This window comes from Phocoena sinus, chromosome 2 (assembly GCF_008692025.1).
Source record: "Phocoena sinus isolate mPhoSin1 chromosome 2, mPhoSin1.pri, whole genome shotgun sequence".
NCBI lineage: Eukaryota > Metazoa > Chordata > Mammalia > Artiodactyla > Phocoenidae > Phocoena > Phocoena sinus.
In genome coordinates this window covers 145,392,008-145,513,679 of record NC_045764.1, presented here as the reverse complement: position 1 = coordinate 145,513,679, position 121,672 = coordinate 145,392,008, and the positions used below count along the sequence as shown (strand labels likewise).

Here is a 121,672-nt window from a genome sequence, read left to right as displayed (position 1 = left end):
AACAGATTAGACACTGCGGAATAAAAGTGCGATGAACTTGAAGTTAGAGCAATAGAAACGTAAACACTGAAGCATAGGAAGAAATTGGGGGGAAAAAAGCTTCAGTGACCTGTAAGATAATAACAAATTGTCTAAAATGTATAATTGAGAGTCTCAGGAAAAAGGAGGATGTGGAGAGAACAAAATGTTGAAGAAATAATGCCAGAAATTTTCAAATTTGATGACAACTCTAAACTCAGATTCACAAAGCTCAACTAACCCTAAGTATGATAAATAAAACACACACATATCATCATTAAATAACTAAAAACTAGTGATAAAGAAAGAAAATCTAAACAATAAATGCTGGAGAGGGTGTGGAGAAAAGGGAACCCTCTAGCACTGTTGGTCGGAATGTAAATTGATACAGCCACTATGGAGAACAGTATGGAGGTTCCTTAAAAAGTAAAAATAGAACTACCATATGACCCAGTGATCCCACTACTGGCCATATACCCTGAGAAAACCATAATTCAAGAAGTCATGTACCACAGTGTTCATTGCAGCACTATTTACAATAACCAGGACATGGAAGCAACCTAAGTGTCCGTCGATAGATGAATGGATAAAGAAGATGTGGCACGTATATACAATGGAATATTACTCAGCCATAAAAAGAAATGAAATTGAGTTATTTATAGTGAGGTGGATGGACCTAGAGTCTGTCATACAGGGTAACGAAAGAGAAAAACAAATACCATATGCTAACACATATATATGGAATCTTAAAAAAAAAAAAAAATAGATGGTTCTGATGAACCTAGGGGCAGGATAGGAGTAAAGATGCAGATGTAGAGAATGGACTTGAGGACACGGGGAGGGGGAAGGGTAAGCTGGGACGAAGTGAGAGAGTAACATTGACACATATACACTACCAAACGTAAACTAGATAGCTAGTGGAAAGCAGCTGCATAGCACAGGGAGATCAGCTTGGTGCTTTGTGACCACCTAGAGGGGTGAGACAGGGAGGGTGGGAGGGAGACGCAAGAGGGAGGGGATATGGGGATGTATGTATACATATAGCTGATTCACTTTGTTATACAACAAACTAACAACAGTGTAAAGCAATTATACTCCAATAAAGATGTTAAAAAAAAAAAAAAAATCTTAGCAGCCAGAGGAAAAACGCAGATTGCATACAGAGGAACAAAGGTAAGAATGACAGTAGAATTCTCACCCGGAACTATACAAGCCAGAAGAATGGAATGACATTTTTTCGATGCTAAGAGAAAAAACTGTCAACCTAAAATTCTGTATTCATTGGACATATTCAAAAAAAGGGCAAAATAAAAGATTCTTCAGACAAACAGAATCTGAGATAATTGGTTGCTAGCAAACTTGTACTACAAGAAACGTTAAAGGAAGTTCCTCAGGCAGAAGGAAAATAAAAACAAACTTGGATCTACACAACAACATGAGAAGCACCAGAAATGGTAAATATGTGGGCAAATACAATAGACTTTTTTCTCGTTTTTAAATTTTCTAGTAGATAATTTACTGTTTAAAGATGTACTGTGTGTTTGTAACATCTAGAATTAAATAACAATTGTGTAAAGGACAGTAGGGCGAAATGGAAATACACGCTTGAGAGATTTTTAACACCAACATGAAGTGGTATAGTATTTGAAGATGTACTGTGAAAAGTGAAAGACTGCAATCACTTAAAAAAAAAAACCCTCAATTCAAAAGAAGGCAGGATAATGTGGAAGCCTGGGGTTGGAGGGATTGCCATGGTAAAGCTAACTCCCTCTCACCCACATGCATTTGTTGTGGAGTATCTACTCTGTTCCAGGACCCCCAGAAGAAACAACAGGTGGTCAAGTAGATAACAAATAGCAAAATGGTAGATTTAGACCCCATCATACTGGTAATGACATTAAATGTAAATGGTCTTAACCCTTAAATTTAAAGATTGGGAATGTCAGACTAGATCAATAAAGCAAGACACAACTATATGCTAAACCCACTTTAAATATAAATATAAAAGTATAAAAACAGGTTAAAAGTAAAAAGATGGGGGGGGCTTCCCTGGTGGCGCAAGTGGTTGAGAGTCCGCCTGCCGATGCAGGGGATGTGGGTTCGTGCCCCGGTCCGGGAAGATCCTACATGCCACGGAGCGGCTGGGCCCTTGAGCCATGGCCGCTAAGCCTGCGCGTCCGGAGCCTGTGCTCCGCAGTGGGAGAGGCCACAACAGTGAGAGGCCCGCGTACCGCAAAAAAAAAAAAAAAAAGTAAAAAGATGGGGGAAAAATATGCCATGCAAACACTAAGCTTAAGAAACTGACCTATATAGTCAGTATCAGACAAAAGCAGACTTCATAATGAGGAATGTTACCAGGGATAAAGAGGGATGTTGTATAATCATAAAAAGGTAAATTTACCAAGAGACATAATCTTAAATATGCCACTCAATAATGGAACTCAAAATACATGAAGTGAAAAACTTTTCGGGAGGTTCTGATGTGCTAGCACTATCTCTCATTCTGAATGTTGCATACCTCTTGCACCTAAATCTGCACCTAAAATGCAGATTTAGGTCAGTGGACTTTGACATTCTGCATTTTTAACAAACTTCCAGGTGCCCACACGTTGAGAGGCAAGATACCTACACCACACTGCTTTCCAGGAGATAACATAGGAAAGTGCCTGGTGTGTGTTAGATGTATAGTAAATAGTGAATCTGACTAAACACTGTGAAGTACATAATTAGCTACAAAAGTGAACAAAGAATGATCTTAGTATAAATCTCACCATCTAGTAGAGGGTAGACAAGAGCATAAATTTAGTACAAGAAACAATATAAAATTGTTATGGGAGGGAATTCTAGGGTGGGGGAGGGGAGAGTTAAGGTGACAAGGGATCACAGGTAACAAGCATACTATCAAAAGGCTAACTGAGCTCTGGACTAGACACAAAGGCAAGTGAAAGATGGGCTAAGAGATAAGGAGGGGCTGAGAGACTGAAATCAAGAGGACAATTGGGAGATGGAGAGATTGGAAGAAGCTAGTTGATGGTCTGGGGAATTTCAGTGAAAGAAAACGTAGAGGATGATAATTTCTTAGTGATTCACTTTACTGTCTCCTCCACTACATAGTTTGACTTGTAAGCCTGAGCTAAGAAAGATATTTTACCTTTGGAGAAAATAGTAATCCCTTCAGCTACATTTAGAGGTCCTGTGTCAATTTACCTAGCACACTCCTTTCTGTTTTGTAATTCAGCTCTTCAACAGGATGTTCAATTTAAGGCATATTGTGAAGAGCTTGCTTTAAAAGCCTCTTCTGTGCCAGAGGTAACTTTATGCTTTTCAGGAGAGTAGGGAGAAGGCTAATGAGAACTGATTACATCACGTAACTGAGATGGGCCCTGTGTCCTTGTCAACAGATGTTTGAATTTAAGGTCTCTGGATTGTAATTTAAGAGATACGGGGTAGATCATGGTTTCTTCCTCGGAAGCCTGAGGTTGGAGGGGTTGCCATGGTGATGCTAACTCCTACCTTCACTTACTAGCATTTGTGGTGGAGTATCTACTCTGTTCCAAGCCCCACCCAGGCTTGGTCAACTGTATTGCCCCCTAGTCTTTGAGGGAAAGAATATGTTTGAGTCTTTTAGTACTGCTTCAGGATGAACAGTTTGAAGAGCACCAGACAATGCTGGACCCCTTCTCTCCAAAGTCCTGGCCATTGATTGCAGAGATTGCTTTGTCCTTGACACTGTCCGTGAACACGGAAGCCTGTTAGAAGCATGGTCACCCGCTTCCTTTCACCTACAAAGCAATTCCAGAAAGGATTACCATAATGATCTTCCCAATGATTAAGCAAATCGCAGTGGGAGGGACTTCCCTGGTGGTCCAGTGGGTAAGACTCTACACTCCCCATGCAGGGGGTCCAGGTTCAATCCCAGGTTGGGAAACTAGATCCCACATGCATGCCGCAACTAAGCATTTGCATGCCGCAACAAAAGATCCCGTGTGCCACAACTAAGACCTGACGCAGCCTAAATTTAGATAGGTAGATAAATAAAAAATTAAAAAATCCCAATGGGAAGTGGCAGTTGTACTGACAGAAGGGGAGTTAGCCTCATTCTCCCTTCAGCAGAGTGTTACTAAAGGATTTGAAGGTACAGGTACTATTGAGGGCAAATGCTCTTTAGCATGAGGTCCTGATACAACGCTAAGGGATTTAAGATGGAAAGCCTTGATACCCTTGTATTTGGGGGCTTCTCTGAGCCAAGCCCTCTGGGTCTATTCAAGTACTTGGTTTGAGAAATTACATCTTTCCTTCATGTAAAAGGCTGATGGTCACTACTTAAAACAGCAGAGCATTTGAGGCCTATGTGACCTGTACATGAACAGCGACCATCTCTGTAATATTGCCCAGTAATTCCAGCAACTGACCATCTTAGATAGGGGGATTCTGCAGTTTGTATAAAAGATTCTGTAGCAGTGCTTCAAGGGACCACCCAACATTGAGCCGGTGTTGGTATCAGCATGGAGCATGCTGTCCTGAGAGCCCATGGCTAGGACGGTCACTCAGGCTCCCCACGTGGACAGATTCTTCGCCCCACTGGGCTCTGACAGCCACCACCTGGCTACCCTCTGCACAGACATCTCCCCACTTAGTTCTGATTCCCACCTAGGCCACTCATGGAGAGGCCCCTCTCAGTCTGCTCTTCCACAAAGATGATTTCACATGGTAAACACTTACATGACCAGCTGCCCTAATGGCTGTCATGCTGTTTACGTCCCATTTTTAGTGCCATTTTTACTGTTTAACTTAATCCTCAAGATAAATGTAAAGCTCAGTAAGTAATAACTGTTACTACAAAACAAACTCCTAGAGTTCTGTGCACTTTTCTCTCTCTCTATATGGTGTAGTTTAACAAAATGTATTCCCCAGAAATATTTAATACTGTTATTAAAACAATACTTCCAGAAAGAAGTCTAAAAAATTCACGTTGCCGTGAAGTTATCCCTGTACCTTAGTAGAGGCCTGGGACCCTGTGGCAGCTGATCAGCCAAAGAATCTGGTTCACCTCCCGACACTTCTTGGTTCTCTAATGGGCTGTCCTTGCAGCACTGGGAAATGCCAAAAGGTCTGATAAAAATGTGAGGGCTGCTGTTTAACTTCTCTTTTAGCCTATTTCAAGAAATGTTTTAAACATACCAGAGTTGCTAAGATATTGGTGATGATCCTAGTGTGGGCACAATCTTGCTTTGCTTTGATCTTTTTCCTTTCTTGTTCCTTTGCATTTGACACATTATTCCTTGAGGGATGAAGGGTAAAGGAGATGGGAGTGCGGGAGCCCCCTTTGCTCACTAGTATACGATTCCATCAGTGTTAAGGAATTGTTGTGAAGTTCCTTAGGTTTGATAATGGTATTGTGCTTTTTTTTTTTTTAATTGTTATCTTTTGGAGCATGTACTGAAATATTTACAGATAAAATGATGTAATATCTATGATTTTTTTCAAAATAATCCAGTGGAATGATGTAGAAGAAATAAGGTTAGTCATAATTTAATAATTGTTGAAACTGGGAGATGGGCATTAATCTCTTGGCCTTTTTATATGCCTGAAATTTCTCATAATGAAAAGCTTGAAAGAAAATTGATAGCACAGTTACAGTCTTGCCACTACTGTGCTAGTGGGCTATAGGTAGCTGTAGTGCTGATCGTTTGTGAGGCTGGCAGTGAGCACTGGTCCCTTACCCCTGTGTAGTGCTTGGCCATTTACAGCACCTCATGTTCACTACTCCATTCCACCTGCCCAGCTCCCTCCTCGAAACCTGAGCTCAGAAGAGGGCATGCTGAATTCTTAAAGCAGGACATATGTGGGTCACAAAAGAAGGCTTTGCCCTGCACATTTTGGCCACCGTGGCAGGAAGAGCTTACAAGGAAGCCTAGCTAGCTATGCTGTGTCAGGCTGGCGTTCCCGCAGGCCCAGGAGCAGCTTGGGATGTTTGGAGCCACTGAAGCTGCATTTCTGACACGTGTTAATGAGCTTTGCTCAGGGATGTAAACAGAGTCAGCCCTTCAAACTAAATTCTGGTGGAATTTAACAACCTTTGCTTAACCATCTCCCTAGACTGCTTCTGGGTGGACACAGAGTGTCAATCTGAAAGGGGGCATTTCCCACCTCTGACAGCTTTCCAACACCAGTTTTTAAAAAGCTGCCAACTACACCCAGCGTGAGTGTGGGTATTTGCATTTGACACATTGTTCCTGTTAGAGGAAAGCAAATGTGTTTTCTGAATACCCAGTTTCAAACTTCTCTCGACTGCCTCCATAATCTTCCCCAGTCTGGCTGGGTGTAAGCTGTCATACCGGGGACGCTGGAGAATCTTGCTGGGAGTCAGAAGGACTCATTAGGCTGACACTGGACGGCTGATTTTTGTCATGCTAATTTTAGACCATTCCTAATCAAGGACCACCAGGTCCCAAGGCAGTTGTGGTCATTGCCTATTTGCCAAATTAGGTCTTTCTCTAACCGAGTAAATAGACTTTGAGTACGTATAGCTGCGTCCCTCAGTTACATGGTCAGAGCTAAGGAGGCCAATGACAGAGATGAACTCATGTAGACAGGTTAACATCTCTGTTCCCTAAGACTAGCCACTCCTTGAAAACACATGCCAGTAATTCAAAACCAAACTCATCACCCTTCCCCTTGACCGCATCCAAAGCAGCATTTCCTGTCTTGAATAGGACTGCAAGCCAGCCATTCAAGCCTGAGACCAGAGTACGATTTATTTCTCCCTCTTTCTCATTTTCTATATCCTATCAGTCAGCAAGTCTTGCTTTTCCTTTGTCTCCCTGCCTTCATTCACTTCCACTACGATGCGCCAGACACAGTGTTAACGTCTGGGGATAAAACGATGAGTAAGATAGTCCTATGTGACCCCTGCTTTCAGTTCTTATATGTTCTCCTATTTGGGCCCTAAGCACCATTCCCAGTGCCCTAGGTCTGCCCTAAGTCAGCTCTCAGCTGTCTCACTCCAAGTTTCCTAACTTGCCTGCCTCAGTGTGACTCTGCATCAGTCAGCCAGTTGTCTTCTTTCTTGTTGCAAATGACAAAAACCCACCTGAATTACCTTAGGCAAAACTAGAGGAGGTGTCGTTTATTGACTTGTATAACCTAACTACGGGAATGGCCGGAGCACAAGTGAATCTCAGGGTCAGATTCAACCAGAAACACGGACAATCAGGAAAGCCTGCTATTTCCAGTCTCTGCTTCCCTTTCAGTGTCAGCTTCATTCTTCCCACAGACCAGCTTCTACTTGGTGGGGACCATGGCTGTCCACAGTCTTCAAGCTTCACCACTTTAGAAAGATTTCTTCTTCTGGTTGAGTGCACAAATCACAAGGAAATGTTCAGGTTGCCCCAGTGTGGGTCACGTAGCCTAAGGAAGAGGCGGGGTCTGTGTGGTAGACAGCCCCTTAGATGGCCCCCCATGATCCCCACCTCGTGGTAGTCGTGCCCTTGAGTAAACCCCTACTCTTAAGTGAGGGCCGGACTTATTAATGATGCTCTCCTAATAAAAAGGATACAGCTGAAGTGATGGACTCTCACTTATATTAAGTTATGGAAAGGCTGTGGCTGCCATCTTAGGCACTCTCTTTCTCTCTCGGGCTGTTCACTTGGGGGGCAGCCAGCTGCCATGTTGTGAGACAGCCCTGTGGAGAAGCCCTCATGAGTAGGCTTGGAAGCAGATCATCAGAGGCCTGCCAGCAGCCATGTGAGTGAGCTTGGAGGTGAATTCTCTAGGCCTGGTTGAGCTTTGAGATGCTTGCGGCCCTGGCTGACACCCTGACTGCAACCCCATGATGTCCCTGAGCCAGAACCGTCAGCTAATCCGTTCCTGGATCCCAGATCTACAGAAACTGTGAGATAATAAATACGAGTTGTTTTCAGTCACTAAATTGTGAGGTTATTTGGTACACAGTGATAGATAACTAATGCAGTCTCTAACAAAATGGAAGCCTCTATTCAAGCCACAAGAGAAGGCGCATTTCCCAGGAAAAGGAGGGGGCCGTTCTGCTGATAAAAGAACAGCTTCTACCACTACTCTCTCCTACTCTATCCTCTTTCTTGCTGTGGAAGAGAGATTTTTCTATAATGAAAGGCATTTTCCTGCTTAAGATTCTTAAAGCTGTCTATGACTCTTAAAATAAAGTCCAAGTTTTTAGCCTGATGCCCAAGGCTTTTTATGATGAGCACCTTGCCACCTGTCAAACTTAGCTCCCACCACCGTCCTCCTGCTCCCACCACACTTCTTACGGTCCCTTGAGTACACCACGTCACCTCTGGCTTGCCTTTGCACAAGCCCTTCCTCTTATGATCATGTCCACAAGGCCCACACATTTAACCCCTAAACACAGGTTAAGGCTTGACTCAGTATCACCACCTCCAGGAAGCCTTCCCTGATCACCTGATCCCTCCAGTCCTCTATCTTCTGAACTCTAGTAGCATCCTCTGTCATGGTTCTTTTTTTTTTTTTTTTTTTTTTTTTTGCAGTACGCAGGCCTCTCACTGTTGTGGCCTCGCCCGTTGCAGAGCACAGGCTGCGGACGCGCAGACTCAGCGGCCATGGCTCACGGGCCCAGCCGCTCCGCGGCATGTGGGATCTTCCCCGACCGGGGCAAGAACCCGTATCCCCTGCATCGGCAGGCAGACTCTCCACCACTGCGCCACCAGGGAAGCCCTGTCATGGTTCTTAATCCCACTGTGTGGAACTGTTGGTGTGATTGTCCACCTCCCTCGATATTCTCTGCTCTTTGAAGGAGGAACCAAATCTTTCACATTGGAATCCCTAGTTCCTTCTAAATAATATCAATAGGTTCTCAAGATGTTGATTAATTAATCCATTAGTTAATTGAGTTATGGTATCAAGGAGTTACTCTCACCTGCACTTGCCTATTAATCTGGTTCCACTATAAAAGAGTGTAGGCCTCGGGGGTCAACTTCATTTTATTACCTCAACTAGGGTTCATAAGTGAATGAAATAGACATAATCCCAATCCATGACACCTTCATGATGCTTACAGTCAAAAGTAAAACTAGTGTGGTTACGACGATCTCCCTGGAGGTCCAGTGGTTAAGATTCCACCATTCCCTTTCAGGGCGCAGGCTTAATCCCTGGTCAGGGAACTAACATCCTGCATGCCGCTTGGCACGGCAAAAAAAAAAAAAGCAAAAACACACACACACACACAAAACTAATGTGGTTACTATTATGAAGGAAACCATTAGGTTTTTTTGAGAGAGAATAATATTTTGAGTTATTGGAGCTTGCAGAGGCAGAGGCCCCAGTAAGCCTTGACATTAAGCTGAGATTTGAAAAATGAGAAGGAGCCAGCCAGCCAGAGTGGGGGAGAAGCATGTTACAGGCAGAGGATCTGCTGTGCAAAGGCCCTAAGCGGGGAAGAGGTTGGTACATTTGAGGAATTCAGAGAAGACTGGCACAGTGACGGCAAGGGGGAGCAGAACAAAATGAGGATGGACAGGTAGGCGGGGAGCAGAGCTCAGGACTCTAGCTCACCACACAGGAAACCCCAGTAGGGAGGCACCCGCCCAGCTGTGCGGTTCTTTCATTCTGGCCAAGGGCGTCTCCCGCGAGGCCTTGCACTCACTACTCTCTCTGCCCAAATGCTCTTCCCCAGACAGTCCTCTCCTAGCACTCAGGCCTTGCATCAGTTCCAATTCCTGCCCCATCTGAAGTTAGCCCTTACCTTCCTAGTAACTCAGTCGCATAGGCACCATTTACTTTCTGCATAACACCTATTAGTGTCTCAGAATAATCTGGTACATCTTGTGGGTTACTTTTTTTTCTCTCCCTCCAGAATATATGCTCCATATCAGGACCTTGTAGGTATTGCTCACTGCTATGTCCCCTGTGCCTAGAGCACTGCTTGGTATGTAGTAGTAGGTGAGTATTTATTCAGTTAGCCAACAGTTTTTTGTTTTTTTTTTAAATTTTATTTATTTATTTTTGGGTGTGTTGGGTCTTCGTTTCTATGCGAGAGCTTTCTCTAGTTGTGGCAAGCGGGGTCCACTCTTCATCGCGGTGCGCGGGCCTCTCACTATCGCGGCCTCTCTTGTTGCAGAGCACAGGCTCCAGACGCGCAGGCTCAGTAGTTGTGGCTCGTGGGCCTAGTTGCTCCGCGGCATGTGGGATCTTCCCAGACCAGGGCTCGAACCCGTGTCCCCTGCATTGGCAAACAGATTCTCAGTCACTGTGCCACCAGGGAAGCCCTAGCCAACAGTTTTTAAATGTCTGTCATGTGCCAGACCTAATGCCTTGTTCCAAGACAAAACAGACATGTTTCCACCAAGAACCCTGACTCAGGGTCGGCTTCTCAGGTGTGCAATGTGTGCAGTTTGTTCAGGGTGTTGGGCTTAGAAGGGCCCCATGCTGCTGTGATTGTTTTGAAATTCTTAATAGTGTATGCATTAGGTGACCCATATTTTCATTTTGCACCAAATCCTGCAAATTATGTAGCCAGCCGTACCCTAAAGATAACTCCAGACATCTCAGCACATTCAGATTTGAAAACAGTTTAGGGACAAATCAGTAGATTCTACACATCACTGTTAATAATTTTGACCAGACTGCCTTGCATATTTAAAGCTCTGGAAAGGGTAAGTGATTTACAGAGATAGTGTGGTTCAAGAATATAATTCTGGAAGCCAGACATCCTTGGAGCCCTGGTCCTGCCATTTCCTAGCTGCGTGACTTTGAGCGACTCATAACACCTGCTAACCTTGATTTCCTCCTTACAGATGGAGATAATGATAATGTCTACCCCCACAGAGCTGGCTTGAGAATTAAATGAAATAATACTTAAAACCCTTAGGTCCGGTTCTGCATGTCCTGAAAAGCAGGCCCAGTGGCCCAGCTAGCCACTCCCTCCTTTGCTCCCCTCCCTTTGGCTCCTCCCACTCTCCTGTATAGTCCCAGGTGGAAAATCTGGGTCAGTGTGAGTGACTGCTAAGTGAGAAGAATACTGAGGAGAAAAACCAAGGAATTATAGCCTTCAGGGAAGCAATAATATTTTACTTAAAAATTGCTTGAGCAAAGACTTTGTAGATGTTTGCAATTTGTATGCAAATACTAAAGACTCCAACACCCTGAGCCAGGACATGGCCCTGGGCAGAAACTTCAAGAAGACCACGGCTTGGACCTCAGAGAAGCCTTCATCAGTTTCTCTCTGCTGCCAGTTTAAACTAAAACCTTAGATAATCCCAAAGCCGCTGTTTTCACTGCCTTAGCCTTTAATATATTCATTATTATGTAAGGCAGTTTTCTAACAAGGTAGGTGCATCCCCATCTGTATTTGCTGCATATCTCTGCTGTATCATCCTTGTTCTCACATTCATTGTTTAATCAGGCACTGATTTGGCATTAACTTGCAAATGCTGGGTCTCCCTGCCTGATGAAAAAGTATTTTCACTGGTCAAACCTCACCTGATTCCTTGAAAACCCAAATCAACAGCCAGTTTAGAAGAGAAAGCTGAGAAAAAATTGACATGCACACCAAACCCTGCTTTCTAAGGCTAAAGACTCTCAGAACTGAGAGAACAGAAGCTTTTTTGCACTCATTCAGTCATTCAACAAACATTTATTGAACACCTACCATGTGCTAGGTGTTTACCAGGTGCTGTGGATATGTCTTTACCTTCCTGCAGTTTGCATTCTAGTGGGAATGTAGAATACAACCCCGATTCAAGGTAAAAGGGGGAAATATGGACGCTCAGGGAACCTTTAGGAAGACCCCTCCCCCAGTGGCTAGGGATGGAGGTGGAGAATCTCAGGGAAGCTCCCAGCATTCTTGCCCATGAATTACATCCATTTGTCCATCTCTCAGATCCGGGCCTGCCAGGACTCCTCTGTCTGCAAAGTTAACAAGCCTGACATGTACCTATCTTGAATACATGCCCCCTTTTGGAGTCCTGGGGACCCTGGACCAGGGCTGGGGCTAAAGTTGGAGTCAAGGCCTTCCCAAGGAGACTCGTTTGCTTCCCACTGAGCTACACTCATTCATTCGTTCATTCATCCACATTTATTGAGCACATCCTCTGTGTCAAGCTCTGGGGGTGCAGCTGCAAACGAGACAAATACTTCCCCCCTCACAGAGTTTGGGCACCCCTCTAGGCACCATGCCCCTTTTCTTTGTTTATTCCTGTCCATTCACAAATGTCACCTCGTTCAGCTCTTACTACATCGCTAAGAAGCAGGTATGTTTTCCCTGTTTTACCAGGGAGGGGACTGAGGTTCAGAAAGGTGAGGTGACTTGCTGTAGGTTATCCAGCTAGTCAGAGAAACAGCCGGGCCACAGCTTTCAGTGTGGCTCCCCAGCCGCTGCTTTTTCTGCCCCACCAGGCAGAGCGAACCCTGGGCTGGGAAGGGGCCTCCCAACAATGACACAGGGGCTTTCTCTGTGTCATTGATTAATATCTGTGGGGCCTTCTCAAAGTGTGGCTTTGTCATCCCCCCTCAGGCCTGCTGAGAGTGTCAAGGTCGTGCCTGTGTAGCCTCCAAAGACAGAGGCCGCTGGCCTAGGACAGTCATCACAGCCCCTCTGCTCCAGGGGGTGGGCCCAGTGAGCCCTGATGCATGTCAGGCCGGGGACGCAAATGAGAGAGGACCCCAGTTGGAACCACGCTTCTGCCTCGTAACGCTCCCTCCCGGCTCCCATCCTGGCCCTCCCCACCAGGCTGAAGCTTTTCAAAGCCTTGTTGGAACATCAAGTCCCCTGCTGAATCAACTTTCTCTGCTTCTCAAAGGTAAAAGCAAGTGGCACCGACAAAGCTTCGGAGCCAGATCAGCAGCTCAGGAACAAAGTGGATGCCAGGACGCGGGCCCCCACGTCTGAGCTGCGAGGCCGTCTCCTGTTGGCTGGAGAACGTCCTTAGCAGCTGGGAAACCCACAGGCCCAGGGTCTGGCAGCTCTGGCCTGGCCCAGGGTCAGAGAAACCCTCCCTGATAGTTTCCAGAAGGCTGCACATGCTTTCCAGTTTCTGACCACAGACATTTTCTCATGTGACCTCTGCCCACATCACCCCATTTACAGTTGAGGACCCTGAGGCTCAGGAAGCCTAAGTGGCGTGCTGGAGATTACCTGGCTCATAAAGGGCTGGGCTAGAGTCGGAGCAATTGTTCTCTTACTGCCAGGCCAGAACTCTCCTCGCCACCCCTGTTGTCACATGGTAAACAGCCAAGAAATAACTGGGACGGACACATTGGGTTATAAGTTTAAAACAAACCCAGGTGCTTGACGAGCATACAGAGACCACCTAGGTGCCTGGTGAGAACTGGGTGAATCTCCCAGGCTCCACAAAGAACCCTCAAGTCCCCACCCGAGCTGGACAAAGCCACAGGGGCTAGTGTGCAAAAGGAGATTCCACCTGAGCAAGCACAAAACTAGGGCCTGAGGAGAAATAATGCAGAACAAAGAAACTTACTGGCAGGAAGGTGTGTGGAAAACAGTACCCTGGCCAGGCTGCAGGGAGAAAGCAGACAATGTAGGAGAGAACCCTGGCCTGTGGGGCCGGAGCATTTGCCGGGGGGAGCCTGGCACCAGGCAGAGACATCAGCAATTGTCTCTCTTACTGTGTCACGGAAGGTTACGTTCTCAGGTCTCCTGGGGCCCCCAATTTCCTGCTCTGTGACTTTGGGCGTCTCAGACTCTCAGCCTGTTTCTACATCTGTAGAAGATGATAGTAGAGCCGATCCTGGCCCACCCTACCGCTCAGGCTTCTAGGAATCAGCCATGGAAGGAACTGGGGTGTAGGGGGACAAACCTTGGGCCCTGGAATAAGACTGAGAGCTTTGCACAGGGCCTCAGTTTCCTTAAGTGCAAGATGGGGAAATAACAATACAGAAGTGTGTCAGAGTTAGTAAGAGGGTATGAACTAATATATGAAAGGCAATGAAGGGCAGTAAGGAGCTTGGACCCTGGGTCAGACCTCATGAGTTCAAATTCTGGCTCTACCTCCAGCTTAGCTGGGTAATCTTGGGCAGGTGTGTTAACCTCTCTGGGCTTCAATGTCCTACTTTGTAAACGGGGTGATGATAAAACACCTACCTGATAGAGTTGTTGTTAGGATTAAAGAAGTTGAAGTGTGTGACTGTCAGTGGCTGGTGGATAAGTGATAGTACTGGCTATGAATGTCATCAGTTGGATGACCCATAAAAAGGACCTAGTCATATAACTCATGGCAAAATGTATGCCCATCCTGTGGGCTTGGGAGGTGCAGCACTGATTCCTTGATTCATGAATCTTCTGGGGTGGAAACTCTTCTATAACCAAGTCAGCCATCTGTGGCTGGTATTGGGGAAGAAACTCAGAAATCACACAAAGCGAAGTTGGCATGTGACATCTGGCTCAGCAGCAAACCTTGGCCAAGCCCCCTGCCCACCCACCCTCTGCCCCGGAGATATCTGGCAGCCTACTTAGCAGAGGCCAGGTCTGCCACACGCAGCGTCAGCTCTCTGAGCCCTCTGTGCCAGGTGATGACCCACGCCCTCCAGTAGGAGACCAGGACCCATCTCAGTCACCAAACCAGTGAGTGGCTCTCAAACTTGAGGGTGCATCAGAATCCCCTGGGGGCTTGTTAAACTCAGGTGGCTGAACGCCACCACCAGCGTTGATTCAATAGGTCTGGGTGGAGTTCAAGAGTTTGTATTTCTAGTAAGTGCCCACACGATGCTGAGGCTGCTGGTCTGTGGGAAGAACCACTCACCTGCACCTCTGTGGGACTGAGTTTACACCTTGCTGTTTGTCCTTGGGCAAGTTTCTTCTCCTGACAGAGTCGCCACTCCCTCATCCCTAAGGTGGGCACACCAGAACCTGCCTCATGGGGGTGTGGACACCAAATGAGATAAGGCACATGGTAGCCCTCTTCAGTTCTGGGATCCCAGGAAATGCTCAATCCATTAATCCACCAGTGTGTTGTTGTTGAGGGCTCAGAGACAACTAATAAGTAGGAAGGGTGGAGTTTTGAAGATCCTAAGCTTTTAAAGACAAGTGAGAGGGAAAATGAACAAATAGAGATTGGGTGCTTTCTGAATGCAGTGTACTGATTCCTAAACGCAAAAACGCCTTATCACTCAAAGCAAAAACCAACCAACCGATGAAATGCAGCTAGAGTCGACAAGCCAACACTTACGGGTGAGTCTGAGAACTGGGCTCTGTGCTGCAGCTGTATTGTGCTGTGCTGGGAAGTGCTGTATGAAGCTGGAGCAGACATAGGTCCTGTAATCAAGGAGCTGCAGTCCAACAGAAAAGAGAAAAGTCCACCTCCCAGCATAAGGAGGAAGGTGCTCACTTCAGCTGGAGAGGAACATTCAAGACGAGGAAGAAACAGGCCAGAGAGATGCTTTCAGGTTTCCTTATGGCAGCAGCATTTGCCTGGAAAAGGGATAGCATTCAACCCTTGGAGATGACAAGTAGAGGGTGGAAGAAACACAAAAGTACAGACAAGAGAAGGCAGACCGCAACTTCCAGAAACAGGACGCAGAGCGGTTTGGCTGGATTGCAGGGTGAGGAACAGAGGGTGGGAGCTGAGGTTGGCCTGGCTGCCTGGTGTCCAGGGATGGATGGCCTTGACCGTCGGTGGTTGACACGGCTCCCCCGAGCCTGTTCTGTGCCCTCTGTGGGGTCGGCGCTCAGCACATTATGGGCTTGGTGAGGATACCACAGGTGTGAGAGTCTGCATGACTCAGGAAGGGTATCCACAAGGAGCCCAAACCGCTGCCCAGAGCCTGCTCACCTTCCCAGCATCCGTCAGTCCCCTGCCCTCCCCCGACAGCCGCAGGACATGAGCCCAGGGCTGAGGTCACGCACACACCCAGGAGAGGGCCCCCAGCACCACTCTGCTGCTACAGCTGCTGCCCCCCACTGCTTACTGTGACCTGACTTAAACTCAACAACCCCCCACTCTCCCACCCCTGTGGAGAAGAGGCTCTGGAGAGCAGTCATCCAGGCAAGGTCTGCCCTTGCCTGTAAGCAGAGGAGCCCGGAGCTATGCAGCTACCCCAGATGGCTGGGGCCAAGGGCCACCCGTGCTGCAGCCAGCCTCCTGCTGCGCTGGCAACCGCCTCCACCCGGACAGTGGCAGAGGTCCCGACGAGGCCCTGGAGACTCTGCCCTCCTGGTTCTGGACCCAGAACCCCAGACTCTCCTGCCAGCCCTGGTTTCCCCTCCGAAAGAGGGTTTCCCAGCTGGGGGCATTTCTCCTCACGGGGGCGCCGGTCTGGCTCTGATGTCTGGCTCCCAGATCTTGTCCCCACATTCATCCAGCTCCCCCTTGGCTTCTCCTTCTCGCAGTGGGGTCGAGGGCCACTGTCCTTAGTGTACACAATCCGGAGCCGGCCTGTGTGCACTGTGTCCTGACTCTACCCTGCGCGGCTTTCTCTCCCTCCTGCTTCAGAGCGCTGCGGACTCAACATGCGTCGTATCAGCCGAGCCACGTATCATCACGCCGGTGAACTGGGAATCAGCAGGTATGGGTGGGAGCCCGGGCACAAACGCGCTTACAAGCACCTCAAGTGATTCCAGCGGGTTATCTGGACGCACCTTGAGAGACAACTTATTTGAAAGAAGAATTGTTGAAAGACAGGCCTGCTTTTCAGACGGCTTGAGCGGTCAGAGATAACCCAAGCCAGGGAGCAAGAAGAAATCGAGCCTTTCTGAACACTTGCTGGTCATTTGTATTCATTCTCTCCAGATAAGAATCACTGAATTTTCCAGGCCATCTCATCCCACCCTTTCTTTTGCCCTCCCCACACTAAGAAAACTGAGCCCTGCAGGAGTGGTCACTGGCTCAAGGAGCAGAAGGCCCATCTGTCTGGGTTTAAATGGCTCCTGTATTTTCTCTCTATAACTATTCTATGATTCCAGCCTGGTCCACATCACCACCATGCTGCAATGCACTGGGGCAGAAAGCCAAGGCCACTCGGCAGCTGCCCGCTGAGCCTCCAGCTGGGCTAGTATGGCCAGCTGGCCTCACCAGGCCTCATCCAACCTGCCCTTTACCTGGCCCGAGACAGGCATTGCCCAGAATGTCATTTCCAGCTGCCCCGGAAGCATCATGACTGCCCGGCCCCCAGGCCACAGTGAGAGCCCCCTCCGTGTTGCTCCCATAGCTCCCGCCTTCCCTGTAGCTCTTCTCTTCTGGTATTACGGTTGCCTATGTATCTGTCCATCTCCCCTGCTAGAACATTAGTTCTAGAACATTTGCCTTGTTTATATTTGTGTCCTCACCCCTAGGAAAGTGCCTGGCGTGCAGCAGGCACTCAGAAAATGCTTGTTAATAACAGCAATAACACACACTTACTAAGCCCTTAGAAAGGGCTGGCTGCTTCGCAGTAGTTAAATAAGCCAGTCCTCACAAAGACCCTCGAGAGCTATGAGTACCCCCATTGCACAGGTGAGGAAACCAAGGCTGAGAGATGAAATGACTTTCCAGCTAGTAAGTGGCAGAGCGGGATGGACCTGGCTGATGGGGTCTCCGGATCCCCACTCCTGCTACACCCTTGCCCACACTCCGTGGGGCTGTGTTCCACAGCAGAGGGCTGTCCCCAGATGGCTCTGGAGCCTCAATCCAGCTTGGCTGCCCACAGACTCGTTGCCAGGTCAGGAGAGAGCAGCCCACCCTGCTCCATCTCAAGGTCTTTGCTAAGGGCCTGGCAGCGAAGACTTTTAAGATGAAAGAAGCTGCCCTGGTCCCCCTCCCTCGTTCTGGAGGAAACTGACTCAGACTCTCAAGGGGGACACACAGAAATACCACAGACATTGAGAACATTGTCGGGCATGAAGTTGTGGACATTGTGAACTCCAGCCCTTCCTCTCCAGGTTTTTCCTTTCCTGTCCCATGGTGGGAGAGGACCACACCCCTTCAGCACTGGAAGACATCCTCCCCAGGCCTGGGGGTGCCAGACCCCCGGGAGGACAGAGATGTTGCCTGGGTTATATTCTCCCAACTGTGAGTGGGGAGACCCATACCGAGGGGCCAGGAGGAGCCTTTGTGAAGGCAAGTCACAGATGCCCAGGGACGGGGGACCCCCTCCCCGCTTGACATATGGGAGGTTGGCCCCATGCAGACACCCCTCCCGCCCTCCCCTTCCCATGTGCTCTGGAAGACTCTCTTCTGCGCATTAGGGTTACGTAAGGCCCAAGGCCATGGTTAATTGCCGGCCCCAGGGCTTTTGCTGATTCCTCCAGGGGCTGGCTAAGGGCAAAGAGTCTTAGTTCCCAGGAAAAAACTGGGGCTGAGAGAGAGAATGGGCCTCTGGAGAGGTAGGCTTGGAAGAGGGCAAGAGAGAGCACGACTCAGGAGAAGCCAGCACCAGAGCCCTTCAGGCTAGGAGTGAAAATAGATGCCAAGTGGAAAGCTGGCTCAGCCTGGCCGGGAAAGAGGCCCGAGAAGGCGGCAGGCAGTGTGCTGCACTCCTTGAGAGGAAGAGGGACAGACAGACTCTGCAGCCACGTTGTGTGCTCGGGCTTTGCTCTGGGCCCCTCAGGCCTGGTGGTCAGCTCTGGAGAATCCTGTATGAGCAGCCCTGAGACCAGGTGCGTGCGGGGGTGGGAACGGCCGTGTTCAGGGGGACTTAGTGGCGCGCGGGCCTGCCCACTACTGTTCATGTGTGCACCGAGGCAGTGCTTATTTTTACCTGGGTAGGTTCAGCTTCTGATCACAGACATGGTGGGGGCTTTCCATTGGTTTCCATGGAAACATTAGACAGAGCATCTGCTGCCCCATCAAACAAGGCTAGGCTGGTAGGACTCTTTCTGGAATTACTTTGCTCTTTCTACCTAGGAAAACCGTCCCACCTGCGTTTTTACCACAGCCGTCTTGCGTGGCAGAGGAAAGGAAGGGCAGTTCAGAGGGACCAGGCTGGTGCCTGGGAGCCTGGGCTCTGGTCCCAGCCTGCCCCACCTGATGGCTCCCCCCCAGAGCAGCCAGCCTGTCTTCCAGGAGCGCCTGGGGTCGTATGGGGGAGCACGTGGGCCGAGGAGCAAGCTACCAGGTGCAGGAGGGGTGAGAGCTGAGCGTGCTGTTTCAATTTTCCAGAATAGAGGGAGGGTGGCACTGAAGGCCTTGGCTCTGGAGTCAGAAAGGAAGGCGCTGGTGCACGTGTGCATGTGAGAAGTGGCTTTATTCCAGGAGTTCTTCATAAAAATGAGGTCCTCAGGGGCAGCGAGTGGCACATGCTTTGGTCAGGAAGAGGAAAGGCAAAACAGAATAGGGCTGCGTCCCAAAGGACAGCTGACAAGTGCTGAGCCTGGTTTCATCACAGGAAAGGAGGGGGCCCTCTCAAAGGCTCTCTGAGCAGCAGTCCTCTTACATTCATTGAGAGATGCCCACGTTCCCTGTCCCCAAAGGTCCACACTACCCACTGGGGTGGAAACGCACAAGGGAGATGGCGGTGGATGAAACATCACACAGAGGATGGGAGAAGTGTTGCCCTGCGGGCCAAGGGCTCCATGCTGGGGAGCGCAGGGGTTCAGGCCAGGGCACAGGAGCACGGCTGAGAGCACGCCAGCCAGAGCCAGGAGGTGAGAGGAAACCACCGAGAGCCCTCCAGGGTGGGTGTGGGCACCACGGCCCCAAGGGCTGCATGGAGGGAGCAGGACCACAGCAGTTGAGGCACAGCAGGGAGGGGGAGGGGCATGGCAGCTGCAGTGACTGCTAGCTCCAATCCAGACCGTTTGGCGATCAGGGACCTCTGTAAGAAGCTGGGGAAATCCGTGGACCCTCTCCTCAGGAAAATGCATATATGCACACAATGCAGTCTTTGGGGGACCATTTCAGGACATTCCTAGGCCTTCTGGAATCCATGAACTCTCTAGGGGTTCCAGGCTGATTTGCTTTGGGTGGGAGACCCACCAGGGTTCCTGGTACCACCAGTCTTTTCCCTAAGATCACACTGCCTGAGCCAGTGGGGCGGGGGGGGGAAGAGGAACGTGGGAAACAGCAGAAGCGGTTCTAAGACCAAGCCCTGGGGGAGGGGAGAGTCTCCCAGTGGTTGTGAGAAGGAGCTGGGAGCTCTGCACAAACTGGGGCCTCCAGCCAGCCTCCGGGCCACTGCAGCAGCCGAGCCCCAAGGGCCTCCCTCCTGCAGTGGGGCGGGGTGAGGACAAGTTCCAGCCTGGATGGCTTAGCCCCCATGACCTAGGGATGCTCCAGAATGGAGGTCCCGTTCTTACCGCCCTGCCGCCGACCCTGTAACGCTGTATTTACAGAGGCAAGGGCTTTTGAGAAGGCAGGAGTCAAAAACTAAGAGGGAGGATGGGGCTGTTCAGTGGTGTCTGTCCTTATGGGGTCCACACGGTACGACCGGGCAGGGAGCCAGGGCACCCGCTGGTCTTTAAGGCCCAAGGGAGAGGTCTTGTCCTGACACGTATCCACATAGAAGTGGGATCTGTTTAATAAACTGTGTCCCGAGGCTGCCCCTGGAGATCCCCCTTCAGCCCCTTGCTGAGGCGTGGGAACCAGGGCGCAGGACCGGAGGCACTGTCCCTGGGGCTGGTACGTGTGGGAGGAATTAGGTCCCCGGGGAGAGACCCAGCCTTTTCAGTGCTATGCTGCTCTTCCGTCCTCGTCTTTCTGCAGATCACCCATCCTTTGCCCTGGATCCTATCCCTCCCGCCCCCAACCCAGCAGCTGCCTGGGACAGGCCACTGAGCTGCTCACCTCTTGCTGTTCTCCACCTGCCCCGCAGGCTGCCCCTTCCTCCGCCTTCAGCCTGCTCCCCGTCCACACTGCCCACATTCTCCTCTCGTGCCCGATCCCACAGGCAGACCCCTGGCCCAGCGGGACCCGTGTGGGCTGCTGCCCTCGTTCTCCCCAGCCAGCAAGGGGAGGCCCCCAACCACTGTCCAGACCTCGGAAGGGTGAAGGGAGGTAACAAAGGGCCAGGGCTCCTGCCCAGTCTCTGCCCAGTAGCAGTCCAGCATCCTGACCTGCTCCTCTCCCCAGGCAAGGCCGGGGTGGTGGCCAGGGCAGCAGGGCATCACCCCTGCGTCCTCCCCATACAAGCTTTGGAGACTCGTGTGTCGTGGCAGTGGTGTTTGCTGATGACTCCGGCAGAAATGTGAGGAGATGGAAACGGCCCGCTTTACACTCCCCCACCCTAACCCCCTTCCGGTCCCAAAGTCTCATGCAAAAGGTACAGGAGGCCCCAGGCTACGGTCATGTGTGCGGCAACAGCCGCCACTGCTGGGCTGGGACATCGGCCTGGCACTTGCTGGTCACCAGCTGGGTGGTCTTGGCCTCCAGGCAGAGGCCGCTGACTGAATGCTGGATGAAAGAGGCTTTTCTCCTCCATCTCTGTGGGGAGAGGCAGGAAAGGAGGGGAAAGAGAAAACCATGATTAATAATAACCATAACGTTCATCCCTTCATTACACGTGTATGCAAGTGGCCCTAGGACACGCCCCCATCTAAATGGTCTGTGTGTCCCTTACAGAAGAGGTGCCCACACCCCACGTGCAAGCCTGAAGCCCATTCCTCCTGAACGCTCTGGCTTCTGTAGGCTGGCACGAAGAACTCACTGTCTAGCTCAGAGGCCCATGGGCTGAGTCTGGCCCAGAGATGTATGTTGTCTGGCCTGCACGTACTTATTTAAAAGTTGGCTTAGTCGTCGAGTAAAAACCTGCATTTCCAACTTCCCTTTAGACACGGGCCTGGTTTCTTTGGTGGCATCAGTTGGTTGCGGCTGAAGACCTGCTCTCTGCTAGTCAGCCTGGTTCCTGTTCGCCACAGTCCCACCTGGGCCCGACTCTTCTCCTCTAGGGCTTCCCCACTTGCACTCTGTAGGCCCTTGAGTTTGAGTCCTGGACTAGGTGAATCTTTTACTCCTTCAAACAAGATTTCTTCTTCCTGCAGCTCTAAGCTTCTGCCTGCAGCTGTGCAGCCGGTTACCTACACACTTTAATGGGAACTGGTCGCCGTCCCTGCAGAGATTAAGAGTGATGGGAGGTTGAGGGCACTTGAGTTCCCCCTATCAGAGTCATGAAGGGGCTCCCGAGGCAGTGCCTTCACCTCCTGGTGCCTCCCCTGCCCCAAGCTTGACAAGGGGGACAAGAGTTGTTCCTGTAGACCATTTTGGAAGTGGCTGGATGGAGGATGGAGTGTGGTTTGGAGAAGGGATGAGCGGCTGAGACCCAGGTTTCGAGGCTCAGGGAAAAGTACAGGGAGACAGGTCTATTTCTGGTTTCTCTCCTATTTCCCTCCCTTGCATCCATAGCCCCTCTTCCTATATCTACCTCGTCCTCTGTCCTCCGAAGAAGTGGGTAACGCTGGAGCCGCAGGGCTCTGAGGGGGAGGGGCCCTGTTCTCACTGGAGCAACTGGGAGGAGGGAGATGAGCAGCACCAGCTGCAGGGCCAGGGCTGGGGCGGCAGGGGAACGTGGGGCGGCCAGAGAAGGGAACCAACTGGGAGGTGCCAACAGGGTAGAAGGCAGCGAGGGGGCGTGCTGCAGAGCCCAGATTCCCTTTAGGAGTGCGGGGCTGAGAACCAGTCTCTCTGGCCCATGTGGTCCCAGCAGAGAGGGCTCCCTGGCTTAAAGGTCCTGGGCAGTGGGCAGGATAGGGCCTTTGGTCCCTCTGGAAGTCACAGCATCCTACTGGCTTGTGCTCTTCCAGTCTCTGACCTCCTGGGAAGGGTTGGCCACACACCCCATCTGGGCATTGCTGGGCCACACCCTTCTTTCATCCTTATGGCCAATGTGATCTGCACCCTCCTTGACATAAGGTAGGCACCCAATGCAGTTTTGTTTTATGAAGAATGAATGCATGGGTGAATGAATGAATCACCCAGTCATGAGGAAGTGCTCTGCAAATCATGGGATTCTCACTTCCTACCTGTGCCATCAGGCACGGTCTCGGGGTCTCCCTGACTCTCCTGGCCATTGTGTTCTGGCCTTGCCAGGGAAACAATGTCACCTCACAGTGCTCTCCCATCGCCAGTCTTGGTTCTTGGTTCTTATAAGGCAGACAGGGAGGGAGCCCCTCATTTTATAAGTGAGGAGACTGAGGCTCAGAGAGGTGAGGAGGGGTGACGGAGCTAGGACCTGCTGACACCATCCCAGCAGCTCTATGCACGTGTATCTCTCCCATAACTGATACCCAGGTGGCCTCAGAAACGGGGCCAAAGGGGGACCAGGAAGGGAGGCCTAGATTTGAGAAGGCACCGTCAGTGGGAGAGCTGCTCACCCTGTCCTCCTGGAAGAGAGGGCTCAGCTGTTGGGGCCCCTGCAGGATTTGCAGGGGCAGAAGGAATGGGGCCAAAGGAGATTTCTCGGAGCCCTGGGTCAGCGTGAAGGAGAAAATGGATGCTTCAGCTCCAGAGAAGTATTTGAGTGGTGGCTGCCCTAGGATCTACTTCCCTGACTTTGGCCTCAGCAAGGATGGGGTTGGGAGTGGGCTCAAGGCCTGACCCTCAGAGAGGCCGGTGCTCCAGGTAAAGGGGAGCCTGGGGACCCACCTAACTGCAGGGCAGGCAGAGGGGGCAGGCAGGACGAGCTGCAGCGTCCCAACCAGGAAGTGCTTCAGAGCTCTCTCTCCCTCCCTCCCACGCGCGCGCGCGCGCGCGCGCGCGCACACACACACACACACACACGGAGGCTGAAGGGAGAGGAAGGATCCGGCTGCTTTTCCAGAATAAAATAGCAAACTGCCGGTCATCCCTAAAGAAAGAGCCGACCCAGGCAACAGCACAGGGGTGGGAGGAAAGCCCGTGGCTGAATCAAAACGCCAGGCACTCTTCTGCCCCTCGCACTGCCCTGCAGGCTGGCCAGGGTCAGGAACAGGGGGAGCTACAAGAAGGTGTGGGCAGAAGAAGGACTGGACCAGAGCTCTGGCCTCTGTGTCCATTCCCGGGCAGAGGGGCAGCCCTCCCAGCCAGGAATGGAGTGGGGCTGACTGTCACTGGCTGCTGTGTGCCCTGAGCATCCGATTCTTCCTCAACAGGCAGGTCTGACCTGTGTCTCCCAGGATTAATAAAAATAGGGCACGTGAGAGTGTTTGGCAAATGGAAAAGGCAGTGCTCACGTGAGGCCAGCGTGCCAGCTTGGAAAACACTGTTGCTGGATCTGTTTCCCCAATCAGCTAGCAGTCAAGAAATACTTACTGAGCACCTACTATGTGCTGGGGCAAGACTGTGGGCTTAGGAGTCATGCTGACCTGGGTTTGAACCTCAGTTCCACCCCTTCCCAACTATGTGATCTGATACGTTTCTTAAATTCAGTGAGCCTCAGTTTTCTCACCTCTAAAATGGGGTTAGTACTAGGGCCCACGTTGCTGGGTTGCTGGGAGAATTAGATGAGATGACCTATGTAAAACTCCTAGCACGGGTTCCCAGTAAAAGCTCACATTTATTTTGGCTGTGCTGGTCGTCAGGGGTTAGGGATACAGTGTTGACAAGATAAATAGTCCCTGCCCGCAAGGAGCCACTGGATGCAGGATGGACATTTAACAACTACTTACCGTACTTCCTCATGAGGAAAACAATAGACTTGACCTGGATACTGGCTTAGGTCCCCCAAATCCTCACTCTGGAGGGCTTATTTGAGTCTGTATGTCAAACCCGCACTGTGTTCCCCGGGGCTGCCGCCATCCCGTGCCCATGGGCGAGAAGGCTTACCTGCCTGCCTTCTCTCGGGTTGCACGCCTGCAGTACGACCAGGGACCCGGGGGAGATGGAGGTGGAAGTGGCAGCCAGGCACTTCCCCTGCTGCTGGATGAGGTGGTCACTGAACAGCCATGCCTGCAAGACAGGGAGCAGAAAGGCCAAGTCCACAAGTACAGCAATGGATGGATGGATAGATGGTACATAGAGCAAATACACTGTGTATTTTGGTAAAATTTTCTACAAATACTAGGGATGGGTGTATGGGTAATCACTGTACAGTTCTTTCAACTTTTCTCTGTTTGAAATTTTTCATAATAAAATATTGGGGTGGGGGAGCTTAGCTGGAACTGGCCAGAGGACGTATGAAGGGATGCTCAGGGGATGGGGAGAAAGACAGGACATGGGAGCATGTCTGTCCCGGGGTCTCCATGACCTGCTCTAGTTCAACACGGCACATCAACACTCATGTTGCGCGCATGTGTACACAGGAGTCCTGGATGCCCTGTATATACAGGCGGACCACAGCTGCATCCCAGGAGAGAACTGGACTCTGTTTGGGCAGCATTTCTCCCTCTGCAAGGAGAAAGCAGGTGGTGCCCATAGGGCGACTGTGTGACAGGCTACAAAGGCGACCGAGTATGGTGGGAGCAGATCCAAGGAGCAGAGTGGGAGGGGACAGCTTGCAGGGTCCTTGGGAAAGTGCGTTTGTGGAAGGTGTAGGCAGAGGGAAGATGAGAACGGGCAGAGGGAGGCCCCCACCCATGCCCGGACCTGACCTGGGGGCCCTAAGCCACCTACCTGAGCCGCCGGCGGGCTCTTGGCAGACCCTCTGCAGGTCCCCATGCTGAGCAGGAAGTTACCAGCCGTGTCCTGTCCCTGGGATTCTAAGCAATTAGCCCCCTGCTTAATGATGCCGGGGAGCACTTCCTTCACGGGGACGCTGAGAGAAAAGGCAGCGGTCAGGCTTGTCCTCTGCCCTCCCCGGGCTTACCCACACTTACCCAGAGGGTAGCGCCCTGCCAGCTTTCGGGGCACCCAGGTGTCCGTGGGGAGGGGAGCCGGGGAGCAGGCCTGGCAGCAGAGGGAGGTGAGCAGGGGTGCCTCTGGGAAGACTGGGCCTCGCCCTACTGGGTTCTGGGCAGCTCCGGGAGCCCCAGGGCCTGCCCTGGAGGCCAGGCCTGAGAGGGTTCAAACCAGAAACCAGGGCTCCCCAGCCCAGAAAGAGGACAGGCTGGGGAGAGGCTGAGGCCCAAATGTGGGCTCAATAAACAATCTCGAAATGACAGGGAAGGGGTCACTTTGAAGAGGCAAATGTAAAATACACAAATATGAAAATGTGTTCAATCTCACCAACGATTAAAGAAATACATATTAGAGAGGTACCACTGTTTGTTTACCATATGTGTATATATATATATATGTGTGTGTGTGTGTATATAATTTATTTACATACATAAAACATTTATATATTTAAGAGTATGTGTGTATATCTATGTATATATATACACATATACATATATATATATATACACAGATATATATTTTTAAATATCACCACCTAGTATTGGCAATAGCTGTGGGATTGGGTGAGAACATAAACTGACCACCTTTTCTGGAGGGCAGTATGGTATTACTTATCAAAAGCCTTAAAAATGTGCACACCTTTGTCCCACTTCCAGTAACTTAGTATCCTAGGGCAATAATTAGATATGTGTGCAGAGATTTAGTTTAAAAGATATTCATTCAGAGTGACTGCTTATACTGAAAACATTGGAAATTCCTAGATATCCAACAATAGGGGATGGGCTAAGTAAATTCTGATTCATCTGTAGGATGGAAAAAACCTTTAGCCATTAAAAATGACTCTGGTAATGTGGGAAAGTGTTCAAAACATACAGTTAAGTAAAAGAGGCATGTTTCAAAATAGTGTATTATTAAAACATTGTGTATGCACAGGAAAAATATGCTTAAACACACACACACACACACACAGATATAAAACACACTGTCTTACCCTGTGGGTAATAAACCTAAGGGGGATGCTGGCCCCAGCTGATGTGGGCTGGTATTCCTGGGTTTAGAAGGTTATACATGCACTTGGCTTACGGACCCACAGGGCGTGATGGGGAACCAGGAGGGCTTAGAGTCTGACCACATGCTAATCCTATCTGCCTCTGTTACCTCTGTCAGGAAGAGAACCTGGGCGGGGCGCATGGATCAGAACATTTCCGGCACTCTCTTGTCTCATGTGGACATCCTGCAGGACCTCGAGCAAACCAGGTCTTCCTTCCTCAGGGCTGGTTGGAAGCCCCCGGATTCCCAGAACCTACCCGCTCTCACAGAGCCTCAAGGAGAGCCCTTCACTTTCCCTCCACACTACTGGTAGCAGTGCCCCTTCAGAACCCCACACCCCCTTGTAAGAGGTCGTGCAGTTTTAGAACAGAGGCTGCAAACTGCTGGCCCCTAAGCTGAATCTGGCCCTGGACAGGTTTTTTCTGACCTACACAGGGTGATTACTGGTGCTTTTAATTAGTTGGCCGTATTTTAAGATTTCAAGTTTACACAGAAAAATCCAGCTTCTTTTTTTTTTTTTGAACTTTAGAATTTTTTTTTTGAATTTTATTTTTTTATACAGCAGGTTCTTATTAGTTAGTTACCCATTTTATACATATTAGTGTATATATGTCAATCCCAATCTCCCAATGCATCACACCAAAAATCCAGCTTCTTTGGAAAACATAGCAAGGTCAGGCTGCCACACCGAACTTGCATTCCAGCACGGCACTAACACACTGTCATGAGCAGCAGCTGCCCCCTCATGGGTGGAGCTTGTGCATTTCAGTTTGCCACAGTCCCCTCCACTCCCTACAGTCATCCCCACCCACTTGACTTATTGACATTGTCTGTCTGATCACTGTAGGATGTAAGTTTGCAACCTGCTAGGTGCAAGGCTGTTGGGAGGCAAAAGCTCCACCCCCTCTGCTTCATCCAGGGGCAACGTATTATACTTCCCCTCTATACAGAGACAAGGTCCTGCGGGAGCCTCTTTGAGAAGCCAAGGTTGTTTCAGACCCTTCTCTTCTCTTCCCCTCCCTACCCGCTGTTGCTTAGGAAAATGTGCAAGGTGATCAGTTTTCAGAGGTGAGGTGTGTACTGTCCAAGTGTGGCAATGTCACTGACAACAAAGGCCTGCCCACTGATGCTTATGCAGGAAACCCGGGGCTTGGGCAGCAATCTTGAGACCAGATGCAGCTCCTGAGGTGTCTGAGTGGTAGCAGCCCTGCAGCAGCTGGGATGGCCATCACCACCCTTCCTCTGCTCTCTGGCAGAGCCAGGCTAAGCCGTCCTATTTGTTGGTAGCCCTCTTAAGTCTGCATCTGCTTTCCTCTCTGTGGACCACCTCGAAGCTGGGCTGCCATTAGCCCTTATGATGCCTTTGTGGAAACAGCAATAGGCATCCCTTTCTTGAGACACTTTACTTCCATCTGTTAGAAAATCATCATAATATAGATGATTTTCCTACATTATGAAAAAAAAGACAAAAAAGTCTTTTGTTAGAAGACTTTTACTGTCATTTGCCAGGAATGGTAGTAATAAATGTACAATACTGTGTGACCAGCACCCTTCAAATATGGTGTGCTTGTGCAATGCACAGCCTGCCCAACTGTTCCTGAACATCCTAATAAAAGTAATACATTAGCAATTGCTGAGGCTAGCCACAGAACTCTGATCTGGAAAAGCAGTACTGCAGGCAGGCCTAGGAAAGCAAAGGCCTCTCCGTTCAGCCTCCTAAGTTTCTCCACTGACCATCTGCAAGTGTGGCCCAACTATTAGGATCCTGTTTGGAGGAACATGGTATCATTTGGGCCTATAGATCTCCTTTCTAATTAACAACCTGATCCACTCCGGGCCCCTCGCCCTGAGAAATGAGGCAGAACGTGAAGGAACAGACCGAGGATGAGTAAACTGGATAGGAATGAGCTGCAATTTCTACCTTAACAACAAAAAGTCATTTTTAAACATCCACACAGTAACAAAACAAACGGAAGATGACTTATGCTCCTCATATCACACGGCTGGTTTCATCCACTCTCCTGTCTTTGTGATAGATCCAGACTTATGGTAGTTATAAACTACTTCTTCCTCTTGGTCCTCAAGGGATTGCATGGGGACTGGGGTGTGGGGAGGAGAGACACATCCCCGATCCTCGCAACTCTTCCCCCAGCTCCCCAGCTCCTGTCTGAGGCCTGGAGTCCATGACTCCAACCAGATAGCATGAACTCTGACAGAACATAAAGAAAGACTATGCTTTTTTCCCTCAGAAATGACATGTCTGAATGAAACCGTCTCCTCAAAAGTGGCCACTTGAGGAAGCTGTTCATTTATTACAAGTTTGTAAAGAAATGTTCTTCCACGCACAGCCATCATCTGGGGAGCTGGGGTTATCCAGCTGCCAACTTTTTCCAAGGATGCGGCCGCTGCTCAGACCCTTCTGGAATTCCTTGAGCATTGCTTGCAGAGTCAGTTTATCCTTGTTACTTGTTTCAGTCTTGTCACCCTGTATTTGGGACCCAGGATTGTATTATCTGGGTTAAGCAACCAGCTTACTCACTGGACTTGGCTACAACTTAATTACGGCTGTTTTCCAAAAATCAAATCTGCCCTTGAAGGACAAAGTTTGCCTCCTTGGAGGATCTGCAGGCTCTGAGAGGTGGAGTGTTCTGGAAAGCCATGATAGCATCCTCGGGAGACAGCAGTGGAATAACCCGTTCCCCGAGGTGACATTTCCAGAAGAGACGATGCTAATTTCAAAATTATTACTGATGCTTATTGACTCTGCAATGTGTTCAGTTAAAAATATTTATCGAGTGCCCATTTTGTGCCAGGCACTGTTCTAGGGGCCGGAGATAAGGCAGTGAACAAAACAGATAAACACCTCTACCCTCACGAAGCTTCCCGTCAAGTGTTGGGAGATGACAGTAAAATTAACTGGCCACATATATGCTGAATGACAATAAGGGTGACAGAGGAAAATAAGCAGGGAACGCTGGGGAAGGTGCAGCCGGCCAGTGCAGAGTTTGGGGGAGCCTCATGCAGCGGGGACAGCTGAGTCAAGACCTGGAGGAGGTGAGGAATGATGTAGCCAGGATGCTGAGAAGGATTTTGAAATGAGGAAAAAAAGAATCAGCTCTGCCCTCCCTACCCCTGTCACTACAGCTACTGCCCACCGTCCTGTCACCCACACACATACACCATCTGCATGCTGCTTCCTCATTTGCTGGAGCAAACATTTCCCCATGTTTTTTCACGGTTTATGATTATAACATTAATTGACACATATTTGTTTAGATCGACGTATCATGCTTCACTAAACCCAGCCCCTATCATTAGTTTTTTCTCAATTTTTTCACAGCAGAGAAGCCTACAGCGGACATTTATTTGTCAACAGGTTTTTTTGCTTTGGTTGCTTTATTTCCTTAGGATAAACTCCCAGAAGGAAGAGAGGAGAGTCAAAGGAAATGAGTGTTTCTGCAGCCTTTGCTGCATAATGCACTGTTGTTGTCCTAAGGGGACAATGCCCATTTCTAGCTCTAAGGCCCGGTCTGTTAAACTTTGGTTCCTACCACACCTCACTCTTAACTCCTGGTGACCTCCTCCCGGTTCCTCCAGACCCTTCGCATGACAACAAACACTGACAGCTAGAAAGAGCCAGATTGCCTGGGCTGGGGAGAGATCAGGGTGAAGGGTCCCCAAGCGGCCGGCCCCCACCCAGGCCAGATGCACAAGCTGAGGGCTGCACTCACGTGAGCTCTGGGTAGACGTTATCCAGGTACCAGCGGAAGGACTTGCAGTTCATCTTCTTCCTCTGCTCGATCCGCGTGCCCACGCTGGAGGAAAAGGCAATGCTCAGTGGGCGTGAGAAGGCCCGGGAGGCTGGCCCCCTCTTTCCACCTACCCCAGGGAGCTAGGGCCAGGAGCTGTCCAAGGCTGCCTTCCAGCCTTGGTCCCTGCCTTAAGTCATTCTCTGACCTGCAAGCTCCTCCCAGGGTTCCTGGCCACGCCTTATTTCTCTCCTCAAATTCCTGCTCACTTTTCAGGATCTGCCCAGCCCACGGGGGCCGGGCTTTAATCTCGGCTTCTTACTCCTTGAGACCTCGAGTGAGGATACCACTATCTGGTCCTTATTTTCACAGAGAGAGCAGAGCCTTAATGAACTAGAAGTTTTCCTTTCCTGCATTCCAGCTGAGCAGAAAGTGTCTACCAACAAGAAAACCACGCTTTAAACATCTTTCCATAAAGTTGGCGGATAAAAACCATCTGATGTGTCCATGGACACCTTCCTCAGCTCCACTGACCATAATGGCCACTGACAGATGACCCTCACCGCCTCTCTGAGCCTGTTTGTTCTCAGGAAAGTGGGGACACAACCATCTACCTCCAAAGGTTTTTGTGAGAATCAAATGAATAAAGGGGACATAAGTGCCTAGCACAGGGTAGGTCCTCAGCACATGTTACTTCCCCACTAAAAGAAATAGTGACATAACTTCTTTTTTTTCTAACAAGGGATAGATACAAACAAATAGAGGGAGATTCATTGATGATCGCTAATAATGTTTTCAAACATATCTGACCACAGCATTAAGTAAGAAATAAATACATTGTGACCAAGTATACCCATGGGCATATATGGCTACAAACATACAACCAAAATAAGAATTTTCACAAAACAATATCTATCCATAACTGCAATCAACTGTTATTTTCTGTTCTGTTCCGTACTAATCTGTAATACTCTAGTTCTCTATCATTTAAAAAAAAAAAACTGGTCACAACTCTCTAAATTGATTTCACAATTAATCCACATTTTGAAAATGCTTAACTAGACTGTAGTCATAACAGTCCAGGGCAGAAAAATAAGCCAACAGGTCACTGTCAGATTTTGAACAGCAAGGGGTGGAGTCAAACCCCTGAGTGTTTTCTACAGAGAGCCATCCTTAAGCACTTCCACAGATGTCCGTCCTGCAGGCAGCTTGTGGACCGGCAGTGCTCTCATAAGCGAGCCCTCCGTGGTTATTTCTCCCTATGAGGCTGCATCCTCAAGGACCAGAACCTTGTCTCTGCGTCATATACCCTACAGGCCCGGAAGAGCCCAGCGGCCTGGGGCAGCTCAGGTGCTAAGGAGACCCTGAGCGCTTCCCTGGTGTACACACAATCTTGTATTTTGCTAAGGTTGTGGAGGAAGGCCAAGGGGGGCTGGGAGAGGGGCCCACCTGCCGAAGGCCTTCCCTATGGCCGAGGGCCGGGCCTCGTAGTAATATTGCTTGTATTCATCCATCCACACCTCTGCAGTGCGCTTGGTATTCCTAAAAGGGTAGGAAGGAGCAAAATAAGGTCACCAGGGCAGTGACAGAGTTAGGGTTGGGCTCAAGATCAGCTCTGTGAAGTACAGGGTGCGGAGACAGGAGTGCACGCGAAAGAATGCTGATTGGGGTGGTATCAATGAGAACAGTCTTTTTGGAGGACAATCTGTCAGCATCCATCAGCTCTGTGGGTATGGATACTCTTTGACACTCCACTTTGAGGAACCTGTTCTACCAAAATACCAGCATGTGGGCAAAGGGACATGTACAAGAATACTTGTGTCATAAAACATTCGTGACAACCTAAATGCCCATCAATAGGAGAATAATGAACTACGTCCACATGATGGAGTACTAGGTAGCCTCAAAAAAGAACACCAAGGTTAGTACATACTGACGCTGAAGGACGTCTACAATTTAGTGTGGAGTGGCAGAAAAGCATGCTGCAGAAAAATCATGCAGTGCGACCCCATTTATATAAAAAACACAAAAAGAATAGACACACGTATATGTATAACTGAATCACTTTGCTGTACACCCGAAACTAACACAACATTGTTAATCAACTATACTCCAATATAAAATAAAAAGTTAAAAAAATGTAAAAAAAAACACCCCACAAACACATGCATCTCTATACAGAAAATATATATATAGATATATATGAAAATAAATTAAAAGACCTGAAATGATAGGCTAGAAATCTATTAGCAGTAGTTACTTTTGGAGAGACAAGTAAATAGGAGTAAGACTGGGTGAAAGGGACTTTCACTTTTTTCTCTCTGTGTGATATGAAGAGTAAAAATTATAATGTATAATATACTATATGTACATATATGTAATATATATATGATATAGTTTGAATTTTTACAATAAACATGTATCACTTTTACAAGTATAAAAACAACTAAAATGGGATAAGGGGAAGCAAAACAAAAAGACAGGCCATTTGATGAGCTAGACCTGGGGAGCCACCGCTGGCAAGAAGGGAGCCTTAGAAGATGAAGACTCATCCTTGGGAAGGAGTGTTCATGACGCTCCGCCCACTCTCCCCTTGCCACCAGCATCAGGGGGGTGGGTGATGGGGGTGGTCTTCTAGGACCCTGCCCACTGCCCCTCAAGATGAAGTGCACGCTGTGGCTGGGGACACGGATGGGCAGACGCTGACCAAGTCAGGGTCAGGACATGGCGTCTATGACCAGTACTTGGGACCCAGTGAGTGGAGGGCAGCTTCCAGTTGGTCATTTGGCTGGTTTTCCAAGACCCTCATGGACAAGGACAGTCAAAACAAGCGAGGCCTGGTGGAGACTCTCCCAGCTTCCTCCTTCCAGCCTGAAAGTACTGGGATCCCAGAATGGGGGACAAATGGGGAAACCGAGGCCCAGAAAGGTGGGGTAGCTACACACAGTCCCTTGGGTAACTGACAGGGCTGGGGTCTAGGTGTCCTAGCTCTTAGCGCGGTGCTCTTTGCACTGTGACCCACCTGATGTAGGTGAGGGCGTTGCCCTCAGGAAAGTTGTAGGGGTGCCGTTTCCTGAAGACGTGGCCCACCCGGCTGCAGGGCACGATCTCCAAGCTCCCACCGCACATCCACACCCGGAAGGAGAGCTCTGCAGAGACGGCAGCCATCAGGACGGGAAGGAGCCACTCGGCAAGTCCCCACGGAGTGAAGGTGGGAAGGAGCTGGCTTCCCTTGCCTTTGGTGTCTCCTTGGAGGCATATGCTGGTGTCAGAGCTCCTGGGCCTGTTTACACGGGGTGCACCCACTCCTTGCATGTGTTCCTGACTGCTTCCTCCATGCGTGTGCACGCACACATCCCACACACACACACCCTCCTCACACCCATCCCACACACACATACCCTCCACACACACATACCTGCTGGCATCTTTCTGGCTGGCCCAGACCTCCCTCACGGCCCCGGGGGTCTCCATTTACAGCTACCAGTGGCCCTACTGAGACATACTTCCTTTTGGTGGGGGTGTGATGCTGAACGAGCCTTCACAGATGACTGTGGTCCCTAGTAGCGCTGGGAGAGGCGAGCAGTGGCCATCCTGCCCCCCAGAAGGGGACGTCACAAGCTGCCTACTCTGTTTTCCACTCAACAATCCTCACTTCCGGCAAGGACCCACCTCGGCAGTTGGCTGAACCTCTTCTGATTTTCTACTTTCTTTCATTTTAACCCTGAAGTTGGACACCCTTTGACATTAAAACACCTCCCTCCTGTCCCAGAAAATCCATAGTCCTTGTTTTTTTGTTTTTAATTAAAAAAAAACAAACGGAAAGACCATTTTTTTTCATGAGTTCCAGCCTTGGTTCCTCTTCCTACTCCCCAGGTGGCTGGTAAGGACACTTGTGGTCCCTGGCCAGGTCTGGGGGCTCTCATCTGGAGCGACTGCTCAGGGACCTCCCAGGGACTAGCAGAGTGGGGGGCGGAGGCGGCAGGGCTAAGGCCTACCTCCTGGCCAGCCTATGTGCACCCAGTGACTTCCCAGTGTGGTCCACGACTGGACGTTAGGCATATCTGGACCCGCACCCAGGGTTGGCTACGTTAATGGGCTTCCCTAGGTCTGCCTGCAAACTGCCAGGCCTCTGTCCCTTCTCCTGGTCAGAGCCCTGCAGCTGGTTCGGCAACTGAGATTTAGAACTGGGGACAGGAGATCTGCATTCTGGTACCATTTCTTCCAGATTAACTTTGTTATGTTATTTAGGTCATTTCATCCCACATAGTCCATATTGTCCACATTACTATTACTTATTGTCATTTTTATCAACAATGGCAATGACAGGGAATTCCCTGGTGGTCCGGTGGTTAGGACGCTGCGCTTTCACTGCCAAGGGCACGGGCAGGTTCGATCCCTGGTCAGGAAACTAAGATCCCACAAGCTGCATGGCGCAGCCAAAAAAAAAAACAACAGTGGCAACAACAAAAGCGGTAACCATCGTCCATTTACTGAGCACTCACTCCGTGCTCTTTATGGCTGACATCTAATTCTCACAGCTACCATGTGGCATGGGGTGTTATGATCCCCATGTTTTTGATAAGGACTGTGAAGCTCAAAGACGTTAAATGACCTCTCCAAGGTCACTCCATGCTCAGGTGCAGAACTGCAGTGTAAAGTTCACACTTTGTCCAGCAAGTCCCACTGTTTGAACCAGATCATGATCTGTCAGAGGCCGTTGTAGAATCCCTTACACTCTAGTGGGGGGAGGCAGGAACTCAGTAAAAGAAGAAACCAAAATACAAGTAGACAAGAAAATGAGTAGAATACTTCCTCTGCGAAGCAGGTAGCAGACTGAAGCAGGTGAGTGGAGTTGGGGGTGAGGCTGCAGTTTTAATGAGGCTGATTAGGGATGTTCTCGATGAACGGGGTGGGGGTGGGGGACATTTGAGCCGAGGCTGAAGGAGGTGAGGAAGAGGCACGTGACTCTTAGGGGTGAGCGTTCCGGGCAGAGGGACAAGCAAGGGCACAGAGCTATAGAGGTAAGAGCACAGCAGGCAGGAGAGGAGCGAGGTGCGTGGAGGGCAGGAGGGGCTGAGGGCGGAGCTGGCGGTGTGTGCTTGTGGGGGAAGGGCAGATGGTGTAAGGACTTCCGGGTTTTGCTCTGAGTGATGCGGGAGCCCTTGCAGGGTCTTGAGCAGCTGAGTAACATGATCTGACTACCTTTTAAAAGGATCCCTAATGAGAATCCCAAGGTTTTCACATTTGCCACCCTCACTCAAGGTGGCCTCTGGGTTCTGGCGTTTGGCTCTCTCAGGGGAAACAGGAACGAGTCTGGGTTTGGGCATCTCCCTTCCTTCCACAAATGAACAGTTCTTTTTTTTTTTTTTTTTTTTGCGGCACGCAGGCCTCTCACTGTTGTGGCCTCTCCCGTTGCGGAGCACAGGCTCCGGACGCGCAGGCTCAGCGGCCATGGCTCATGGGCCCCGCCGCTCCGCGGCATGTGGGATCTTCCCGGACCGGGGCACGAACCCGCGTCCCCTGCATCGGCAGGCGGACTCTCAACCACTGCGCCACCAGCGAAGCCCCGAATGAACAGTTCTGAAAGGCCCAAACCCATCAGTGACGAGAGTCTCCTGGCTCAAAACTAGTCCCAGCAGCTGAACGTCTGAGTACCATGGCTAGCCTAGGAATTTCTTTGAATTTTTTCGAAGAAACAAAACCCTCCCTAGAACCACTGTGTGGTTCACCTTTCAATTCCCCAATCACTGAGCCCTGGCCTCAGGCAGAGTTTGAAGTTAGCTATTTGATCTTTCACTTGTTTCTCCATCAGGCCCCAGCCTTAAAAAAAAAAAAAAAAAAAAGGAAGGAAGGAGAAAAGAAAAAGGCCTCTGGAAGCAGCAGAGACCATTAGTTTCCCAGCCCTCTGAATCTTTACAGGAAACTGGATTTGCCAAAGCTCCCTTCAGGCTGAGATGGAGAACACAAAAGAGGTCACTTAGGCCCAAAATACATAAAAGGAGGTCAGAATGGAAGGGTCACTGCACCCCAGTTCCCAGAATTTACTCCTCTGAATGCCTGCCTGGAAACGGTTTCCAAGCGTTAAGTTACAAAGGGGAGAAAATCCCACGCCTGTTTCCACTCCGGCTGGTCCTGAGTTGGAGCCCCACTGCCCATCTGCCCCACTGCCCTAGTCAGAGAGGGAAGAAAGACCTGGTCCTTGCCTCCCAGAAACACAGACTCTGACTTGGATCACACCTCACAACACTTAAGTGGCTCCTGTAAAGGCACTACCTACACCTGTCAGACGTGGAGTTTCCCAGCTGAGATCTGGAAGGCGGCGTCTACCTCAGTTTGCCCATCTGTCAGATGGGTGAGATACCACCAGCCCTATTTACTTTGCAAAAAACCTGGTCAGGATGAAAAAGGAAGCAGTGGGAAAGGGCTCTGCAAAGGACTGACTGGGTCCACTGCCAGAGCAAGGACAGGCCTTTGTGTTTCACAAGCCTCAAGGTACCTGCCCCCACAAACCCTGGCCCACTCCTGGATCCCTGGGATCGATCGCCACCCTCCTCCACCACGCTCCTCATCTGGGAGGCTGCCTGTGTGGGCTGCACCCCTGGGCTTCCTTCCTATGTGAGGAAGTTCAGCCAGCAGGTCGGGGGAGAGTGAGGGCGGGTGTTTATCCCCTGACACCTTCCACCTGGCACAGTGGACTGGCTGCAGGCGCCCCAAGACCACAGCTACTGTCGGGGAGCACTCCCTCCCTGTCTTTCAGACCTGAGGGTGGCTACACCTCCCAGCAGTCACCAGCCCAGCCCTACCCTGGCCCTTGTGGTTCCCTGTAACTGGCCCACGCCGTGTAAATAGGCCCTTTTATAAACCCCCCTTAAATTACCCACATCAGATGTTCCATCTGTACCCAGCCTTTATCTCACCTGAACCTCACCAGCGACCCTGGGGGTTCACTGGCTCTTCCCTTTCCTTGTGGGGCTAAAGGGTTCCTATGGCCTCATAATAATAATAATGGCTGCCAACATCTTCACCCCCCTCATCTCACTTAGTACTTACAACAGCCTCTTGGGGAAACTGAGGCTCAGGGAGGCTTTCACTTGCCCAGGGCCAAACAATTTATAGGTGGTAGGGCCAGGATTTGCAGCCAGGCCATCTGACCCCATTGCTTACGTTTAACCGCCACCCCCTACTGCACACACCACCCCCAGCCTTTCTTGTAGGGAAGCAGCCATGTGCTTCCTCCATACACGTGTCTAGCCATGTGGCCACAGGTTCTCTCTGACCACCTAATCTCTTTGTTGACTAGCTGTGTGGCTCTGGACAAATTACTCAACCTCTCTGTGCCTCGGTCTCTTTACCAGTAGAATGGAGATATAATAGTACTTACTTCAGAGATTCAGTGTGAGGATTTAAGGAGTCAATATGTGTAACATCCTTAGGGCCTTACATATAGAAAACACTCAACCCAGGTTACCCATTATTATTATTGTGGTTATTTCCCAACTTACCAAAATTCTCTCCCCCCCAGATGTCCATCTGGGCATCATACTTTCCCAAGTGGTTAAACCAAGACTTGTCAATCACGAAGATTCCTCCAGCTATGACAGGCGTCCTGGGAGCAAGGAGAGGAAAGAGGCAACACGTGAGCTGGAAAATCTGAACCCCTCTAGATGGCCCCAGGGCCCACGCCATTTGCCCTAGCATCCCCCACTTGCAGAGTCACTGGGGTCGGATATCTGGCCCGCTTGCTGGCCTCTGGCCTCTCTCTCCCCAGGACCCAGAACAGAGTTAGCCCTTGGATTGTGCACCCCTAGGAGCCCTGGCAACTGAAATGGCCCTCCCAGGAGCCTCCAAAGCCCCTGACTCAGGGAAGGAAGGGGTCTCTCCAGAGCCCACAGCAGTCCTGACCTTATGGGCTTGGTGGGGTCTGTCCGGGCAATCTTCTGCTCCAGAGGGATCTGCTCCCACTTGAAATGCAGGCTCCAGTCAAATCCTAAGGGCCAGACTAGGGTGAGGATGGGGCTCGGGGGCTCTTGTCCCCTCACTCCACCACCCCCGAGAGTCTCCCTTGATCAGAACCCAGCTTGTAGAGGGCCCTGGGCAATTCACGTACTCATTCCTTCATTCAGAACGAGACAGGTCCCTGTCCTCATGGAGTTTCAATCTACTGGGTAAGACAAAGACTTACAAAGATAAATCAGTAAATGGATAATATGTCAGTTGTGGTTGAAAAGTGCTAAAAATCAAAAAGAAAGAAAAGAAAGTTGGGGTACCCATGCTATTCTAGTAAGGGGAGCCAGGAAAGGCTCTCTGAGGAGGTAACATTTGAGTAGAGACCTGAATGAAGAACTGATCCATGCAGACATGTAGGGAAAGGGAATTCCAGGTGGGGGAACAGCAAGTGCAAAGGCCCTGAGGTGATTTCCCTAAGGAGAAATGCCTGGCTCCCTTCAGAATCCCACTCAGCCTCAACATCTAACTAACAACTGTGTCCATTTATTGGAAATCTGAGCCCCAAACAGGAAATCCACTCTCGCATTAGCTCCTGGCAACAGATTCTCTGGAGCAGCCTGCCCGATAGAACTTGCTGCAATGACGGAAATGTCCTATATCTGCACTGTCCAACATGGTAGACACTAGTCACATGTGGTTATTGAGCACTTGAAATGCTGCTAGGGCAACTTAGGAGCTGAGTTTTGAATTTTACTTAATTTTAATTAATTTATATTTACGTAGCCCAAAGTGGCTATTATCTACTGTATTGGACAGCACAGTTCTAAAGTCTAGACCAGAGCTGCCCAAAAGAAATACAATGCAAGCCGGAGACGCAAGCCACACATGCAATTTAAATTTTTCCAGTAGCCATGTCAAAAAGTAAGAAGAACATATGAGATTAATTTGAATAATGTATTTTTAATGCAATATATCCAAAGTACCATCATTTCAATCATTATCATTGATGATCATATTCATAATCAATACAAAAAATTATTAATGAGCTATTTTATATTCTTTCATACTAAGTCTTCAAAACCTGGTGTGTATTTTTTCTTACAGCATATCTCAGTTCAGACTGGTCACATTTCAAGAGCTCAATAGCCAAATGTGGCTAATAACTACCATATTCGGCCAGCTCTAGACCGTTTCCAGGCGTGCAGGTCAGGAAGCCATGCAAAGTTGAGGGCTCCCCCTTCCTCACCCCCAAGACGACAGCAGTCATATCACGTTATTCTACCAGGACTTATGGCAACGGTCCCCGGGGCTGGCAGTATTTGAGAAGCATGTGTCCAAGTTCGGGGGGAGGGAAAGATCAGAGACTAGCTTGGCTCTGTCCCTGACTGTGCCAGGAGCCTGTAACTGCCAACCCTGGCCCTTCGTCCCCAACCCCATGGCTCTACACAATCCCCTTTCGTCTTCTAGAGGTAAAGGGTGTGGGGGCGTGAGACGCTCTGGCACAGTTGGGAAGAAGAGCACCAAGCCAGGGCTTTTGCCTGCCCTCACCTGCCTCCTTTCAGGTCTAGAGCCCCTCCCCTGGGAGCCGGACCCACCTCCCCGAAGGTCAGCAGATGCAGCAAGGTAGGCAAAATTATCCAGACTGATGACATCAATGATGGGGCTCACCACGCGGGTGTGATCCTAGGAGAGGACACATGAGATGGCGTGAGGCCAGGGACTCTGTGAATAAAGGCCCAACTGCCTGCTCTGGGAAGAAGTTCTCTTCGAGGCATTGGGCACTCAGCAGCACCTCCTGCAGGACACGTTAGGCTCCCAGGAGCTGTCCTGCATCACCACATCTAGGCTCCTGGAAGGTCCCTCTTGGGTCTCATGGGCACGACGCTCTCCCAGCCTCTTCCTCTCACATCTTGTTGAACCCTGCCAGGATCTCACCTCCTCAGTAAAGCCCTCCCTGATTGCTGCAGGCTGAGGACTTCTTCCTCTTTTAAACTGCTCTCACAGTTATAGACCAGACAATTCCTGGGACAGTGAGTCAGATGCTGCCTGATGTGGATCTTCTGTTGCTGGTGTGAACTGTTGTTTTACTAATTGTCGTCCATCTTTGTACATGTTGAGGTTGAGTCTTCCCAACTGGACAACCGGCAGCTTAAGGGCAGGGACGCTGCAGGCTCTGTGTAACCTGGGTGGCACTCCTCTCATGCCACATCCGCTTCAAAGTCAGACTCACGCTCCCTTCATCATCTCCCAGACACAAATCCACCTCCAAAACATTGGTGGGTAATATGCCAACTTTAATAAAGGCTTTTTTTCTGGGGGTGAGGGGTGGGGGGATAGTGGTCGTGGTGGATTCTATCATATACCACGTGCAAAACTTAATTGCCCTCCATCAGCAGGATGTCTGTTCTCTTCTTTTCTCCCTCCATGGAGGGACATGGAACAGGGCTTCTTCTTCCTCCTCTCTCTGTATTCTGTGCTGACCCTCAAAATCCTCTTGTCTGCAACTTGGAATCCAGCTCTGCCCCTCAGTTCACACTCCGTCTCAGGACGACAAAAATGTGGGATGTGGCGGATCAGGGGAGACCATCCACGGTCTCCCACAGTGTTCTATGGGGGCCTCACCTTATCGTTTTTATAGACTTTTTGTGTTGAGATTTAATTCACATTTTTATAACAATTTTATTAGATATAATTGATATACCATAAAATTTGCCATTTTAAAGTGTACAATTCAGTGGTTTGTAGTATATTCACAAGGTTGTGGCACCGTCACCACTCTCTAATTTCAAAACATTTTCAGCACCCCAGTAAGAAACCCTGTACCATTAGCAGTCACTCCCCATACCCCGCTCCCTCCAGCCCCTGACAACCACTAATCCCCTTTGTATTTCTATGGATTTATTTATTCTGGACATTTCATATAAATGGAATCATATAATATGCAGTTTTTGTTACTGGCTTCTTTCACTTAGCATAAGGTTTTCAAAGTTCATCCATATTGTAACATGTACCATTACTTCATTGTTTCTATGGCTGAACAGTATTCCAGTGTATGGATATATCACATTCTGTTTATCCGTTCACGGTTGATAGACATTTTGCTGTTTCCATGTTTCAGCTATTCTGAATAACACTGCTCTGAACACGCAGACACAAGTTTTTGTGTGAGGTATGTTTTCATTTCTCTTGAGTGTATACCTAGCAGTGGAATTGCTGGGTCATATGGTAACTCTATGTTTAAACTTTTGAGGAAGTGCCAGACTGTTTTCCAAAGTGGAGAACAGCACCATTTGACATGCTCCCCATCAATGTATAAAGACTCCTATTTATCTACATCCTCACCAGCACTTGTACTGTCCATCCTTTTGATTATAACCATCCTGTAGGTATCAAGTGGTACCTCATTGTGGTTTTGACTTGCATTTCCCTAATGACTTAATGTTGAGCATCTTTTCATGCGCTGGTTGACCATTTGTCTATTTTCCATTGTGGTGCGTGGGCTTCTCAATGCGGTGGCTTCTCTTGTTGCGGAGCATGGGCTCTAGGCGCCCGGGCTTCAGTAGTTGTGGCACTCAGGCTCAGTCGTTGTGGCTCGCGAGCTCTAGAGCGCAGGCTCAGAAGTTGTGGCACATGGGCTTAGTTGTTCCGTGGCCTGTGGGATCTTCCCAGACAAGGGCTCGAACCCGTGTCCTCTGCATTGGCAGGTGGATTCTTAACCACTGTGCCGCCAGGGAAGCCCTTTTCTCATTTTTAAATTGAGTTATTTGTCTTTTATGGTTGAGTTGAAATCACCTCATCCTATGTTCCATATGTCCAAATCCTCCCCATTCTAGAGAACAGCAGGCACATGGGAGGGGCCCCCCCTGCTTGAGAACACCATCCTCTCCTCCCTCCTTCTCAGGCTTCCCAGCCTGACTCACCCTCACTCATCACTCCCTCAGGAGGAAAACAATACCACCCATTCATAGTAGGAGCTTTGTGGCTCACCCAGGCTTTCAGCCAATTTAATTCTCACCACAACCCAGTCAGACAAATATTACAATTATCCCTGTTTTCAGATGAGAAAGCTCAATGAGGTGAAGTTACTCAGGAGGGAGCAGACCATTTAGGCTTCCTACTCTGCCTGCCCAACTCCAGAGACCGTTCATCATCCCCCCTCATGCCAAGAACATGTGGGCACGTCCAGAGCTCCCCCAGGGACAGACAGACTTACCTCCTTCACCCGCTGCAGCATGGGCTGCAGCCACTCGGTGTTCACTTCGCAGTGGCTGTCCAGAAAGGTGAGGACAGCAGCTGCGGCCGCATCTGCCCCGCGAACTCGGGACCGGATCAGCCCTGCAATGGGAAGGGACAAAGGATGGTGCTGGGACTGAGCCAATCTGCTCATCCGTCCCCCCAAAGTCTCAGGGCTCTCTGCCCCTTAGGGCTGAGGTTTCCTCTGAGTTATTGTGATTTAACTTTACTTCGTATTTCTTGATTTCTTCCCTCCCTCTTTTTCTTTCTCTCACCCATCCATCAACCATCATTACTCCAAGGTTATTCTCTGAGTGCCCTCTGCATGCCAGACACTGGACTCTGGGGACACACTGATGAACAGTCAGAGTTTAGTGAACAGAAGTTGCAATATAGTGTGGTTTGGTACCAAAGGAGAGCCAGAAACCACCACTCAGGAACCTCAGGGTGGTCCCCTCCAGCTGCATAGAGGATACTCTATGACATGCAGAGAGTCTTCTAGACTAAGACAAGCTGGAGTTAGTATGCCAGCCCCTTCACTAACTGTAGCATATTATTTAACCTCTCTGAGCCTTAGTTTTCTTATCCAGAAGATTCAGAGAGAGTAATCCCTGCCTCCTGGGGACAGTGCGTGGTGTCCAGGAAGCCGACACGAGCAGAGATTCTACTCTGCTTCCACCTCATTCCCCAGTCTCCTCGAAGGCTCGTCAACTGTCAAAAAATGGCCTCGCTTTTGGCAGCACCCTGGTCGGAGCTGGGGACTTGCCTGATCAGGAGGGAGGAGACCCAGATGGTCCTGCCCCTGACAGAGCAGCCACTGGTGTGGGGAGATTTCCCTGGCCACACCTCTGCCCGGCACTCTACTGCCCCATCCTTCTACTCCATAGGGAGCTGTAAAGCACCTAATCATAAATGTACATCTATGTTGGGTAAAACCCCAGGGAACAGCATACTCCAGGCCTAAAGGCACCTGCAACCCAGGGCTTGGGAGAGATCTCTCTCCGGCCTCTTCCATTCCAGTTTGAAGGTCCCTTCGGCCTGACTGGACTTTCTTAAATACACCCATCACATCTCTTTCTTTCCTTCCTTCCTTCCTTTCTTTCTTTCCTCCTTCCTTCCTTTCTTTCTTTTTTTCTTTCTTTCCTCCCTCCCTCCCTCCCTCCCTCCTTCCTTCCTTCCCTCCCTCCTTCCCTTTTTCCTTCCTCTCTCTCTCCCTCTCTTTTTCTCTCTCTCTCCCTCTCTCACCTTCAGTGGCTCCCTATTCTCTGCTTTATCAAGTCTAAATGACCCCCGTCATCTATCCTCACCCCACTCATTCCTCGTGCTGACCAGGCCCAATTCTCCCAGGAAGGGGAGACTAAGTAGACGGAGGTTAAGAGGCTGGGCTCTGGGTGGGCCCCCTGCCCCAGGGTGGAATCCTGGTTCCTTTATTCGTCACTCCAGGCAAATTACTGAACCTTCTTAAACCCCAGTTTCTTTATTTGCAAAACAGAATGATGGGCTGTTATGAGGACTGAACGTGAGAATGTGGGCAGAGTGAGTGCTACAGGGTGAGAATGCAGGAAACGTAGGGAGACTGTTAGTACTTCCTGTACCCAGGCCGGACTGATGCCTTTGCCTGCAGAGTCTCCGGGCCTGGAACGCCCTCCCTTGTGCCCTATTCATCTGTCTCACAACCCCTTCACCCAATCCAGGGGCCCTCTCCGATTATTCCCCTCTCCTCCATCGCCTTTCTACCCCATATAATTATAACCAGCCTCAGCTCCATAATAAGCTCTCCGAGGGCAGGGACCATATTTATACTTCTTTTGTGTCCCCTAGAGTGCCGTGTACAACCCTACGCTGTAGTCGGTGCTCCAAAACACCTCTTGATTGCAAGTGAGGTCACATCTGCTTTATACTGCCCTGTGGTTTTCTCAAAGCATTTAATCCTTACACCGAGGGCAGGGACCATATTTATACTTCTTTTGTGTCCCCTAGAGTGCCGTGTACAACCCTACACTGTAGTCGGTGCTCCAAAACACCTCTTGATTGCAGGTGAGGTCACATCTGCTTTATACTGCCCTGTGGTTTTCTCAAAGCATTTAATCCTTACAATAACTGTGCAGGACAGAAAGGGTACTATTATTATTCCCATTTCTCACGAGAGACAACGAAGGCAGCCGGAAGTAGAGCTACTTACCTACAGCCATACTGTGATAGGGGCTGACCCAAGATAGCAAGAGGGTCTTTCCCCAGACCTTGGTCCTGGCCACCAGGAATACAGCAGGACCACGCTGGCTTGGTATGACATGGCACCAAAAGGGAGCGGGGAGGTGCAGAAGTCTAGATCAAAAGAGCTCTGCGGTGGCACCTCGGGTCCAAGAACTTACCTTCCCGCCGGTCGTTGCGCAGGCATTTGACCTTGGTGATCCTGGTCAGGAGAAGACAGTCTTCAGCTGAGGGTGGAGAGAAGGAAGCAAGCCCATTCAGATATTGACGTCAGACCACACGTGGTTCGACCACTACTGGAACTTCCCAGGAGCTTCTCCAGACCAGGCCCGGGGGAAGGCGAGGCATGGAGGAGAGTGGTCATCTCCACAGGCCAAAGGATTGCCCTGTCCTCCACTCCCCAGCCAGACTGAGGACTGCCTGTACTTGTGGCATTACCCCCCAGGGGGCACCAGAGAGCGCCAGCACTGTCACCAGTCCAACAGCCTCGGCGCTAGATTGTGGGGACAATATTCTGCACACGGCAGTTGTGATAATGAAGGATGCTTCATTTTAATTTTTTTTTTAATGTCATCTCACTGGTGTCCCATCAAAGCAACACCACTCCTTTTGCACCAGGGAGCAGAGCCAGGGAGGGCACCTAGAAAAGACTGAAGATCCCCGCGGGGAGCAGAGGTCAGCCTGTGATGGCCAGAACAACCTCAAGAGTGCTTCCCTTGGCATTCTGGGGAAATGGGGTGTGAAGGGGTGCGAAAAAAGAAGGTGCATACTTACGATCTGAACTGAAGTCATCCACTAGAATGATCTCCTGGATCAGGCTGGCAGGAGTTCTGTTCAGGACGCTGGAGGAGTGACGGGGACAGAGGAGCCCAGATTTAGGGGCCACCTTCTACTTCCTTCTTCCTGCCATGGGTTCCCCCACCGCCCACCTCGGAAGCCAGCACACTGGCCACGGGCAGCTGCTAGCAAACCTTCTGGGCCCTGGTCAATGGCTGAGGGGCAGTGTGTTCCTCAGGCTCCTCCAAGACCCAGCCGACCCTGCTGCCTGGACCCTCAGGTACTTGGGACCCACCTCAGATGGGGGGTAGGGACTGCCCTAGTTTAGCTGTTGAGGCAGGACCTTAGCCGCTCTGGCTGCCTGGGCTTAACAAGCCCACCTGAGGACAACCCCCGCTGGCCCCGAAGCTGTCTGCTTGGAAAGCTAGCGAGGCTCCTTCTGGCCTGATGGGTCAGGAGGGATGTTCTCAGAAAGCTTCCCTGCCAACTCTTTCCCTCCTACCATCCCTCCTCCTCCTTCACTCCCTGGTGAAGGAAACCTAAACTTCTTTAATCCCTGGAATATCACTGGGTACTCCATTCCGAATCCTATTCTTTTTTTTTTTTTTTTTTGCGGTACGCGGGCCTCTCACTGTGGTGGCCTCTCCTGTTGCGGAGCACAGGCTCCAGACGCGCAGGCTCAGCGGCCACGGCTCACGGGCCCAGCCGCTCCGCGGCATGTGGGATCTTCCCGGACCGGGGCACGAACCTGTGTCCCCTGCATCGGCAGGCGGACTCTCCACCACTACGCCACCAGGGAAGCCCCTGAATCCTATTCTTATCTAAGTTCATTAAGAAATGAGGTGAGTAGAAGTCAGACTTGACCACGGGGCCAAGCTTAGGAGAACAGGAGGGGCACCGCTCTCTGAGTCGCTGACAGGTGCCTACTGGGCTGGTATCCATCCACCTGAGGCCTCACGTCTGTCCCCACCACCCTGGGCTCCTGACCCCTGCATTTCCGCCTGAGTCCTGGGGACCTGACCTTGTGTTTGTGCATCTCGCTAACAGTTGGACTTCTTGGGTCTCCCTGACCCTGATGCGCCAGCCTCAGCCTCTCAGAAGGGCAGATCCCCCCCTGCCAGTGCCCGCTGGTCTTCACGCCATCTGGCCACAGCACCCAGTCTCAGTGTTCTCCCCTGCCAGGGCCCAGCAGATCCCCAAGGCCTGGGGGAACAGCACCACGGAGATGAAAGGTCCAAGGTGGGGCTTACCTTTTCACCGTGCGCAGGAGGGTAGAGCGGGCTTCGTTGTGGAAGGTGATGATGACGCTGGTGGCCGGCAAGTCTGACGAATAGGACACGGATGGGCAACTGAGAAGAGAGCAGAGAGGTCAGAGGGCAGCTGTGAGAGTGATCTCAGGGCAGGCTTAAGCTTCTCTTTGGCCGGCCTGCTGCCCCCTGAAGCCAGGCGTGGGCCCTGGGCCTCCACACCCATGCACACCCCACTCAGGCCGCCCAGCCTGGAGTCCTTGGAGGGAAGCACAGGTTGGGGGACCTTTCCAGGCCTGCATGCTCTTTACAAAAGACCTAGAGCACTCGGAGCCCCACAGTCACTGAAGTGTTGAGGAGGGATCGACGTGTATAGGCACCACACAGGCCCCAGGATCAAGCCCCGGACCAACAGACAGAACTCCCTGCCCGATGGGGCAGCCAAGAGAGACAGAATGGTGGAGGGGAGAAGAGGGAAAATGGCCTCTCTTTGTCTCTGACACCCTGTAGCTTCTTCCTTCGGATGTAGCGGCTCCTGACATCTGGTGGGATCTGGAGAGGAATCGTTCCCATCCCGTCCTCCCGTGAATTCCTCCCTCTCGCTGCCACCATTAACAGCCACCTGGTGACACCAGGCAGGGAAGCAGCCCCACTCTTCCCATGGGCCCTGGGACACCTAGGGGAAACCGAGTCTCTGAGGAGACACCAAAGGCACTTCCCCCTACCTCACTCCTTCGCCCAGCAGCTCTGTGCTCCACCTTCTCCAGACACCACATTTTGGGCCCATTGGCTGCCCCATGCTCAGAAAAGGGAATTAAAATGATCCATCCCTGCCAGGCTTCATCCTTGTCGGTTCTGCAAATGCTTCTGTGAATGCATTTATTGGTGCTCCTGGGGCCGTGGTGGGAAAGCAGCCGCAGTGCTAGTTTTCATGGCAATCTCCTTTATTACAATTGCTCTCTGACTATTCCACTGGTGACTGTTTTTTCATTATGGCAAGAGGAGAGATTGAAGGTGGAGACCCGTATCCTCCAGACAGGACACTACAAGGGCCTGAACGAGGGAGGGGGCTGATGACTTGCCCGCTCACACTGAGCAGAGTCCGAGCTGGGATGAGCACGGAAGGTGTCCTTGATCCTGGTCTAGGGCCTCTCCCACCTACCACTCTGGGAGAACAAAGAGCAAAAGACTGTCGAGCATTTCTGGGAGTTGCTGAGGAAGTGGCGGCAGTGGGGCAGGAAGAGAGGAAGGAAAGGGATACCAGTGGGGCGGTGCACAGCGCTCTACTGTTTGCACAGTGCAGGCAGGGCTGGCGGCCCCTCTTCACCTCAGACATCACCAGATGGGCACCAAGAACGCCAGGCTAGCCCACCCCCTTCAGACCTCCCCGTGGTCCCCTGGCAGGTCACTCTTGCTGGGATTCCAGCCTGAGGTATTTAGGGGCCTCTCTGGCCTCACTGGGAAGTCTCCTTGGACCTCTCAGGCTCTCAGGAGGTCAATGAAATAAAGGTGAGTCAGGAAAACGACAGATGGTAAGGGTTTGAATGTCTCAATAGCTGGACTGAGTCTGAGGAAATCTTCCTCATTTCTTAAATCCACATGGCTGAAAGAAAAGCCAACTGGTGCTGGCCCTTCCCTCCACCTTTCTTTCTCCACCGGCACAATGGAGGCCACACCTGTAATGGCGGGTGTCCCGGATGGGCCGGTCAGGGCTCAGCTTGTCGCTCTCCAGCTGGTTGAAGGCATGCTGTCTGTAGGGGTCCTCTCCAGGCTTCAGCTGCTTGGCTGCCAGGTATGCCTTCTCCTCAAAGCCTTTCGAGGGTGTTCCTGTCACCTGAGACAAAGGTCAGCATCAGAGGGGCCACAGGCAAGAGGAGAAAGTAGCCACTGTGTGGTAAGCACTTACGACACGGTAGGACCCAACTGCATTACCTCATTTGTACCTGTGAGCAGGAGATCGTTATTTCCCCCGCTGTACAGATGAGGAAACTGAGGCTCATGACGGTACCCCCCTGTGTGGGGGCAGGGAGTACATGGGAACTCTCCATACCTTCCGCTGAACTTTGTGCACCTAAAACTGCTCTTAAATAATAAAACCTATTAATAAAAAAGCTCAAGGTCAGAGCTAGTGACTCACAGGTTTCTGGAGTCAAAATGGTTGTTCTGACTCTGAAGCCCACACTCTTGACCAGGGCTCTTCGCTGGATATGGAGATGGTGACACCTGGAGGGCACCTGACCCCCAAGATGAGGTGTCCTGAGAGGTCACCAAGCAACCTGCAGAATGACAGTCTCCTAGGGATAAACCTGGGCCTGACACTGGGCTAGGCATGAAGGAGGGGCCTGATCAGTAAAACATCCAACGCTGGGACAAGATGCTGCCCAGAGAACCACCTGTGAGGTCAGGTGGGCCCTCACAGGCTAATGCCAGAGCTGCTAGGATGCAAACGCACGGGCAGTGATGCATCTTCTCTGGGACTTGTGTTTGCTGCTGAAATAGCTTACCTCAGACCTCCTGGGCAGCCTGGTTTTAAGTGCTGGGGAGTGATGGATGACAGATGCCGTGGCCCAGCCTCCCTCCTCTTAGCCACACCCTGCTTTGTGCTCCCAAAGTCCCCCCATGAAAGACACTGGGGAAAGATACATCTGAGACGCATGGATGAGTGGATGGATCCTGACATCTCATTATCTGAAACACACTGCCAGCTGGATGTTGCCTGGAAATATCATCAACGGTGAGTGCATCTCGACTCCGCCCCTTCCACTTGACCAGAAGCCCGGGCAGGAGCTTTGAGCCCACAGGGGCAGCAGGAAGGCGGGTGAGAGTTGTCCAGGAACAGAACCCCTGCATGAGAACTCCATCACAGGCCTAGTCTCTAGAGGGACAGTCCCAAGAAGACAGCTCGACCTGTGGAGAGGAGATGGATGTGTTGGGTGATCCACCAGCAGCCCAGGGCCTCCACATTCCCCTGAGAGCCTAGCTCCCAGCCTCATGGGACAGGAATGCAAAGGTTCCGGGGAGTGCCTGTCTCCTAGGGCTGCCTCTCTGTAGTGTTCATGCCACCTAGGAACCAGTCCCTGAGCTCCCTGAGGTCACAGCCAGTGAGGGAGGTTTCCTCATGTGTACTGGGCCCAGCCCTGTGTCACACACATACTCAGGATGGTGACAACAGCTGCACTGCCGCACTGTGATATTCTTATTTGGTGCCATGCCGGGGACTGGACAGATGGGTCAGTGTCCCCACAGACTCACAATCCATTGCAGGAAAGAGAGGATGAGTGGAAGGAGGGGATTGGTTCAAGATGGTGGAGTAGAAGGACATGCTCTCACTCCCTCATGCGAGAGCACCAGAATCACAACCAACTGCTGAAAAATCATCGACAGGAAGACACTGGAACTCACCAGAAAAGATACCCCACATCTAAAGACAAAGGGGAAGTCACAATGAGATGGTAGAAGGGGCGCAATCACAGTAAAATCAAATCCCGAAACTGCTGGGTGAGTGACTCACAAACTGGAGAACACTTATACCACACAATTTCACCCACGAGAGTAAAGGTTCTGAGCCCCATGTCAGGCTTCCCAACCTGGGGACCCAGCAACGGGAGGAGGAATTCCTAGAGAATCAGACTTTGAAGCCTAGTGGGAATTGATTGCAGCACTTCGACAGGACTGGGGGAAACAGAGACTCCACTCGTGGAGGGCACACACAAAGTAGTGTGCGCATCGGGACCCAGGGGAAGGAGCAGTGACCCCATAGGAGACTGAACCAGACCTACCTGCTAGTGTAGGAGGGTCTCCTGCAGAGGCGGGGGTGGCTGAGTCTCACTGTGAGGACAAGGACACTGGCAGCAGAAGGTCTGGGAAGTACTCCTCGGCGTGAGCCCTCCCAGCGTCCGCCATTAGCCCCAGCAAAGAGCCAGGTAGGCTCCAGTGTTGGGTGGCCTCAGGCCAAACAAGCAACAGGGAGGGAAACAAGCCCCACCCATCAGCAAATAAACGGATTAAAGTTTTACTGAGCTCTGCCAACCAGAGCAACAGCCAGCTCTACCCACCACCAGTCCCTCGCATCAGAAAACTTGCACAAGCCTCTTAGATAGCCTCATCCACCAGAAGGCACAGAGCAGAAGCAAGAAGAACTACAATCCTGCAGCCTGTGGAACAAAAACCACATTCACAGAAAGATAGACAAGATGAAAAGGCAGAGGGCTATGTACCAGATGAAGGAACAAGATACAACCCCAGAAAAACAACTAAGTGAAGTGGAGATAGGCAACCTTCCAGAAAAAGAATTCAGAATAATGACAGTGAAGATGATCCAGGACCTCAGAAGAAGAATGGAGGCAAATATTGAGAAGATGTAAGACATGTTTAACAAAGACCTAGAAGAATTAAAGAACAAACAAACAGAGATGAACAATACAATAACTGAAATGAAAAACACACTAGAGGGAATCAACAGCAGAATAACTGAGGCAGAAGAACGGATAAGTGACCTGGAAGAGAGAATGGTGGAATTCACGGCTATGGAACAGAATAAAGAGAAAACGATGAAAAGAAATGAAGACAGCCCAAGAGATCTCTGGGACAACATTAAACGCAACAACATTTGCATTATAGGGGTCCCAGAAGGAGAAGAGAGAGAGATAGGACCTGAGAAAATATTTGAAGAGATTATAGTCGAAAACTTCCCTAACATGGGAAAGGAAATAGCCACACAAGTCCAGGAAGCACAGAGAGTCCCAGACAGGATAAACTCAAGGAGAAACATGCCAAGACACATAGTAATCAAATTGGCAAAAATTAAAGACAAAGAAAAATTATTGAAAGCAGCAAGAGAAAAATAACATACAAGGGAACTCCCATAAGGTTAACAGCTGATTTCTCAGCAGAAACTCTACAAGCCAGAAGGGAATGGCATGACATATTTAAAGTGATGAAAGGGAAGAACCTACAACCAAGATTGCTCTACCCAGCAAGGATCTCATTCAGATTCTACGGAGAAATCAAAGATTTACATACAAGCAAAAGCTAAGAGAATTCAGCACCACAAAACCAGCTCTACAACAAATGCTAAAGGAACTTCTCTAAGTAGGAAACACAAGAGAAGAAAAGGACCTACAAAAAGAAACCCATAACAATTAAGAAAATGGTCATAGGAACATACATATCAATAATAACCTTAAAAGTGAATGGATTAAGTGCTCCAACCAAAAGACTGAGGCTCCCTGAATGGATACAAAAACAACATCCATATATATACTGTCTACAAGAGACCCACTTCAGACCTAGTGACACATACAGACTGAAAGTGAGGAGATGGAAAAAGATATTCCATGCAGATGGAAATCAAAAGAAAGCTGGAGTAGCAATACTCATATCAGATAAAATGACTTTAAAATAAACAATGTTACAAGAGATAAGGAAGGACACTACATAATGAACAAGGGATCAATCCAAGAAGAAGATATAACAATTATAAATCTATATGCACCCAACATAGGAGCACCTCAATACATAAGGCAACTGCTAACATCTATAAAAGAGGAAATCGACAGTAACAGAATAGTGGGGGACCTTTAACACCTCACTTACACCAATGGACAGATCATCCAAACAGAAAGTTAATAGGGAAACACAAGCTTTAAATGACACAATAGATCAGATAGATTTAATTGATATTTATAGGACATTCCATCCAAATACAGCAGATTACACTTTCTTCTCAACTGCACACGGAATATTCTCCAAGATAGATCACATCTTGGGTCACAAATCAAGCCTCAGTAAATTTAACAAAATTGAAATCATATCAAGCATCTTTTCTGACCACAATGCTATGTGATTAGAAATCAATTACAGGGAAAAAAACATAGTAAACACAAACACATGGAGGCTAAACAATACATTACTAAATAACCAAGAGATCACTGAAGAAATCAAAGAGGAAATAAAAAAATACCTAGAGACCAATGACAATGAAAACACGATGATCCAAAACCTATGGGATGCAGCAAAAGCAGTTCTAAGAGGGAAGTTTATAGCAATACAAGCCTACCTCAAGAAACAAGAAAAATCTCAAATAAACAATCTAACCTTACACCTAAAGGGACTAGAGAAAGAAGAACAAACAAAACCCAAAGTTAACATAGGAAAGAAATCATAAATATCAGAGCAGATATAAATGAAATAGAAACAAAGGAAACAATAGCAAAGATCAATAAAACTAAAAGCTGGTTCTTTGAGAAGATAAACAAAATTGATAAACCGTTAGCCAGACTCATCAAGAAAAAGAGGGAGAGCACTCAAATCAAGAAAATTAGAAAAAGAAAAAAAAAAAGAAAATTAGAAATGAAAAAGGAGAAGTTACAACAGACACCACAGAACTACAAAGCATCCTAAGAGATTATTACAAGCAACTCGATGCCAATAAAATGGGCAACCTGGAAGAAATGGACAAATTTTCAGAAAGGTATAACCTTCCAAGACTGAACCAGGAAGAAATAGAAAATATGAACAGACCAATCACAAGTAATGAAATTGAAACTGTGATTTAAAATCTTCCAACAAACAAAAGTCCAGGACCAGATGGCTTCACAGGTGAATTCTATCAAACATTTAGAGAAGAGCTAACACCCATCCTTCTCAAACTCTTCCAAAAAATTGCAGAGGAAGGAACACTCCCAAATTCATTCTATGAAGCCACCATCACCCTGATACCAAAACCAGACAAAGATACTAGAGAAAAAGACAATCACAGACCAATATCACTGATAAATATATATGCAAAAATCCTCAACAAAATAATAGCAAACAGAATCCAACAACACATTAAAAGAATCATACACCATGATCAAGTGGGATTTATCCCAGGGATGCAAGGATTCTTCTATATATGCAAATCAATCAAAGTAATACAGCATATTAACAAATTGAAGAAGAAAAACCATATGATCATCTCAATAGATGCAGAAAAAGCTTTTGACAAAATTCAACACCCAGTTATGATAAAAACTCTCTAGAAAGTGGGCATACAGGGAACCTACCTCAACATAATAAAGGCTGTATAAGACAAACATCATTCTCAATGGTGAAAAACTGAAAGCATTTCCTCTAAGATCAGGAACAAGACAAGGATGTCCACTCTCACCACTATTATTAAACATAGTTTTGGAAGTCCTAGCCACAGCAATCAGAGAAGAAAAAGAAATAAAAGGAATACAAATTGGAAAAGAAGAAGTTAAACTGTCACTGTTGGCAGATGACATGATACTATGCATAGAGAATCCTAAAGATGCCACCAGAAAACTAGAGCTAGAAAACTAGAAACTAGAACTAATCAATGAATCTGGTAAAGTTGCAGGATACAATATTACTGCACAGAAATCTCTTGCATTCCTATACACTAATGATGAAAAATCTGAAAGAGAAATTAAGGAAACACTTCCATTTAGCATTGCAACAAAAAGAATAAAATACCTAGGAGTAAACCTACTTAGGGAGACAAAAGACCTGTATGCAGAAAACTATAAGACACTGATGAAAGAAATTAAAGATGATACAAACAGATGGAGAGATATACCATGTTCTTGGATAGGAAGAATCAATATCAGGAAAATGACTATACTACCCAAAGCAATCTACAGATTCAATGCAATCCCTATCAAATTACCAATGGCATTTTTTTTTTTTTTTTTTTTTTTTTGTGGTACGCGGGCCTCTCACTGTTGTGGCCTCTCCCGTTGCGGAGCACAGGCTCTGGATGCGCAGGCTCAGCAGCATGGCTCACGGGCCCAGCCGCTCCTCGGCATGTGGGATCTTCCCAGACCGGGGCATGAACCCATGTCCCCTGTATCGGCAGGTAGACTCTCAACCACTCACCACCAGGGAAGCCCACCAATGGCATTTTTTACAGAACTGGAACAAAAAATCTTAAAATTTGTATGGAGACACAAAAGACCCCGAATAGCCAAAGCAGTCTTGAGGGAAAAAAACAGAGCTGGAGGAATCAGACTCCCTGACTTTAGACTATACTACAAAGCTATAGTAATCAAGACAATATGGTACTGGCACAAAAACAGAAATATAGGTCAATGGAACAGGACAGAAAGCACAGAGATAAACCCACACACCTACGGTCAACTAATCTATGACAAAGGAGGCAAGGATATACAATGGAGAAAAGACAGTCTCTTCAATAATTGGTGCTGGGAAAACTGGACAGCTACATGTAAAAGAATGAAATTAGAACACTCCCTAACACCATACATAAAAATAAACTCAAAATGGATTAGAGACCTAAATGTAAGACGGGACACTATAAAACTCTTAGAGGAAAACATAGGAAGAACACTTTTTTTTTTTTTTTTTTGTGGTACTCGGGCCTCTCACTGTTGTAGCCTCTCCCGTTGCGGAGCACAGGCTCTGGATGCGCAGGCTCAGCGGCCATGGCTCACGGGCCCAGCCGCTCCGCGGCATGTGGGATCTTCCTGGACCAGGGCACGAACCCGTGTCCCCTGCATCGGCAGGCGGACTCCCAACCACTGCGCCACCAGGGAAGCCCCGGAAGAACACTTTTTGACATAAATCACAGCAAGATCTTTTTTGACCCAGCTCCTAGAGTAATGGAAACAAAAATAAACAAATGGGACCTAATGAAACCTAAAATCTTTTGCAAAGCAAAAGAAACTACAAACAAGACGAGAAGACAACCCTCAGAATGGGAGAAAATATTTGCAAACGAATCAATGGACAAAGGATTAATCTCCAAAATATATAAACAGCTCATGCAGCTCATTAACAAAACAGACAACTGAATCCAAAAATGGGCAGAAGACCTAAATAGACATTTCTCCAAAGAAGACATACAGATGGCCAAGAAGCACATGAAAAGCTGCTCAACGTCACTAATTAGTAGAGAAATGCAAATCAAAACTACACTGAGGTATCACCTCACACCAGTTAGAAATGGCATCATCAGAAAACCTACAAACAACAAATGCTGGTGTGGAGAAAAGGGAACCCTCTTGCACTGTTGGTGGGAATGTAAATTGATACAGCCACTGTGGAGAACAGTATGGAGGTTCCTGAAAAAACTGAAAATAGAATTACCATATGACCCAGCAATTCCACTACTGGGCATATACCCAGAGAAAACTATAATTCAAAAAGACACATGCACCCCAATGTTCATTGCAGCACTATTTACAATAGCCAGGTCATGGCAGCAACTTAAATGCCTACCGACAGACGAATGGATAAAGAAGATGTGGTACATATATACAATGGAATATTACTCAGCCATAAAAAGGGACAAAACTGGGTCATTTGTAGAGATGTGGATGGATCCAGAGACTGTCATACAGAGTGAAGTAAGCCAGAAAGAGAAAAACAAATATCGTATATTAACTCATATATGTGGAACCTAGAAAAATGGTACAGATGAACTGGTTTGCAGGGCAGAAATTGAGACACAGATGCAGAGAACAAAAGTATGGACACTGAGGGGGGAAAGTGGCAGGGGGTGTTGGTGGTAGGATGAATTGGGAGATTAGGGTTGACATATATACACTAATGTGTATAAAATGGATAACTAATAAGAACCTGCTGTATAAAAAATAAATAAAATACAATGCAAAAAAGAAAAAGGTAAGGACATCTAAAAAAATAAATAGAGAGAAGGAGTGAAGGAAGGAGGGAGAGGGGAGGAGAGAGAGAAGGAGTGAAGGAAGGAGGGAGAGGGGAGGAGAGAGAGAGGAAGAAGGTTCTGGCTTGAACCCTGGATTGCTAGAAGGACCCAAGCTGTTAACTGTGAGAGTGAGGATGAGGGTTCCTTTGTGCCCTTTCCACCAGAGAAAAGAGTGGGTGCTAACTCTGCCCCCCACTTCCACCCAGCCCGGGATCAAGCAAATGGAAAGCGGCCTCCAGCTGATGGTGGAGGAGCTAAAATAAGAAAAAAAATTGCAGAAGCTCCCAAAGGGAGAGCATGCCAATGAATTACCCCGCCAGTCAACTGAGAGAAATAACCATGCTTATTTATTTAGGACTTATGGCCACGCTGTGGGCTCAAGAAACCTCTTAGCTCTCAACCCACACTCACCCATTGCCCAGTAAACATTGATCGAGAGCCACCAGCTACCGGGCACTGGGACACCCTTCTGCACCTGATCATTCATTCATTTGTTTACAGAGGCTTGCCTCCACTCGCTCATTCATTCCTCCACCCATTCATTCAGCAAAACTCCGCTGAGCACCACCTATGTGCCAGGAAGGGGAAGGAATGGTCCTGACACCGTCCCCATCCCCAGCCTGCTGCCTTCCTGCGCCTCATTCAAAGCCTCTTCAGGGCCACAGAGAAGGCTGTGGAAAAGCATCTCTAGAGAAGTTCCTCTCAGGACCTCAAAACTGAGCTAGACATCCTCAAAGATGCGTCTGCTTCTCCCTCCCTCAGACCCATAGCCTCTGATGGTCTAACCCTTCTCCGAGGTTAGACCCTTCACCCGTGACACACCTTGTGAAGAAGGGCACAAGGGTCTGCTCCCTCCCAGAGGTCTCAGCTCTGCTTTCACGTTGACCCAGCATCCCCGGGATTTAGAGCTGAAACATCAGTTGGCCCTGCATCAGCCGAGCGGAGGCGATACCGAGGCAGGATAGGATGCGACCCCTCTATCCAGTCCCTCTCTGGCCTCACCCCAGTCACTGCCCTGAGCTCTTCTACCTGACATCTATCCACACACCCACACCACAGCTCATTTCCCTCCAGTTCTTGAACTCTCCTTTCCCTTTGGCTCTGGTCTTTGATTCTGAGACTTCCAGGCCTTTGAGTGTCCCAGTGGCTACCTCTAACTCAATGCCTCAAAATGAATTCTTCATCCATCCCCAAAGCAGCTGCTTCTTCTGTGCTGCCTGTTGCAGAGGTGGGCAGTCCCACCCCGCTGGTCCTCCAGGTGACAAATCCAGGGGTCACCCCTAGTGCCCTCCCCCATGCTCCACAGCCTGAAGCAGACCCCTGCCCTGGGTCACAGGCAGTGTCCTATGCACATGCCACTAGTGTTAAATCAACAGATTATTTACCGAAAGTCTAGTTTGTGCAGACACTGTGCAAGAAGCTGGGAGGATGAAAATAAACAAAAAGTATGGCCCCCAGAAAAGGAATCTAGGAATCTAGGTCACTCCCTTTTCCTCCCCCATCCCATGCCAGGCATGGCCATGGAGGATCATGAAGAAACCTCCACTCTCAAACTCAGATCACGGGTAGCTGGAGAACTGGCCATGGAACCTCGCCCACCCCACCCCGGCTGGGGCAGGAGTCCGGTGATGGCACAGGCACCAGGCACTGGTGGCCAGTGAATGCCGCCTCCCTGCTCCCCTCTTCCAAAGGGGAAGTGTGTTGTGCTATCCTGTTCTCCCAGCCACACTGCTTACTAAGTATATCGGTGAGGGGTAAATACATCCTTTGGCTCTAGGCTGCGGGACCATAAGGAGATATATCTGGATCAGCCTGAGAGACCCAAGATCCTGGGCTTGGAGCCAGTCGGAGCCACTGGATAGGAGGACTCGCACTGCTGTCCTTTCTGGAGGGGGTGAGGGCATTTGGGGCTGTCTGTGGAATTCTTATACCACATGGCACTGACATCTGTGCTTTACTTCCCTTTCTTTTCCACTAGTGAGCTCCTAGCACCTGGCACATAGTAGGTATTGAGCAGATGTTTACTGGATAAAGGAATGAATGAGGGAGTGAATGAAGGAATGGGTACCTAGACAGTGTCCTTGCTCTCACCTTACTTATAATCAAGTGGGGAGAAAACCACAGCGGACAAATGGGATCCTCTGACACCACACATGACTTCCGGTGGCTTTCACTCTCCCTCAGGGCACAAGCCCCAGAGGTCACAGTGGCCCAGGAGCGGATGCCCTGTCACCTCGCTGGACTCAGCTTCTACTGTTGCCCCCTGCCTAGCTCTGCTCCAGCCACACTGGCCTCCTGAGGTTCCTTGAGCCTCCCAGCACCTTCTCCTTAGCCCATTTATTCCTTCTGCTTCCTTTCTGGAAGGCTTTTCTTCCAGTTGTCTGCATGGCTCCCTCCTTCACCCCCTGCAGGGCTCTGCTCAAACCTGGCTCCTCTGTGAGCCTTCCCCAGCCACCATCTGTGAAACTGTGGCCTCAGCCCCACCCTCGCCTTCCCCATCCTCCCGCCTGCTTTGGCTTTCCTTATAGCACGTAGCATCATGGGATGTTCGATGTGCACTTTTGTTATTAATGTTATCTTTTTGACTCCTTCTTCCTACAAGAATATAAGCTTCACCAGGGCAGGGATTGTCTGTTTTGTTTAATGCTGGATCCCAAAGCCCAGAACAGTGCCCCATGGGACTGGAAAACAATGGCTAATGAGTATGTGAGTGATGAGCTGTCATGCCGGCAAGCATCTCCTGCCCTCCCTCCCCCCCTTCCCTGCCTCCCCACACTCAGCTCACACACACTTGGAGTTGAAGTGGACCAAGAAGGTGAGGGTAGCTTTGCTCGTCTTAGGGACCTCCTCACTCATATGCTCCTGGCAGGGCTGTTAATCACTGTCTTCCCATCCCACCAACACCTCAATCACCAGCGTGGGGTGGGCACAAGACCCAGGCTAGAGTGATCTTGTCACTGCACTCCCAGACGCAGGGGACTGGTTCAGGAACGGTCATTTGACTCAACTGGGGCCAATCAGAATCCACCCTGAGACTTTTCTATAAACTGAGCTCTTTTTGTCAGCACTGGTCAGCTTGGGAGGCGAGCGTCTTCCTGCCCCTCACATGGAGAAATCTTGTCTGGAGAATGAAACCGAGAAGAAAGAATCAGAGCCAAGAGATGGAAAGAAAGAGCTCTAACGATTTTGTTTGGGGTCCCTGGAGCCAATTATATCTGATCCAAGTTCACTTTGGGGTTTTTCTATCTCTCTATATACCTATCTGTCTTTTTTTTTCCCTCTTGAACTAGTTTGAGTTGGCTGTTCTTCTCTCATAACCAAAAGTTCTGAGATGTCAGTCCTTCGGTCCTTTCAATGAAAAGCAAGCCATTCTCCAGAAGTAAGAAACAAAAATCAAAACCAAAAACCCACAAATGAGCCACCAATGGCAATGACACAGTGTGGGTGAAAGCCATCCATGCCAAGATTTTCAGGCTGTTCTCTGGCATCTGGCCCAGGGACTTGAGCCCAGAGCCGGGTGAGGCATTCCTAGCCTTGTCCAGCAGGCAGGGCTGTGGCCAGGCTTTGGGAAGGGCGGGGGGCAGGAGCGGGTTCCATCTGGACAGCGACTTAAGAGGTCCTTGGGTTGCCATGGTGAGGAACAAGCATTGGGAAGATGGTGAGTGACAGCCTGATGAGGCTCCCACAGCCCTCCAGCCTCCTGCCGAGAGTTCTTGGTGACGTTTAGGCAGCTGCCTCCTAACCATCACGTCTGTCTTTTCAGGAAGTGCCAAATCCAGCACTTCCATGTCCAATAAGGCCAATCACATCTGAAATTTTTTAAGCTGAAATAATGACTCTGCTTTATAAAATGGGAAGAATTATTTCTCATCTTAGAGACTTTTATCTTCAGTCAACCACTTCGATTAAACTTTGAAACCTGCCTGACTTGTATGTTTTTTTCCAGCTAGATTTGCTTATTTCTTCTTGACTGCTAAATTTAGGAAACAAACAGCCAAGGGGAAGGTCGAAAGTAAGAAAGGACAATATTTTCCAAGTCATTTTCATCAAAAACAGTTCAACCCAAATCTCCAAGCCTTGTAAACTTTCTTTTAACATATACGCACGTGTACCCCTAAATTTCAGATTTAAACAACTCGAACCCCTTTTAAATGACTGCTGCCCAATTTCCTTTTATTGCCAGTAAAACAGGTACCTGCTGGGTTTGCCTTTCACTAAAGTCACTGAAACTGCAAATAAAAAGGCTCTGGTCCTATTTTATGGATGACTCCTGACTTTTTTTTTCTGAGTCTGCTTTAAACGCCAAACACCTGGCGAACAAAATGTGATTCCCAACCACTCCTGACTCCCCTAGGACAAAAATTTCATCTGATGCTGTGTCCCAAGTTGAAAGACTGCCATTCATCAGAAGAGCTGGGAAACAGTGCATGAGTCACCATCTCGGAGAGCACAGGCTTGGGTTCCACCTCTCCCAAATGAAAAGGTGGGTCCCCTGGGTCTCCCTGCAAGCTGCTGGGTTCTGCGGAAGCAGCCAACCCCTCTTGGACAGCCAGTGCCCCTGCTCAACCAGACGAGATGCCAGGGGCGGCACCGGGCTGGCAACCTCAGCTTGGGCACAGGCGGAACTCACCTAGGTTACCAAGGGCCTGCCCCAGATATGTCCCCATCTTCCTTTACACATTGTCTCAAAAGTAGTTGTCATAGGGTTTCCCTGGTGGCGCAGTGGTTGAGAGTCCGCCTGCCGATGCAGGGGACACGGGTTCGTGCCCCGGTCCGGGAGGATCCCACATGCCGCGGAGCGGCTGGGCCCGTGAGCCATGGCCGCTGAGCCTACGCGTCCGGAGCCTGTGCTCCACAACGGGAAAGGCCACAACAATGAGAGGCCCACGTACCGCAAAAAAAAAAAAAAAAAAAGTAGTTGTCATAGGGGTTACCAGCCTGGGCTTTGAAATCCCATGGCCCTGGGATAAAATGTCAGTGCTTATTGCTCTCTGGCCTTGGAAAGTCACCTACCCTTTCTGAGCATGCTTCTTCATCTGGAAAATGGGGATTAGGGTGAGGATTAAAGGAGATAATGTAGATAATATATTTAGCACGGTAACTGGCACATAAATTATATATTAATTATCATTAGCGTGCCTGTCTTTTTAGCAGGGACTCTCAACCCTGGCTGTACATTAGAATCATGTGGGAAGACTTTTAACAACCTGACGTCCAAGCCCCACCCAAGACTAATTAAATCAGAATCTCTAGGGGTGGGTCACAAGCAACAGGGGTTCTCAAAGCTCTCCAGGTGTTCCAATGTGCCACCAAGGCTGAGCAGCTGCTTCGAATGGATGCAGGGTGGTGAGCGACTGCTAGTCATGGGCTGCTAAAATCACAGGACCAAGAACGAGGAGGGACCTAGGCCATCTCCCCTGACCCCTTCCCAGGAGCCTCACCGTGAGTCTGGTCTTCTGGCCTCTATTTGTACTGACCCAGAGCTCCACCATCAGCAGAGCCAGCTGCAACTCAGCTAGAGCCTCCAAGGCTACTATAGAAATCCCACCTTGCAACACTTATGCTCACAGGCCTGGGAGGTTCTAGTTCAATTTCATACCAAGGAGCACAAGGTAGGGGCTGCCTGGGAGGCCCACCTGGAACTCCCAGTTAGATTTCCCACCATGACCTGACTTCTCCAGGGTGCTAATGACGGCACAGCTTTATGATACCAGTGGTCTCACCAAGAAGGAGTTCTAGTGGCTATGGTGATCTCACCAAGAAAGAGAGAGGGCACGTTTCCCATTCTCTTAGATATCTGAGCCAACTAGGATCCTCTATTTAAGGCTGGGACAAGGCATCAGGCCCACTGTTCCAGACCACCTGTGCTCAGATCCAGGAAGCTTCCAGGCCCAATCAAGCTCTCTGAGTCTCATTTCCCACTCTCTACCCAGCCCAGAGGCCGTGTAGGGATGGAGGGGTTCTGAAGGCGGTCCATGCTAGGAATACATGGTGTGATAGCTCAGCTTCCACCTGCTTAGCAGTTTACCCAGCTTGAGTAGAGCATTCCTGGGTCTGTGACGGGTACTAGATCTCTGTCTGACCCTCCCAGCCACAGCTGCTGCAGACCATGAGGAAAGATTAGGCCTCTTCTAATCTGAACCGATACTGTCTGCTCACTGAGGTCCTACCCTAAGCTGGATGCTATACGAGGTGCTTATTTCTATCTTCAAGTAGTCTTATTGCCAAATAGGTGCTCTTCTCACCCTTATTTTACAGAGGTGGAAACTGAGGCCCAGAGAGGTAAAACAACAAGCCCAAGGTCACACAGCTGCTGAGTGGCTGGGCTGGGACTAGAATTGAGGCGGTCCATCTGGAAAGCCTAAACACAAAGCTCCCTCTGTGTGCCTTCAGACTACTCTGGGCCAGATGTGCTTGGCACCCCACTTCCAACTCTGAGTCCCTCAGCTCCACAACCAGGCCCTGACAAGTGCAGGCCGGAGGCGGCCTCCCTCCTGGGCTCAGGGTTCAGAGCATCAGTTCATGACTCTGATGGAGATCTGCCCAGTGCTGTCATCTCTTGGCATAACATGAGCATGGAAACACTTCTCTGCTTACGGCTAGAAAGAAGACAGAAAAACGGAAAGTGTAAGAGTTTGTGTTACTCAGACCAAAACAGCACATAACCAGATCTCCTCAGGTCAGCCCAGGCCCTGCTTGATCTTTCCAGCCAGGGATGCCTCCAGGGTCCTGGTGACCTTGAGCTGCAGTCACATCAAAAGGGGGACAAAGTTGATTCCCCTTCAGGTTCTTGTCTGCTGGATCGTTATCAATCCCCCAAACGACACTGCCATGCTCTGCGGCTGAGAGAAAGGATGTCAGCGGAAAGAACTGCTGTGACAGCTCTCAGGGCTCCCCAGGCCCAACACACACCCTCTTGGCCAACATACGGTGGGGGTCACCACCCCGTTCTGCTCTAGTCACACAGGTGTAATATGTCAATGTTTGTAAGTTATCGTTGCACTTCTGGTGTTTCATATTCAGAATCTATTGAACTTGAACCTGTCAGATATTAACTGAAAAAATAAAAGCAATAATGGGCCATGTAACACATAGAACATAAAGAGTCCGACGATGCTGAAGGCGGCAATAGCCTCCCGTCTCAACACTGAGGTCGCGACCAGCTGGGCCAGGATAAAATTCAACCCATTAGCACTCAGCAAGGCCCTGGTCATGGGCTGGGCACCTCAGTTTGTAACACTTTTCAGAACAGAGAGCCAAATCTGTGTAGTGGCTGATGCAGTACATTATTGGCATTGTGGGGCACGTTCAGAAGTACTTTACCTGTGGTTCATGACTAGTGTAATTAAACAATTAGGTTAGACACATCAATGGGCTAAAGCATGACAGAGGCAGACTTTTTTTTTTTTCTGGTCACACCATGTGGCTTGTGGGTTCTTAGTTTCCTGACCAGGGATTGAACCCAGGCCCTCAGCAGTAAAAGTGCAGAGTCCTAACCACTGGACCGCCAGGGAATTCCCAAGGCAGACTTTTTTTTTTTTTAACGTCTTTATTGGAGTATAATTGCTTTACAATGGTGTGTTAGTTTCTGCTTTATAACAAAGTGAATCAGCTATACATATACATATATCCCCATATCTCCTCCCTCTTGCGTCTCCCTCCCTCCCACCCTCCCTATCCCACCCCTCTAGGCGGTCACAAAGCACTGAGCTGATCTCGCTGTGCTATGTGGCTGCTTCCCACTAGCTATCTATTTTATATATGGTAGTGTATATATGTCCACGCCACTCTCTCACTTTGTCCCAGCTTACCCTTCCCCCTTCCTATATCCTCAAGTCCATTCTCTAGTAGGTCTGCATCTTTATTCCCGTCTTGCCCCTGGGTTCTTCATGACCATTTTTCTTTTTTAGATTCCATATATATGTGTTAGCATACGGTATTTGTTTTTCTCTTTCTGACTTACTTCACTCTGTATGACAGACTCTAGGTCCATCCACCTCACTACAAATAACTCAATTTCATTTCTTTTTATGGCTGAGTAATATTCCATTGTATATATGTGCCACATCTTCTTTAACAAGGCAGACTTTTAAAATCAGGTTAAACATAAAGAAAAAGGAGGCTGGGAAGGGGAACTGGAAAAAGCAGCCTGCCTCGTGGGCAACTTTCTTCAAGGGCCACCACTGGGACAGGTACAACTTGTCCCCTCCACAGGACCACGCTCTGGACTCTCACCTCCCCCGCAGCCCAACATTTTATCTAGGTACAATATACAAAGTGGCCGTAAAAATCTGGAAACAGGGATAATACTAATATTTTTTAACCAATAGAGCCCTTTTGATGACTTCTTCTGGAATATGCTAAAGATGCAGTTTTATTCATTGAGAAATCAGAGACACAGATCATCTGAGCACAGCGTATCACAGATGCATGTGCTAGGATCCATGGAAATGTGATCTTATGTACCACATTCACTGCAGTTTTGCACAATGCACCGAACCATACATTGTTAATGGGCAACAACCCACAACTATGTCATGCGTTGTCATGTAATCTAAATGAGCCACGTATTATATATGCTCATCCATGTTTTCCTTGATGGCCAGCCTGTAGCTAAACAGAATCTTAAAGGGAAGACATAGCTCATTCTTGAAAAAGTTTTAGTGATATTAAGGTATGAATCCTCCCTGACTTAATCTACAGACTCAGTGCAATCTGTTTAAATAACAAAAAACAACTGTGTTGGCAGTGGGAGGGGCAGTGGTGGGGACAGGAAGGATTCAGCTGGGAGCGCTTAAACATGAGTGAACAATCAGGGAAAATCTGAAAAAAAATATAGAGAAATAGACCTACAGATATTAAGGAACAGCAAAGACTGCAGGCTTTATGTAGCAAGATACTACTGGCATAAAACCAAACAGATCAATAGAAGAAAATGGAGAGATCAGAAATAGATCTCATGTAAATATGAAGCGCTGGCATAAGATATAGTTGCAATTCAAATGGCAGGGGGAAGGGAATGATGTGCTATTCAGTGAATGATGCTAGGAAAAGTGACTAGACAACATGGAAACAAGTAAAGCTGAATTCACTTCTTAAACCAAAATTAATTCTAGGTGGCCCAAAAATTTTAATTTAAAAAAGAAACTAAGAAGTATAAAGAAAAAACTGTTTACTTCTTATTCTTGCTTTTTGGCAATCTTGGACATGAAATTCAAATGTTATTTTAAAAACTACATAAAGACTTAAAGATTTTATGAGTAAAAACACCAGAAAGTCAAGATACAAATATCACACTGGGAAAAAAGCATATTAGCCAAATATATGGCACACAAAGAACTAACTTCTTTAATATACAAAGAGCTCTTATGAATCAATAAGAACAAAGAATTCAAAAGAATGTAGACAAACTACAAACAACAAATGCTGGAGAGGGTGTGGAGAAAAGGGAACCCTCTTTACACTGTTGGTGGGAATGTAAGTTGGCATAGCCATTACGGAGGTTCCTCAGAAAACTAAAAATAGAACTACTGTATGACCCAGTAATCCCACTCCTGGGCATATATCCAGAAAAACTATAATTCCAAAAGATATATGCACCCCTGGGACTTCCCTGGTGGCGCAGTGGTTAAGAATCCGCCTGCCAATGCAGGGGACATGGGTTCAAGCCCTGGTCTGGGAAGATCCCACATGCCACGGAGTCACTAAGCCTGTGCACCACAACTACTGAGCCTGCACTCTAGAGCCTGTGCTCTGCAACAAGAGAAGCCACTGCAATGAGAAGTCTGTTCACCCCAACAAAGAGTAGCCCCTGCTCGCCGCAACTAGAGAAAGCCCGCATGCAGCAATGAAGACCCAACACAGCCAAAAAATAAATTTTTAAAAAATTAAAAAAGAAAAAGATATATGCACCCCTATGTTCGTAGCAGCTCTGTTCACAATAGCCAAGACATGGAAACAACCTAAATGTCTATCAAGAGATGAATGGATAAATAAGGTGTGGTATGTATTTACAATGGAATATTACTCAGCCATGAAAAAGAATGAAATAATGCCATTTGCACAACGTGGATGGACCTAGAGATTATCCTACTAAGTGAAGTAAGTCAGACAGAGAAAGACAAATACCACAGGATATCACTTATATGTGGAATCTAAAATATGACACAAATGAACCTATCTATGAAACAGAAATAGACTCACAGACATAGAGAACAGACTTGTGGCTGCCAAGTGGGGGTGAGTGGGGGAGGGATGAACTGGGAGTTTGGGGTTAGTAGATGCAAACTATTACATATAGAATGGATGGACAACAAGGTCCTACTGTATAGCACAGGGAACTATCTTCAATGCACTAAGATAAACCACAATGGAAAAGAATATAAAAAAGAATGTATATCTACGTATAACTGAGTTGCTTTGCTGTACAGCAGAAGTTAACACAACATTGTAAATCAACTATACTTCAATTAAAAAAAAAGATGCCACCTAATTTCCAGGGCTCAATTTCTTATAAATTAAAAAAAGAAATGTAGCCATAAAGGATATGAACAAGTAGTTCATAGAAATATGACATACTGTGACTTCCTTGGTAGCACAGTGGTTAGGAATCCGACTGCCAATGCAGGGGACACAGGTTCGATCCCTGGTCTGGGAAGATCCCACATGCCACAGAGCAACTAAGCCCGTGCGCCACAACTACTGAGCCTGTGCTCTAGAGCCTGCGAGCCACAACTACTGAGTCCTAGTGCCGCAACTACAGAAGCCCACACGCCTAGAGCCCGTGCTCCACAACAAGAGAAGCCACCGCAATGAGAAGCCCATGCACCACAATGAAGAGTAGCCCTGCTCACCGTAACTAGAGAAAGCCCGCGTGCAGCAACGAAGACCCAATGCAGCCAAATAAATAAATAAATATTAAAAATATATATATATGACATACAAATGGCCAATAATAAATGACAGATGTTCAACATCACTGATTATTAAATAAATGCAAGTTAAAATGGTACAATTTCTTACTAATTTGGTAAATTTGCAAATAATTATTACTATAATGCTCAGTATTTTGAAAGTTTGAAGAAACAGAAGCCCTTATATGTTGGTGGATTATAAATTGGTATGACCAAGCCTGACAACATCAGCATTTTAAATGCTACTTTTTGACTCAGTAGAAGTTTCAATTTTGTATAAACACATACCTGGTTTTCCTGAGACAGTCTCAGTATATACCTGTGCTCTCAGGAGCCCCTCTGAATTAGAATCTGCCTTAGTTTACATGATAGATTATATGATCACCTTACATTTCTAGATATTAACTCTATAATTAAACTCACATGAGTATTTTAAATATACAAGTATCTTAATTACAGTAGTATTTATTTAAAATGCTGGAAATAATTTAAATGCCCATCAGTAGAGAACTGATTAAATAACTTACAGTTTATCCTTACAGTAGAATTCTGAACAAATGTTAGAAGGAATAAGTTATGTATGAATATTGTGATTCATTTCCTATAAAGAGTTCATAAATACATGCATATCTAAATGCATAGATTTGTTTGCAAAAATACACGGCAAACTGCTAAACAGTGCACCTCCAGCAAGCGGCACAGGAGTGGGCTGGAAGACTAAAGAATTTTACCTTTTCGTTTATACAAATCTGAATTTTTTTGTAAATAAGTACTTATTCTTTTACAATAAAATTATTTTTAAAAACTAGATGAAGCTTAATTCTTCTCTACCTAAAAGAGTTGAGCTAATTACTGTCATCATCAACATTAACATTTTCAAAGTGAATCTCAGATATAAATAAATTGATGAAAAGTAAGCCCTTCCTCAGCTGTAACATTTGGGGGCAGAAGTAACAACCAGGGGCAGAAGTACCAGATGGAGAGGACGGGAAGGGAAGTTTAAGGGAGGAAAAATAATTTTCCTTCTGCCCTTCTGAATTCTTAGCTGAGACCCCTGTAATAAAGACAGATAAAGGGTTCTGGGACCCAAATCCAAGGTGTGCTGGGGTTTCCCCCAAACCACCAACAAGCAATTCTTGGATACCAGCTGGGTGTCCGATAATTCAGCTCAATCCTGACACTATCTACCTAGAGGTAGTATCAGATGCCACAGGTTGAGGGCTCAGTCCCACAAGACTGCCTTCCACTTCAGATGCCAATTGCAAGCCCACATTGTTACCTGTGCTTCTGACCTACTGGCTTAAAACCAGAGGTTCCCACAACCCCCTCACTGGGTTCAATTAATTTGCTAGAGTAGCTCAGAGAACTCGCTAGGTTACCAGTTTATTACAAAGGATACTGAAGGATACAAATCAAGAGCCAGATGAAGAGAGAATATGTAAGGTTGGGGGAGAGCAGGGATAGGGGTGTTGTTGCAGGTGAATCCATCATTCAGGTAATGCTTGAGAGCCAGCTGGGTTTCTCCTGATTTCTCCCCGAAGCGTGAGTCTAACAACTGAAAATGGGGTGCAGGGCAAATCCTGGCCAGGGGCTATTAACCTCATCTCAGGTACCGACCAGAGAAGTACACTCTGAAGAGGTTGGTAGGGAGGCTCACGGGCGACTGGTGTCATTTCCTTTTCATTTTGTCCATCTTAAGCTTTTGTAACCTTTTAAAAGTGCCTGGTGTTGAGTGCTTAACTTAGTAACTTGGTTGAAAGGGGCGGGCGGGCCAAGGAGGGCTTCGAAGGGCTGTCGGTGGAGTCCCTCAGGCCAGCTAGCCCACAAGTCATTCTGCAGCGCCTGGGTTAACCTCTGAGCATAGCAGTTTCCTCACCTGCAGAAAGGAGGTGATGATACTTACCACCCAGAGGTGTCAAGCGTATTCAATAAGATACATCACATCCGGGCCATGGGAGGCCCTCACTAAATGATTGTATAAAAGGAGGGGGGTTGAACAAGACGGCCTCTGAGGCCTCTTCCATCTTGAACATTAAATGAACTATAACTACATCCATTCACCTCATCATTGTTCAAGACATATTTATTGCAGATCACGGAGGCCCTCTAAAGAGCCAGGAGCATCTTCTTATGTGACCTTGATACATGGTAGGTGCTCGGGGGGGGGGGTGTTTGTCACATTAGGAAGGTGTGTACATTATTCCCCAGAGACCCAGGTTCCGAGGGAGCTGGAGGAATGGTCAGCAGCTCTGATTAAGTGTCACCAAAATGGTACTTGCTCCTTCTGGGGCCTCGGGTTCGAACAGGAAGTAAGAATACAAAGGACCTCTAGAATGGGGGAGCTGCAGGAAGCGGGTGAACCTGAGACCCCCACTGTGGCTTCTGCCAAGTGCATGAGCTAGGCAGATGGGCATGCTAGCTTTGGGTCCAGGAGGGACAGAAATGTGTGTTTTATTGTGGTTTGAGTCATTTGCAGGAAATGACATTACAGTGGGTAAATGGCAGACAGTGCTTTTCTCCCTTGACTAATATCTTTGAGGATTATATTAATTTTTAAGTCAACAGAATGGTTATTAAATTAGTACCCTTTTGGAAAACAGTCTGGCAGTACATTTTTAGTGCTATATCTTTTGGCACATGGCCTTTTCTATTTTATTCTGTCCATTATCTTCCCTTAGTCATGGCAGGGTACCAAATGGGCCCCAAATCTCCCACATACCCAGAAGATTTAAATTTAACCTTTGGAAGAAGGGAGTGACGTGTAAATATGCCTTCTCATCTAGGATTCTTATTTTAACCACATAATTAATTACAGACAAATACTGGCATAAAGATGTTCATGACAGTCTTATTTATAAGAATGAAAATTTGGAAACAATCCAATGTCAACAGCAGAGAAAAGATTAAGTAAATTATGTTCCATCAACTAAAAAGAATATTTGGCAACCATTTACTATAACTGTCATAGGCTAGGGGGAAATAAATACACTCTTTCATGTTATTAGAGGGAGTATAAACTGGTACAAATCTTCTAGAGGTAAACTTACCAGTGTGTATCAAGAGTCTGAAAAAGATGTGCACATATGATTTAATTTTAGAATTCTGTCCTAAGGAAATGATTAAAAATGGATTCCATTTACAATAGCAAAAGATGGTGGAGGAAAATCCCATAGATTTCCAGTAACAGGGAATTGGTTCAATAAGTTTTGGTACACCCCTCCACCAACAGTGTACATTGCAACTATCTTAAAAGATGTAGAAATGTATTTTTTTAACATGGGAAGATGTTCGCCATACACAGTTAAGTGAAAAAAAACAACAACAACAGGCTACAAATTAACATGTGCATTGTGATTCCATTTTTATCTAGATGTTCTAATTTGTCTTAATGAATAATTATTACTTGTGAAATCAAGAAAAAATAACATTAGCAATATTAGCTATGAAAGCTGTGTAGCAGCACAGAAAATTACTTGCACAATAATGGGAGGAAAGGGGCTTCCCTGGTGGCGCAGTCGTTAAGAATCCGCCTGCCAATGCAGGGAACATGGGTTCGAGCCCTGGTCCAGGAAGATCCCGCATGCCACGGAGCAACTAAGCCCATGTGCCACAACTATGAGCCTGTGCTCTAGAGCCCGCCAGCCACAACTACTGGACCTGCGTGCTGCAACTACTGAAGCCCGCGCGCCTAGAGCCCGTGCTCCGCAACAAGAGAAGCCACCGCAATGAGAAGCCCGGCGCACCGCAGTGAAGAGTAGCCCCCGCTCACTGAAACTAGAGAAAGCCTGTGCGCAGCAACGAAGACCCAACGCAGCCAAAAATTAAAATAAATAAAATAAATAAATTTAAAAAAATAATGGGAGGAAAGAGCAAGATAAAAATTGTATATACTCTGTGATTGCAGTTATGTAAAAATTATGGAGCTTGACCAGAAAGGCATATCGAAAAATAAAAACAGCGATTTGTTAGGATGGGGAGATTATGAGTGATTTTCCATCCTTTTGGTTATTACTATGTTCATGTAATTTTTATTTTTCAAGTAGAAAAAACTCCTTTGAGATTTTTTCCTCTGCAGCCTTTCCCCTGCTTGGAATGGTTGTCTTTAGGGAACGCAAGGCTGCTTACTTAAAATAATGCCTTACAATGGGCCTAGCTCTTTGCAGCTTCCTTTACTTCTTGTGGGTGAAGTCTATCCTGGTGACACCTTCTCCTTTTATAGGCCTGTACATCTCTACCCTATTGCTTATCAACTTGGACCCCTGACCCCAAGCACCCAGATGCTATTGAGCTAACCAGCCCCCTTTGGCTAATCCCAGAGCCCATGGATCAAATCTGCCAGCTTTGAACCTTAATGTCTCAGGGTCTTGCAGGGGCAGAATGACCACCTAACATACACCACTAATAATGGACTGACGCATGTTGAACCCCTCCGAGAACAGGTGATTGCATACACAGCCCTCGAGAGTACGTTCCTTTGGGGGAAACAACTTGGCAAATGTATTGAAAGACTTTAAAACGTTTACAGCCTTTGGTATAGTAATTCTGATCCTAAGGTGTTATAAAATAATAAATATATAAAGATATGGGTACAAGATATACCGCTCAATATTTTTGATACTAGTAAAACATTGGAAATAATCTAAATGTCCGACCATGGGATCTTAGTTAGGTAAACTACGGCACATGATAAGGTTGCCATGTAAAATACAGGTTGCCCAGTTAAATAAGAATTTCTAAAATTTTTTAGTATATCCCAAATATTGCATGGGATATACTTATTCTAAAAAAGTATATTTGTTATCTGAAATTTAAATTGGAACACAGTTATACTAAAAGATTATTCATTGTTTACCTGAAATTCCAATTTACCTGGACATCTGGTATTTTTATTTGCTAAATCTGGCCACCCTACACGTTCATATAATAGAACACTATGTAGCCATTAAAACTTGTATTTTTAGAGCAGGGGCTTTCAAATTGTGTTTCTTCTCTCCCTATGCTTTAGCTAGAACATCACATCTTTTATTTATTTTATATTTTAGCCTTTGCATAAGATTTGGTTTGAAAATAAAGGTTCCATTGCTAAAAGAAGGTTGAAAAACACTGTTTTAGAAAACTATTTAACAACAGGAGACAGTGCTATAAAATAATAAGTAGAGGGGCTTCCCTGGTGGCGCAGTGGTTGAGAGTTCGCCTGCCGATGCAGGGGACACGGGTTCGCGCCCCGGTCCGGGAACATCCCACATGCCGCAGAGCGGCAGGGCCCGTGAGCCATGGCCGCTGGGCCTGCGCGTCCGGAGCCTGTGCTCCGCAACAGAAGAGGCCACAACAGTGAGAGGCCCCCGTACTGCAAAAATAAATAAATAAATAATAAGTAGAAAAATTCATGTTAAAAAATCAGTAGGATTCTAGGTTTGCATATACACACACACATATGTGGAGAGAGAGAATGGGAGAGTGTGACAGAAAGATACAGACACTCTGGAAGAATCCTTTTTTTGGCTGCGAGGCACACGGGATCTTAGTTCCCTGACCAGGGATCGAACCCATGACCCCTGCAGTGGGAGTGCAGAGTCCTAACCACTGGACTGCCGGAGAATTCCCAAGAATCCTTTTTTTTAAAGTTATTATCTCCGGATGTTGGGATTATAGGTGATTTTTAGAAGATTTCTAGAAGACTTTTTCAGATTTTCTATGATGAACTAAATGTGTTTATTTTGAAAAAATTGCTATTAGAAATATCTAGCTTCTCAGATGCCATTAGTACTTTAACATCATTAAGCCTCTATGTCTGAGATTCTTCAATTTGGGAGTTATGAACTCTTTGGGGATCTAATGAAGTCTCTCTGTCCTAGACTCAGAAGGTATTTTCACAGAAAATTCTGCATACAGTCCCCCCTCTCAGTCCTTCTTGTTAAGAACCCCTCCTTAGATTCTAGAATGCCATTCTTTTATTCTGCTTGCTCATAAAGCTACTTACTCTGTTCCTGTGGCAGTTGTTCTTAACCTTTTTTTGCGGGGGGGCGGGCAGTGGTCTCACACCTGCTCTGAGATCCTATCTAAAGCTATGGACTCGCCTAAGAAAAAAAAGCACACATGAACCCAAATGCCGCTGCAGGCGGTTTCTGAGGCTCACAAACTCCCTGAGGTCCATTCTCAGACTCCAGGTCAGAACCTCTGGTGTAATCCCAGGCCTCTGGCACTCACTGGAGCCCTGACTTGGTTAATTCCCTTTAGGGCCAAACTGGTTAAATATAGACTTTGAAAAAAGGAACAGAGCCAGGGATAGAATCTAGCTCAGCATTCCCAAGCACCATCACACAGCAAGCACTTCTAAAGCTGTGTGTGTGTGTGTGTGTGTGTGTGTGTGTGTGTGTGTGTATGAGAGAGAGAGAGAGAGAGAGAAAGATGCAGAGGAAGAGCCTTTTGCACCCTGAGTGCTGTTGAAAAACATTAGAGTTGACAGGAAGAACCAGAGGGAGATCCAAAGCTGGTACTTCTTGCTTTGTATTATCTGTGCCTGGGATGGCTGCGTGGGGCAGGGAGAGGGTGTGGGAGTGGAATACAGAGTACTGCATCAACTCCAAGTTGGCCGCCCACTCCTTTTAATAGCTCTTAAGCAGGGACTTAAGTAACATGAACCAATCTCTTTTATGGCCCTTAAAACCCTTGACAAGGGTTGACAAGGTGTGGGAGAGGGCTGGGAGCCTGGGAGGACAGCCCCACAGAGGGCGGGGTAATTTAGTAGTAGCTATTGGAATGTTAAACGTGCACACCCTCCTATCTAGCAGCTCTACATCTTGGCATCTCTTAAAAAACAAACAAACAAACTTAACCTACATACCCAAGGAGGAATGAACAGGGTGTTTTTTTGGAGCGTGGTAACCGACACAAAGTTATCGCCGATCCATTATACATTTTAAACCAAAACATAATCACCAAACCCTATGAACATAACACAAATTTATGTTTCTTTTCCTAGGGAAAAACACAACAATATTCTGCATAGGGCAAGTTCCAAACTCGGGCTAAAGCCACCTTTATCTTTTTCACCTCATTCCTATGTACTCAGAGGATCACAAGACCAGCAAGCGCCTACGACAGCCCTGTACAGCAGCAGGAGCCTGGGCTTGGAAGCTCATGTTAAGACTAAAACGGATGTCCTTCCAGTGGGAACACCAGTTGCTTTTTCTCTTTGCTTTCATCTTGACAGAAAGATCTTAAAGTTCATCTGGAAGAACATCTGAAAAGAGCCCTGGGCTCTCTAGAATAGACCTCTCCCCTGCCCCACACCCCCAAAAGAAGGCAAATAACAATGGAAGAGATTTGCCTTGCCAGTTATTAAAATTAACTCTAGGACTTCCCTGGTGGTGCAGTGGTTAAGAATCCGCCTGCCAATGCAGGGGACATGGGTTTGAGCCCTGGTCCAGGAAGATCCCTCATGCCGCAGAGCAACTAAGCCTGTGTGCCACAGCTACTGAGCCTGCTCTCTAGAGCCCACGAGCCACAACTACTGAAGCCTGCACCCCTGGAGCCTGTGCCGCACAACAAGAGAAGCCACTGCAATGAGAAGTCCATGCACTGCAACTGCTAGCGGGGAAGTGTAATCTCCACTAGCCGCAACTAGAGAAAGCCTGCCCGCAGCAACGAAGAGCCAACACAGCCATAAATAAATAATTAATTAATTAAAAAAAAACTAACACTAAAGCCACTATAATCAAAACAATATGGTAATGGCTGAGGAAAAGACAAAACAGATCAGTGGAACAAAATGTGATCTAGAAATATGAGATCTTAGTATGTGACATATGAGTATTCTAATTCAATAAGGAAGATAGCTTGGCATAAATAATGTTGACATAACTGGCTACTCATATGGAAGAAAACAAAATTAGGTCCTCACTTCATAACAGGTACTAAAATAAATTCCAGATGAATTTTAAATATAAATATTTTAAAAACAATAAAAATATTATAATAAAATTTAGAATAACTGAACATTGAGGAAGATCCTTAAGAAAGGCAGGAAGTCCATAAGCCATTAAGGAAAAAGTAAATCGATTGGACTTTACAAAAATTAAGAATTTTCCTATGGCAGAAATACTATTAAATTCAGAAGACAAATAATATCCTATGGATTAGTAACTCATTATTTATTCCACATTTGACAGATAAAAATTAATCTCTGAAATATGAAAAAGACAACCCAAATAACTGGGCAAAGGATATGGACAGTTCATTAAAGGGGAAATACAAATTGCCAATGAACATATGAAACAACTGATAGGTAAAAAATCAAAATAAAAAAAATAAAAAAAATCAAAATAAAATAAGATGCCATTTTCATCTATCAGATGGGCGAAAATGAAAACAGAATAATAACATCCAGCGCTGATAAGGCTTCAGGAAACACAGCTAGCGGAGGTACTCATTTCCACCACCTGGGGGAAAATAATTTGGCAAGGTGTGTTTAAATTTAAAATATACAAAACTTTGACCGGTAATCCTAGTTTGGGAACTTTATGCAACAGAAATAAAGGCATGAGTGCAAAGTCCTATGTATAAGAGTGTTTATTATAGCATTGTGTATATTGGCAAAGATTTGAAACACCCTGAATGCCGATTAGTGGGGAATGGGTAAACAATTGTGTTAAGGCCATTCCAAGGAAGAGGTACATCTCAGCACACTGTTCTGAAGAGATGTCCCCAATATTTTAAGAGGAAAAGCAAGTTGAGGAATCATTTATAAGGTTCCATTTTCTGTGTAAAGAGAGCAAGGGAGAGAAAGCTAGCTATGTATATGTGTATATGCATTTCTATGAACACAGAGATAAGAATAGGAAATTCCATAGTAGGCTGTTAATATTTAGCTCAGGGAGATGGGATTGAAGTGGGGTGGGGAGAAGGGGCAGGAAGAGAGAGTTTTAGCTTTTTCTTTAGAGAGCTCTGTATCACTGCACGTGTTTAAACAGGCATATGATGGGCTTCCCTGGTGGCGCAGTGGTTGAGAGTCCGCCTGCTGATGCAGGGGACGCGGGTTCGTGCCTCGGTCCGCGAAGATCCCACATGCCGCGGAGCGGCTGGGCCCGTGAGCCATGGCCGCTGAGCCTGCGCATCCGGAGCCTGTGCTCTGCAACGGGAGAGGCCACAACAGTGAGAGGCCCGTGTACCGCAAAAAAAAAAAAAAAAAAAACAGGCATATGTTGCTTTTGTGACTTGAAAATCTAACAATCCTTTTTAAAGAGTTAAGAATATGGGCTTTAATTCTTGGTTCCACCCCTCATGAACTGTCTGACCTCACGTTCTTGCTATAAAATGGGCACAATTCCTGCCTCTACCTCAGGCTCCCAGGAGGATTAAATGAAGTCACGTGAGCAAAGAGCTGTCCCCAGAGAAGACGAGGCCCAGAAAATAGAGGTACTTCATCTGAGGCTCTGAATGAGATGAGGGAGCGCAAACGGGACTGTCAGAGTCCCCTGGTTCTCAGCGGGGAGCCCCCTCACCCCCCCAACCCCCACCCTGAGCAGCTCTTATTCCATTGGAGGAGTCTGCCAAGCTCCAGTCCTTCCGGCGTCCTCCAGTTGGACAAGTTAGGGGCACAGCCCACAGCCCTAAAACCAAGCACTGCTAATTGGCCTTCTCAGGGATGGGCCAACCGATGCTCTTGGCCTCTGCCACTGGGCAGACTCCTTCCCTGCCCTGTCCCAGGGACTCCACACCAGACCAGACCCCCCTCCACCTGCACCTGCCACCACCCGCCAAGAGCCTAGTCCTCAGCCCTCCTCTCTTGGGCCCCACACTGACGCCCAGGACTTCAAAAGTCAGTGAAATCCAAGGGGCCGCATCTAAAGCCAGCCTACCCCTCTTTCCCTCCAGCCCCACAGTGGATGCTGTGAACATTCTGCAGAGGCCTCAATGGCCGTCCCCCAAACCTACATGCAAAGTTTGTCCTGCAGGCTTCAAACATCACCCTGGGCTCTGAGTGCGCAAAGGCAAGAACGCTTTTCCGAGAGATCAGATAATGTCCCCTTGATCCCTGGTGACCCCAGGGACAGCAAAGGAGAGAATGGCTTCGCTCTAGGCAGACTCCGGTCGGGGCTTCCATTCTGAGTCTGCCTGTCTGTATGAGTACATGGGTGCGTATGTCTGTCTGCACGGGTATGCTGGTGGGTGGCACAGGTATGCTTACGTACATACATGGGCACAAGCTTTTGTGAGGACGTGGGCATGCCGTGTGCATCAGGACATACGTGTGTGTGTGCATGCACAGATGTGGCACATGACGTCTACTTTAAATGTTTAACTATAAAAGCTCTTTTTTTTTTTTTTTTTTTTTGCGGTACGCGGGCCTCTCACTGCTGTGGCCTCTCCCGTTGCGGAGCACAGGCTCCGGACGCGCAGGCTCAGCGGCCATGGCTCACGGGCCGAGCCGCTCCGCGGTATGTGGGATCTTCCCGGACCGGGGCACGAACAATTGTGTCCCCTGCATCGGCAGGCGGACTCTCAACCACTGCGCCACCAGGGAAGCCCTAGAGCAGTGCTTTTTTTTTTTTTTTTTTTTTTTGCGGTACGCGGGCCTCTCACTGCTGTGGCCTCTCCCGTTGCGGAGCACAGGCTCCGGACGCGCAGGCTCAGCGGCCATGGCTCACGGGCCTAGCCGCTCCGCGGCATGTGGGATCTTCCCGGACCGGGGCACAAACCCGCGTCCCCTGCATCGGCAGGTGGACTCTCAACCTCTGCGCCACCAGGGAAGCCCTAAAACCTCTTTAAGAAGGCAGAGGGGTTCATCCCAAAGGTTAGAGATTTGCTTGTTTTGGCATGGACTTCTTTTGTGTGCAAATTTCTGAACCATTTGTGACATATGGCAGCACCCTAAGAAATGTCCCTCCCTGAAGTTTGCACACATATGTGCTGAAAGCCACCAGCTGGGCAGGTCTTCATCCCTTCATTTTGCTTCTGGAGCTGATAGAATTCTTTCATCAACCGCGAACAGCTCCATCAGACCCTGAAACATGGCCACCTTGGTGTCTTAGGGACGGAACCCAGGGGAGGACCCTCTGGCACCACCTCTACCACCCTCACCCTGACAGCCACACAGAGAGAAGCTGGAGGTTCTCAGCAGCCAGCCCAGGGCAGTGTGAGTCACCGTGACTGATCAGGGAGGAAAGAAAAGATGGATGGCGGGAGGAGTGTAGTTGCTCCAGGACCGGGTGGGGGAAAGGGAGAATCTGCCCACCTGCCCTCATTCTCAGAGCCCATGTCTATTAAGTAAAGGGGGACGTCGGTGCTTATCAAAGGAAGGCCCATGAACCTCAAGAATATGAGGTAATCCAGCCAAGGATACACAAAGACATGAGATAATCACAGAGCATCTTCCTTTTGTTGAAAGATCTGGGAGCTAGCTATTTTTCTATTACACAAGAAGTAGGTACAAACTTCTCATATATCTTTAAATGAAACAGGAGACTCCCATAGTTCTGTGGGCCTCAGGTCCTGCCCCAGAGCCCCGGAGGGATGTGTCCCCTCTCCTCAGGAAGTTGACAGGCTTTGGGAACAGGCCCTGGGAGCCCTGCAGGGGTTCATCCTAGGATGCCAGTGGTGAGGGGAGTAAGTGGCAGGGCTGCAGAATCTGGCAGGACCTCCAAGGGACCTGGCCCAAGAGTTTTACTCAATATGCTTATTTTTTTGTAGTTCTATTTTTTTTTTTTTTTTTTTTTTGTGGTATGCGGGCCTCTCACTGTTGTGGCCTCTCCTGTTGCAGAGCACAGGCTCCGGACGCGCAGGCCCAGCAGCCATGGCTCACCGGCCCAGCCGCTCCGCGGCATGTGGGATCTTCCCGGACCGGGACACAAACCCATGTCTCCTGCATCGGCAGGCGGACTCTCAACCACTGCGCCACCAGGGAAGCCCCTATTTTTTTAATTTTTAAAAATATTTTTATTGGAGTATAGTTGATTTACAATGTTGTGTAAGTTTCTGCTGTACAGCAAAGTGGATCAGTTATACATATACATATATCCCCCCTTTTTTAGATTCTTTTCCCATGTAGGCCATTACAGAGTATTGAGTAGAGTTCCCTGTGCTATACAGTAGGTTCAGTATGGTTTTCAGAGGCTCTGTGTAGGGTTCTGAGAGGCAGCCAGACTGGGTCTGAGTCCCAGCTCCTCATAGGGGGCACGTTGGTAACTTTACCTAGCCTCAACCTCTGCACCTGCAGAATGGGGACACTGAGAAAATCTGCTCCATGAGGGCTTTATGAGAATTCACTGAGATAATTCCGCAAAGCACTGGCTGGATCCCAGCCCTGTTGGCTGAAGCCTTTGTTGCAACAGCATCACTGTGCAACTTCTCCCTCTGCGCCCCCAGCATCCCTCAGTCCCTCACAGGTGTTCATCCCCAGGCACTCCCAGTGAACCGGCTCCACGCAAACCTCTGTCTCAGAGCCTGTTTCCTGGGAACCTAAGAATCTAAGTGAGATTCCTTAGGGAGCCAGAGAAGACAGAACAAACAAGAGGACTAAGTCCTGAGTCCTAGCCCTCCAAAGTTTAAGGGTCAGGGAGGAGGAAGCCCTAGCACAGAGAGGGGAGGAAATGGCTGGCCGAGTGTGGTCTCTCAGAAGCCGAGAGTGACAAGGAAAAGAGAGAGTGACCGACAGTGTCAAAAGCAGCTGACAGAAAAGAAGGATGAGGACCCAGATTTAATGACAGGATCTAGTCACGTGGAGGTCATTGGTGACCTTGACAAAAGCATTTCAAAGGAATAGTAGGGACAAAAACCTGATTGAAGTAGATCAAGAAAGAGCGGAAGCATAGACTTTCTAGTTTGTTATTTTAATCATAGCACGGAGACCCAGACCCCTGCTTCCCCAGGGCCGCTGCACACACCGAGATGGATCCCTAGCGGTGGACACCTGCCCTGTCCACCTCAGTCTCGACCTCACGCAGAAGGTCTGCACACTCTGTCCAGATTTTCCAGGTGTTCCCAGCGGTAGGGCTGCTCTGATACCTCTTAGCGGGAAGCAGCAGTGCAAGGCCTCAGCCGGCCGCTCATGGGTGACGTCTAGAGCTGAGTCTCAGGATCTCTGAGGACACAGGATGTAGTTCTCATCACTGGGCCTACCTCTGCAGGACAAAAGCTTCCAGCCCTCCTCCGACACATGCCCTGCTGCAGCCCCAGCGCCACAGAAGGTACCCAGTAAAGCCTGTACCAGATCTTCCCACTGGGCCCCCACATTTAGTTTATTGAATTAAATCTTCTGCCACAGCGACCACTTACTCACAACAGCTGTTGCCATGGCAACCGAGCAGCCAGCCTGCTGTTCTAAGCAGCCACAAGCCTCCCGCTGGCTATCTGGCTTGGTGAACCCAGGGGAAGATACCCCTAAAGTGTCTGAGAGGCCGGAACATGGTGGGGGGACGTGGGAAGTGAGTGGGGGACGGGCGGGTGTTTGTGAGCCTCAGCGCCCAGCGCTCTTGCAGTTGTGCCATAATTCTCCACCAACAGGTTGGGGTGCGGAGAGCTGTAAAGAACTTGTGCCAGAGGGGTCCCCACTCTTCTTGGGATGTAGACCGTGTCTCCAGCAATATCCACCTACCCCTTCCACTCCCTTTCTGAAAGGTGAAGGAGGGAGGGGGACTTCAAGGGGCGGAGAGGGGACCACACACAGCCCGGAGAAAAAAGGGCACTGGGCCTGAGACAACCCCGCTCCGAACAGAGTGTGTTGGCAGGCCCCACGGTTGCTCTTGACAAGGGCGCTGTAACCCCTGGGTCCCCCTGATTGGTCTCGAGAGAAGCCATTTATTTGAACCAATCCTGAACGTCTTTAATCTGAAGTATAGTTTAGTGACCAGGGGTTTTGAAGTCACACAGATAAGAGTTCAAGCCTCAGCTCCTTCTCTTACTGTTTAATATTAGGCAAATTACTTAACCTCTGGGCTTCCCTGGTGGCGCAGTGGTTGAGAGTCCGCCTGCCCATGCAGGGGACACACGTTCGTGTCCCGGTCCGGGAAGATCCCACACGCCACGGAGAGGCTGGATCCGTGAGCCATGGCCACTGTGCCTGTGCGTCCGGAGCCTGTGCTCCGCAACGGGAGAGGCCGCAACAGTGAGAGGCCCACGTACCGCAAAAAAAAAAAAAAAGATTACTTAACCTCTGAGCCTCAGTTTTTTTCAGCTGTAAAATGTGATGAGCATAGTACCAATGCCATAAAATTATTTCCAGGATTAACTGAGATTAAGCCCATAAAGTATGCAACACACAAGTGCCTGGCACACTGCAATCTCACAGTAAGTGGGGAGTACTGTGGTTATTATTGCTATTGTTATCATCATCAATGATAATTATGTTGACTAGTAGACCTAGAATATTGAAGACATAATTGAGAGATAAAAGAACTGAGAAGGAAAAAAGCAAACCCCAGCACAGTATATATATTAAGTATCATTCTTGTTTAAAAAAATGTTAACAATGGAAAACAGCATGGCAGTTCCTCAAAAAACTAAAAATAGAGTTGCTGTATGATTCAGCAATCCCACTCCTGGGCATATACCCAGACGAAAGTCTAATTCAAAAAGAGACATGCATCCCTATGTTCATAGCAGCACTATTACAATAGCCAAGACAAGAAAACAACCTAAATGTCCATTGCCATTTACATATATGTATATATACATTGCCCATTTATATATATACATGTATGTAAAATGGAATATTACTCAGCCATTAAAAAGAATGAAATAATGCCATTTGCAGCAACATGGATGGATCTAGAGATTATCATACTAAATGAAGTAAGCCAGAAAGAGAAAGACAAATACCATATGATATCACTTACATGTGGAATCTAAAATGTGACACAAATGAACATACCTATGAAACAAAAACAGACTTACAGACATAGAGAACAGACTTGTGGTTGCCAGAAGGGGGCAGGAGTGCTGGGGGAACAGAAGGACTGGGAGTTTGGAATTAGCAGATGCAAACTATTATATATAGGATGGGTAAACAACAAGGTGCTACTGTATAGCACAGGGAACTATATTCAATATCCTGTGATAAACCATAATGGAATAGAATATGAAAAAGAATATACATGTATAACTGAGTTACTTTGCTGTACAGCAGACATTAAACACAAGATTGTAAATCAACTATACTTCAATAAAATTTAAAAAACTGTTAACAATGCATATCTTTAGGTGATGGCACTATGTTTTCTTTTTTTCTTTGATTTTTGTCTTTCCAAGTTTTCTGAATGGAACATGTATTACTTCTGTAATTAGAAAAAAAAAGCTTTTATAAAAGGTCAGAGATGAGCATTAAAAATGAGCTACAGACTGAAAACCATCAAAGGGTATACTTTAAATGGATGAATTGTATGATGTATGAATTATAGCTCAAAGAACTGTTGCCAAAAAAAGCCTTAAAAAATGACTCAAGGTGGTCAGTCAATAACTCATTCAAAAATTCTTAACATAAAAATGTATAAACTAAAGCAAAATAAGAAGGGCAAGAAAGAAAGAAAATGAGGCAAGAGCTGACAAACAGAACTATTATGTAAGGTTAAAAAACTGGATAGCTCACACTATTGGCGAGGCAATGGGGAATCAAATACTTGCATAGATTGCTGGTGGGTATAAAATGGTACAACTGCTAAACAGGACGAACCAATGAAAACTACAAATGCATATACTGTCTGGCCCAGCAATTCAATTTTAGGAAATGTATCCTACAGATATTCTGTGTAAGTGAGAATTGATGTATATACAAGTTTATGGACCACAGCATTGCCTATAATAGTAAAAAACTGGGAACAGCCCAAATGTCCACCAGTAGGTGGTTGTTTGACTAAGCTATGGTCCATCCATACAATGGAATAGTATAAGCTGTAAAAATAAAGATAAAAGAATAAGGAAACTATGTTCTGATATGGAAAGTTTTTTTTTTTTTTTGCGGTATGTGGGCCTCTCACTGTTGTGGCCTCTCCCATTGCGGAGCACAGGCTCCAGACGTGCAGGCTCAGCGGCCATGGCTCATGGGCCCAGCCACTCCACGGCATGTGGGATCTTCCCGAACCAGGGCACGAACCCGTGTCCCCTGCATGGGCAGGCGGACTCTCAACCACTGTGCCACCAGGGAAGCCCTGGAAAGATTTTTAAGCTATATTATTAAGTTAAAAGCATCAAAGTACAAAACAGTATTATAGTAAACATGCTACCATTTATGCAAAACGTGGGCAAAGACTATATATTCCTATTTTCTTACATATGCACTCTGGAAGAATACATGGAAATAACAGAAGTTGGAGGGCACTGAGTGAAAACTGAGCAGATGGGGAATAGAACTTTCCAGAGTGAAACGTTTCACTGTATACCTTTTCATACTCTTTGGTCTTAGAATCTTATGAATATATAACTTATTAAAGTTAAATAAAAATTTATATGCTTAAAGGAAGAAGTTAAGGAGTGCAATGATATGTTGTCTGGGAGGGATCTAGATGAAGCAACGACAGTGGATGTTAACGCTAAACGCTGAAGCTCGCAGATGGGTCTGTGGGGGTACACTGTATGTTTGAGAATTTTTCACAGTAAATTATCAAAAATGTAAAAGGTATTCATGGGACTTACCTGATGGTGCAGTGGTTGGGAATCCGCCTGGCAGTGCAGGGGACACGGGTTTAAGCCCTGGTCCGGGAAGATCCCACATGCTGCGGAGCAACTAAGCCCGTGCGCCACAACTATTGAGTCCGCGCTCTAGAGCCCGTGAGCCACAACTACTGAAGCCCGCGCGCCTAGAGACTGTGCTCCGCAACAAGAGAAGCCACAACAATGAGAAGCCCACGCACCGCAACGAAGAGTAGCCCCCGCTCGCTGCAACTAGAGAAAGCCCGCACGCAGCAACAAAGACCCAACACAGCCAAAAATAAATACATTAATTAGTAAAATAAAATAAAAGGGGCTTCCCTGGTGGCTCAGTGGTTAAGAATCTGCCTGCCAATGCAGGGGACATGGGTTCGAGCCCTAGTCCGGGAAGATCCCACATTCCGCGGAGCAACTAAGCCCGTGCGCCACAACTACTGAGCCTGCGTTCCAGAGCCCGTGAGCCACAACTACTGAGCCTGCGTGCCACAACTACTGAAGCCTGTGCGCCTACAGCCTGTGCTCCGCAACAAGAGAAGCCACCGCAATGAGAAGCCCGCACACAGCCAAGAAGAGTAGCCCCTGCTCGCTGCAACTAGAGAAAGCCCGCGCACAGCAAAAAAGACCCAACACAGCCAAAAATAAAAAAATAAAATAAATTTTAAAATAAAAGAATAAAATAAATAAAATAAAAGGTATTCATAATAGTCAAATGTTGGAAATAATCTAAATGTTTATCAACTGGTAAATGGATAAACAAAATGTGGTCTATCCATACAATGGAATACTAATCGTCAATAAAATGCAACAAACTACCGATAAGCAAACTGCAGCCTGGATGAACCTCAAAAATATCACGCTAAGTGAAAGAAGCCAGACACATGACCATATATTGTATGATTCCATTTCTAGGAAATGTCCAAATAAGGCAACTCCATAGAGAAAGAGAGTAGATGAGTGGTTGCCTAGGGCTGTGACTGGGAAGGGTAAGTGACTGTAAATGGGCAGGAGGGCTCTTTCTGGGATAACAGGAATGCTCTATACTTGCTTATGGTGATGGCTGCGCAACTCTATAAATTTAATAAAAGTCATTGAATTGTGCGCTTAAAATGAATGAATCTGGGGAGTTCCCTGGCAGTCCAGTGATTAGGACTCCATGCTTTCACTGTCAAGGGCGTGGGTTCAATCCCTGGTCGGGGAACTAAGATCCCACAAGCTACGCAATGCGGCCGGAAAAAAAAAAAAAGAATGTAATTTATGGTGTGTAAATTATACCTCATTAAAGTCACTTTAAAAAGTGAAGGAGAAAAAAAAAAAAAAGTGAAGGAGAAATAGAGTCACAGATGTAGACAACAAACTTATGGTTACCAAGGGGGTAAGGAGGGGGATAAATTGGGAGATTGGGATTGACATATACACACTACTATATATAAAATAGATAACTAATAAGGACCTACTGTATAGCACAGGGAACTCTACTCAATACTCTGTAATGACCTATGTGGGAAAAGAATATAAAAAAGAGTGGAGGCATATGTATATGTATAACTGATTCACTTTGCTGTACATCTGAAACTAACACAACGTTGTAAATCAACTCTACTCCAGTAAAAATTAATTTTTGTGTGTGTGTGTTATGCGGGCCTCTCACTGCTGTGGCCTCTCCCGTTGCGGGGCACAGGCTCCGGATGCGCAGGCTCAGCGGCCATGGCTCACGGGCCCAGCCGCTCCGCGGCATGTGGGATCTTCCCGGAAGGGGGAATGAACCTGCATCCCCTGCATCGGCAGGCGGACTCTCAACCACTGCGCCACCAGGGAAGGCCTAAAAATTAATTTTTAAAAAAAGCGAAAGAATTGGGGCTACTAAGGAGTGGTAGTGGTTAAGTGCAAGGGTCTTGGCATTAGACTCGTTGGATTAAAATGTCAGCTGTCCCAGTTCAGCTGAGCAAGCTACTTCCTTCCAATGTCCATACCGTAAAGTGGGTCTGTAATAACTAATGCTTACTATAATGCTAGGCATTACTCCAAATGAGGAAACTGGGCACAGAGAGGTTAAGTGACTTGCCCATGGTCACACCAGCTCGCACAGCTAGCAAGCAGAAGAGCAGGTAGGCCGATTTCAAGGGCCGAGTGCTTAACCACCTGACTGCAATACCTCACAATGACACCACCTAACTCAGGTTATTATGAGAACCAAATAAAAATAATTAATACAAAGTTCTTGACCTACATTAAGTACTCAGTAAACGCTACAGAGGGAAGAAACCACCATCTAATTGACTCAAATAGCTTGTGTTTGTCCAATTGTATTTTGAAATGTTCAGAGAATAAAGAGCCAAGCCTGTCTAAGAAATAGTCTGAAAGGAAAGTGCTAAACCCTACAGAGCAGCCATAAAGAAATCTCTTTTCTATCTGGTTTAGATACTAAGGAATGGAGAGAGTAGGGAGAAGTCAATGCTATTCCTAATATGTACTTAAGTGTCTGGGTTTCTTTGCAAGGCCGTGGGACAGCGTGCTGAGGCATCTGGAGCCCAGTCTTTACGGCGAAACAGAACGAGTTTAATCCCAGCTCCTCCACAAATTTGGCCATCCAATCAGTGACAAGATACTTAACTTTTATTGAGTCTCAGCTTCCTCATCTGTAAAATGGGTTGAAAAAAAAAAAAAGAGGACCAGCTTGGGGGTTGAAAGGATTACATAATACATATAAAGTGATCAGCACAAGTTCACAACACACACTTAGGGCTTAATAAATGGAGGCGCTTGTCTTCTATCTAATTTTCTTATCACCTACGGGTAGATTTCTCATTGTAGATCATTAAGGAAGCATTGCACTTGTAGAGGAAGATTAACCGAATGTCTTGTGGTCCCAACACTGTGATTCGACTTTGGGACAAGGCTGCCCAGTGGGCCAACCCTGTCCTCACCCTGAGGGGAGCCGGGAACTACAGTCACTGTCCCCGGGAGGCATCTGCCAGCCTCTCCACAGGGCCTGCAAACCAGAGGGGTGATGGGAAGCCAACCTCACTAGACTGAAGACCAAAGGAAGGAGGGGCTTTACTTAGATCTGTGAGTTTGGTAGAAGATTACTGTGGGTAGGATGGAATAATTCTCCATCTCCCCAGAGAGCAGAAGAGCAGCTGGGTCTAGGCTGGGCCAGCAGGCTGGCCAAGTTAGGCACAAAGAAGGACTTCTGTGGCCATAAGACCGATGAAGGGTGTGGAAGGAGACAGGGGACAGGGGACAGCTGAGGGGCAGTCAGTTACGCTCCCCTGGGCTCTGGAATGGTGCTTCCACTCCCTGCCCTGCCTGCCTCGGCTTCGGTCTCCTCTCCCAGGAGGAGCAGGGCCCATCACGAGCAATACCATCAAGGAGCTGACCCACCTTTTCCCTCCATCCCAGGGCATAGGTCATAATGGGAAACAAAGAGGTGGTCTGGCCAACGGGCTAAGAGCACTAACTTAAGAATGAGACAAGTTATGTGGGGGTCCCAGTTCTGCCCCTGACTAGCTGTGTAGCCTTGGGCAAGTTACTTAACCTCTCTGTGCCCAGTAACTATCCCACAGGGATGCTGGAAGAAGAAAACAAGATCATGTGTGTAAAATGCTTAGCCGGTGCTGGGCACAGAGTTACTGCTCCACAAATAGCACTATTATTAAGCTAGCGTTGAGGCTGAGACAAAGCCATCCACAGGTCCCCTTTCCCACCCCAGGTTCCTGTCTTAAAGAGGGACACAGCAGGAAGCCATCTGGTCTGTACCCAGGAGGGGCATCCAAACCCCTCTCAAGTTAGCAGTTCCTGTGGGGTCCCACTTACCATACCCACTACAGTGACGACGGTGGCTCCTTATGCTTTTACGGCACTGGACAGTTTGTAAAGCAGCTTCACGTGCACTATCTCATCTAAGCCCGTGTGTATTATAACTGCGGTTCTACAGATTGAGAAATGGAGAGATTCAAGGGGGGATTGCACAGCTAGTGAAGGGAGACTGAAGCCCGGGGCATTAGGCTTTCTGTTCCATATCATTTTTGCTCATCGTGGCAGAGGGTTTGTCCTGCTCCGGCATGTACTCACTTTCCTGCCTGAGCTTCTGTGCCTTGTGGTCTGTGACCACAGGCCTGGCAGGCCAGAGCCAAGGTCAGGGCCTGGCATATGTCTGTGGGAGGAAAACCCCCTCCCACCGCCCTGACCAAGAGCAGGAGAGGTGGGGACAGGCCCTGGTCTCACTGGGTTGTATCCTCACCAACCCAGCTGGCCTACCTGGGATCAGCCCCTGTAGAGACACGGGAAGTCGAGTCGGGTCCTTCCAAGAGATTTTGGGAACCAACTTCAAACATTTCTATATAAAAAAAATTGTTGACAGAATTTTAGGTGATTTTTATTTTCTTGAATTCATTCTGTATTTTAAAATATTTATAGTGACTATAATTTTTCTATTGAAGTATATTTGATTTACAATATTGTGTTAGTTTCTGGTGTACAGCAAAGTGATTCAGTTTTATATATACATATACATATTCTTTCTCAGGTTCTTTTCCATTATAGGTTATTACAAGGTATTGATCTATGTAAATTTTTAAAATATTAAGTCTTGTGGAAAAAAAGCAAAGACCAGCCCTTCCAAAAAGAATCTCCCTTATGATTTAACCCTAAGGTAAAGGCCACTGAAGTTGAGAATTGGGGTCTGGAAGCCCCTCTCTCCCTCCCTGTGGGCACAGGGGCCTCCTCCGAGAATCACAAGTGTCCCAGGAGCTCCGTGGGTCCCGAGAGCTGTGTGTGGGGTGCCTTCCCAGCTGACGTATGCGTCTGTAACACAGTTTAACTGTCATCAATAATGGAACTGGGATGGAGGGTTTGTGCATTTAATTCTTTCCAGATAGGGCTGAAATAGCATTTTCATTCTCCGTCCTCATTTCCAAGGGCTGGTAATTTTCTGGGACCTGTGCCATCCAAATCCTCGCCGAGAAATACAACGTTAATATCCCTCCAGAGAGTTCCCTTGCCCGCCTCCTTCTTAAGGGACCCACCGCCCACCTCATCCCCATAGCCCCTGCTGCCATAATCTATGTGATCTGCGCCCCACGACTCTGGTTGCTTTGCCACAGCCATCTGGCCAGTGTGGACACTGACCCAAAGGTGGCCCATCTAGGCCTTGGCTAGTGACATTTAACCTCTGTGGCCGGGCTCAGAGGGAGGGGCTGGGCCGATCAGAGGCTCTCTCAGGAGGTAGTAAGGTAGGAGGTAGATGGGCCTCTGGGCTGCACAGCTGGTGTTTGTCAAGTGGAGTAAAAGTGAAGCTTTGTTCTCCCCCCAGACACTCTAAGGACAAAGCTAGTGGCAGAAGCTGAGCTCTGCTGAAGTAAAGAGATAAGATGACCACTCCTGAGGTCAAGAAAAACTTCCCTGTCTGCACATGTGCAGGAAGGCTCCTTGGGGGTCAAAAAGGGAGGGGCGCCGCCCCCTAATAATCTGTGGACAAAGCCCCAGGGGCCTCTGCGGTGGGATCCATTTTAGCAAAAAGTTGCCCACGCATGCTGGGGAGGGCCCTAGGGCAGGTCAGGTGTGAAAAAAGAAACTAGATAATTGGCCAAAGGTAAACAAAGACCTGGAAGGACTGTCCTGTAAAAGGGATTTAAATCACCTCTTTAGAGGAGGACTACGCCCATACCCTTTCTCTTTCTCTCCGGGTGTGTATTTCTGCCTCGCTTCAGTCTTAGATAAATAAACTGTTTCTCTGTGTGCTCTCCCCCTTGTTGTACTGTGTCTCTAATGATAAACTTTGTACCTGTTTTTACAGTTTTTGCCTCCTTGAAATATTTTTGCTTTCAAAGGGTAGGGGGGAGAGCCAGGGGAACTTTGCTTCTAGCCTGTAGCCCCTGGGGGACTAGTGGCTAGGATTCCTGGTTTTCATCCAGGCTACCCTTAGCTCCCTGGGCAGGGAACTAAGATCTCGCTTCAAGCCACGGTTCACTGCTGTCCCTCCGAGATCAGTAGAACACTGAGAGACTGCACTGGCTGGGCAAAGACACTGAGGTGAAGGCCACAAGGCAGATCTGGGGCTGGGTCACCACAATCACGGGCCACATGTCAGCAGAAGCACAGAGAAGCCAGGGCTAGTGAGGACCACGAGTGTGCGTCCAGGAGACGCAAGCCTCTGTGTGAGGACAACATGGTCCCTGAGGGAGGACAGGAGACAAGGCCTTAGTTCCCTTCGATTGCAGCTGCAACTCCAGGTGTCCGGTGTCTGCGGAAACCTGGGGGCCTCTCCTTCCTACAAACTACAACAGCCTCCCTAGAATGTAAATGCAGATAATGGTATGTAGGATAGTTTGTTAGGAAAATGAAAGGACCTTTATTACATGAGATCCTGCTTCCACGTGGGATGGGCAGTAGGCGTGACCTGAATGTCCCTGGAAAATGATGACAATAATAAATGACACCAGCATAATAAGTGATAATAAAGCCAAGCCCAGTACCACACGTTTTAACACATAATCTCACCTGATCCTCCGCATTGTCCCCATTTTGCAGTTGAGGGAACAGGCGCAGGACAGAGATGTAATCTGCCCAAGTTCACGGTAAGCTGAGGAACCAGAGCTGTGGTACGGAGCCGGGAGCCCCGGCGTTTCCTCATGTACCCGCTCAGCGGAGGCCAGGTGGTAAGTTTTCTGCCCTGGAGCATCTGTCACAAGTGAGCAGCCCACGTGAAAAGAGCCTCCTTGCTCTGGCTCCCAACCATCACCTCCTCGGAACACACCAGGCAGCGCGAGTTACCTGAAGTGGCAGCCCCAGGAGCTGAGGCGGGGCTGAGGGTTCCTCAGTTATACCTATCTGTGTGCCACCATCCCGCCAACCCCACTCCCTGACATTTGTGTTCCTCTGTCCTTGCTGACAGTGATGGTCCAGGGTCCTTGAGGCTGGAAGGTGGCAGGATGGCCCCACTGCCAGCATCAAGGAGGCGGCTGTGCTCCCCGTTCCCTGTGGCCAAAGAGCCGACAGCCTTTCCTGGAGGAACTGAAGCAGGGGTTGGGTGGGAGAGAAGGAAGAGATGCAGGCCTCCATGGCCCCTGACAGCTCTGAGAAGTCAGGATGAGTCTAGTCCCGGGAGAGGGTCAGAGAGATGTTCAGCAAGGCAGGTGTGAGCACCCTGAGGCAGCAATCTATTTTTCCAAACCAGGAGGGGGCACGGCTGAGCGGAATCATTCTTTTTTTTTTTAAATTTTTGGCTGCTCTGGGTCATCGTTGCTGCGCGCGGTCTTTCTCTAGTTGTGGCGAGCGGGGGCTACTCTTCGTTGCAGTGCGCGGGCTTCTCTTGTTGCAGAGCGTGGGCTCTAGGCGCGCAAGCTTCAGTAGTTGTGGTGCGTGGGCTCAGTAGTTGTGGCTCTCAGGCTTCGTTGCTCCACGGCATGTGGGATCTTTCCAGACCAGGGCTCGAACCTGTGTCCCTTGCATTGGCAGGTGGATTCTAAACCACTGCGCCACCAGGGAAGCCCTGATCATTCTTCTTAGGTCTGTCTGGTATCTATCCACACCTCTGTCATCATGTATTCTCCCGCCTGACTGTAAGCACCTTGAGGACAGGGGCCAGGATACTGGTTCACCTTTGATTCCCTGGTACCCTGCACAGTTCTGGATGCATTGTAGGTGTTTAATGATTGTATCTTACGTGAGTGAAGACACAACACAGGGAAGCAGAGAAAACAGAGGGATAATAATAATAACAATCTGAACATAGCACTTACTTACTAAGTGCCAGGCACCATTCTAAGAGCACTACTTATAGTAAACAGTCAACTACCCTGTGATGTAGGTACTGAGACACAGACAGGTTAAGTAACTTGCCCAAGATCACACAGCTAATAACCAGTGAAGCTAGATTTAAACCCAAGGCAGTTAGACTTCAGGGTCCACGGTCTTAACTCCTGTGATGACCATCACCCCATCTTTCCTACCCTGGACAAGCTTCCTGGAGTATTACACCAAGCTCCTTACTCGCCTGAGCCCAAGAATCAAAACCTGTAAGAGGCCAAGTGTGAATCTGGCAGACGCTCCGATGTCCTGGCAACCAAGACACGGGTGATACGGCCCACAGAGGGCCAAGCTGTGAGCAAAGAAACAGCAGCCTTACCAATAATGGTCAGCTTCCCGCTGATTCGGTCGGTGTTTACTGGTAGGTTACGGGCACTCTCCGGCACAACGAGACAGACGTGCTCTTTGCTCTTAAGGAACTCAAGTGAAGGACATTAGCGATTCACCAGTTGTGATGTGCCTGCTCTATGCCACCCCCCGTGTGTATGGTATATCTCTTTTAATGTAGCCCTCATGACTAATTATGCCCACTGAACAGATGAAGAAACAGAGGCTTAGAGAGGTCAGGTCACTTGCCCCATGGTAACTACACGTATTTACAGGTAGCTGCACGGTAGGTCTTGCTCTGGTAGTACAGAAGGGAGCTCTCAGGTAAAGGGGGTGAGTTGGAGAGCAGTAAAGAACACGTAAACAAGATCATTTGCAGGAGTGATAAGTGTGGGGAAGGCAATAAAGCAAGGTAAAAGGCAGGAGAGATGAGCCAGTATGGTCAGCTCTGGGGTGGGGGTGGAGGCTCTCGGCAGAGGGGACCACCTGTACAAAGGACCTGGGGCAGAACAACTTGACTTCCTGATGTTAAGACAGGAGGGCAGTGTGGCTGGGGCGCAGTGAACAGGGGGAACATTAAGAGATCAATAAAGTAGGGGATTTGACCCTGGGCCTGGCTGACTTCAGGCCTGTGTGCTCCAACATACAACGTGTCCAAGCTGGTTGTGTGCAAAGGAACGATGCAAGGAATCGCCTCTAGAGGACAAGGGTGGTCCCAGGTTCCAAGCCCCTGTGAAGGGTGCTGACCTCATCATGCAGCTTGAATTGTCTGCATGTAAAGAAAAAAAAGCTACCAAGTGCAAACATAATCTTTATCAATTCTGATGTCTCTCAGAGGTCCTTTGGGGCAAACCACCACCACGTAACTTATGGAAAATCAATAGTCCTAACACCTGGTCTTTGACACGCTCTGTGTATGCAAGTACTCACCAGCAGGAAGTAACTTTAGAAGGAATATCATTTCTCTAATGACCATCGTGGTGGCTTGGGGTTTAGACGGGCCCTGGGAACAGGCTCAGCTGCTACCAACACCCCCATGCTGGGGCAGAGGACTGTGTCTGGAGTGATGGGGGACTTAGTGGGGCTCCCCAGGCCTGTGAAATATCGGGCCTCAGAAATGCCACAGGCCTGCGTCCTGAGAGAATAGAGTGCTGTCATTGTCTTGAGCAGTCAGGGCTCCCCGGGTCACGGGAGCATGTGGAGCCCAGGAGGATGGAGGGCTGGGCTGGTGTCCTGACCACACAGCCCTGTTCGCAACAAAGGAGAGCCCTTTCCACCTCCGGAGCTCACAGAAGCCTGCAAAGAGGGGAAGGCAGACAAGCAGGGCACAGGGGTCCACCAGGTTTGGAATCACCCCTCTTTTCCTCCCGCCTAATCTAGGGATTCAAGTGGGGGCTTCAAGTGAGACCTCCCAAACCTAACGAGTCTGGAGCTGCCATGGACTTCCCCTCTCCTGTATGAGTCTGTGGGGAGCATCCCCCTGCTGCATATCCCAGCACTGCAAAGGATTGGCCGCAACAGCAAACAGGTCGCTCGCTCTCTGAGCCATAGTATCTTCATCTGTCAAATGGAGACACTAACAGTCCCTAGCTCACAGAGTCAAGTCAGAGAACGTGGGTAAAGTTCTTTGCCCTGGGCCCATCATACCGGAGGCCCTGTAGGTTCAATCATCCCAGAATCAGTGCTCACCACATACCAGGCACCGTGGAGGTCAGGTACAAACGCTAACGCTGTCTGCTGGGTGTGCGGGATCAGCTAAGGAGGAGTAATCTCTAGCGTGATTGGGTTGATGACACAGTAGCAGGTGCCTGGGCCCTCGGGGAGTGGCGTGGGCATGGGGCGAAGGCTCCAAGTTTTCATTAGTCATGAGCAGCCCAAGCTGCTCTTTTTCTCCTGAACGCGGGTGACTGAAGCTGGACCTGCCTGCCCCTTTCTTTTCCTAAGAGTCACACTTATCACTGGCAGCTTTGGAACTAATTGCTGCAAAGGGTTGGGGGGGCTCCCTAAGGGCTGTATCCTCAGATTCTGCCCCAGAAGGAGGGAAGGGAGAAGGGAGGGTGAGACTCCTCCCAGGACTGATGACAGCCAGGCCCTCTCAGGAAATGGGAATAGCCTGGAGATAAAGAGCCTTTGGCCCCTGGGTTGGCCCCTGGGTTTGAATTTGTTCTGACCTCACTCCCCCACCTCTAGCTGCGGGGCCTTAGGCAAGTTACCCATTCAGTCAACCAGCGTCACCAGGGGCAGGCAATGTACCTGGTGCCTCAGCTCTCTTATCTGGTAAAAATAATAAGAATAGGAAAACAGTATGGCGGCTCCTCAAAATATTAAACATAGAATTACCATATGATGCAGCAATTCCATTTCTGGGTATGTACCTGGAAGAACTGAAATCAGGGTCTCGAAGAAATATCTGTATATCCATGTCCATAGCCGCGTCATTCACTGGAGCCAGAAGTTGGAAACAACCCAAGTGTCCGTCAACAAATGAATGGATAAGCAAAACGCGGTATATGCATACGAGAGAAAACGTTCAGCCTCAAAAAGGAAGGAAATTCTGCACTCCCTCTCGCGAGAGCACTGGAATCACAACCAACTGCTGAAAAATCATCGACAGGAAGACACTGGAACTCACCAAAAAAGGTACCCCACATCCAAAGACAAAGGAGAAGCCACAATGAGACGGCAGGAGGGGCGCAATCACAATAAAATCAAATCCCGTGACTGCTGGGTGAGTGACTCACAGACTGGAGAACACTTATACCACAGATGTCCACCCACTGGAGTGAAGGTTCTGAGCCCCACGTCAGGCTTCCCAACCTGGGGACCCAGCAACGGCAGGAGGAATTCCTAGAGAATCAGACTTTGAAGGCTAGCGGGATTTGACTGCAGGACTTCGACAGGACTGGGGGAAACAGAGACTCCACTCTTGGAGGGCACACACAAAGTAGTGTGCACATCGGGACCCAGGGGAAGGAGCAGTGACCCCATAGGTAGGTCTGGAGACTGAACCAGACCTACCTGCTAGCGTTGGGGGTTCTCCTGCAGAGGCGGGAGTGGCTGTGTCTCACCCTGAGGACAAGGACACTGGCAGCAGAAGTTCTGGGAAGTATTCCTAGGCGTGGGCCTTCCCAGAGTCCTCCATTAGCCCCAGCAAAGAGCTGGGGTACGCTTCAGCGTTGGGCCGCCTCAGGCCAAACAACCAACAGGGAGGGAACCCAGCCCCACCCATCAGCAGACAAGTGGATTAAAGTTTTACTGAGCTCTGCCCACCAGAGCAACAGCAAGCTCTACCCACCACCAGTCCCTCCCATCAGGAAACTTGCACAAGCCTCTTAGATAGCCTCATTCACCAGAGAGCAGACAGCAGAGGCAAGAAGAACTACAACCCTGCAGCCTGTGGAACAAAAACCACATTCACAGAAAGATAGACAAGATGAAAAGGCAGAGGGCTATGTACCAGTTGAAGGAAAAAGATAAGACCCCAGAAAAACAACTAAATGAAGTGGAGATAGGTAACCTTCCAGAAAAAGAATTCAGAATAACGACAGTGAAGATGATCCAGGACCTCGGAAAAACAATGGAGGCAAAGATCAAGAAGATGTAAGACATTTTTAGCAAAGACCTAGAAGAATTAAAGAACAAACAAACAGAGATGAACAATACAATAACTGAAGTGAAAACTACACTAGAGGGAATCAATACCAGAATAACTGAAGCAGAAGAACAGATAAGTGACCTGGAAGAGAGAATGGTGGGATTCACTGCTGTGGAACAGAATAAAGAAAACAGAATGAAAAGAAATGAAGACAGCCTAAGAGACCTCTAGGACAACATTAAATGCAACAACATTCACATTACAGGGGTCCCAGAAGCAGAAGAGAGAGAGAAAGGACGTGAGAAAATATTTGAAGAGATTATAGTCGAAAACTTCCCTTACATGGGAAAGGAAATAGCCACCAGAGTCCAGGAAGCACAGAAGAGTCCCAGACAGACAGGATAAACCCAAGGAGAAACATGCCGAGACACATAGTAATCAAATTGGCAAAAATTAAAGACAAAGAAAAATTATTGAAAGTAGCAAGAGAAAAACAACAAATAACATACAAGGGAAGTCCCATAAGGTTAACAGCTGGTTTCTCAGCAGAAAGTCTAAAAGCCAGAAGGGAATGGCATGACATATTTAAAGTGATGAAAGGGAAGAACCTACAACCAAGATTACTCTACCCGGCAAAGATCTCATTCAGATTCGACAGAGAAATCAAAAGCTTTACAGACCAGCAAAAGCTAAGAGAATTCAGCAGCACCAAACCAGCTGTACAACAAATGCTAAAGGAATTTCTCTAAGTGGGAAACACAAGAGAAGAAAAGGACCTACAAAAACAAACCCAAAACAATTAAGAAAATGGTCATAGGAACATACATATCAATAATTACCTTAAAAGTGAATGGATTAAATGCTCCCACCAAAAGACACAGGCTGGCTGAATGGATACAAAAACAAGACCCATCTATATGCTGTCCACAAAAGACCCACTTCAGACATAGGAACACATACAGACTGAAAGTGAGAAGATGGAAAAAGATATTCCACGCAAATGGAAATCAAAAGAAAGCTGGAGTAGCAATACTCATATCAGATAAAATAGACTTTAAAATAAAGAATGTTAAAAGAGACAAGGAAGGACACTACATAATGATCAAGGGATCAATCCAAGAAGAAGATATAACAATTATAAGTCTATATGCACCCAACATAGGAGCACCTCAATACATAAGGCAACTGCTAACAACTCTAAAAGAGGAAATCAACAGTAACACAATAATAGTGGGGGAGTTTAACACCTTGCTTACACCAACAGACATATCATCCATACAGAAAATTAATAAGGAAACACAAGAGTTAAATGACATAACAGACCAGATAGATTTCATTGATATTTATAGTACATTCCATCCAAAAAGAGCAGATTACACTTCTTGAGTGCACACAGAACATTCTCCAGGGTAGATCACATCTTGGGTCACAAATCAAGCCTCAGTAAATTTAACAAAATTGAAATCATATCAAGCATCTTTTCTGACCACAACACTAGGAGATTAGAAATGAATTACAGGGAAAAATAACTGCAAACACATGGAGCCTAAACACTATATTACGAAATAACCAAGAGATCACTGAAGAAATCAAAGAGGAAATCAAAAAATACCTAGAGACAAATGACAATGAAAACATGATGATCCAAAACCTATGGGATGCAACAAAAGCAGGTCTAAGAGGGAAGTTTATAGCAGTACAAGCCTACCTCAAGAAACAAGAAAAATCTCAAATAAACAACCTAACCTTACACCTAAAGGAACCAGAGAAAGAAAAAACAAAACCCAAAGTTAGCAGAAGGAAAGAAATCATAAATATCAGAGCAGAAATAAATGAAATAGAAATCAAGAAAACAATGGCAAAGATCAATAAAACTAAAAGCTGGTTCTTTGAGAAGATAAACAAAATTGATAAACCAGTAGCCAGACTCATCAAGAAAAAGAGGGAGAGAACTCAACTCAATAAAATTAGAAATGAAAAAGAAGTTACTACAGACACCGCGAAATACAAAGCATATTAAGAGACTACTACAAGCAACTCTATGCCAATAAATTGGACAACCTGGAAGAAATGGACAAATTCTTAGAAAGGTATAACCTCCAAGACCGAACCAGGAAGAAATAGAAAATATGAACAGACCAATCACAAGTAATGAAATTGAAACTGTGATTAAAAATCTTCCAACAAACAAAAGTCCAGGACCAGATGGCTTCACAGGTGAATTCTATCAAACGTTTAGACAAAAGCTAGCACCCATCCTTCTCAAACTCTTCCAAAAAACTGCAGAGGAAGGAACACACCCAAACTCATTCTATGAGGCCACATCACCCTGATACCAAAACCAGACACAGATACTACAGAAAAAGACAATCACAGACCAATATTACTCATGAATATAGCTGCAAAAATCCTCAACGAAATACTAGCAAACAGAATCCAACAACACATTAAAAGGATCATACACCATGATCAAGTAGGATTTATCCCAGGGATGCAAGGATCCTTCAATATATGCAAAACAATCCATGTGATACACCACATTAACAGACTGAAGAAGAAAAAACATATGATCATCTCAATAGATGCAGAAAAAGCTTTTTACAAAATTCAACACCAATTTATGATAAAAACTCTCCAGAAAGTGGGCATAGAAGGAACCTACCTCAATATAATAAAGGCCATATATGACAAACCCACAGCAAACATCATTCTCAATGGTGAAAAACTGAAAGCATTTCCTCTAAGATCAGGAACAAGACAAATGATGTCCACTCTCACCACTATTATTCAACAGAGTTTTGGAAGTGCTAGCCATGGCAATCAGAGAAGAAAATGAAATAAAAGGAATACAAATTGGAAAAGAAGTAAACCTGTCACTGTCTGCAGATGACATGATACTATACATAGAGAATCCTAAAGATGCCATCAGAAAAGTAGTAGAGGTAATCAATGAATCTGGTAAAGTTGCAGGATACAAAATTAATGCACAGAAATCTCTTGCATTCCTATACACTAATGATGAAAAATCTGAAAGAGAAATTAAGGAAATACTCCCCTTGACCACTGCAATTAAAGGAATAAAATACCTAGGAATAAATCTACCTAGCGAGACAAAAAACCTGCATGAAGAAAACTATAAGACACTGTTGAAAGAAATAAAAGATGATACAAACAGATGGAGAGATATACCATGTTTTTGGATTGGAAGAATCAACATTGTGAAAATGACTCTACTACCCAAAGCAATCTACAGATTCAATGCAATCCCTATCAAATTACCAATGGCATTTTTTACAGAACTAGAACCAAAAATCTTAAAATTTGTATGGAGACACAGAAGACCTGAATAGCCAAAGCCGTCTTGAAGGGAAAAAACCGAGCTGGAGGAATCAGACTCCCTGACTTCAGACCATACTACAAAGCTACAGTAATCAAGACAATATGGTACTGGCACGAAAACAGAAATATAGATCAATGGAACAGGAAAGAAAGCCCAGAGATAAACCCATTAGTTGACCTATGGTCAACTAATCTATGACAAAGGAGGCAAGGATATACAATGGAGAAAAGACAGTCTCTTCAATAAGTGGTGCTGGGAGAACTGGACAGCTACATGTGAAAGAATGAAATTAGAACACTCCCTAACACTATACACAAAAATAAACTCAAAATGGATTAGAGACCTAAATGTAAGACCAGCCACTATAAAACTCTTAGAGGAAAACATACAAAGAACACTCTTTGACATAAATCACCGCAGGATTTTTTTTGATCCCCCTCCTAGAGTAATGGAAATAAAAACAAAAATAAACAAATGGGACCTAATGAAACTTAAAAGCTTTTGCAGAGCAAAGGAAACTACAAACAAGACAAAAAGACAACCCTCAGAATGGGAGAAAATATTTGCTAACGAATCAATGGACAAAGGATTAATCTGGAAAATATATAAACAGCTCATGCAGCTCAATATTAAAAAAACAGACAGCGGAATCCAAAAATGGGCAGAAGACCTAAATAGACATTTCTCCAAAGAAGACATACAGATGGCCAAGAAGCACATGAAAAGCTGCTCAACATCACTAATTAGTAGAGAAATGCAAATCAAAACTACAATGAGGTATCACCTCACACCAGGTAGAATGGGCATCATCAGACAATCTACCAACAACAAATGCTGGAGAGGGTGTGGAGAAAAGGGAACCCGCTTGCACTGTTGGTGGGAATGTAAATTGATACAGCCACTGTGGAGAACAGTACGGAGCTTCCTTAAAGAAACTGAAAATAGAATTACCATATGACCCAGCAATCCCACTACTGGGCATATACCCAGAGAAAACCATAATTCAAAAAGACACATGCACCCCAATGTTCACTGCAGCACCATCTTCGATAGCCAGGTCATGGAAGCAACCTAAATGCCCATCGACAGACGAATGGATAAAGAAGATGTGGTATATACATACAATGGAATATTACTCAGCCATGAAAAGGGACGCAATTTGGTCATTTGTAGAGACATGGATGGATCTAGAGACTGTCATACAGAGTGAAATAAGTCAGAAAAAGAAAAACAAATATCGTATATTAATGCACATATGTGGAACCTAGAAAAATGGTACAGATGAACTGGTTTGCAGGGCAAAAATTGCAACACAGATGTAGAGAACAAACGTATGGACACCAAGGGGGGAAAGTGGCAGGGGTAGGGGTGTGTGTGTGATGAACTGGGAGATTGGGATTGACATATATACACTAATGTGTATAAAATGGATAACTAATAAGAACCTGCTGTATAAAAAATTAAAATAAAACTCAAAAATTAAAACAAAAACAAAACAAAAAAAAGGAAGGAAATTCTGACATATGCTATAAAATGGAGGAACCTTGAGGACACTATGCTAAGTGAAATAAGCCAGTCACAAAAAGACAAATACTGTATGATTCCACTTATAGGAGGTACCTAGAGGAGGCACATTCATTGAGACAGAAAGTAGAATGGTGCTTTCCAAGGGCTGGCAGGAAGAGAGAGTTAGTGTTTAATGGGTGCAGAGTTTGAGTCTACAATGATGGAGGTGCTCTGGAGACGGATGGTGGCGACACTTGGACAACAGTGTGAATGTACTTAATGCCACTGTGTACATTTTTAAATGGTTTATATGGTAAAGTTTATGTTATGTGTATTTTACTGCAATTAAACATAGGAAAATAAGAAGAAGAAATCAATATTAGGCATCAATATTGCCACTTCTGTTACCCAGGGAAAGCAGCACCCCTGGGAGTAAAAGTGGACCATTCTAGGCTGAGCTCTCCTGTAGTCAGTGAGACTTGGGAACAGAACGAATGCTCGGCTAAGGGTGGAATCCCAGGGTCTTCCCCCACCCACCCAGTCTCATTCTTGACCTACCCCCCACCCCCCATTCCAGGCTACAACCTTAGAAAATTACCTGGAATTGGGCATAGCATTCAATGCTTTTGCTCAGGCCACACCTCCTGCCTGATATTCCTTTCTCTCCATGTTCAGCCAGCATATGCTCATCTTTAAAGTCTTGGCCACCAAAAGCCCTAAATAGACATTTCCCCAAAGAAGACATACAGATGGCCAACAGGCACATGAAAAGTTGCTCAACACTGCTAATTATTAGAGACATGCAAATCAAAACTACAATGAGAACGGCCATCATTAAAAAGTCTACAAATAACAAACGCTGGAGAGGGTGTGGAGAAAAGGGAACCCTCCAACACTGTTGGTGGGAATGTAAGTTGGTGCAGCCACTATGGAAAACAGTATGGAGGTGTCTCAGAAAACTAAAAATAGAGTTGCCATATGATCCAGCAATCCCACTCCTGGGCATATATCCGGACCAAACTGTAATTCAAATAGATACGTGCACCCCTATGTTCATAGCAGCTCTATTCACAACAGCCAAGACATGGAAACAACCCAAGTGTCCATCAACAGATGAATGGATAAAGAAGATGTGGTGTATATATACAATGGAATACTACTCAGCCATAAAAAGATTTAAATGCCATTTGCAGCAACATGGATAGACCTAAAGATTATCATACTAAGTGAAGTAAGTCAGAAAGAAAAAGGCAAATATCGTATGATATCACTTGTATGTGAAATCTAAAATACGACACAAATGAACTTATCTACGAAACAGAAACAGACTCACAGATGTAGACTTGTGGTTGTCAAGGGGTTGGGGGGGAGGAGGGATGGATTGGGAATTTGGGATTAGCAGATGCAAATTATTATATATAGAATGGATAAACAACAAGGTCCTACTGTATAGCACAGGGAACTTTATTCAATATCCTGATATACCATAATGGAAGAGAATATAAAAAAGAATGTATATATATGTAATAAAAATTTTTAATTGAAGTTGTCTTGTGAAATAAATAAATAAATAAAGTCTCAGCCACATCATCACCCTCTCAGTGAGGGAGGCAAAGACTTTGCTCTACTCAGCACATGCCCTGTGATGGCACCCACAGACTTCCCCACCCTCATCAGCTCCCTTCCAAGCCCAAGCAACTAGAGAGCAGGAGCCGGGGCTCATTCACCTTTGCACCCCAACTTCTAGTTCAGCGCTTGTCACATACTAGAAAACAAATGCCTTCTGAGTGGAAATGTACACAACATTTATTGTGCTCACCGTGGATGCTGCTTTGAGAGCTTTACGTGCAGTCACTCATCATAACAATTCAAAAAGGTAAATACCACTGTTATCTAGGGCTGGGATTAGTGTGAGAGAAGTGAGGAACTCAGGTGCAAAATGTAAAGGGACACCAAAAAAATTCAGGAATTAACATAGATTATATTTTACTGAAATATTTTCTTTTTTTTTTTTGCGGTACGCGGGCCTCTCACTGTTGTGGCCTCTCCCGTTGCGGAGCACAGGCTCCGGACGCGCAGGCTCAGCGGCCATGGCTCACGGGCCCAGCCGCTCCGCGGCATATGGGATCCTCCCGGACCGGGACACGAACCCGTGTCCCCTGCATCGGCAGGCGGACTCTCAACCACTGCGCCACCAGGGAAGCCCTGAAATATTTTCTTAAATCAAATATTAAAATTTTAAAGACAGGATCCAGCCCTGCACTTACAGCGCTCACCTCGCTCACCTCACCCTAATCCCAGCCCTATCAGATTATGTCTTTATTTTTTGATATTTTATTCAACAACTCCATTTCCAGGTATTTATTCAACAACTCCATTTCCAGGTATTTATCTAAGGAATTAATCAAGGCTATGTGTAAAGATTTACCTGCAAGGATATTCATTGTTGTGTTGTTCACGAAAATAAAAAACAGGAGAACATTTGGTTGAACCATATGAAACTGCGAACATTTGACTATTTTTCACCTAAAAAGAACAGTTTCATATTGTTCAGTCTAATGTAAATATCCATCATTTATGAACTGTGATTATATAATCTATGGAACATTCACCCACTGAAATTCTAGGCAGCCATTAAAAAATATTTGGAAGAAGACAATGACATAGAAAGGTCACATAGAAAGATAAAGTGTTATATGAAAAGAACCAGGTACAAAGCAGGATAAAATGTAAGATTTCACTAAGAAAAATCCACCAAAAAAGATCTGAATTGATTATTCACCAAAATGTTAACAGTGGTAAGCCTGAACGGTGGGTTTTAGGGTGATTTTCAGGTCCTTTTTGATTTCCCATCTCTTGTATATTAAACATGTACCATGTCCAAAGGGAGAAAAAAGAACATTCCTCTGCACATCTGACTCAATACAAGCCTCATCCCTGCTTCTTCAAAGTGGTCAATGTCTTAAAGCATATCTTTCTTTTTATTTACTTATTTAGGCTGCGCCGGGTCTTAGTTGTGGCACGCGGGATCTTTTAGTTGCAGCATGCAGACTTCTTAGTTGCAGCATGCATGTGGGATCTACTTCCCCGACCAGGAATTGAACCCAGTCCCCCTGCATTGGGAGTGCGGAGTCTTACCCTTTGGACCACAAGGAAGTCCCAAAGCATGTGTTTTAAGCGGAGAAAACCGCTCAGATAAGGCAGCTTCATCAATGCAGGATCAGTAAATACAATGTACATGTTCTACAGTCCCATTACTTGCCCTTTACAGACATGGCTAATCAACTGCCTGTTTCCCACTCAGTCTGGATGCAGTTTCAGAATCCTTCTCACCACAGTGCTCCAGGACACCACTTCCACAGGTTCTGAGTTGGCAGTAGAGCTGAGACCTATTTGTCATTCTGGCTCTAACAGGACAAAGACAAAACACCAAAAGCAACAGACTGGAACTAATCCCTCTAGTTTCCAAGGGAGTAAAAAGGCTCCCTGCCTCCACTGCTCTTACCTCTCCTCCAAGCAAGAGAAGAAGGCACTTTTTTATTTTTCAATTATACCTCAATTTTATTTTTATTTGAATTTTTGAATTTATTTTACTTTTTTTTTTTTTTTTTTTTTTTTTTGCGGTACGTAGGCTCTCACTATTGTGGCCTCTCCCGCTGCGGAGCACAGGCTCCGGACGCTCAGGCTCAGCGGCCATGGCTCACGGGCCCAGCCGCTCTGTGGCATGTGGGATCTTCCCAGACCGGGGCACGAACCCATGTCCCCTGCATCGGCAGGCGGACTCTCAACCACTACGCCACCAGGGAGGCCCTATTTTACTTATTTTTTAAACAGCAGGCTTTTATTAATTATCTATTTTATACATATTAGTGTATATATATCAATCCCAATCTCCCAGTTCATCCCACCACCACCACCCCGCCCTGCCAGTTTCCTCTCTTGGTGTCCATACGTTTGTTCTCTACATCTGTATCTCTATTTCTGCCTTGCAAACTGGTTCATCTGTACCATTTTTCTAGATCCATATATATGTGTTAATATACAATATTTGTTTTTCTCTTTCTGACTTACTTCACTCTGTATGACAGTCTCTAGATCCATCCACGTCTCTACAAATGACCCAATTTCATCCCTTTTTATGGCTGAGTAATATTCCATTGTATGTATGTACCACATCTTCTTTATCCATTTGTCTGTCGATGGGCATTTAGGTTGCTTCCATGACCTGGCTATTGTAAATAGTGCTGCAGTGAACATTGGGGTGCATGTGTCTTTTTGAATTATGGTTTTCTCTGGGTATATGCCCAGTAGTGGGATTGCTGGGTCATATGGTAATTCTATTTTTAGTTTTTTAAGGAAGCTCCGTACTGTTCTCCACAGTGGCTGTATCAATTTATATTCCCACCAACAGTGCAAGAGGGTTCCCTTTTCTCCACACCCTCTCCAGCATTTGTTGTTTGTAGATTTTCTGATGATGCCCATTCTAACTGGTGTGAGGTGATACCTCATTGTAGTTTTGATTTGCATTTCTCTACTAATTAGTGATGTTGAGCAGCTTTTCATGTGCTTCTTGGCCATCTGTATGTCTAGAAAGGACTTTGTTTTTTTGTTTGGGTTTATTTATTTATTTTTGTCTGCTTTTGGTTCTTCGTTGCTGTGCACGGCTTTCTCTAGTTGTGGCGAGCAGGGGCTACTCTTCATTGCAGTGTGCAGGCTTCTCACTGCAGTGGCTTCCCTTGTTGTGGAGCATGCGCTCTAGGTGTGGGCACTCAGTAGTTGTGGCTTGCGGGCTTAGTTGCTCCGCGGCATGTGGGATCTTCCCAGACCAGGGCTCAAACCCGTGTCCCCTGCATTGGCAGGCAGATTCTTAACTACTGCGCCACCAGGGAAGCCCTTGAAGGGACTTTAAAAAGAGAAGACACTGAAAGAAAACATTGACCTTGGTTTTAATGATGGTATAAGGATGAGGGCCCAGACTGGGAGGTGTCTGTGCCCATAGATAATGGTGAATTAGGAACTAAAGACTCAGCAGCAGCTGGACCAGAAAGTACTCATCTTGAAGTCAAGGTAAGCTAGGAACATAGCCACATTCTTTACTTTATATATAACCTTCTGCTGACAACCTCCTAGCGCTTTAGAAAGGGGTCATGAACACATGTAAGGACGAGCGACATCTGAAGAAACAGGATACAAGCCACATATATAATTTTAAAATTTCTAGTGGCCGCATTAGAAAAAGGAAAAAAACAGGTAAAATTAATTTTAATAATATATTTTATTTAGCCCAATATATCCAAATATTTCAACACAGAATATAAAAAATATTAGTAAAGTATTTTAATTCTTTTTTGTACTAAGTGTCTGAAATCCAGTATGTACTTTACACTCATAGCACATTTCTTTCTTTCTTTCTTTCTTTTTAAAATTATTTTTTGGCTGCTTTGGGTCTTCATTGCCGCGTGCAGGCTTTCTCTAGTTGAGGCGAGAGGGGGCTACTCTTCACTGCAGTGCACGGGCTTCTCATTGCAGTGGCTTCTCTTGTTGCGAAGTACAGGCTCTAGGCGCGTGGGCTTCAGTAGCTGCAGCACTTGGGCTCAGCAGTTGTGTCTTGCGGGCCCTAGAGCGCACGCTCAGTAGCTGTGGAGCACGGGCTTAGTTGCTCCGCAGCATGTGGGATCCCCCCGGAACCAGGGATTGAACCCGTGTCCCCTGCATTGGCAGGTGGACTCCCAACCAGTTCGCCACCAGGGAAGTCTGCACATTTCAATTAAGATACTAAATTTTCAGGACTTCCCTGGTGACACAGTGGGTAAGACTCTGCGCTCCCAATGCAGGAGGCCGGGTTCGATCCCTGGTCAGGGAACTAGATCCTACATGCATGCCGCAAGTAAGAGTTCGCATGCCACAACTAAGGAGCCCATGAAGCCGCAACCAAGGAGCCCACAAAATTGCAACTAAGGAGCCCCCCTATTGCAACTAAGACCCAGTGTAACCAAATAAATAAATATTTTAAAAATCAAATTTAAAAAAAGATACTAAATTTTCACCCGAAATATTTTATCTATATTGAGATTTCATAAAATTTACAGCTGAAAATGTAGATTCCATATACTGAAGTTCTTCTAAACACTCCTAGAAGTTTTCCAATAACTGACATGGGTGTCTGCTTTTAAATTTAAATAATTAAAATTAAATAAAATGAAACATTCAGTTTCTTCTGTTGCACTAGCCACGTTTCAAGTACCCAATAGCCACATGGGGCTGGTGGCTGCTGACCTTGGTCAGTGCAGGTCTGGACCCTGCAGGGCTCTCCCTACCTGTGGGCAGCTGCCATCTCCCATCAGAGCCCCTGTGACTATGTTCAGGGAACCCATGGCCTGGCTCTTCTGAACACGCCTGCTCAGGTGTGGGCCTCACAACCGGTTTCATTCACTGACCAGGCCCCTTCTTACTCTCTCAGCTTGGCTTGCTCTCAGATTTGTCCCAGCACAGGTGTTCAGATCTCCCAGGCTCCAGGCTCTGCAGTTCTTGGGCTAGTCCACCCCAACCTGGCTCTGTGCCCCTGCCGAGGTGTGGTTCAGGGACACTGCTTGGCTGGAAGGGTTGTCTAGGTGATGCTGTGTTTCTGCTTTGCAAAAAACCAGGGGTGGGCAATTTGGGGGTTCATCCAGGGGCAAGTCATTTCCTTTTGGTGTTTTGGGAGAAGGCCCTTGCCATTTTCATGCCCATACAAGGTGTCACCAAGATGGTACTAAAACGTTACTATGGGCACCTCTGCTCCTATCTGGAGTCCCTCTTGGCCTGTGGCTCCAAAAGGTCCTCCATCGCCTTCCCTGGTCTCTGTAGGGTGCGCTCTGTCCCTTGGTTCCCTTTCTTCCTCTGTCCTCTTGGGTTGGTGAACTATCTGGGGGCTGTGGCTCAGTCCTACCACTTTACTCCTTCAACCCACCAGCACCACAGCAGACATCACTAATCAATCACAGTTTCTTTCTCCTTGAGCCTCAGGCTGGGCTCTACCCCAAACGCTGGGATGATGCCTCCAGCCTCCCATACGCCCCGCCAGCTGTCCCCCAGCACCCAGTAAGGGATTTCACAGGAAGGGGAAAAGATGGCTTCCAAGCAAAGAATCTGGTCGCAGACTTATGAGGCAGCAGAAGCTAAGCCCCCTGGAACTGACTTGGCCACTTTGGAAGGCGACATAGGTTCCCTCTGGCATCAAGGCCAGACCCTCTTGAAATTAAAGACCTTGAAATGTCAGAAGCCCTCCCCAGCAGTTAGTTTAAAGAAGCTAAAAGCCGGAGCTGCTGTAAGAAGATAAAGGGATGGAAATCTGAAGTCTGAAAAGCGGTGTCTAAAAGGGCATGACTGACAGGGCTCTGGGACTGAAGGTGTGTGACCTGAACCACAAAAATAGAGTGGCTGCAGCTTGCCGGCCACATGAAGCCCCATCATACCAGTCTCCTGGGCACTGGGAAATCCACGAAACATCAGTGCACATGGCCTCAGACAGGCCCAGGCAGAGCCCACTTCCAGAAAGCAGCTCCTCTCACCCACCTCCCGCCTGAACAAAAAGCTGTGTGGGGTCGTTGATTCTGCCAGGCCTCAGGTGTCCACCCAGGCATAGGTGCCCACCTCCCTGTCTGTGGGAAGGCCCTGGATGCTTCAGCCTCCAGGGTCTGTTTGTACAGAAGAGAGCAGGAAAGGGCAAGAATTCCAAGTTCCTGCATTGCCAGAAAACATCCTTTCCGGAGTCCCGAATGCACCTGAAGAGAACACGAACCAGACAAAGAAACAAAGGGGTGCTGGATCAGGTACCAGCGCACAGAGGAATTCCCCTTCCTGCACAAAACTCTCCCCCAGAGCAGTCTCCCGTCCTGCCCTACTCCAATATTTAAACAAGGGCTCCGTTATCTTTTGTCTTTTAAATCTCTTCAGGCACTAGCACCCTCTGTTCCCCCTTACCTCTCTGTCTCTGTCTCTCTCTCTGTCTCTCTCTCTCTGTCTCTCTCTCTCTCTCTCTCTCTCACACACACACACACACACACACACACACCCACACACAGGACACACAAGTACCTCACTGATCTCACATTGTGGGGAAACGAAGTGTTCCAGCCATAGAGCATTTTTCAAAGAACCTAGTTACCTCTTTAAGAACCAACACTTACTAATATATCTGACGACACTGCTGGAAATCTTTCTGAACTGAATGACATAAGCTCCCTGACATCCCAAGCCAGTAAACTGAATGTAATTGATCACTTCCTGATGACTCAGGAACATGTTTCTGAGCCCATCTTTGCCATGACCTACAAGGCCTAATGATCTGGGCTTTCACCTTGGGCCACTTTTACCCTTGCTTACCCTGTAGAGATAGTTGCCCTGGGCTTTGGCTGTCTGGTACACTGTCTCCCTAGATGTCTGCATGGCTCACTCTTCCCATTCATGCTGCAGCTCAAACACCATCTTATCCAACAAGCCTTTTCTGGCCATCCTTCTCTCATCTTTCCGTCCCCTTTTGCCACTTTATTTTCATAGCGTTTGCCATCACCTAACACACTGTATATCTATTTATGGTCTGTCTCCCCCACTAGGATGTGAGCTCTTTGAGAGCAGGGATTTTGCCTGTTTTGTTATCCCCAGAGCCTATAACAGTCCTGGCACACAGTAGGTACTCAGTAAATAATTGTCAAGTGAAGGAATAAACGATGCCTTCAGCACTTCTGACCAGTGTGTACCTGTGGGAGGGGGGCTGCTCCAACCTCACATGGCTGGTTGGTCCTTTGCTGTCACCTGTCACTTCTCAGTGTATCAGCAGCTCCTAGCTCTGTCCTCATCTTGCTTCTTTTAATCTACTGTATATGTAACCTATGAAAACCTGAAGGTTACCAGGAGATGGACAACCTTCTGAACTCCTTAAACTGATTTTTACAAAAAGTGTGGATTTCGGGGACTTCCCTGGCAGTCCAGTGGTTAAGACTGTGAGCTTCTACTGCAGAGGGCACGGGTTCGATGTCTGGTCGAGAAACTAAGATCCCACATGCCTCGCGAAGAGGCCAAAAAAAGCGGATTACTAGGCTGTGGCCTAATTCCACGCCTGTCTTCTGAATAAAGTCCAAGAGCTTGAGACTATGAATTCTCTACTCAGGGGTCATTGCAGATTGTTGCAAAGTCCTTCTGGTCTTCCCGGATTGTTGAGAGTCTGAAGTCCACCCAGAGACACTCCTGCACATGTGTCTGCATGCCTCCCAGACACGCACAAATACAATGGAATTCTCCTTCAGCAGAAGGTGAGCTGCGTCACTCCATCAGACAGTGTTTCAAGAGAAGAGAACGGGGTGGGTTTGGTACAGTTTATTCCTTATGAGAACTGGTTTCATGCTCTTCCGAACACAAGTGGTCTGGTCTTTGTACACCTCACCCCCGGCCTTATTCTCCTTAATCCAAGCACCATCAGACCACGAGCCCTGGCTTGGGGCCACCTCACTTTTGTAGGAATGGGTCCAAAAGGTCAAAGTTGGTTTGAGCTGGGAGGGACCTTGGAGATCCTCTAGTTCAACCCTCATCTGACAGATGAGGAAACTAAGACCCCGAAAGTGGAAGTGACTCACTTATGGAAACACAGCCCCTTGGGAGCAGGGTTCAGCCTAGAAGGGGGATCACTTGGCCTTCATTCTGCCTCCTCTTTCTATCCCTTCACCTCCTCATCCCTGGCAGCCAACATCCGTTTCCATCCTGAGCCGTTTCCTTCTGACTGGACCTGGCCTAGCCAGGGCCTGGGTGAATCTCAACGTCAGGGCCCACAATTCGGAGCATGTTAAGAGATGTGGTCACCGCCCCCCCCCCAACCCCTGTGCTCTGAGACAGCGTTGTCCTCATCTCCACGGAGCCACACCTCACTTCACGGAATGGCAAGGAAGTGGCACTGGTGCCCTTAAGCTAAACTTGCAGCTCTTCCTAATAGGTCCAGAAAAGTGGAAAGGTCATACCTGGGGCAGACTTGCCTCGGTGTCTCCCCAGCTGTGGCCTGAGCCTTATCTTGCCTACAGAGTGTAATGATGGCTCCCTCTGTCCCCAAACACCCCTTGTCTGCCACTCCTACCGGTTCTGAAATGTTCACAGAAGTCCTCCGGTGGCCTTACTGTCTCTAACCAGATACTGGCAAAGGGTGTGGCTGAAATTCAGGGTGTTGGGGAGCCAGGCAGGCCTGAGCTTCAGCCTCCTCCATTAACACAGCTCAGGGGCACTGCCAGCCGGCACCGCCCTGGAAAGCAATGGGCAAGGCCCCGGGACGCAGGACAGGCCACCTGGAAACTCTCCCCAGGCTGGATGAGGGAAATAGAAGTGGTATATGGGAAGGTCAGACTCAAGGGGCCTCAGGTGGGTGGAAAACATTTGTGGGCCTCGTTCTGGGGAGCAGGAAAGAGCCTGAAGACCAGCACTTCCGGCTTTGCAGCCTTGCCTCTGACCAGCCTTGGCCCCCTCTCCTTCCCTGTTTGGCAGCTCCAAAGGAACAGGGAGGGGACAGCACTGTGGCAGTTATGGGTTTCTTTTTCATCACCCTCCTCCCTGGTCTCAGTGTGTTCAGCCAGCCTTGCTTCCCAGGGCGCCAGGTCTCTTGCAGTATAATAATTGGGCCCTATTTCAAACTCGGTTACAGAGCTGCCTAACATCTTCCGACACAGTCAGGACCACGGGCCTTTTTTTCCTCCTCCCACTGCTGCTGGACGAAAGCGCTGACCTGGCCACAGGGAGTGTGAAGAGAAACGCTGGTCAGCCTTTGGACCATTCCAGTGACAGCTCAGTGAGAAAGTGTTGCTTCTGGTAAAAACAAATCTCTCTCCCTGCAACTTTTACCCACTAGCCCCAGTTCCATTCCTTGGAACCCTACAGAGTAATTCAGGGATGGGAAATCAAGCCCTTTCAGTTCAGACACTTTGGCAAAGGGAACTGGGGGTGTCTGTGGGGCAAAGAGAACTGGGCACCTACACAAATTAAATATAATTTAATTCATATTTATTTTAATTGAAGCCTCTGCTCTCAGAGAACAGTGCTGGAAAAGCCACCTTCTTTGTTCCCTTCTACTAGGTAAGTGGGGATCCCCGTGCGGCCTCAGGGGTTACTACAGGACCAACTCTGGACAGGGGTATCCCTCCGCTAGCCATAAATCTCACAACACCATTCAAAAGAACTCTCTTAAAGCCATTTATTTGCTTCTAGAAAGGAAGTTATCATCAGCTTATCCAAGGATCAACACACCTAACAAACCATTTCACACACATTTATTTATTTATTTATTTGGCCACACCGTGAGGCTTGTGGGCTCTTAGTTCCCCAACCAGGGATCGAACCCGTGCCCTGCGCAGTGAAAGCGCAGAGTCCTAACCACTGGACCACCAGGGAATTTCCCTCACCCAAATTTAACATATAAAATACCCAGGGTCCAGAGACGTAAGTTTTTGTCCATGCTCACTCAGCAGTATCCCAACTGTGGGATAAAAAACTCCAGTTTAGGAAAACTCTTGCCTAAAACGTTCATGGTTTCAAATAGGAGACATTGCAAATGACTACACCTATCCTGAAAATACCCACAATGGACAGTCTTTTAAAAATATGTCTGTAAAGTGAAATTCCATGTAACACCTTAGCATCCCACCCATGCCTATTAGAGAATTAGCATATGGAAAACCAAACCAATCACAAATGTTCTTCCCGACTGTGAGTCCTAAAGACTGAAGGCCAGCTGTGTCTGCTCCACCTCCTGCTTTGGCTGCAGTCCAGAGCCAGCGAGCATCAATGTAGATTCAAATGGATATCCCCAAATCCACTGCCTTGCCCATAACGTACAGCATGGAAAAATCACAAACCCTGCCACATCATAAGCAGCCATTTATGGATGAAGTCAGTATCTCCCTTTAGTTCTACAGATTCTATAACCAATTTTTCACATCAAAATTTATGACACACGGGCTGACAACAGGACAGAATATTAAAAATTAGGACCTCCCTGAGATATCTGGGCCATACGGTTGCCATGCCGACACCCTGCAATGCCAAACAGTTGCCTCCAAGGTCCAGAAACAACTTGGCTGGCTTGGAATCACCCAGACATTGTGAAGACGGAGCTGCCTCCTGGCCCAGGCTGTTATGCAGACCCTCCCTTTTCCAGCTCAGCTCTCTGATTCCCCAGGGGAGTGATGATGATGCTTGTCTGAATTTTCTCAGCCTCTGTCAGCCGGACTAGCCACATCATTCCCTAAGAATCTGAAAATCCACATGCAGCGTGTTCTGGTCCAACTAGACAGAGACGTGTTCTGGAATGGCAAGAAGACCAGTGAGAGGTTAACCACAGATTTCAAAGAGAAATTAAATCTTCAGCTGCACCTGCCCCTTTTAAGTTGAACAAAGGGTTTACCTCCCAGAGAAGCTGAACACACATTCCCCTGGCTCTCTAGTTATAGTCAGCTGGAGCTGGAATAAAGTATTAGTGGGATATGAAGCTTGGATCATTGCTCCCAGAGTTGGGCAGAAATCCTTCTTCACTCGTGTAACAGTACTTATTAAGTCTTGCTGTGCTCATCAAGGTGGGGATGCAAGAAGCTTCCTGCATTGTCCCTGCATGATAGCTTCCATTCAGTGAGGAGACAGGCCGATGACTGAAAGTCCCACTGAAGCGAAATACCCCGAATATGGGAATACAATGCAAGACTGTGTCAAAGGCAGGGTGTCACTGGGGATCAATGCCTATGGAACAGACATTCAGGGCTTAAAGCCTAAGAACAACGAGGGAGCTGGCTATGCCCCGAGTGGCCAGAGGAGGCTCGCGGCTCACTCCCAGGAACTTCCACTCTCCCTCTCTTCCTGCACCTCCATTCCTGGCTCCCCGATACTCCTTCACACTTTAAACTTACTCGGCTTCCAGTTCACAGCCCTCTTCTAATCTGCAGTAAGTCAAACCCCACGGGAACAGGGAGAGGGTCGAGAGGATGTTCACTGCAGCCCCCATGACCTGCCATTGCCACCCCCCAAAACGAGTGCCGCCCACCTCCAGCAATGCCCCCCCCCAAGCCCCCAGCACCATTCCCAGGCTCTCAGTCTGAGTGGCGTTCCCGGATTCTGAAGCAGAGGCACCCGTGATGAGACCAGCCTCAGGCTTTGAGCAGCAGTTAGTATCTCTGTGCTCTTCCCTTCCATTCCCCCTCCTCTCTCCCCTCCTCCTCTTCCAGCTCAGACCCTCCTTCCATCACGTCACCACAGAGAAGGACAGAACATCTGGGCAGCCTGCCTCTCCCCTGCCACTCCAGGCCCGCCTACCCTGGACCAGAGCTGGCCCTCTCAGAGCGTAAGAACAGGGCAGCTTGGATGAGTCCCTGCTGTGGAAGCTCCCTGCGGGTATGGGGCCATTCCTGGTTTGCCCAGTTCCGACTTGAATCTGTCCACCTAGATCCCAACATTCTGGGGTCTTTAACACAGGAGGCTTTCCCTCATCAGCCTTTCCGTCCAAATATCCACAAGTGCTTTGGAAACAGTGTCTTAGTGGCAGGGACCCTCAGCCCAGAAGGGAACACTCCACCTAGTCAGGCTCACCCCGATAGAGCTCAACCAGACGGGGATCTGGCAGTGGGGGAGTGGGGCTGGGGAAAACCCACAAACTCCAAGGTCTCCTCAGGCAAAGCCTGGAAATATGGTTCTTTTGCAGGGGATTTTCACTTCTTTCCAGGTAGGTAACAAGAAAGGGAATCTAGGGCAGGATGGGACTACGAGAGCACTTCCACGCCTACAACTGCCACTACAAACAACACACCGTATTCCTGGGGCTCAGCTGCCTTGGCACAAAGATCTCAGAGTCTACTCCACACAAACCTTTGCCCTCCTGACCCTGCGCCTCTCCAGGAGCTCCTCACCCCTGCCTCCCCAGACCCAGATCTTTCAGAATGGCCACCCTGCTCCACTCCCCCACCCTCAGCCCCTCACTCTGCTCTCCTTCTTTCCGGCCCCCGCCGGCCAGGCTGCACCGGGCCCAGCAGTCTGTCCTGCGAGTCGGGTCGCCCAAGAGTCTCGCCCACCATCCACCCCCATCGGAAGACTGCGGCCCGCCTGAGCACGCCTCTCGCGGGTTCCAGAGCCTCCCGTCTCAACAGGTGCCCCTGACACACAGAGCCGGCTCCCGGGGCCCGGGCGGAGGCGGTGACAGGCACGCCCCAGCCCAGGTCCCCGGAGCGCCTGGGGGGCTCCCCCGCACCTCCGCCGTACCCCGCCGCCTTGGTTTCCCCGCTCGCATTGAGATCGCGGGGCTGACCTCGTGAGAGGCAATCTCCGAGCCTGGGCGCAGACACTGCTAGTTAGCGCGTCGTGATGGACTGGTGTTGGGGCGTGGGACGCCTTCAGGACGAGACCTTTCCCCGACCCGAAGAACCCCGGGGGTGATAGTGGGGAGTCCTCCGTGCCCCCCCAAAAAGCAGGTTCAAGTTGACCCGGGCTGAGAAGGGAGCTCAAAGTCCAGCAAGTCCCTAGCGACCCTGCCTCACCCAGCGCACCCACCCCACGTCCTTTGCCCCCGAGGGGCTGAAGGGGGGTGCGCACAACCACCTACGCGCTTAGCAGCGTGTGATTCCCACTGCCGGCTCGCCGCGCGCAAGGTCCAGCCGCCCTCGGGGGCGGGTGAGACGCGGACAACCCCTAGCCCTCGGCCCCCGGCCCCCGGCCCTCGGCCCCCGGCCCAGGCTGCGCAGCGCCCAGAGAGCCGCCACGTTCCCAGTCGCGCGTGCACACCGGGCCCACCAAACTTGCAGTACTTTCTCCCAACCCCCACCCGCTGTCACCCTCCCTCCACCCGTGCGCCCTGGCCCCGCTAGCCCGACAGAGGTTGCCATAACAACGGACAGGAATGCTCCAACGTATACAAAGCCGGCGGGGCGCGGCGGGCACGCAGCCCCCGGCCCGGCCTCTCGCCCTCTGCTGCCACGCGGGGCTAGGACGCGCGCCGCGGCTCCCCGGCCGGCCGCTCGGCTCGCAACGCGTACTCACAATGAGCGGGATGGTGCGGTCCTCCCGGAGCGGTTCCGGCCTCCCGCCGGCCCTCTGCGCGCCCCGGCCGCCGGAGGATGTTGCGTGGGCTCGGTTGTCCTGCCATAAGTAGTAGAAAGTGCCCAGGATCCAGGCTACGGTCAGAATGGCGATGGCATTGGCGCGGATCTTCCTCATGGTGGGCGGCTGGGCGCCCGGAGTAGGGGCCCGGGCCGGCGTGCTCTTGGAGCCGGGGCGGAGGCACTCGCAGCCTCAGCTGTTTGTTTTCGCTCGCCCCGGGCTGCTCAGTCCCGCAGAGCAGAAAAAGGAGAGAGGTGGGGGGTTGGGGGGGGGATAGGGAGAGACAGGAGCACGGAGCGATCCTCACGGTCCTAATGCCCTTCAGTCCGAGGCGCGCGCCTCCCGCGGGCGCCCATTCATTCGCGCGCAGAGCCCGCCCCCCGCTCCAGCCCCGGCCAGCTGCGGGGCCGCTGCGCCCCGGGAGAGGAGCGTAGCGGGTGCAAAGCGGCGCCGGAGGAAGGCCCGGCGAGGCAGACGCCCGCGGCGGAATGGCGACGGGCCAGAGCCAGTCTCGGCTCCAACGGCTGGGCGACCGAGCTCCTGGCGGCTGCCCGCGCGCGGCCCTGGTCTGTCCCGCCTACCTCCACCCACCCCCGGACCGAGCGGCCCTGAGTCACCGGTTGGAGATGCGCGACCCCGGCCCGGGCCCGCGCTGCGGAGCTGCCTTTCTGGACTGCGCTCTGAACTGCGCTCTGGAACAGGGTTTAAGGTGTGTTCGGCGTGTCTTTGGAAAGGGACGGCTGGGCGGGAGGAGAGTCTGGAGTTTGCACCGGAATCCTCCGCAGCCTAGGATTCCGAGCCGCCGGAGGTCCCGCCCCGAGGAGGGATTGGAAGCTGGTGCACTTGACATTCGAAGAGAGCGAAGGGGAAGAGACGCTGTTTCATAGCCAGTGAAAGGAGAATGGGGGTACAACCACCCCACCTCTTCCGTTGGCCTGGGGCTCCCAGCTTTCATGATGCTTCTTTCCACCCCGCCTCGTTGTCCCCTGGACAACCCTGGGGTATTATCATCACCATTTCATCAGGAAGAAGGGAGGCGGCCAGAGAGGCTGGAAGATTCGCTGGAGACCACACGACTAATGAGTGGGCAGAGCCCAGTCGAGAAACCACCTCTTCGTCTGCCACTTTGAACAAAGTGCAAAACACGGTGTTGAGAGACACGGACACAGAAATCATTGAGATTGTGCCCCAGCCCTGGTGGCACTGAGCATCTGATGTGAACTACTCTCACTCCGGGCAGAAGGCAAGGTGGGCTAAATTAGTTCTGGGAGATCAGCACAGTATCAGGGACAGAACAGACACTCAGATGTGAAATAAACAAACCAAGCAGGGATCACAGAGGAAAAATATTGTATTGCAAGGTGGTCTTAGGGGGAGGCTTCTCACAGAAGGTAGATAAATCCTTTGAATAAATTCTTAAGAGAGAGGAAAGGGAGGACAGGGCAGGATGTACTGCATGAACAGCATGAGAAAAGGTCCAGAGGATGAAAGTGCTTGATGTTTTCAAGGAAGGGATCTACCTGGCGGTGCCACGGCCCAGGATGCTGGGAAGTTATTGGTGGGAGTTGAAGTTGGTCAGGCCGGGCGAGTCTGGACTCAGGAGGCCCTTTTATGTGAGACACAGGGTTGTCAGGGTGTTTGCATCCTGCTGGTACTCCTGGGCACTGGCTCATCTGAAGGACCACATTAGGTCCCGGCCTCTGAATGAAGCTACTTCGGGAATCAGGCAGATGGTGAGGTCACAGTTCATGCTTTCTCCCAACCACCCCCATCAGCATTTCCCTGTTTCTCCAGCACTCAGGACTGAAGCACTTTTGTAATAGATGTTCCGTACGCTTCGGTTGGAGTGAAGTGAATTGAAGGAAGAAAACCTGAATGGGTTTTTTGCTGCAGAAAAGTCATTGTTTTAACTGCAATACCCTTTCCTCACTCAGAAGACTAACCACAAGGACAAGTCCAAAAATGGCCCTACCAAGAAAGTGACTCTAGAAAGAAGGGGACGCGTAAAAGAGGGCCTCACAAAGAAATCTATAAGAATAGCGGGGCGGGCTTCCCTGGTGGCGCAGTGGTTGAGAGTCTGCCTGCCGATGCAGGGGACACAGGTTCGTGCCCCGGTCCGGGAAGATCCCACATGCCGCGGAGTGGCTGGGCCCGTGAGCCATGGCCGCTGAGCCTGTGCATCCGGAGCCTGTGCTCCGCAACGGGAGAGGCCACAACAGTCAGAAAAAAAAAAAAAAGAATATCAGGGAATCTGAGGCGTGAGCTGCGTGGCAGTCAGGAGCAGTAGGAGATGGTGTGGAGATGCAGGCCAGCCTTGCTCTCCCAGGTCTCCCTTGCCTGGGGAGTTTAATTAGACTGCAGTAGGGACCAGGATTCATTTCCATAGACCAAGATAACCCCTGTCAAGCCACTGGCTTGTTTCTGCAACAATCATGGGGCAGACCCAGTGGTCATGTCCTCTGTGGGAAGCTAGGGAGACTTGCTCCTTAGGAATCAGGCCCCACAGCCATCTCTAGATGACGAGGAAACGTAAGGGCACTGCCCTTCTGGTGTCCCTACCCCCATACAGGCTCTCAGGTCAGCCAGGTGGGAAGACCTGGGGAATGACCCTTTGTTGATATAGGCTGCTCCTCTCATCCCAGCCTGGTCTATTAGGTCTAGCTGCCTTTGGTCTTGAAAGAAACAGGTGAGAGGTTGTGGGATCCAAAGACATCACATCAACCCATAGTGAGAGGCTCCAAAGTCACCCCTAGGCATGGAGGATGAAGCTGGACCATGCTAAACCGAAATCAGGCTGATGGGTTCCTGATGGCTCCAGAAGGAGGGCTCCATGAGGAGAGGGAGGGAAGAAGGAGCTGGTTTTTACAAGTCTACCCCTTATTCCTCAGGGCTCAGTGGTGAGGATGCTCTACGTCTGCACCAAATTGTCACCACCAGGTAGCTCTGTCTCAAAGAGAAGACTTCTCCACTCACCCCCCACCACGAAGAAAAACCCCCCAAAACCCCTAGGAGTGTAGCCCTTCTGGAAGGTGTTAGACTTCATAGCTAGCCCTTCCTTAAATGAGCACAATAAATTTCCCTGGGGGTGGGTGGTGGAGGTAAGGTGGCAGGTGATCACCTCGCTCACTGGACTCACAGAAATTTGATATAGACAGAGGCTGAGTGATGGGTCTCAAGCCACAGGCACACTGGAAGAGCTGGGAACTTGCAGCTGCCACCTCGGCTACAGCCCACGGTCATTCTTCCAGATTCTAATCCCAAAGAGGCACAGAGCTGAGCCTTAGCCCTCCCTGAGATGGATTTCAGCGTTCAGAGGTGGCTGTGAACATTGTTCCCTCTCTGGGCCTAGCTAGCAGAACCACAGAATCAAAGCAACACCTAAGAGAGGTAGTGTTGCCTAACATCTTTGAACTTCAAGACCAACAAGAGTGATAATAATAGCTACAGTTCACTGAGTACCTAGCAGGTGCCGGCTGCTGTGCTGACGTCTCACACACATTATCTCTAAAGCCCCCGCGACCTGCAGGAGAGGACGCTGAGGTTCAGTGAAGCCCTCGACTACAACAGGTGGGTGGAGGGACTGGCTTCGAATCCATTTTCCATGCCGGTGTTTGGGCACCAGTGCCGGGCTTCTGAGGCCACTGGGCAGTCTGCAGGGTGGTAGGGACCTCACTTCCCTCTCTGGACCTCCGTTTTCTTTTCGGTAAAAGAAGGGTTGCAGAGGGATGACCTCCAAGGTCCCTCCAGCTGTGCCATTTTGGACTTCCAGTGGTCTCCCTTGTCACAGTGCTCTCAGGCACGGTCCCCTTCTCTTTAAAGCTGCTGAAGCCGGCACTTGGGTAAGCTGGGCAAAGTGCCGTGTGGCCCTGGCGCTCCCAGAGGTCCCAGGGAACTGTCTGCCCCTGTGAATTTGATGTGCGGATTTGGGGATTGGGGTTGTTAACAGAGGGCAGAAAGGGTATAGGTCAGTGTGAAGCCCGAGCTCTGGAGCTGGACAGCCTGAGTTCAGATGCTGGTTCCGTCACATATTAGAGTGGCTTGGGCAAATTCTTACTCCCTCTCTTAGCCTCGGTTTCCTCAACTGTAAAATGGGGCAGTGACAGCCCTTAACTTGCAGCATTGTTGGGAAAGGTAGGATGAAATGAAGCAAGTAAAATCCAGTGCTTGGTAACCACCGGCGTCCCCTGGAGGCCCACTCTCACAGGCAGGGCTGCTGGCTGCTGGGGTGACGGGGACTCCCGAAGGGCCCACCAGGGCACCTGCGGGGGACTGCTCACCTGGGCCGCGAAGGAGAACAGACCCCAGACAGGCCTCTTCAGCCACACCCAAGTTCCGACAGGGATGACTGTCCTGCCCCACCGGCGCGGCGCGTGGCTGCCTCTTCCAGAGCCTCTGCTCAGTGGGGCTGGGGGGAGGGGAGAGGCAGAGTGTACACCGCAGCCTCTGCTGGGTGTCCATCTAGCTACATACCCATTACCCTCGAGACTCTGGGTCACCTCAGGAGCCCCTTGTCCCGTCTGCATCTGCAGCAGGGGTCCAGAAGGAGGCTGAAGGGACCTGATTAGACTCCCGTGTCTGCTCGAAGCAGGAAAGAGGAGCCAGGGATGGTGAACAGAATGTACATTACCATGAAACAGACACTGTGCCAATACACCATCTCAGAATACTCACGATGACCCTGTGAGGAAGGCTCCACCCTCTCCATCTCAAAGATGAAGAGACTGATGCCTGCAGAGGTCACCCAGCCACCAGGTGGCAGGTATGCTACCCACTGCCAGCTGTCCCCACTTAATGCACCAGCGTATCTAAGGAAAAGGTTTTTATAAGTTAAGTTTCTACGAACCATTATAGATCAAGCTGAGGACGTGGTTCTTTGAAAGGAACTCAGTTCTTTTTTTTTTTTTTTTAGTGGTACGTGGGCCTCTCACTGTTGTGGCCTCTCCCGTTGCAGAGCACGGGCTCCGGACGCGCAGGCTCAGCAGCCATGGCTCACGGGCCCAGCCGCTCCGCGGCATGTGGGATCTTCCCGGACCGGGGCATGAACCCATGTCCCCTACATCGGCAGGCAGACTCTCAACCACTGCGCCACCAGGGAAGCCCAGGAACTCAGTTCTTTATTAGTCATCATTCTGTTTGTCTGAGAACCGTGGCTTTTTATATCAGTTTCTGCCACTGGAGTGTAAGCTCCATGAGGCCAGGGTTTCTTGTATATTTTGTTCACCTGTCTCCCAGTGCTTAGAACACTGCTTGGTGTATATAGTCCATGCTCATTGAGTATTCTTTTTAACGTAAGTTTATTGTTATTTTATTTATTTTATTTTTGGCTGCACTGGGTCTTCGCTGCTGCTCGTGGGCTCTCTCTATTTGCAGCCAGCGGGGGTTACTCTTTGTTGTGGTGCGTGAGCTTCTCATTGCAGTGGCTTCTCTTGTTGCGGAGCATGGGCTCTAGGTGCACGGGCTTCAGTAGTTGTGGCGCATGGGCTCAGTCGTTGTGGCTCGTGGGCTCTAGAGCACAAGCTCAGTAGTTGTGGCGCACGGGCTTAGTTGCGTGGCATGTGGGATCTTCCCGGACCAGGGCTCGAACCCGTGCCCCCTGCATTGGCAGGCGGATTCTAAACCACTGCGCCACCAGGGAAGTCCCTCATTTAGTATTTGTTGGTGGAAGGAAGGAGGGAAGAAGATGGGCAGGGTACTCAGTGCAGCATGCATTTCTGTCTTAAGTCAAGCACCTGAGAGATGGTGCAGGACTAGAACCCAGAGAAAGGGCGCAACTCATCTGGGTCAGTGTGGGCCAGTGTAGTGAGTAACCCAGGTTCCCTCCCAGCGCTTCCACAGGAGCAGCTGGCTGCCCCCCAACCATGGGG

The 121,672-nt window shown here is 48.2% G+C and overlaps 1 protein-coding gene across 3 annotated transcripts; it reads right to left on the bottom strand.

Moving 5' to 3' along the window:
- Positions 1 to 10,019: 10,019 nt before the first annotated feature.
- Positions 10,020 to 118,025, bottom strand: GALNT16 (polypeptide N-acetylgalactosaminyltransferase 16). Of its 3 annotated transcripts, none has more exons than XM_032622345.1 (15): positions 115,749 to 118,025; positions 48,582 to 48,739; positions 46,909 to 47,007; positions 45,656 to 45,723; positions 45,043 to 45,108; positions 42,651 to 42,772; positions 40,033 to 40,120; positions 38,393 to 38,477; positions 37,993 to 38,096; positions 33,510 to 33,636; positions 31,937 to 32,029; positions 30,470 to 30,553; positions 25,464 to 25,605; positions 24,678 to 24,800; positions 10,020 to 10,234 (listed from the first exon to the last, which is right to left on the bottom strand). In XM_032622345.1, the coding sequence occupies exons 1-15, from the start codon at positions 115,923 to 115,925 to the stop codon at positions 10,157 to 10,159; spliced, it is 1,614 nt and encodes a 537-aa protein (XP_032478236.1). In that variant the 5' UTR covers positions 115,926 to 118,025; the 3' UTR covers positions 10,020 to 10,156. The 3 variants fall into 3 exon arrangements, with proteins under 3 accessions (XP_032478236.1, XP_032478234.1, XP_032478235.1); XM_032622343.1 differs by lacking the exon at positions 10,020 to 10,234 and adding an exon at positions 19,170 to 21,362 and having other exon boundaries at positions 33,510 to 33,735; XM_032622344.1 differs by lacking the exon at positions 10,020 to 10,234 and adding an exon at positions 19,170 to 21,362.
- Between the last annotated feature and the right edge of the window lie 3,647 nt (positions 118,026 to 121,672).

What these genes read in the sequence shown, in the direction of transcription:
- GALNT16 (XM_032622343.1), bottom strand. Translation starts at nt 115,925, where the DNA reads ATGAGGAAGATCCGCGCCAATGCCATCGCCATTCTGACCGTAGCCTGG. An exon ending in GACCCCACCAAGCCCATAAG is followed by an intron (nt 38,097 to 38,392) that starts GTCAGGACTGCT and finishes CCTTGCTCCCAG; the next exon opens with GACGCCTGTCATAGCTGGAG. An exon ending in AACGTCTACCCAGAGCTCAC is followed by an intron (nt 25,606 to 30,469) that starts GTGAGTGCAGCC and finishes CTTTTCTCTCAG; the next exon opens with CGTCCCCGTGAAGGAAGTGC.